General features: G+C 39.4%; 2 protein-coding genes across 4 annotated transcripts; one reads left to right on the top strand and one right to left on the bottom strand.

Moving 5' to 3' along the window:
• Nucleotides 1-67,075: 67,075 nt before the first annotated feature.
• LOC129770014 (intraflagellar transport protein 122 homolog) lies at nucleotides 67,076-84,334 on the bottom strand. The gene is made up of 7 exons (XM_055772591.1): nucleotides 84,061-84,334; nucleotides 83,761-83,991; nucleotides 76,233-76,794; nucleotides 75,288-76,177; nucleotides 67,986-69,086; nucleotides 67,533-67,932; nucleotides 67,076-67,481 (listed from the first exon to the last, which is right to left on the bottom strand). The coding sequence occupies exons 1-7, from the start codon at nucleotides 84,123-84,125 to the stop codon at nucleotides 67,230-67,232; spliced, it is 3,501 nt and encodes a 1,166-aa protein (XP_055628566.1). The 5' UTR covers nucleotides 84,126-84,334; the 3' UTR covers nucleotides 67,076-67,229.
• Nucleotides 84,335-93,636: 9,302 nt separating this feature from the next.
• LOC129768352 (uncharacterized) lies at nucleotides 93,637-114,120 on the top strand. Of its 3 annotated transcripts, none has more exons than XM_055769945.1 (4): nucleotides 93,637-94,158; nucleotides 106,413-108,491; nucleotides 111,069-112,070; nucleotides 112,971-114,120. In XM_055769945.1, the coding sequence occupies exons 1-4, from the start codon at nucleotides 94,138-94,140 to the stop codon at nucleotides 113,070-113,072; spliced, it is 3,204 nt and encodes a 1,067-aa protein (XP_055625920.1). In that variant the 5' UTR covers nucleotides 93,637-94,137; the 3' UTR covers nucleotides 113,073-114,120. The 3 variants fall into 3 exon arrangements, with proteins under 3 accessions (XP_055625920.1, XP_055625919.1, XP_055625921.1); XM_055769944.1 differs by lacking the exon at nucleotides 93,637-94,158 and adding an exon at nucleotides 100,149-100,291; XM_055769946.1 differs by lacking the exon at nucleotides 93,637-94,158 and adding an exon at nucleotides 100,150-100,291 and having other exon boundaries at nucleotides 113,170-114,120.
• The last annotated feature ends 18,299 nt before the right edge of the window (nucleotides 114,121-132,419 follow it).

The following is a 132,419-nucleotide window of genomic DNA, read 5'->3' as shown; positions in this document are numbered from 1 at the left end:
GTGTCGAGAGGGAGAATGAAAATCGCAAAGAAATGGAATATAAATGGATGATTCGTTCGCTTTTCCTTCATGTCACAATTATTCTCGACAAAATCAGATCAGAGTGAACGTGCTTTTTTAGAGGTGAATTCAACCTAAAATCTAGGATTGTCGATTGCTTAAAAGTATACTTAAATACTAAAATATACTTACAAACCATACAGTTTATACTTAAAACTAGATGTGGAGTGGAAATTAAAATATTAAAATCTATGCTAAATAGTAAGTAGACTAAAATAACTTAACCTATTGAGAACTTAACCTAGCTTTCCTTAATTCTATGTAGCGCTTCAAGTGCACAGAATCTAAAATTGAAATAGTGGGTTATTTGAAACGGTACTTTCGTATTAGCGTCACCGGAGCCGAAATACAATAGATAGCATTTTTATTGTTCGCACTGACATTCAAATGTTATTTGTATTGTTGTTGCCTTGTTGTATGCAGTGTTTTGTCATTTTTAGTGATACGAAAATGCGTAATTGGGATTTGGGGTATTTAAGTATAAACACCACCGGAGCGCAATTTTCATTATTAAATGGTTTTTCTTAATTAAATTTATTCTGAGGGCGACGTAATGGGGACGTAGTCCCCATCAATCGTGGATAAGTAACAGAGGCGGCCCTAACCCGCCGAGGTGACGCAATCCGAGTCGGCCGCCGACCCGCCGTCGGAAGCGGCGGCTTTCTGCAAACAAACCTGTGTTCCATCGATCGCTCGGTTAGTTTGAAACATAGGAGACGATCCTTTAGTTAGGTCCGACCGAGCATTAGCGAGCATCGGACGGCATACGTTTGCCCAGTTAAGTTTTGCATTGAAATATATCATTTATATTATTCTGTCCGCGTAGTACTCAACACCAAAAAATACCCCCGACTTGCATGTATTTGCAAAGCGGATTCCCCCAGGTACAATAATTTTGAAGTCCGTGTTAGAGAAACACAGCTCAGTGGGAAAACAATACCCTCGACTTGCATGTTTTGACAAAGGGGGTTCCTCCAGGCTCATTGGTTTTGAAGTCCGTGTTAGGGTAATACAGCTGGGTGGAAACGAAAATACCCCCGACTTGCGTGTATATTTGCAAAGCGGATTTCCACAAGTACATCGATTTTGAAGTCTGTGTTGGGGAAACAGTAAATCGGGCCAATCAAAACTTGACAGTTAGGGCGTTTAGATAACGCTTGACATTTTACAGTTATTCAATTGTTCATCTCATGAAAAATAACATTTCATCAATTGTGATAGACGCCTATAAATATTTCCTATCAATCGATACAAACATCTTTCCGATCTGAAATGTTTGAGTTATAAGCATTCGAAATACGAGTAGGGTTAGCACACAAATCGGCCGAACAAATGTGTGGGAAAAAAGGAAGGTCTTCCAGTTTTCATGAATTTACACCGTTTAAAGATTAGCGAATTGTAATGAATAGCATATCAAACAAAACTTAGAGGATTTCCGATTTGATTGGTATGTAAATCATGAGAATTCGTTCACTGCGAAAATAGTTTTTTTTTTTTAATCCAAAATATATATTTTTATTAAGGCTCATATGGCGTCAGCCTAACGGGGCCGGTAGTTCAATATTTTGACAATGTATGCTTACAACTATGTTAGTAATATGTAACCGATTGCTCGCGGTTGACTCGAGGTTAGTATTACAAGTGTTCTCATAATTGGTATGTCGCAGTCTTCGATGCTCTGTACGTGTGCCCGACACGGGATACTTCCTATTGGGATGCAGCTGACCATTAATCAGCAACGCCCCCCTAGTCTGTACCCCATATCTAGCGTGGTGCGTCTTCTCGACTCGAGGAATCCAGGATAGAATGGTCACTAGCCGGCGCAATCATCAGCTCGTGTAGAGTTGCTGCGAAAATAGTTATTAACGTTAACTTTATTTCATAAAAACGTGACCTGTTTTCTGATTTGGCACCCTTCCTGAAAGACGTAGTTCTACATCAAAAAAAATCTTATAAAATCTCTTTCTATTTTCTTTTCACGGGAAAAAACTATGGATTCAGACTAGCAAAATGTGTATGAACTCATAGTCTCAGAATTCATTTAGTTTTTGCAATACGAACTAAATTTCTAGATATTTTCTGTGAAAAAGTATTCTACAATGAAATGTTTTAGGAGGAATATTTTTTTCCATGCAAGAAAAAAAACGAAGAGCAATGAATACTGCGACAACGATGATGTGAGAAACGCATGTTTATGTTTGTGTATCATTTGACGTGTTTGTGATAAATATTGAACACTAGCGAAAAAAAAAAGTGAAAAGCATGTTCGTGTAGAACAAGAACATGGAATTTGAACATCGCGTACACATGATGGAAACTTGTTCACACGATCACAGCGTAAAAGCAGAATATTTGTAATTTCTATAAACCTAACTTGCTCCTTCCAGTGAGCAGTCAATATCACTACGGATGGTGTGTCGTGTTGTGAATGAAATCGTGGTGCGACTATATCCGCATCTTCAAATCCAAGATGGAACTCCATGAAATGATACAGAGCATAGTTTTTTATGTGGTCTGGTGGAGAGCGCTTATATATGTTTTGCATCACATGCACACATTGTTGTTCATTTTGTATATTGACGTGGTTACCGTTAAGCGGTTTTTATTTTATGTTTATAAAAAATGTGGAATAACGGTGGTGATAGTACAATGGAATGGAATAATTGCCTGTGGTCGGGTATATGTTAACTGTAAGATCCGCCACGATAACTGTTATAGATATTAGAAAAGAAAGGAAAAAAAGAAATTAACGCTTACGATTCATTATTCTCGTGCTCGTTGACAATTCTCGTGAGAGAGAGAATAAATCATTACTCAACCATCTTCAGCTAACTCAACAAAACCATGGCTCTCTGCACACACTATAACCTTCTTCTAAAAAGTTATCTGAAAAATTACGATGCATGCTAAAATAATATCCGAAATGATAAACAAACGTATTGAATTAAATAATTTCGTACTTCTACGTCAAAAATGAATCGTATCCTACATACAACCCCGTCTATTTTTTTCAGCAGCGTAAAAGGGTGTTTTCTTGATAAAAAAGATTCTTGAAGTAAACCAGGTCTCACAATTTTTTAAATTCAGCTGATTCCATTACAATAATCATTCAGTTGATTATTTCACCAATTTTGAGGTAATGAAAAATTACGTTATTTATATAAAAAAAATGCGCGCTTCTTGGAAATTTTTGAAAATTTCTGGTTGCTACCGTCACATGTACACCATTGTGATGCTGGTAGTATTGGCTTGTTGGTTCCTCCCATATTGCGTTAGACGCAACACCTTCTTTCTACTGCTGGTGTTGGTAGTTGAAGATTAAGAAATTTATACATTTCAAACAGTCGTTTGAAAGAAAAATCCTTTAAAAGAAATTTATACATTTTAAACAGTCGTTTATCACTTTCGCGTTCCCGTAATCGTGATCGAGTGCCGTAAGCTGTTATTAACCTTACTCGCCCTGGTGTTTTTATTATCACGCGTTTACCGTGGTCTTGTGGACATTGTGTTCAACCTCGCAATCAGCGAGTGGACAAGCCGCAACAAGGCCTGCCAAAGTGGCTGGCTTTCATTTCTCGCCAATTCATCGCCATCGCAAATTGGAGTCGGACACGGTGGTCAGTCGCACGCACACAATATCAGTGTGGAAGAACGCGCTTAGTGGTGTGATACACCATTTCATTTGTGCCGAGCGCCCAACACGCGATCAGCCGATCGCTAAGTTCAATTGTACTGGTGCATCTCGTGTGAATCGCCGTGCGTGAGAACGTGAGAACGAGCACCGGACTGAAAAGTGCACAATCGCAGCGGCGTCTGCAATCATCCGATCGAGCAGCAGCCGTTACCGCAATCATCGCACTGGTGTGCGTTAGCAAGTAGTTTTATTATTTTATTTTTTTTGTTTTTTTATTAGGTTATAGGAATCATTCAAACTATTGCAATTATCAGCCACATAAATGATGGATGAAGGTGGGGGTCTTTTAATATGGAGATCTCCTTCGATGACTCCCTTTCCGTTGCACAAAAAGGTGCCGGAAAGTCGCTTAAGCGCGTTCCGTGTGATACAGAAGAGTCGTCGATTAAAAAGCCCCCCTCTAAGAAATCCACAAACCTCGCCACTCATCCCCCGAACCCCCCCGTTTTAACTCAACCGTCGACTTCGCATTCCTCATCTGTTGCTCCCGATCCCTCTCAACCATCCACCTCATCTCCCCCCTCTACCGTCTCCGTTCCCGTCCAAACCTCGTCCTCGTTTTCTTCTTCTGTTGTGTCCTCTCCCCGTGTCAAGGTTTATCCAGAAGATTCACCTGGAACTGGTCCCTGGGTTGTTTTCTTCCGGCCCAAACCCACCGGGAAATCGCTGAACGTCATTCAGATTATGAAAGATCTGACAAAAAATTATTCCTCCGTGGTCGAAATGAGAAAGGTTAGACCGAACAAACTGCGTGTTGTCGTGGCTGATCGGAAGCAAGCTAACGAGATTGTTGTCGACAATAGATTCATCCTAGAATATCGCGCCTATGTGCCCTGCCATAACGTAGAAATTTCGGGGGTGATTACAGAAACGGGTCTGACGAGCGAATTTATAAAAAAGGGAGATGGCAGATTTAAAAAGCTTCCTCTGTCGATAGTTAAAATTTTGGACTGCCAACAGTTAGGAAAAGTGTCCCAGGAAGAGGGAAAAACAAAATTCACGCCGTCCGACTCGTTTCGAGTAACTTTTGCTGGTTCCGCTCTCCCTGACTACGTTATGGTAGACAAATTGAGGCTACCACTGCGACTCTTCGTGCCAAAGCCCATGACTTGCAACAAATGCAAGTCATGCCTAACAAGGAGCGCTGTGCCACTTGCGGAGAGCAACATGTGGGGAAATCCTGCAGTGCGACTGAGCATAAGTGTCCATATTGCGGAGGATCCCCACACGTGCTCTCAGCTTGTGAAACTTACAAGAGTCGCTGGGAGAAGCAGAAGCGCTCTTTAAAGGAACGCTCGAAACGCACTTTTGCGGAAATTTTAAAGGGCGCTTCTCCACTGGCTCAACAACAACAACCAATCTCAACACACAATACCTTTTCCGCATTGCCAGTTGATGAAATGGAAGCGGACACAGCTAGCGGGGGCACACCGTTTATTTTCAAAGGGAATCCCCGGCGCAAAAATGTGACCACTCCCAAAGTTCAAGAACAAGTCCCCACGGTTATATCCTCTGTTAGCATGCCTAAAAAATCGAGTGCAACGGACAAGCAAAATCAGGTTCCTCCTGGCTTCCGTGGGAATATTTCATCTTCGAACGACCCAGCACTCGAGGGGACATCAAAAACCCCAATTGTCCCTATTTTTCCGTCCAGTTCAACTTCCCAATCGGGATTTATAAAGTTGTCTGACCTTTTGGATCAAATCTTCAAGTGTTTTAATGTTTCCGACTCCATCAGAACCATTGTCATCTCAATGCTTCCAGTATTAAAGACAATTTTGCAACAATTGATGCAAACATGGCCCCTCCTTGCAATGATTATCTCTCTTGATGTCTAATTCAAATAGAGAGGTCGGAGATATCACTGTTTTACAGTGGAATTGTCGTAGTCTTATCCCTAAATTGGATACATTCAAATTTTTAATTCATAACTTCAATTGTGATGTTTTTGCTCTGTCCGAAACTTGGCTTTCTTCGCGAGATGATATTTCTTTCCACGATTTTAATATTATACGCTTGGACCGTGATGATAGATACGGAGGGGTGCTTTTGGGGATCAATAAGTGCCACTCATTTTTTAGAATTGACCTTCCAACTATTGGAGGGATCGAAGTTGTTGCTTGTCATGCAAACATCAGAGGCAAAGACCTCTGTATTGTCAGCTTGTATTGGCCTCCGAGAGCTGCGGTTAGCCGCAAGCAACTTGTTGACATGTGCTCACTCCTTCCTGAGCCACGATTGATCTTGGGAGACTTCAACTCTCACAGAACTGCCTGGGGGGAACAGTACGACGACAATCGTTCATTGTTGATATATGACCTTTATAACAGCTTCAATATGACCGTTTTGAACACTGGGGAAACAACACGTGTACCTAAACCTCCTGCTAACCCAAGTGCTCTTGACCTCTCGCTTTGCTCGAATTCACTATCGTTAGATTGCAAGTGGAATATAATCCAGGATCCCAACGGTAGTGATCACTTGCCAATCAAAATTTCCATCACCATTGGGTCGAATTCTTCTGAATCTATAAACATGGCATATGACCTCACAAGACACATTGACTGGAAAAAATATGCGGACGCGATTGCTCTAGCCATCAATTCCAGAGATGGTTTACCTCCATTGGAGGAGTATAACTTCCTTACTCGTTTGATATATGACAGCGCGGTTCGCGCTCAAACGAAACCCATTCCAGGTTCCACCATTCGCCGAAGGCCTCCCAATCCATGGTGGCAATGTTCCAAGCTTTATGTAGAAAAATCGAATGCATTTAAAGCTTTTCGGAAACGTGGAACTCCTGAAAATTTTCAAACGTATTTAGCCCTTGAGAATCAGTTCAAAAATTTGATCAAAGGGAAAAACGTGCTTATTGGCGAAATTTCGTGGGAGGTTTGTCACGAGAAACGTCAATGAAAAAATTATGGAAAGTGGCTCGAAACATGCGAAATCGCTCTTCAACGAATGAAAGCGAAGAATATTCACATCGATGGATTTTTAATTTTGCACGGAAGGTTTGTCCTGATTCCACTCCTGTGCAAAAAATTGTTCGCGACATACCACAAGATAGGTGCGATCTTGATTCCGAGTTTTCGATGGTAGAATTCTCTCTTGCTCTCCTTTCTTGTAACAATTCGGCTCCAGGATCGGATAGAATTAAGTTCAACTTGTTGAAAAACCTCCCTGGTGTGGCAAAACATCGCTTGTTGAATTTATTCAATCGGTTTCTGGAATATAATATTGTTCCAGATGATTGGAGACAAGTACGAGTTATAGCTATTCAAAAACCTGGAAAGCCCGCGTCCGACTTCAATTCGTACCGCCCAATAGCAATGCTGTCTTGTATACGGAAATTGTTGGAGAAAATGATCTTGTTTCGCCTTGATCGATGGGTTGAAACGAATGGCTTACTCTCAGATACACAATATGGGTTCCGCAGGGGCAAGAGGACGAATGATTGTCTTGCGTTGCTTTCTTCAGAAATTCAAATGGCTTACGCCGAAAAAAAAATGGCTTCAGTGTTCTTGGACATAAAGGGGGCGTTTGATTCAGTTTCAATAGAGGTCCTGTCAGACAAATTACACTCTCGGGGTCTGCCGCCTCTATTGAATAATATGTTATATAACTTGCTTTGTGAGAAACATTTGAATTTTTCTCATGGAGATTCGGCAGTGAGTCGGATCTCTTACATGGGCCTCCCTCAGGGCTCATGTTTAAGCCCCCTTTTGTACAACTTCTATGTAAGCGACATCGACAATTGCCTTACACAAAATTGCAGCTTAAGACAACTTGCAGATGATGGAGTGGTGTCTGTCGTAGGATCAAAAGAATCCGACCTGCAGGAACCCTTACAAGATACTTTGAACAATTTTTCAACCTGGGCCATTGGGCTAGGGATCGAATTCTCCACGGAGAAAACAGAGATGGTGGTTTTTTTCTAGGAAGCATAGACCAGGAAAACCAAAGCTTCAACTTTTGGGTAAACCGATCACTCATGCTATGTCATTCAAGTATCTCGGGGTCTGGTTCGACTCCAAATGTACTTGGGGGGCCCATATTAGGTATCTGAGTAAAAAATGTCAACAAAGAATAAACTTTCTCCGTACAATTACCGGCACCTGGTGGGGAGCCCATCCCGAAGATCTTATAATGTTGTATCGAACAACTATTCTCTCAGTGATGGAGTATGCCAGTTTCTGTTTTCAATCAGCTGCCAAAACACACCTCATTAAACTCGAGCGAATTCAGTATCTTTGTCTCCGTATTGCGTTGGGATGTATGCCCTCAACGCATACCATGAGTCTCGAGGTTTTGGCAGGCGTACTCCCACTAAAAGATCGCTTCAAATTTTTATCTCTTCGGTTCTTCATCCGGTGTAAGGTTATGAACCCATTGGTGATCGGAAATTTTGAGCAGCTGATCGGGCTAAATTTTCATTCTGGATTCATGAGTTCATATCATGAATTCACCTCTATGCAGGTTGTTCCTTCTTCGTATATTCCCAACCGTGTTTGTTTTCCTGACTACATCAATTCCTCTGTACATTTCGATCTGTTCATGAAGGAGAAAATCAATGAAATTCCAGATTATCTTCGATCGAGGATCGCTCCTACGATCTTCAATGCAAAGTATGGGCGTGTCAATTGTGATAATATGTACTATACAGATGGGTCCTCAATGAATGAGTCCACAGGATTTGGAGTGTTCAACGAAATTTTCAGCACCTCCCACAGTCTTCATAATCCTTGCTCAGTGTATATTGCTGAGTTGGCAGCAATTCACTGGGCGCTGGACAGCGTCGCCTCACGACCTGTTGAACACTATTACATTGTAACGGATAGTCTTAGCTCTGTCGAAGCTATCCGTTCAGTGAGGCCGGAAAAGCACTCGCCGTACTTCCTTGAGAGAATACGAGAAATTTTAAGTGTTTTATCCAGACGCTGTTATGTCATTACCTTTGTTTGGGTCCCTTCACATTGCTCCATTTCGGGCTGACTCATTAGCAAAGGTAGGTGCAATTGAAGGCGACATTTATCAGCGTCAAATCGCCTTCAATGAATTTTATTCTTTAGTTCGTAAAAATACCATCGCTAACTGGTAACGCAAGTGGAACGAAGATGAATTGGGCCGGTGGTTCCACTCGATTATCCCTAAGGTTAGCCTCAAACCATGGTTCAAAAGTCTGGACTTGAGTCGGGACTTTATTCGGACCTTCTCCCGACTCATGTCCAATCACTGTTCTTTAGATGCGCTGCTTTTTCGTTTCAAGCTTGCCGACAGCAATCTCTGCGTTTGTGGCCATGGTTACCACGACATCGAACACGTTGTTTGGTCGTGCGAGCTATATCTTGTCGCCAGATCGAATTTAGAAAACTCCCTTCGGGCCCGAGGAAGGCAGCCCAATGTGCCGGTGAGAGTTGTGTTGGCTCGGTTAGACCTTGATTACATGTCCCAAATATATGTTTTCCTTAGAGATATCGATCTTCGAGTGTGATTGTTCTTACATCCTTCCCCCCCCCCATTTTCCCCTCCTTTTCGTCCTTCGCGAGCTATCGGTTCCCTAACATTAGAATAAGTTAAATTGTTAATACATATTAGATGTGAGGATAGTTTAAGAATTCAGTGTGATGTGTGAGTATGAATGTGAAAGTGAGTGTGAGTGTGAGTGTGAACATGGTTACAATCTCCTTACATCCCATCCTTTTCCTAAGGAAAATGTGTCACTCTTCTAAACTCGAGTCGACCGCGAGTAATCGGTTTCCTATTTCATTAACCTTCATTAACCGTAGAATTAAGAAAACATGTTAATAGTAAAAGTATAGTTGAGAGTTTGGCTTCTTTAAACCTATGTAACTGAGCCTGTACAAATAAACGAATTATAAAAAAAAAACAGTCGTTTAAGAATAGGTTAATGTTATTGTTAGTTGTTGATGAGTGCAGAGATCTACATCAAATTTGTCACGTGTCCATAAGAAAGAGGCCCAATTTATAGACAAATGAAACACTCCATCTATTTATTAACCTAGTATAAATACATGGGAAATACAACGTTGTAAGTAACAATACAATCGAGTTTATCACACCTCCATGCTGAGACCAACCTAACCAATCACCAAGAATCAATCATATGCTCCTCTTGAACACTTCAACTGACCTACTTGTTCCAACAACATTTTGATTGACTGTGATAAATCTGCAAGTGTGAAACTGTTTGAAAGACCGGCCCTTGCTGTTCCTATCCCCGCACTGGCCATCCTCGAGAAAAAGGGCCACAATGTTGCACATCTGAATCAGAGAAAATAATTCATCAGTATTCCTTCCCAAAGATTCGTGTAGCATGGTTTGGCTAAGTTCGATATGTTTCACACCCCCCACCAAGGGAGTTTACTGTCCAAGCTGGACGGTTTAAGTCTTCCAAACGATCGTCGAGTGCGCAATGAATTATGCTTCTTTATTTTTCCATGGAGTATCAAAATTAATGGCACCACTTTATCATAATAATAAACATGAGCGAAAGGCAACCAAATAATAGATTAGACCGAGATATTTAGCGAAGCAGCCGAGCAAAGTTATGCTGTTTCGTGGAACTCTTCAAGTATTCAAGACATGCAAAGGGCTCACAAAAAATGCGTTAATTTGTATCGCGTGCAGGGCGACGATTTTGTACCTCAACCGAATTTGGGGCTTCTCTTTTTGGGGCACTCGGCGCGATTTAATCGGACAAAAGTGTCGCGATAAGACGACAGCAGGTCTTCCGTGTTCGGGGAAATTTAGATGTTGCCCAGTGGAATGGGCAACATTTTTCACGTGAATTTTCATGGGATGGGATGGAACGAAACGAAGGTGCCAATAGCAGCTACGAAAAGGGGAATCCTCCATTGATGTTTATTTCTATTTATTTCACCCCCAAGGTGAGGGGTTATTATTATATATTGTGGTTCCACAGATTCTAACCGACACTCAGATATGAATGACAAAAAGAGGGAGGCCTCTCACTCTACTCCTCAAGTTCAAAGGAACGCGATTCTCGTATTTTAATCCAATAAAATATGAATTTCAAATGACAAACGAGATTCCGTTGAAAGGATTATAATTTTCGCTGATTTCCATACGCTGGGGATTTTCGAAGTACGCGAGTTTACCAATATGAAATTGTACGTTCTCGAAAATAGGAAACGTAGCATATCCACGAACATAACGACGCGGTCTGTATTTTTGGGTGTTAGAAAACAATCTTAAATTGGGAAAATTCAGTCGTTGGTGCGTCTACCAATGCAATTTCTGAATTCAGATGTGGCTGTTAATCGAAATGCATTCTATCCTAATTTTAATTTAATCATGAATCACACTGCAAAAAAGTAAAATAAATGTTTTATTCAAAGCAAACTCATGGCTTCATTGTCTCACCCTGATATTGATTTTAACACAATAAAATTACTTTAAGATACACCATATAAGTATACTAAAAAAGATCACATGTAGTATTTTGGTTATGTTGATATTCTAGGATTGATTGCTAAAAATATTCTGGACTTTGTCTCAATCGACAAAATTTTTCATTGTATCGTATCTATTTACAGTTCGATTACCTGGAGTACAATTCGCTTGACTATTAATATAACTCAATGTTGACACAACTCCTTGCTTAAGCATTTTTTCATGTCGTCTCATCTCAATGGAGTGATACCCTAATCAATAAATAAACTGTGTTCGGTGCTTGTCTAGAAAAAAACATCCTTCAACAAATGTTAACACGGAGGGTGAAAAGCCACGCGTCAAATTGGGAACTTGCTTTTCACACAATAATAAGCCATATGTACCCTTCTACGTCGACGATGCTCAATGGTTCTCAAAACAATTGACATTGGGCGCCTCAGGCTAGTATAATTCAGTAGAACATTTCTATTCAATCCACATTATGAGCAATTTATCGTCAACCTTTGATACAGATCTTATCACTAATCTCAGTTCTCTGTTCCATAACTTCCCATGCTGACTACCCAAATATTCACACGCTTCATCAAGTGAATTGATGGATGGTGGATGGGAGGTTTTACGACGGTTTCGGTATCTGTCTAAATCTATCGTAAATTACGTTGATTTTTTTTTATTGAAATTATCACAATGGCAGACCGAACCGATCGTGTGCTGCTGGGGAACACACCCCATGCCCGAGGCTATCACATTCCGGTCCCCTTATTGACGGACGAGGAGTTCCTAATGCTCTGACATAGAAGTGTTTCCTGACAACGATCACATAAACAAATCCCCGTTTTGCTTACGGTGAGCCATAATATGTGTGTTGTATGCTGTGAACTCCACAGCTATCATCCCGCGTTAAGCGATTCTACCTGCTGTTGACAGGCTAGACTACACGACAGATTTATTTCTTTATGACGTTTCATAAGCGATATCTATAAATTCTATTAACAATCTATTAAATGCCGATGTCTCGAGTCGAAGATCTTTTTGTTTTTGCTCGATTCGATTGTATCGCGTTTATGGGGTACCAAATCAAAATGCTTGTTTTAACATATTTAAGAAACTATTTAGATAGTTCGCAACGGCGTCAACGCCACCATCGCTAGCCGCCGCCGCCGATGTCATCATCGACATCAAGACGTCGTGTGGCCATCAAAACGGAGTTTTATAGAGGTGTCAATAAAACTGATAGTTTTTTCAGAGTGTTCCTACCAGCAGGGGGCTGCTCTCGTGGAAATACGGGAGGAATCATCGCGCGAAGAATATCGATTTCAGCCTTTGCGTGCAACCGAAGCGAGTGAATGCTTGGAAATTTAATGCTTTGTTTTTGACCATTTTAACCATTCGTAACGAAGACATCTTTTGTTCCAGAACGACCCATCAAAACCGCAGGTCCCAAAGCAAATCACTGGTTCCCAAATCGAGGGGCGGACGCATATCGATCATCCGGTAATAAAAATATATCCCGACTGTAAAAGTGCTGACCATTTATCGCACTACTTTATGCCAGTCGAGAGCTGCCCCCGCTGTGGCGGGGAGATGATCGCTGCGGCGCAGAATCTGTCACCATCTAATTGGTTATGATATGGCTGGAAAGCTCACGATGTCTAGACGAATAGTTACGATACTGCCGAGAAGGTAGAGTAGTGCGAGGCAAAGGTGCGCACGGGGCAAAAGTGCGGGCAATTTTATCAGTTTTTGAGATGACGATTTACTTACCTAAAATAACTGGAAAGTTCGAAGCTACACTGTCAAGGAAACTATTTTTTTTTTTATAAACTCCTAAACTCCTAAAATATGACTTTGGCATGTGTTATTGTAATAGAGATAATAGAGAAGAAGAAAAAAACAACACGGAAACTATAGTATTTTTTTTTTATTTATTTTTTTTTTTATCTGTATTATAGTGATTTTCAACTCATTTGGCTGGTTCGTCACTTGTACTTCCATTTTTGGAAGAATGTCGGGAGTGAGAATTGAACTCGTGACCTTCAGCGTGAGAGGCATGGATGTTACCACTACGCCAGATCGCCTCCACCGTTTCTATAGTAGATGATAGTGCGTATTCATTTTTGTGAAAAAGCTCAAGAGCTTTTCTTAAAAATTCGATTAGTTCAAAAATTGCTTGTGGGGTAAAAGTGCGCAGTGGTTGTGGGGCAAAAGTTCGCACCAGTGTTTTGCTCTCAAAAAAATTATAAAATATTTCCAACCAAATTTTTACGGGACCCACAAGTGATTGGTCGTATACTTGGTGGATCCTTTGAAGTATCGATGGCACGAGTCGCTATGACGTACACTCGCATTGAGATGATCACTTTCCGTAGATAACCAATACTTTTATTCAGGGCTTTCGGATATTATAGAGTAAACGACGTTACTCTGTTCAAGAACCAACTTCGACTGTATTATCGCTTACCAATTATCTTACGAGCTAGCCCTATGCTATTAGGGGCTGTCCACATACCACGTGGACAGAAAAAGCACGATTTTGGACTCCCCCCTCCCCCTCCGTGGACAAGCGTGGACATTTTCATACCCCTCCCCCAGTTGTCCACGTGGACATTTTTCCTTTTTTATTTGAGGAAATAGCTGAATTGCGCAAAAGTTAAATTTTAAGTCCATTTGAGTTTATGTTGTTTCAAATTTCACTAGCTGTACCATGCCACACTTTGCTGTGACACATTGAGGCTTTATTGCAAAACAAAACATATGTTTCATATGGATTAATTTTGAAATACTTGTAATACTTTGTTTTTCTATTATCTACCAAGATATAAAGACTATCTGGTTTCTCAACACGGAAACGGGAGACGATCTGGCGTAGTGGTAACATCAATATCTCTCACGCAGAGATCACGAGTTCAATTCTCACTCCCGACAGTCTTCCAAAAATGGAACTAAAACCACCAGCCAAAGCCACCAATGGAACTAACCGAACCAGCCGAAATGTGTTGAATGTAAAATAATAAAATCATAACCATAATATTATACTGTTTATACTATACTTTTTATTAATTTATAGTACGGATGGTTTGTACTGTAGTTTTTTGCAAGACTCCTAAAATATGACTTTGGCATGTGTTATTGTAATAGAGATAATAGAGAAGAAGAAAAAAACAACACGGAAACGCGTAATATATAATTGAACAATCCGCATCCGAATATAAAACACATAATTCCAAAGATACATATTCAATATTAGAAAGTTAATTTACGTTCACAGCTTTATCTCAGAAGTGTGTTTCTTCTATCTGGAAATCTTAAAGCTTCCTGAGGTATTGGCAGTAGCAACAACAATCCTTGAAGTGGATTATATATTGTATATAAGCCTCATCAGTGCCGAATTTTTCGAGTTTTTGAAGCGCACCAAAACGAACAGAATATTTTATATGCATAGATTTTTTTTATCAATTAAAAAGAATTTCAGGAAAAGAAAAGATGAAGTAGGAAGCATGTACTGATATTTATAGATCTTCACTTGACAAAGGATTGAGGAGTAACGGGTCGAAACTTTAAAGCTATTTCGGAACGCTTGTAGCTTCGATATAATTGATTATATGAAAATAAAAAAATACAGCATTTTCTAGCTACAAATTTCTAGTTTAGGGATATCGTACGTATATATTTTTAGTTTGATATGTATATGCGTTGTAGACAAGACATTGCAACAAAAAAAAAAGTTTTTGGTTTGCTTTTGAAGTTTCTATTGATTTCTAAAATATATTCCCAATAACAATCTAATCAACCTGATTATTTCGCTTCCATTTGATCCATAGAAAGTTTCAGTAGGACTATTTACAACAAAGGTATTCTCTATGAAAAATTATGGTTTAATTTTGAATTAAGAATATTTCATGAAATAATGAACGCACAGCAAATCGATGGTCAAAACTGCCCACTGCAAACTTGACAATATTCTATACAAGGTCCAGTTGTTACTTTGACGAATGCATTATTTTATAACAGAGTTAAAGCGTTTCAAAAATCACTCAAAATTTTCGATGTGGCATTTTTTTGCTCCTCTTTTTTTGTTGAGTGTAGTTCTTTGCCCCCTCCGGAATACGATTGGCCACAGGAAATGTCGGTTCATTTACACACTCGATTCACTTTTAGTCGTCAACACAATACGAAACCTTCACCGCAATAGTTCGGGGAATTTTCAGAGGGCACTAATAGCGTATTAAAAATATTTTCAATTTATATTTTCTTATTTTTCATCTGCTTATTGACCATTCTTCATTAAGTGTCTAGATGGCTTCCAAAGAGCTCGTGGGGAAAACATACATAAAAAAACTCACGACTCATTGATTTTTTTACTAACCTTGCCCCAAAAGTTATTTGTATTGCTCTTTAGTTTTTCCCGTTTATGTTGTTTTGATTTTCCTCCACTTGAATCCTTATCAAAAAATCACTTATGAAATTCCAACAGTTTACTAGAGAGTAATTCGACGCCAAATAAAGCAGCCACTGCCCCTCCTCACCCATTATATTAAATTTGTTCATTTTTTTCCAAAAAAAAATATAACTCTTCCCGATTGAAATAAGTTTTTGAGAGATCAATTAACTTTCTATTAAAATTCAAAGAAATTTTCTTATACAGGTTGTTAGGTAGTCGAGCCGGAATATTTCAGGTGATAGAGGATCATGTTTGATGATAGAAATCTTCCACACTTATTGTAAGATATGTATGACCAGCAGCTTAGTAACACTGTTACCGACAAGCTACCATCCTCTAAGCAAAGAATAAAGGTGAAAAAAGGCTTTCAGCCAATAAGATCGTAACGAGGAAACATCCATGTATTACCGTTATACAATAAATGTACAATTAAACTATAATTGAGTTGCTATTGCCTTCGTTTAGTCACAACACTACACTTATGGTCAAATCTCAACTACGGAAGAATTATTGAACATTTATTTTTTTGCCTTAAACTGATTTTGATTCAAAAAGTACGCTGCTTAGCACGATTCAATTGCTTCCATTTGAGGAAATTTTGCATAAAATTCTGTTGCGAAACATTTAAATTAGGGGAAGATAACAAGAAGGAAAACAGTGTGGCATCAAGGAAGAAATTGTAGAGTGGTTGGAGAGCTTCAATTTGGTTGATAAAAACAATCCAGTTTATCATGCATTTTTGGAAAATTAATAAAAACCCATAAAAGACACTACATTTTAAAGTTCTTCTTTACTTGTTAAGGTTTCTTAAATACATTAAATTGAATGTTTTCTAAATTAGAGTTAGTTCAAGACATGAAATTAGGCTCAAGAAAAGTTCTACAACGGTGTCCTACTTGAGAATTGACCATATGCGTAGAAGAATCTTTTTCATCAAATATGATCCTCTATCACCTCCTGAAATATTCCGAATCAGCTACCCAATTCCATGTATATTCTTATCAGAATACTGGCTCAATTGTTTTAAGTTTGACGACTAGTGGTGCATGGACAATCTCACGCGAATGTAAATATTGTTTCCTAGAAATTGACGAAATTAAAACACTTTAGAAGAATGATTTTACGCGCTATTCTGTATGAAAAACTATACAGACATTAGTATCCTATGATTAACTGTTCTTGAAATATAATAAAATGTATAGGAAATTATATTAGATAAAAAAAACCATTTACGCATTTCATAAAACATCAACAATTATGAAATCGTTTATTTTTGTAGCATACTCCGTTACTATAAAAAAGTTCGATCATAGGAAATAGCTTGGTCATTCGCTGTTTACGTGAGATAAAATACATGAACTTTTGACTGGGCATCTCAATTCATTTACTGATAAATATGGCGATTTTTGAAATTCTTGAACATGTACTATTTAATTTAATTTTGAATGTATAGATGAGTGTGTTTAAACAAAATAATCTTCCTGTCCACGTGGACTCAGTGTATACCCCCTCCCCCCTCTCCGTGGACAAGCGTGGACATTTTATCACCCCCTACCCACCCTAAAGTTGTCCACGTGGTATGTGGACAGCCCCTTACAAAATTTCCTACCCGTGATATTTATTGTTTAATGTTTTTGGTATTTCTTGCGTTCTGTTCACGCCAAGCGCCGAGCGAGGTGTTTATGTTTATTGTTGTTAGTTTCTTGAAGGTCGCATAGTGGAAATGTTAGTTCGGGGATCGTCAGCAGAATTTCCATGAAGGTTATCATTACAACACAGGCGGAAGCGTTTTGATTTACCTGTGTTATGATGAAAGTTGCTTATGAAGAAAGCGGAAAGCGTCAGATACGGATGTTAGTGTGGTATGCGGAAAATGGGTATTATTATTTGTGATGTGAGTAAGAATGCGGAATCGGGTCGCTATGTTTTTAACGATGAAACGGCATTTAGGTTAGCCGGTATTTAGGTTAGCTGGTATGCTACACAAGAAGAAAACTGATTTGAAGAAATGCACTCCAGAAATGATCAAGTGGCTTCGGGAGGGAGTCTCGAAGCGTCGGATTGCGGCGGACCTCGGTATTTTTGAATCAGCTCTGAGGAAGAGGCTCATATCAGTAAGTGACTTATAATTTGAATCTTCTTTCATTGACATTTCTACTTATGCTGGGATGTGCCAGCGATCACCTAGGGCGGTTCAGACAAGTATTTACGAGTGAGCAGTCTGAGGATCTGGCGGAGCTTTCTATGGCTTTCTATGACTCTCAAAGATTTACGGCGCCTGGCGTTTGATTTTACGGAAGCCAACACCCTCCAGCACGAATCCAACCAAGTTGCAAAACTGGCAGGAAGAAATTGGGAAGAGACGAAGCGACAGACCATCGTCTGTCTCTTCGAACCCCACAACAGCGCAACGAAGCAATTAATAGCGCTCCAAGGCAAAGCGTCGGAATCCTTAGAACCGAAATCCAAGATGAGGAAGAAAAATAAACTTTTGCTTAAAAATAATTCAAAATGAATTTCAAATGAAAAATGTTTTTATTTTCACTATGCATTGAATCCAATAACGATTATGTTTCGTTTATGTTTATGTTTCCACAATGAACTTCAAATAAATATTGCTTTTTTTCAACAATGAGTTTCAAATAAATCAAGTGAAGGTAACTATGTATTTATAAACTTGATCTATGTGAATAAAAATGATTTGGTGTCCGTTCCTCACGATTTAACTTAAGAACGGATAACGGATTTAAAAAGTCAGTATCAAGATCGATGCGTCTTAGTCTGCATCAGGTTTGTATGTCAAAAAAGAAATTATATACCGCGAGTATAGATTACGTACATAAAAATAATTTCAATTTGGTAAGCAAACGGAACGATTCCCGTTCTGGTCGGGGGATTTTTCCTTAAACAAATTTCCTTCGACTTGCACTGTGGTCACGCGTATTCTAGAGCTTGCCTCTCGGAATACATTCAAGGCGTGTTATTTGGCATAACAAATCTCAACTAACCATGTGTTACGACGAGACCCCTCAACACAGCAACGCCTCACGCTACGACGTGACGTCAGCTGTCAACGAAGTGACATGGCGACCGAAAAATGCCATGTAACGCTACTGGGAACAAAAGCGATGGAACAAAAGAATTATTGAACTGATCAGAAGGCTTTGAGTGTATCGGTACAAAATTTATTATTCTAATTAGTTATATATTTTCCTAAATCTAGTTCCTAAATCTAAATCTTATTCTACCGTGCAGTTCTAAAATCTAAAATTATCTATTGTAAGTACGGATTGGATAAAATAAGAATTATGTACCTAACTTAGTTGAATTCTAGGAAGTAGCATTAAAATCAGCGTAGTTAAACGTGTAATTTACGTCACACCACTTCCAGAAGCTATATACACCAAATTTGTAAGCTCTAATGGATTGAAATAATGTTTGGTTTGCGAAATAAAATTATTATTTGCAGCTTAAAGCTCACACACCAAAAACGTGGTGCTCAACTAGAGTTGGTGACATTAACCCAACAGCATGAATAAATGACGCTACTTAATGCATACGTTGAGACGGCAAAAGTTCTACAAGAAACGCTAATGCCATTTAATAAGAAAGAAGAATTTGTCATGTAAAATTATATTTTGTCAATTTCAAGAATATTTGAATACGTTTGAGGAAAACTTATATTAAATTGAAATGCTATTTTATTGAAGTACCGCCGATGGGGGTGAGATTGGGTCAAAAACGGAGAAAGTTACTGTTAGTAATATCTTGACAAATATTGCGAATATTTTTGAAAGCTGTGAGCCGTTTAATAGGAGACATATTTTCACCACTTCCAATGCATAATACTTAACTGTAATACAAATAGTTTCATAGATAATAATTCATCAAAAAAAAAACCAGAAACACATCATTCCCAGCATTATACGGAACTACTATAATATTGAATGTTGGATAAAATGATTCTTTTAAGTCTTGCCAGATGAGTCATAAGTCATTTTGTACATCAAAAAGGGTTTTCCATTGGAATTTCTACATTTTCGAAGAATGAGAATGGGTGTGGGTGAGAATGGGTCCAGCATAAAAATTCTTCGAACGTATAAGGCGAAAAACGTTTCCATAACGAAAACTTTGCAGAAGCCACATTTTCCAGGATTAGGGGAGCCGTGGGTAAGACGGACAGTGGGGGTATAATGGACAGGTGGTTCATTTGTATAATTGCATTATGAATTTCAAATTGTTGCTATTCTATAATATTCAAACCATCCTATGACAATGAATACTGATCAAAAGTGGAATAGAGAAACAAAAACCGAAAATCGAACATGATTCCGCGTGTCGATGTAACTTTTGCGTCTTCAATATTAAGCATTTTGAGTGATTTAATAGCAAAATTGAATTCGCTGATGGTTATATTTCATCCATAATCACATCCAATGCATGATGGAAAGTGAAGGGAAGAATATTGAAGTCTTTTTTATGTTGCTTTCTCTTTTTGTTCTATTTCAGTTACTGGACGCACAAACACTGAGAGAGAGTGAAATTATTCCTCTCGCGAGCGATAAACCACTACGCTTCGTATATTATGAACACTTGATGTTTTCCTTAACATGTCCGTCTCCCCTACTGAAGCCTACTGCTAATTACTGTGAAGTCGCTATAAAAGAGCATCTCAAATGTTTCAAGTTCATTACAAAAATTTGAGGAAAAACAGTTTTGAGGAATTCCTCAATTAGAAACGAAAGATAGTTGATGAGAGCGGCACACGGAAATGACTATTTATTTATTTTAGCTTAACGTTTTTACTACATGGCCTGATTCACAATGTATTGTGTATCATTCATTGGTTGGTGATTTTGTGGTGCGGCTTGCAAGGTCTGCGACCAACCGCACTATCTCGCAGGAGGACCATCGTGATACTGCTGTTTTACGTCCCGAGTACCACCTGGACTGAACAAAAACGTTTATAGCGACGTCAATTCGCTGTTTTTGATATCAAACTTCTTTATTTACTTTCGCCTCTTTCATGAGGTTAGGTTTCCATGGCCTAGTGGTCAGCGTGGCGCTCGCCAAGATGGGACTTCGGGTTCGATTCCCATTCGGGTCAGAAATTCTACCGGCAATGGTCGTTTTTCTGGCTTGCACTGGTTCAGGTGAACATTGTCTAGGGTGTGGTGGGAAGAGCAAATGACCAATGTTAGTCTCCAAGTTTTGTAGCTTTTCTCCAAGTTTTTGTAGCGTTTCTTGGAGACTAACATTGGTCATTTGCTCTTCCCACCACACCCTAGACAGTGTTCACCTGAACCAGTGCAAGCCAGAAAAACGACCATTGCCGGTAGAATTTCTGACCCGAATGGGAATCGAACCCGAAGTCCCATCTTGGCGAGCGCCACGCTGACCACTAGGCCATGGAAACCTAACCTCATGAAAGAGGCGAAAGTAAATAAAGAAGTTTGATATCAATCAGGAACCAGCATCACGGCAGAATACATCGTCGCCGACAGATTTAGGAAAAATCTTCATATATTTCCATTTCCATTTCCATCGCACTTCTAAGTGGATTGACACTATTTTCGTAACTCAATTATTTGAGTTTCATTTTATTTCGTTTGAGATTTGTACAAAACACTTACATGTTGTCGAATTATTTTGAAATTATTGAGAAATTGATTTCTGAACACAATTCTTAACAGAAAGTAATATTCACTACTTTGACCCATTGTCACCCCTTTTAAGGGGTGAGATTGGGCCAACTTTCGTTTATTCGCAGTTCAGTGAAAAAATAACATTATTTAATAATTCCTTGAACACTCGTAAGTTCATCCTTAGAGAACATATCTATGTAATCAGAATTGCGTTTTACTCTTATTTACGATAGTGTTCAAAAAAAAGCTCGAAGCTGCTTTTTTTACCCATTCTCACAACCATCGACGGTACCTCAATAATACAACAATCACAATAATTCGAAGAGTAGATACTAGGCTCTTAACTTTTCCCGACAGATGCAAATGTTCAACTAACAGTTATATCTTCCAATAACAACGCTCAAATAATTTAAACATAAAACATTTCCTATCAATTGGTTGTCCTTTTTTTCAGAAAATAGAGCAAATTATCATAAAGTTATATAATTTCGAGTTCGATTGCATAAAACGAACAAACAAAATCGCTCCAAGGGATTTGCACTCCATTCGTTTGTTCTCTCCCTCATTTTTTCCACCCAAATATTTTAACTAAATCCTATTGTACGACATGGTGTGAATGACAAGCTTGCGTTTTGTTTCCCAAACAGGAAAAGCTTCATGCCTGGGAGGCAGGATGCCGGTCTTACGCGTGTAATCGGAAACGCCATTAGGGATGCTTCTTTATCTATTAACACTTGAAAGCGGCTACTTTCTCAGCATAATGATTTACTTTGAGGTTCGTATTTCGTATTGCGGTTTGCGAATTGGTGAGTTACAACCGTCGTTTTATATGTAGGAGTGTGTGAAGTGATAAAAGTTCCGTCCCAAAGGATCGGAGGGACTAAAAAAACCTGAACAATGGCCCATTGTAGCAATCGCTTCCAATCGAACGCTAAATCCAAAACAAAACTGAGAACTCTCTCGACGACAAACTCCCATGAAAACTCTCGAGTCCCCCTCTTACAACCCCTAACAAAACTCAACTTCCAACGTCAAGAGATGTACGGTATTAACGTCGGCACTGTTGTTCGCGGTTGAGATAAAAACCCACGATAAGTGAAACCGAGAGAAGCGCAGAAAACACAGTAACACATTTCGAGCAGCCTCACCGAACAATGGGATTATGCACTTTGCTACTCGATTCAATGCTGAAAAGACTCCCGGGAGGCTGCGATACACGTTTAATGACAGGATAATCAGATGCCGTATGCACCCCTGACCGGAAAATAACGGGCAGTGTTTCAGTGGATTCAACTAGAGTCACGTGGCTCAGCGTAAACAATGGTGACGGGGTCACGTGCGTACGAGGACTACTGTGTCACTTCAATTAAGTCATTAGACCATCAATGGAACATTGTTTCCGTTAGAGTTCTATCGCTTTTTAATGCGAGGCAAAAAGTCCGGGAGAAAGAACGCCACAACGACAGTCAACACTGAAGACATTCGATCTGCAGGGATCATGAAATTATAAACAAATCATAAATTCTATTATAGTAACAACATCCTCGCCATCATGGATGGTAAACACAATTTAAAAGCTACAATATGTTTAATCATCTGGAAAATGAGCGCAATGTACCGGACTAAATGTTTTCGGACCGATCCGTGCATTATGTTGAATTCATAACAGAATTGACTGCCGGATTGGAGCAGTTCACACATTCCCATCAACATTTGCCACCGATGGTCGACGCTACAAACAGCACGTATCGATGCGAAAGTTTGGAGATTCGATTGGGCGGAAATTGGGAAAACATAAATTTATTCAAAATACAGTTTAGCCTTCATGGGTGGCGGAATAACCGGCGCAATCGAGCATGCAATTTTCACACGTTTTACTGCTGCTCGTTGGACGGTTTCGGATGATATTTGCTGACTTTTTGAATGATAAATGTTATTTTAAAATTAAATTAAATTGGCTATAGTTATCGAAATGAAACCAATTTTTACAGTAGCTCAGTATATGTATTTATTTATTTATTTAAATTTTAGATTGCGGGCGCGCGTTTTAGCAACGCTCTGCTGGCGATCGTCCCGATTTGGGAATTTATGAAACTTGTTAGTTTTCAATCCGGATCATTTGATGGCCCTCTGAAAGAAACTTAAGTTTTTGGGCCAAGTTCTGCGTCGATATGTTCTGATGTTTTTTGCGCGTTATTCCCTGTTTTCATCCAGCTCCTCGCTTGTGGTCCACGGTCATCCATTCCAGGAACCTTTGGAGGACCCTCGACATCCAAGGTGCGATGCGACAACTGAAAATTTTGCATGTGAGTGAACATAATTCTTTCCCGAACGATTTCCGATTTTCTTCCATCTCGATCACAATCTCACTGACAACTGGAAAGCTGAGCGAATGGAAATAAACATTCTAAAGAGAAACTGGGCATAACTCGGTTAGTTCCGGTCAAGTATGAAAAAAATTACGCCAGGTGTTACAATAATTATCGACTGACACTTTACACCTTTTAAAATGTCATTTATTTTCTGTAGGTTAATCAAGTTGTTTTCAATTCGCACTACATTTTTAATGTGAAATATTTCACAATTAAAATAAAAAAGTGGAATTTTGACGTAGGACTACGCTGTCGTTCTACGCATAGTTGTCCCATGTTTCAAAATCAGGAACTGAGAAAAACATAATCAAAGTTTTCTAGCATATTTGTCTACCAGAAGCTTCAAGCATTTCAATCTAGCAATGCACCGGGTTTTTTATAAGCAGTTGACTGTTGTTTGATGAAATGGTCGGGGTTCTGCTAGAACGAACCAAGCGCCAAAAACATTATTTTGAGATATTTCAATTTGAAGTTTGGGCTCCTATTAATTGACCGTGGCTGATCAAATCTATTATTTTATCGCTCAAGTGTTATAAGCAGGATATTTTCAGAATACTGAGACTACGAATGTCTGAAAAGTAACACATAAATATTGAAAAAAAAAGACTTTTAGTCTTGGTATGCATGCACTCAGTTCACTTTGGCAGAATGAAAATAAAAAAATATAGTTTTCAGTTCAGTGTGATTGGATGTATTTTTAGTCTGAATCATTACTTAAATCGTTGAGAAAAACTTGAGATTCTTCGTCGCTGATCAGGTCGTAATCAATACCATTGTTTTGACAATTAGTAACCAGCTTAATGAAGAATTCATGGTTTACAGGAGGTATATATTTCATTAGATGTTGGATGTGGTTGTAATTCGCACGACAAATGCTTTGTCCATTTAGATGTAAAAGTTCTATTTTGGTTTAACTAAAAAAGGTGAAGGGCCCCCTAATCGGCGAACGTTCTACGTTCTACGTTATGTGTAGAAAATCGAAGTACCGTCTACGTTCTCCTGATGAAAATTCGAGATATGTTCATTTGTTTCATTTCTTCTTTGTTCTAAAATGTTATAACCGAAGATAATTTCAAAAAATGTTTAGCCAGGGATTTTTTTTCATGATTTTCTACACATTTCGGCTTGTTCGTCACTTTTACTTCCATTTTTGGAAGAATATCGGGAGTGAGAATTGAACTCGTGATCTCTGCGTGAGAGGTATGGATGTTACCACCACGCCAGATCGCCCAGAGTAACCCAGTCGAAAAATGTCACCTAGAGTATGATTGTCTCTTAAATTTCTGTTCTCCATAACCAAGTCTTTCACAATAACATCCTCACTTTCATGATGTAAGCCCACATCTTTGTTAATTTCGGATTCAGAATCTTTAATAAAGAGAAAAATTGAATTATGTAGCTGGCTGGACACGCAAAACTTCATTATCTTTACAGCCAGAGCGAACCAAGTACATGCTAACTATGAAAATAAAATTAACAAACATTACATTAGTATTTCGTAACGGCTCTTGAGTAATTTGATAAATATATATATATATATATATTGACTCACTTTTGCTGTTTATGACAAGATAATATTTTAATAAATGAAAATAAATAAAATTAAAAGTGTATTATAATTGGTTCATTATGGCTGAACGCAATTTTTAAAAAGGCAGATCAGCCCTCTTAACACGATTTTACACTTCAGGACAGTCCTCTGACTATCTTACTTACCAGATCCCGACGACAAGTGTTCCCAAGAGCTGTCCGAAACAGAAAAATCTGATAAAGATTCGGATAAATAAGAAAAACTGTTTCTTTCAAGAAACGATCACAATCATTCGATTACATGTTGTTGGTTTATGGTTCGCTCTGGTTGAATGCAATTTCGTCTTCTTCGGAGCCTGCTATACAGAATTTTCGTTTTGGAGCCTTTGTGAGCTGTCCGAATGACACGGTACCCCGATCAAATGTGACAAGCAGCGTCGTAGTGAGGGTGAACAGGTGAACAGGGTGAACAGGGTGATCATGTTCTAACCGGGAAGCAGTGTACATCAGCAACAGGAGCGGTAACAAAGCAACAACAACATAGATATCAGCATCAAAACAGTCAGTAGCAGCGAACGAATTTTTTCTGGCATCCAGAGAAGAACCGTGACCCACCGCTCTCGTTGTCATCGATCCAACACACATAGTGATGGTGGTGGTATGGCAGAATACGAATCACCTTATATTGGGTTGGGGAAAAAGAAATGTCGTATATTTTCAATATATGGCAACACTTAAACATATCTTGTGTTGTACTTATCGCATCGGGTCATACTGTACGGCTATTTAAAGACGACTATCTGTGCTACAAGTGTCGTTTTGATGTCGTTTGTTGTAATGTCCTTTTCAGTCTCAAGTTATAGCGCGTCAAAGATGGAGTCCAAGTAAGAAATTCTCCACATTTTACGTTTTTACTACCTACGAGGTAAAACTGCAACGAAGGCGGTCGAAAAAATTCGTGAAGTTCATGGACCCGATACTGTAACGATTCGCACAGCACAGCGTTGGTTTGATCGATTTCGTTCTGGTGTAGTGACTGTCGAAGAGACACCCCGTACTGGTAAGGCCAATCATCGTGGAAACCGATAAAATCGTTGAAATCATCCAAGTAGACCGGCATGTGAGCACTCGCTCGATTGGTCAGGAACTGGGTATTGACCATAAAACCGTTTGGAACCATTTTCAGAAGATTGGATTCCAAAAAAAGCTGGATGTATGAGTGCCACACGAGTTGACGCAAAAAAATCTTTTAGACCGAATCAACGCACTGCTGAAACGGAACGAACTCAACCCATTTTTGAAGAAGATGGTGACTGGTGATGAAAAGTGGATCACGTACGACAACCTAAAGTGAAAAAAGTCGTGGTCGAAGCGCGGTGAGCCGACCCAAACCATCGCAAAGCCCGGATTGACGGCCAGGAAGGTTTTGCTGTGTGTTTGGTGGGATTGGAAGGGAATCATCCACTATGAGCTGCTCAACTATGGCCAGACCCTCAACTCGGTTATCTACTGTGAGCAGCTTGACCGCTTGAAGCAGGCGATTGACCAGAAGCGGCCAGAAATGATTAATAGGAATGGTGTTGTTTTCCACCAGGACAACGCTCGGCTTCACACATCTTTGATGACCCGCCAGAAACTACGGGAGCTCGGATAGGATGTCCTATTGCACCCACCGTATAGTCTGGACCTGGCTCCAAGTGATTATCATATCTTCCGGTCCATGCAAAACGCTCTTGGTGATACTAAGTTGGCCTCAAAAGAGGCTTGCGAAAACTGGCTGTCTGAGTTTTATGCAGGAGGGGGTTTTATGAGGGGGGAAAATGAAGTTGCCTTCTAAATGGCAACAAGTTTGCCAACAAAACGGCGCATATTTGACTTAATTTGGATAATTTTAAGTATGTCAAATAAAGCGTCAAATTTCGACCAGAAATACGTCATTTCTTTTTCTCCAACCCTATATATGTACGTACTGTTTATTTTACTGCAGCGCTCCTAGTGGTCGGATATGGGATGATTTGACAGCAGTTTATTTTCAAATGTTTCCTCTTTCAATCTCTTTTTCAGTTCGTCACGATTCGTTTTGTTTCAAAGAAGTTATGATCTTGGACACCCACTTCTAAAACCATTCCATAATCTTGAAGTCATCGAAATTGGCTAAATCGACCGTGTGTGTCGAACATTTTCATGAGCAAGCATCGTAGTAGAACTATGGATCTGAAGCTCCATTTGAAGCTGTAGAGTACGATTAGGGCAAACCCAGGAGTGTCGGATTATGATATCAATAAGAAATTCAATGACAGTCGAAGTACCGTCAGGAGGATTTCGATCTTTTCGGGTCAGTAATTAACCAAACAGTGACTAAAACAGAATCTTGCGGCCAAAAGCATACTTGAAAGTTGTAAAATAAAGCTCTTACGAAGTATAAAGGAGGCATCCTAATAGGACGAAGTAACGTATGTAAAGATGGACTATGGACAGCTTCCCGAACAAAAGTTCTATGAAGCCACAGTTCAAGGTGATGGCAAGTTCAAATTCGTTTTTGCCGATAAATTCACAAGAAAGCTTATGATCTGACAAGGTAACGGCTTGCGTTCAAAACATGGACAATTTTCGGATGGCGATGAAAAAAGCTACAAAAGATAACTTAATGCGACAAATTTCCCATAAAATAAAATTTTCTTGCGCATGTCACTAAAATATTTCGGGCGGCCTTCCGGCAGTTGACCGGAACATTCGCCATTGCTGTCGAAAACATACTTGTTGGCATGTTTTTCAGTTCTTTCTTACCTATATTTATTGGTTTTCCCGGCGTTTTCGCCACGAAATTGTTGAAGTAGACCTACCACTTCATGTTTGCTCACAAATTCTCGATGAAACTCAGCTGGGATACGTTGGAAGGGGTGGAACAACATATTCTCCAGCGTCTTCTTTGCGTAATGGGCGGATGCCAGATTCGGCCAAAACACCACACATTTTTTCACGGTCTGGCCCATTGCTCCGACCTCGCGGCCCGGAACGATGCAGCCACCTTTCCCTCCGTCCTCAGTTGCAGTTTACGATCGCGTAACACCGTCAGACGACTGGAGTCGAGCTTCGTTCAATACTTCCATTCTTCTCCAGAAATGTACGAATATTATAGATATCGGAATGGGTGTATCCGGCCGGACTCAAAGTACTTGACCATGTTCACTTTTTTTTTTTTTTTTTTTCCAAAATATATATTTTTATAAAGGCTCATATGGCGTTAGCCTCACGGGGCCGGGAGTTCAATACAATTTTTCTTATTATCTATGTTAGTAATATGTAACCGATTACTCGCGGTTGGCTCGAGGTTAGTATTACAAGTGTTTTCGTAATTGGGATGTTGCTGTCTCCAATGCTCTGTACGTGTGCCCGACACGGGATACTTCCTATTGGGATGCAGCTGACCATTAATCAGCAACGCCCCCCTAGTCTGTACCTCATATCTAGCGTGGTGCGTCTTTCTCGACTCGAGGAATCCAGGATAGAATGGTCACTAGCCGGCGCAATCATCAGTTCGTGTAGAGTTGTCATGATCGGTACAACCTTTGGCTCTTGTTGAATGATCAGTGGACTGCACAACCTTTGGCCCGTGTGTCTGTAAAGAGTGTGTGTATGTATTGCCGCGACTAAGTAAAAGTTTATCGATCGGATAGGAGGGATATGAAACGGGGACACAACGAAGGAAACATCATTAAACGTTGACATCGGCGTTTCTGAGGAACAGGTATAGATGAAGCAGAAGATCAGGATCGCGGCTACCTAAGATATCCCGGACGGGGATATCCGATTGTCTGCCTTGTGCTCTTAGTGCTCTAGAGAGCTGAGAGCGAGCAGCATGGAACCGGATACACGACCAGACAACATGCTCGATGTCGTGGTAGCCATCGCCACAATCACAAAGACTGTTTGCTGCGAGCCCAATGCGATAGAGATGCGCGTTTAGGTTGTAGTGATTGGACATAAGCCGAGATATCATGCGAATGAAATCACGACCTATATTCAATCCCTTGAACCATGCCCTCGTCGAGACCTTAGGGATAATCGTGTGTAACCAACGACCGAACTCATCTCCACTCCACATGCGCTGCCAACTTACGAGCATATACTGACGAGGAATGTGGAAAAATTCATTATAAGCAATTTGCCTTTCAAAAAGAGTACCTTCTAAAGCGCCCACCTTAGCTAGCGAGTCCGCTTTCTCATTCCCCGGAATCGAGCAATGAGAGGGAACCCATGCTAAGGTAATCTTGAATAATTTTTAGACCAAAACACTCAATAGTTGTCTTATTCTTGTTAGGAAATAAGATGAGCGTTTATCAACTTTCATTGAGCGGATTGCCTCTAATGAGCTGAGACTGTCTGAAAAAATAAAATAGTGGTCGATGGGCAATGTTTCAATGATCCCCAGTGCGTAGTATATCGCACCCAGTTCAGCAACATACACGGAACAAGGATCTTTGAGTTTGAAAGAGGCACTGGAATTTTCATTGAAGATGCCAAAGCCAGTGGACCCGTTTATGAATGAACCGTCAGTAAAGAACATTTTATCAGATCTAACTATGCCCCCATATTCTGCCGAAAATATCGGCGGAATAGAATCTGAGCGTAGATGATCTGGGATTCCATGGATTTTTTGTCGCATGGACAGATCAAAAATGACAGAGGAATTGCAAAAGTATGGGAAGCAAACTTGGTTGGAGATGCCTGGTGAAGGGTGCACGTCGTGGGTAAGGTACTCATGGTATAAAGACATAAAACTTGACTGAGGAGTCAATTGGAGTAGATTTTCGAAGTTATCAATCACCAATGGATTCATGATCTTGCAACGGATGAGAAATCTGTAGGATAATTATGTGAACCGAAGAGTAAGCGGGGGTACTCCTGCCAAAACTTCGAGACTCATCGTATGTGTCGAATGCAAACACCCCATGGCTATACGCAAGCAACGATATTGTATTCTCTCCAGCTTGAGAATATGAATCCTGGCAGCTGATCGGAAGCAAAAACTGCCATATTCTAACACTGATAATATCGTTGTTTTGTACAACTGAATGAGGTCTCCTGGATGGGCACCCCACCATGTTCCGGTTATTGTTTGGAGAAAATTGATTCTTTGCTGGCATTTCTGTTTCAAATACGCAATGTGTCTCCCCCAGGTACACTTAGAATCAAAATATACACCCAGGTATTTGAAAAACATAGAGTGTTGGATCGTTTTGCCGGATAGGTGAAGCTGGAATTGGGCGGGTTCGTGCTTCCTAGAAAAAACGACCATTTCAGTTTTCTCCGTAGAGAATTCGATACCCAGCTTGAGAGCCCACGTGAACAGATTGTTCAGGGTATCTTGCAAGGATTTTTGCAGAACGGCGGGATTAGTACCCGTGATGGAAATAACTCCATCGTCTGCAAGTTGTCTCAGCGTGCAGTCTCTAGTTAGACAATCATCTATATCATTGACGTAAAAACTGTACAAGAGGGGGCTTAGGCAGGAGCCTTGTGGTAGGCCCATAAAACTGTATCGAGAAGATTTCAAGCTGCCATGATTGAAAAACATGTGCTTTTCTGACAGTAAATTGTACAGGAAATTATTCAGAATTGGTGAAAGTCCACGATTATGAAGTTTATCTGAGAGAATTTCCATGGAAACTGAATCAAATGCCCCTTTGATATCGAGAAAAACGGAAGCCATTTGTTCTTTGCGAGCAAATGCGATTTGGATTTCAGAAGATAGCAGCGCGAGACAATCATTTGTCCCTCTACCTCGGCGGAAGCCAAACTGCGTATTTGACAGCAAATTGTTCGTTTCGACCCACTTGTCCAAACGAAGTAGAATCATTTTCTCTAACAATTTACGAATACAGGATAACATTGCAATCGGCCTATACGAGTTGTGATCGCAAGCCGGCTTGTTGGGTTTCCATATGGCTATCACTCTCACTTGTCTCCAGTCATGCGGGACAATATTCAGCTCCAGAAACTTGTTGAACAAGTTCAGCAAACGCTGTTTTGCCAAGTCGGGAAGATTCTTCAACAAGTTGAATTTAATCTTGTCCGACCCCGGAGCTGAATTGTTACATGAGAGGAGGGCAATTGAGAATTCCACCATCGAAAAATTCTCATAGTCGCATTGGAGCGGAATGTCGCGTACGACGTTTTGTGCAGGAACGGAATCGGGACAAACCTTTTTTGCAAATTTGAAAATCCAACGGTCAGAGTATTCCTCACTTTCATTTGTATGGTTCCAGCCACGCATTCTCCTAGCCGTATTCCAAAGAGTGCTCATAGCGGTCTCCCTTGACAAACCATTGACGAACTTTCGCCAATATCCACGCACTTTGTTCGCAACGGTATGAAGCTCCCAGTGTGTACAAATCATGGAGCGCAGTTGCTTTACTGTTTTAGTCATAACTTCCGCAGTTTAACTGATAGCACTGTCAAATTTTGTTTGAAAAATCATTGGTTACTATGATTGAAGGTGCATAAGTGGTCTCATTACCATGTGTTAATACGAACGCATGAAAATTTGATAAAATTTGTCCATTTTTAATGCAAGGTTTTCGTGACAAGACTATGGTTCCTTGTGCTAATTCATGAGTTTTTTAGAGCTTATTCAGATACACATGGATCGTACCAACCACCTATCTCGTGATCGTTTCAATGACACCATTAATATTGCTCCACAGCTCATACTGAAAAACCTGAACATACCTCATTTTGTAGATTCGTGCGAGCAAAAGATTCATTGTTTGTTTTATTTTGACATTTATTCCTATCAAAATTATCAAAATGACGTCCAAACAAGAGGAGCAACACATACAAAATCGAAACTACTCGCACGTTGAGTTAACCAATCGTTGTGATATTTCTTACGTTTGAACAAAGCAACATTAAGGTACATGACGACATATACGCCACAGTATCGCTTGGTTCTGCTGATCTTAAAAGCATTTACAATGCAATAATTGATCAGTTTCATAAGCACGAAATTCCTTACAATTCCTTACAAGGTCTGAAAGGATTCGCGTCGGACGGTGCGACGTATATTTTGCCCCAGATCAACAGATTGAATCGTTTGTTCCAGGCTGTATTCACGATGCTACATGAAGAGCTGGAAGATTTTTATTTGATCATTCTCACTAATATCTGCGAGGAATCTTACGTTGTTTCAATGTCCAATGCTATTAAATATGAAGATCATTTGGGGGGGTCTTCGTAGCCACTTGGTTACGCGTTCGCTTACCAAGCGATCGATCGTGAGTTCAAACTCAGGGCCCTCAATTGACCATCTTTGTGTTGTTATAGAATAACTACGTCCACGCAACCATCATCAGCGATGGAAATCGATCCACGGTGGAACAAAGATCGATTCATCCATACAACTGCTCTGCTCTGCAAGAAACATCGGGCTGCTGTTCTATAAATAACCCAACAATGATCAATATCAACTGTCTCCGCTGTCCGGTCTGCTGAACAATGGAAGAACAGAAAGAATACTCTTACGCCTAAATGGCTACTACTGTTTAATTTACCATAATGTAATGGAACAGAAAACATAACGCCTAAATGGCTACTACTAACTACTGTGTAATTCACAATTTATAGAAACATAAACATATGTACATGTACACGATTAAACCCGGCTCTGTTACAGCTAAATACTAATGAGCCTAATAAATAAATGGGATAAAAAAAAAGATCATTTGATAAGCGACAAGAATTTTAGGTTGGAATAGCAGCAGAAGAAATTATCAGGACAATGGACAGCAAAAGGCAAATCATTTCAAAAGATATTTGTTGCAGTTTTTTCGTGGAACTGATCAAACAAATGAGAAAAAGATTCGATTTTGATGATTCGACGCTCAAGTCTACGGCAATGTTAAATCTCAGAAACTTTTCCAATTTGACTAGCATTAACGTTGTATTAGAAGCGTTTCCAGGATTCTACAATGGGAATGTACAAGATATGGAGAATTAATTCTGAAGCCTAAAAATAAAATTACGTCGTAAGGAAATCACAACTTCAGAAAGCGAACATGTGCAGGGTTGGAGGACAATAATTGGATGCCTAAAAAGAATTGATGGTTCACTCGCCTTTTCGGCGCTTCGATGCTTTGTAACGTTCTCACTATGCCTCACTCCTCAGCAACTGTTGGGCGATTTTTTTCTGAATATTATCAGAACAAAAATAAGCTTTGAAATCGGCTCAGCAAATGAAAAAAAAAATCTTCAACGAATATTTTCGATGGTACAGATTTTTGAAAAAAATAAAAGTACAGATGAGTAAGATTTTTGACCCCTCTGGTACAGATTCAAACACTGGCTGGGAGTATCGTTTATAGTGTGCATTTAGCAATAAACGAGCAAGGCTGTCAACTTATTAGAAGGTAGTAACTCAAAATCGTAAACATAAACAAAACAGGAAAGCCAAATAATCCCAGAAGCTGTACACGACAATGCTGACGAAGTTCGATTGCGTGTTGATGGTCGACTAAACCTACGTCCAGGCACATTTCAGATAGTATCCTGGGCAGGAATCTTATAAGGTAATTGGATGTGGTAAAATAGTATACGTCTTCAAGCATGTGAAGCTATCGAAGCTCGCTAAGAAATATCTTGTTCGGCAGACTATCTGTACCTGTGACTTGAAAATGGACAATCGGTTTAAGACCCGGCAATTCGAGATCGGCCAACCGGAAGCTTAGCTGATTTTTTTTCTGTTTTTTTACTAATTGAACTTCAAAAAGAAAAATGATTTTTTTTATAAAAAAATTATCAATTTACATGCGTTCTTGACCAAATTATGAGCATCTTGGAAATTTCTAATGTGAAGCACCTTCAAAGACGATGAAGTGACTGGACCGGAATAGTTTACGGGTGAACAGAGATGTAAGTTCTTTGCAAATCAAATTAAGTACTGTGGATATTTAATGAACCCTTTCGCTACGAGCGTGATGGGTGATACTGCACATCGTACACACCAGCGCGATATGCATACTTTTCGGCCGTTTGACACAAAATACAATAGAAGGTCGCTGGTATTCAGTACTAATAAACTACTATAAAAGGTTCTTTTAATAGCTTAGTACGGTGCTGTACCCGTTGAACAACCGTTTGAAATACTAAGAACTGTATCAAACTAGCAACTTCTATAACGAAACTAGCAACTTCTATAATAATACTACTCAAAAATTAGTGAACTTGTTTTAGTGTGCATGCAAGCAAAAGTTTGTTTACATATCAACGAAAGTTTGTGCAATCGATTCATTCCGTTTAAATTGTTCGTTTTCGCTATGACTAGAATTGATCTTGAGACAAGAAAGTAAAATTCTGCACACTTGTGTACTGAAACATTACGCTGAGCCAGTATTACTCAGACTCACTGGCTCTCAGACAATGGGCCCTATCCCAGAAAACGAAACGAGCAATTCGTCTCTCAGTCGTTTCAGTCACTGTCGAGACGAGCAAAATATCCTAGTCCAGTACACGAGTTTCATTGAAAAGTTTTATTTGGTATACTGGAAAGACTTCTGACACTTTATTCCGGTATTATCAGTGATGTCAGATGTGAGGACATATTTTTATTTTGAGAAAAACAACGAAAATTTCTAAAATTGATCTTTCAAGACTCTGCCAAAATCTTAAAATCATAATAAAGAGGGATAAGTTTTTTATATCTTTTTGTTTTATTGATATTTTTCTACTAGCACAGGGTTTCATCACTCAGACATTTCGTTTTTTGACGTAGATCTACGTCTTTCAGGAAGGGTGCCAAATCAGAAAACAGGTATGAAATAAAGTTAACGTTAATAACTATTTTCACTGTGAACGAATTCTCATGATTTGCATACCAATCGAATTCGGAATAAATTCTAAGATTTGTTTGATATGCTATACATTACAATTCGCTAATCTTCAAACGGTTTAAATTCACGAAAACTGGAAGAACTTCCTTTTTTCCCATACATTTGTTCTGCCGATTTGTGTGCTAACCCTACCCGTATTTCGAATGCTTATAACTCGAACATTTCCTAGCAGATCGGAAAGATGGTTGCATCAATTGATAGGAAATATTTTTACGCGTCTATCACAATTAATAAAATATTATTTTTCATAAGATGAACAATTGAATAACTGTAAAATGTCAAGCGTTATTCAAACGCCCTAACTGCCAAGTTTTGATTTACGGTTTCCCCAACACAAACTTCGAAATCGATGTAACTGTGGAAATCCGCTCTGCAAATCTACATACAAGTCGGGGGTATTTTTGTTCCCACCGAGCTGTGTTTCCCTAACACGGACTTCTAAATCAATGTGCCTGAGGGAATCCGCTTTGTCGAAATATATAAGTCGAGGATATTTTTCCCACTGAGCTGTGTTTCACTAACACGGACTTCAAAATTAATTTGCCCAGGGGAATTCGCTTTACAAATACATGCAAGTCGGGGGTATTTTTTGGTGTTGAGTACTTTTGTACTCGCTTGTCGTTGTGCAGACCGGAATATGTTTCCCTAAAACGTACTTTTAAACTAAGAAGCCTGGGAAAATCGTCATTTCAGATAGTAGAGGCGAATGAACTTTCGCGGTGCAATAATTTCAGAGAGAAATGTAAAATACAATGATCGTTTGACAATTCTTCCGTTCACATATTTTGGTAGTCCTAGGCATCATATCAAACGTAAAAGGACGTTCGTCAAATGTGTTTGTAACGAAGAACATAATCTATTACAAAAATGCCGATGCATTCTAAAATAATATTCAAAGTGGTAAACAAGTTTATTACATAATATACTTGCGTAGTTCTACGTCGAAAATATGCGGTCGTGTCCTAGATACAACCCCTTACAATTTTTTTGACGTGGGACTACGTCTAACCGGAAGATATGGGGGGGGGGGGGGTAAAATGAAAACCTTAACACAGAACATGCAGGAAAAAAAGAAAGATTTCAAATGCTTATAACTCAAACATTTCTTACTGGATCGGAAAGATGTTTGCATCAATTGATAGGGAATATTTCTACGCATCTATCGCAATTAACAAAATGTTATTTTTCATTGAATAAACAATTGAGTAACTGTAAAATATTAGGCGTTATCTAAACGCCCTAACTGCCTCGTTTTGATTTGCCCGATTTACGGTTTCTCTAACACAGCCTTCAAACCGAGCAGAGATGGAGAAATCGGCATTGCAAACACATGAAAGTATGGGGAGCTTTTGTTCCCACCGAAATGTGTTCCCTAACAGAGATTTCCAAACCAAGGTGCCTGGAGGAAATCGGCATTTCAAAGTCATGCATGTCGGGGGTGTTTTTGATCCGACTGAAATTTGTTTCCCCAACACAGGCTTCAAATCCCTAGAGCGTGAGCAAATCGGCATTGCGAATTAATACAAGTCGGGGGTATTTTTGTTCCTATTGAAATGTGTTTCCCTAACACAGACTTCAAATCCATGGAGCTTGGGGAAATTGGCATTGCAGATACATGTAAGTCGGGGGTATTTTTGTTCCGACTGAAATTTGTCTCCCTAACACAGGCTTCAAATCCATAGAGCGTGGGGAAATCGGCATTGCGAATTAATACAAGTCGGGGGTATTTTTGTTCCTATTGAAATGTGTTTGCCTAACACAGACTTCAAATCCATGGAGCGTGGGAAAATCGGCATTGTGAATTCATACAAGTCGGGGTATTTTTGTTCCGATTGAAATGTATTTCCCTTTCTGGGGAAATCGGCTCTGCAAATAAATGCAAAATGCGAGTACTTTTGTCCTCGCTTGCCTTTGTACAGACTGGAATATGTCTGTCCTAACACGATCTTCTAAACTTAGGAACCTGGGAAAATCGTGCAGACACTAGAAGCGAATGAACTTTTCAGTTTCAAGCAAATTCGCGGTTCGAGAAGTACGTACACTTGAGAGATGTAAACTTCAGAGGGAAATGTAAAATAAATAAATCGTTTGATAATTTTTTTGGTCTTTATTAGAAAGATATTCAGCTGGTTCATCAAACGTTTGATAATTCTTCCATACATATATTTTGTCCTAGGCATCATACCAAACGTAAAAGGTCTGTCATTGAATCTACTTGTAACGAAGAACAATCTATCACAATGCATGAATTGATTTTACATGGCATTTGTTCAATCTTTTTACTCACAAAGCAAATATATTGAATTCAATTGAATTTGGAAACTATTTCATTCAATCAAGAATTTAATGAATACAAAGGAGTAATTGCTAAGCTAAGGAAGTCCCACGTCAGCCTTGCGGTTATATCATAGATATAGCCCACCCATTTTTTTTTCAACTCATTTATTTGTAAGGCTATCGCATAAGCTTTGCGGAGCCGCTAATTCAAAATTTGTCTATACAAAATTTGAACTTAAATCTATGTTTAATAGGATTAAACCGATTACTCGCAGTTTACTCGAGGTTAGAGGAGCAACAATTTTTGTGGGACTGGTCAGTTTAGGGATATGGATATGAGGTATCGTTGTCTCAACCGAGGATTGTAGCACGCACTGCATCATTGTGCTTCGCACATTGTGTTCGACTAGCTGTCAAGAGTGGGCGACGGTGAGATGAGAGGACAAGACAAACAAACTCTGCTTTGGATTACTAAGTTTCAACCTTCCAACTACTCACACTAATTATGCTCATCATGTGCCTGCCGTTAGCATGGCTCGGACGTTGCGAGAGTGTCCGCCTTCTCATTGCCAGGAATTGAGCAATAAGGGGGAACCCATACAAAGGTTATCTCATAAGATCTTTCGATCAGTGCACTCATCTGCTGCCTCACTTTTGGGAGAAAATAAGAGGGGTGCCTACTAGTTCTCATCGACTGCAGAGCCTCAAGCGAATTGCGACTATCCGAGAAAGTGAAATAATGGTATGCAGGCTTGTTGGAGATCATCCCAATGCGAAGTCAATTGCTGCCAGCTCAGCAACATAAACGGAACAAGGTTCCTGCAGTTTACGCAAGAATTTTCATTGAAAACACCGAAACCAGTAGATCCATTGAGGTGAGTGAAGTATCAGTGAAGTATCTTTTCATACAGTTGACTTTTTGGTACTTTCGATTAAAAATTTAGAGAATGAAGATTGGTCGAAGCTGATCTGAAATCCCAAGTATTGCTTGTTTCATCGACAGATCGTATTCAATTGAGGAACTGCTGATGGTGAAGTGAGCACGGTCTAGAGTAAACGATGGTAGACAAATATCTGACGAAGTTATTGAGGCCAATGTTTATTCACCTAATCAACGATTTCCCTTAATGTATTTCCATTAACATTTTCCTTAACAGTTGCACAATGAAGTACTCAAGTTTTGTTCACATTCATTGCAACAAACTTCGAAACAATAGGTACGACGAATGAAACGCATCATTGTGAAATATAAATCAGTAAAAAAATATTGGTTTACCGAAATTATGCAAAAATTGAATTTTGAATTATTCTTTTTCGTTCAATATGATTGTGAAGACTCTTTTCTTGAAGTGAAATATATTCAAAACAGTCACCTGGCATCGCTGGAAATGAAGTTCAATGTTTGCATTTGATTGTGTTGTTTGGAAAATGCTCATTTGAAAATCTGTAAACTTTTGCAATTACTGAATTGAATTCGATTGTTGCAGTTGAAAACATACATTGCTCATGCAGTATTAGTTTAGCTGTGAAACAATTTTTGAAGGTAAAGGCGGAACAGAAGAACACCGATGCTTTCAATTAACAAGGTGGACAAACACATCAAACAAACTAGACGGCTCGACTGATCCATCGGCGAGTGCGGCCAAACGGTCGTCGAGCCAGACGAGCTACTGTGTTTAGTCGAGGTCGGCTTCTGGAATATGAAAACAAATGAGACGAGCGCTCGTCTGCTCGTCTCGTCTTCTGGAATAGGGCCCAATAATATTATACTCGTCGAGTGAAACATCAATCCACCAAATTGCCCAGAGCCTGACCAATTGAACGTTACTGGGCGATTGAGAGAAGGATATTCGAGAAGGAGGGAACAGTTTTCCAAACCATGGAGGAATTAAGAAAAAAAAATAGACAGCAGCATCCAGGGAATGCACAACAGCAAAATTTGATAAAAGGGCTTTCGTCAAAAGTGCGGTCAGGCTGGCGCGGATGCAAAATCTTGGTTTCATCTACAGCGCACAGAGGTTGCTTGCTGAGACGAACACGAATACACGTGTCACCAGTGCTTAGGAGTAAAGTTCCTAGCTTTAGGATATTGCTGTGAAGTAGAGATGGATCGTGAAATCGAAGAAATTATTATAAACTGTGCTGAATTCCAATCAGTCAGACCGAGACTATCGAAGACGTAATTTCATTGCAGGAAGATAACATTGGGCCCTTTCAAGACTTACACGCAAGAAGTGGATTACAGATTTCATACCATGAATTTTCCTAATTACTGCGTCAGAGTTCCCTCTTGAGTTGGCAATCCGATTGGGACACTGGAAGTCTTGGGCAGTGGTTATATTAAATTTTTCCAAATGTTTCTTCGAGAGCGTGGTTCAAAGGTTTGGGCGTAAGTCGTGACTTCATTCGTGTAATGAATAGACATTGTAGCGGTCAGCAGTTTAAATGTTCTAGGGCAAAACATACTCTGTATGTATTTGCCCTAAGGTAGATAATAAGTAAGTGGGTTGAGCCGATATTAAAAGCTGTGTAAAGCTTATCTGCCTCACTGTGCCAATATTCAGATCTGAGAGTACGGGAGAGATTCCCGTGAGAGCTTTCTAGTATGCTGCTTCTTGATCGCGAAAGCTGGGAAGCGGTATTTCGACACTAGAATGAGACGGCCAGCTTTAGTCTTGGATTTCTGAGTGCGGCCGATAAGTTTCGGGAAAAGGGAATTAATTAGCCTGATTTCACTTTCCCTGAGCTGAGGATTTCCGGACTCGCACATTCTGCTGCTGATTGCTTAAAACTGTGGAAGTGCGCGAATTTGTTCGTGAGCAATAAGTTGTGCTAAGTATATATATATATATATATATATATATATATATATATATATATATATATATATATATATATATATATATATATATATATATATATATATATATTTGTAAGTTAACGTTATTTCTAGATGTAAACTTTAGTTATTATAGTAGGATAATCTTGTGTGGTGTGCAAAGTAAATCGCTAAAAAGCGTGTCAGTGCTAATAGTTGAGGAAAGGTAATTTAATTATACCAATTGGTAGAATAGTCAACAAAGAGCTAATGTGCCTGTTCAAAATTGGGCTGCAATATCCTTCTCAGACATCGTCGAGTCGGGACGAAAGAATTGGTTCGCCCACCGCACCCCACAGCAGCGAGAATCGATATCGACACAGCGAGTTGGCAGAATAAAAGCTCCCTCCAAGCAACGACGTCAGCAGCAGCGATTCATCTTTCGAAGCAAGCTTGAAACGAATTTGTGAGTCCGTTCCAATCACATTCTATTGCGGAAGGTGGCGTCCGGCGAGGACGCCACGGGGATTTTTATTATATACCGTTCCAAAAGTGGAAAAGGGCACAGTGAGACAAAAGCGTGTCCAACAAAAGTCATTGTTCCGGTGACGTAATTCCCGGACAATGCAGCATACATAAAAGCATCAGCACAAAGCACAACCAATTAGACAAAAGCACAAAGCACGATGAGTCATGACTCAGACACACACACATGCGTGAATACAAGAAGTAGAGAGGAAATAGATAGGCATAAGAAATAGAAATAAATGTGAACCAAATGTTAAATGTAGTTCGTTTGTTCCTATATACAAATAAAGCTAAATAATTCAATTTGATGTTTGTAAATATTTAAAATGTTATGTGTATTTTTTTGTCGTGATCCGTCTTCCGCTTAGCGGAATTTGAATGATAGATTTTCGCAATTCCATTGGGTTACGCTCTCTGGTGGGGAATAGCGACCTGGCCTGTGATGATTCATTCAGGCACGGGTGAGATCTACCGTTTTCTTTGAGGCTTAATGAAGTTTGATGAGGCTTCAGTTGGGTTTTGATTTCTAGTTAGGGTATCGTAGCCTGGCTGGAACGATCCGTACTTCCATTACGGAAGTAGTCGTACTAGAATTCGCTCTCATAAGGGAGTCTCAACCGGGCATATCGAACTTGGCGGGCAGTCTCCTTCGGGAGTGGCGCTTAAGCTGCGCGCTTTTAAAGGATCGGCCAGCCCACGGCTACAACATATGTCCAACCACTACTCGCTAGATATGCATCTCCACAAAATAAATCTTGTTCAAAGCAATGTCTGTCGGTGTGGGAACGGTTACGATGACATCGATCACGCAGTTTGGCAATGTACGGATAACTACGCAGCCAGAGAGTATCTTTTGAATTCCCTTAGGGCCCAAGGAAGATAACCCTATGTTCCTGTTAGAGACGTGTAAGGAACTCGCGACATCTGCTATATGTAGTTGATCTAGATGTTTGTGAAACGGTCTAGTATAAGAATTTAACGCTTTTGTTTTTTTTTTCGTGAATCGTGAATTAGTGGCTCCGCAAAGCTCATGCGATTGAGTCTTACAAATAAATGAATTGGAAAAAAAATGAAGTGGATTCTCCCCGGGATTAAATAGATAATGAACAAATAGAACATTGGTTCCTACTGTATCTTTGATGGCCATCACCTCTGAACCTATTGGTGAGATAGCAATTGGTACAAGTTCGGTAGTGCCCTTACAACCTGTTACATCACCTAAGGAGACAAATCTTGGTCCTTCTACCCCATGGGCAGTCACACCTGCTACTGAATCTCTAAGGCATACAAATTGAGTGGTAAAACTTCCATAAAGACTGAATTTAGAATTTTTCTTTTTTCTTTTTTCATGTGATTAATTCTCATGATCTAGTTAAATTTAAAAATTCACTCCTCTACAAAATATAGATCAATCTTCTCTTTTAGATCTTTTTGGACATGAGCGAAAAATATGCTAGACGATTCGGAAATACTTTGCACCACTCAAACTACGTTCTGTATTTCATACTAAAATCTTATTATCGTGCACATTTTACTCTCAATATCTGTAAAAATATTATTCCATTCACCACTATCCATCGATAATCCTTAGAATGATAAAAAGTGTGTCGAATTGCTTTTGAAAAATTACTTAACCTCTATTCCGGCCACAAACATCCATGCACTGATTTCGAACAACAAGTGGCCGCCGAATAATTCCCCGCCGAAACTCCTACCGTCAGATTTATAACCCGTGAAAATCACAACCCTGACCAAAACTACACGCGCTTCAATTTCAATGAACCATAAATTGCTGATTTTCCAAGCGTCTGCTCCGGGTTGCCGTCCAGAAGCGTTCACTGCCCGAGGCTGTGTACGAGGACACTTTCGGACCCCTCCGGCAGCTACGGAAGGAGCGCGCTGAAGGACCGCTTGATACGATTTGGCATCTCGGTGACTAGAAATCTTTCAACTGCAACAGAATTGGGTGCAACCCGCCGAAGCGTATGGTTCGACCGCGGAGTCGCGAACACAGATCCGTTCTCTTCCGTAAATCAACAACTCAGTCGCTAGAATTCGCAGGAGCTGCGCAAGCGAGGAAAGAAAACCGTAAATTATGTTTATTAATAAATGACAATCATAAATTTCCCCATATTTGCATTGTGTGAACTTCAGATCTCGCGCCTCGGTTTCGTCGGGGTTTCGGCGATCTGCTAGTTGTATCTCTTATACTTTTCCATGTTCACAGGTCGCACACCCGCCGCCGACGGTTGTTTGTCAGGATGCTGGTCCATCCTAGCCACATCGTTGAGAAGAGCCCACGTCGTGGTAAAGTTTATACTTTTTTTTTTTCAGATGTGCCTTGCGGGGATTTGCTTCTGCGAGATGGAAGCTGAAGAGGCATTTTTTATGCTTTTTTGAGTTGCACTCTGCTCGCCCCGTGGCTGTGACTCAGGTCAGTTGAACGAGGGGACCCAAACAGGTTGGTTTTGATATGCTCTCGTTTATAGGAATTATTAATACTTTATATATTAGGTCCTATAATGGATTCATTTGAAGAAAATTTACGCTTTTCGTTTCACGCTACATCTAATGTAGAGTTTGACACCTCATTACATTTACGCACCCCTCGGTGGATAACAAATATCGTTGGAACTGCACCGCATATCAAATCGTACATTACGCTCACTTCAACTCGTAACCTCACCGAAGAAAAATCGATACCGCAGAATTACTTTAAGAAGCAACTTTAAATAATAATAATCGGTAAATCAACCTGTAAACATGATTTTATGTGTGTACATATGTTAACCCTTTGAGTGGCTATTCTCGCTCTGCTTATGGTGCGCACCATCAAGCTTTGGGTGTACCTTACGAGTCTTTCACCGGTGGAGAATTACATTTTCGCTACAGTGCAATTTATAAAAGAAGTATAATATATTTATTTTATTCGCAAATCCCATCTGAAAATAACAAATCGAATGTTATAGCCTTTAAGGGATATCTTATTATGCATAACCAATCAATTATTGGAATATTTCTTTGCGTGGTTTTACTTTAACATCGCCCTTAACTCCGCATCGATACGAGATGAGGTATCGGAAGCTGGATTACTTTAAGAGAAAAAACCATACGATTCAGCGTAAAACTGCAGGTAGCCACGTGATTCTAATTTAATTTCGCCTCCAGTCATGATGCATTGCCGCCATCCGTGCCCTTTTTTCCACGCATCGTCTATAGTCTATGGGAAATGAGATGCTTAACGGGAAGGATGTTCACAATCCGACGAGAGAACGATGAACCCTACCGAATTTGTATTCCTCGTACATTTTCATCGACATCGACAAAATGCATACCGACGCCATTGTCGCCTTCGGTGATGCAAATTTGCAATCAGTCTATAGTGATGCCAAATGGACATCACCTAATGGGCCTCTGTTTGCCCCGAGTGGGTGTAAATGTCACGTCGAATGCGTGCGCGTGATAGGAAGACGATATCAACTGCAGAATGATTGCTTGCTAGTTACGGAAAATTGAAAAAAAACTTTGAAGTTAAACTCCACGTTGAACACATGCAACTGTTTCCGCAATTGCTTATTCCGACCACGATACAACTGACAGTAACAAAATAACAGAATATAGCTCAAAAATCTGCCTCAGAAAAATAACTTACCAAACATTGATTTCCTCATAAATATTCATCGGATATTCCTTTTCCTTTCTTTTGCGCAAGAGGAAAACTTCTTCTAATATTGTTTCCTTCCAACTACTCCTTGGCGATGATGCAATACCCAATGAAGACTTCGTCCTGACGACGACGAAGAAAACGCCCTCGAACAGAAGATTTGTACAAATTGAATTAAATTGGACGATTGCCGTTTGTCTGCACAAAAACACAGCGAATCCTCGGCGAAGAATAGTCAGAATTTTCCCTCTGCAGGAACTCGGCCCGCTTCCTCCCGCTCGGCTCGACGGGAGCAAATTCATCCGGGTATTATTCCGATTCATCGTTGCGTGTAATCAGGGATCTTTACCTCAACCCAATGAACTGAACCGGGCTGCAAAAATCCGAGAGACCAAACCTCCGACGGAGGCAGAAGTTGAACCTAATAATTTCGCTTTCCTCCTTGCTCCCTGTTTTTGAAGTTGAGTCCTGTTGCGTCCGCTGACTTGTGAAGTTGGTATAATTCGGGAGTTCGGTCATGATAAGTAGGGGGCGTTTTCTTTGTGATCGGCGAGAATGGGGAGGAAATCCCGAGGGTAGTAATTTTTTAGCCGCACGTGAGCTTTCAACATTGTGGCGAACAAGGTGACGGTATGATGAATGGAATCGAGGGTGATTTTGTGCCGAGCAGTTGATCTACCGAATAATTGGTATATTCACGGAAAGGTTATTGAATTATGTATCGAGAAGCTATGTTTGTTATGTTAATCGTGACATAGTCGAAAATGTTGCACTAGTTATGATCTTTTTTGGTTCACAGTTACAGTTAGTCCCATGAAAAATGGGAAAAAGCCATACAAGGATTACTCGATAACATTGGAGACAGTTTTGATATTTCTGTGATGTTAACCGTAAATTGAAAAAATAAATCATTCTAGCTAACAAAAAGGGATTGAAACGTGATGATTTATCATGATTTTGTTGTGATTTTATCGACAACAGAGAATCCATCAACTTATCTCAAATGCTGGTTACGAAGCATCATTCCGATTTTTCGCTGGATCTCCGAATTTAACCGTAGTCGTTGTGAGCTCCAAAAGAATGTAGATACTGTGCATGAGCAGATATTGAAGAGTCTTCATTTGGCGAATCCTTAGAATAGCACTCCTGACCAATAAAGAGTGTTTAATCATATGTATTAATTGAAATTGTCTGGTTTTTTCGTTGAAAACACATAGTTTTCAGGAGAACCTCAAGATTTATTCGAAGCAATCCCAGTTTGATTTTACATTTTTCTCCCATCTCTCTGGCAAACTGTTGATTCCTTCCCAATAACACTGGTTTAGTGCCGACGAAAACCTTTCGCCTACCCATCTTTCGACATCTTTATATTCGATGAAGCACTGCTCTGCAAGTGCATGTTCTATTGATGCATAAAGGTGATAATTTGACGCGGCCAGGTCTGGAGAATATGATAATTTTAATTTTTAATGATACTGTTTTTGCGTCCTGTAACATCACTTTACCCTCACCTAATTTATTGTGTCCATTCCTATCTTTTTCCATCCATACAATGTTCAAATTCTTCATTTGTTGTTGGTAGTTATCTGTATTCACTCGGCCGAAACGATTTGGACGGCTTCATCACCTGAAAGCCACGATTTTTTGCGCTTAGGGTTCTCGAAATAAATCTTTTTTTCGTTGCCAGTGGCAATCGTAAACACACCTTTGGTGCCGTTAGAGAAGCATTTCACAAAAGGTTTTGCGATGCTACATTTGCCTTCCGATCAATTTTTGTGGCACCTTTTCCAGAGCTTCTGGATCTTTCCCATGGCTTCCTATCGGTGGCCAATTGTTGTTCGGGACAGATTCAAGTTTGTTATGGTCTGCGTCCTGCTATTACACGTATTCAAACCGTTTCGCTACAACAAGATGATCAGATTACCCTTTGACCCTTTACAATTTCAACCGATACATTAGGCAATCAATTTTTATTAACCTATTTTATTAAACGAAATAGGAGTGCGTTTTATCACCTGAAAATCCATTCCCACTTTCGAACAAAAATCAATTTTGCTAACAGAAACATCAAATGGACTATCAACGCTTATCACGATGTAGTTGTAGATCATATGGGAATTCAATTTACCAAATTTTCCTTCACAGTTTTCCGAAATCTGTATGTATTTTATATTTCCCAATTGTTATGTTTGATTGAAAAATATGTTTCATTTGTATGTGACCTCACCCCCTCCCTTTCCAGAGGAAGAAGGGATGTCAAACCCTCATGGAAACATTTCTTGTACTTCAAAATCCATACATTCCAATTTTGGTTCCATTTGTTCTACTAATTCTCGAGTTATGTAGAAATTTGTGTTTTGTTTGTGGGAGGTATGTCAAACCATCATGGACACATTTTTCGTACCTACATGCCAAATTTGGCTCCATTTGCTTGATTAGTTCTCGAGTTATGCAGAAATTGGTGTTTCATTTGTATGGCAGCTCGTTCTTAGAGGAACGGGATGAGTGTCGAACCACCATAGAAACATTTCTTGCCCCCTAAAACATCCACATGGCGAATCGAGTTTTCCAGTTATGCAAAAAATTGAGTTTCATTTATATGGAAGTCAATTCACTTTCTGTTGACGACGAATGCCGAAGTAGTCCCAATCGAAGCGAAGCTACAGAGAGGAGAGTCGATCTTCATTTTTCATCTTCAGATTCCGGGCCCTGCCCTAAAATCTTCCATTTTTTTTAAATATCGTCCAGTTTTATTCTGTTGTATATGTGTGCTCTAGTATTACCCATTTTATATGAATTAAATTTACAATGATAAATATTATCTCTCGCTCCACCTTCCTATTCCTTGAGCAATTTAATGTTTTGGCATTTATCGTTCCACCTTGAATCGATCCCTTTTTTCTTACACAGTCAACTCAGTGTTGCTTACACTTCCGAATTCAATAAGGTTAAGACGGACAGTGGGGTATAACGGAAAGGTGGTTGATTTGTATAGTTGCATTATGGATTTTCAAATTTCTGTTGATGGGAACCCCTTCTACATGCTACTCTAGAATATTTAAACCATCCTATGACAATGAATACTGATCAAAAGTGGAATGGGGAAACAAAAACCGAAAATCAAACATGATTCCGCGTGTGGATGTAATTTTTTCGGCTTGGATATTAAGCATTTTGAGTAGTTTAATATTAAAATTGAATTCGCTGATGGTTATATTTCGGTTTGTGAGTTGACAGAGAAGTGATATTAGGTATGTACGGAGAAGTAAATTCATTCGTAAGTGGTATATTTAAATTATTGAAATAATTGAACTGTAAGAAACTACTTTTAAGTTTTGGAAAACATGATTTTCCAAAGATACAATTGAAGTTTTCCTTAACATGTTCGTCTTTTTTTATATCCAAAATATATATTTTTATTAAGGCTCATATGGCGTCAGCCTAACGGGGCCGGGAGTTCAATATTTCGACAATGTTTGCTTACAACTATGTTAGTAATATGTAACCGATTACTCGCGGTTGACTCGAGGTTAGTATTACAAGTGTTCTCATAATTGGTATGTTGCAGTCTTCGATGCTCTGTACGTGTGCCCGACACGGGATACCTCCTATTGGGATGCAGCTGACCATTAATCAGCAACGCCCCCCTAGTCTGTACCCCATATCTAGCGTGGTGCGTCTTTCTCGACTCGAGGAATCCAGGATAGAATGGTCACTAGCCGGCGCAATCATCAGCTCGTGTAGAGTTGTCATAAGCGGTACAACCTTTGGCTCTTGTTGAATGATCAGTGGACTGCACAACCTTTGGCCCGTGTATCTGTAAAGAGTGTGTGTATGTATTGCCGCGACTAAGTAAAAGTTTATCGTTTGGATAGGTGGAATATGAAACGGGGACACAACGAAGGAAACATCATTAAACGTTGACATCGGCGTTTCTGAGGAACAGGTATAGATGAAGCAGAAGATCAGGATCCCGGCTACCTAAGATATCCCGGACAGGGATATCCGATTTTCTGCCTTGTGCTCTCAGTGCTCTAGAGAGCTGAAAGCGAGCAGCATGGAACCGGATACACGACCAGACAACATGCTCGATGTCGTGGTAGCCATCGCCACAATCACAAAGATTGTTTGCTGCGAGCCCAATGCGATAGAGATGCGCGTTTAGGTTGTAGTGATTGGACATAAGCCGAGATATCACGCGAATGAAATCACGACCTACATTCAATCCCTTGAACCATGCACTCGTCGAGACCTTAGGGATAATCGTGTGTAACCAACGAGCGAACTCATCTTCACTCCACATGCGCTGCCAACTAACGGTTGTGTCCTGACGAGGAATGTGAAAAAATTCATTATAGGCAATTTGCTTCTCAAAAAGTGTGCCTTCTGAAGCGCCCACCTTAGCTAGCGAGTCCGCTTTCTCATTCCCCGGAATCGAGCAATGAGAGGGAACCCATGCTAAGGTAATCTTGAATAATTTTTCGACCAAAACACTCAATAGTTGTCTTATTCTTGTTAGGAAATAAGATGAGCGTTTATCAACTTTCATTGAGCGGATTGCCTCTATTGAGCTGAGACTGTCTGAAAAAATGAAATAGTGGTCGATGGGCAATGTTTCAATGATCCCTAATGCGTAATATATCGCACCCAGTTCAGCGACATACACGGAACAAGGATCTTTGAGTTTGAAAGAGGCACTGGAATTTCCATTGAAGATGCCGAAGCCAGTGGACCCGTTTATGAATGAACCGTCAGTAAAGAACATTTTATCAGATCTAACTTTCCCATATTCTGCCGAAAAAATCGGCGGAATAGAATCGGAGCGTAGGTGATCTGGGATTCCATGGATTTTTGTCGCATGGACAGATAAAAAATGACAGAGGAATTGCAAAAGTATGGGAAGCAAACTTGGTTGGAGATGCCTGGTGAAGGGTGCACGTCGTGGGTAAGGTACTCATGGTATAAAGACATAAAACTTGACTGAGGAGTCAGTTGGAGTAGATTTTCGAAGTTATCAATCACCAATGGATTCATGATCTTGCAACGGATGAGAAATCTGTAGGATAATTCTGTGAACCGAAGAGTAAGCGGGGGTACTCCTGCCAAAACTTCGAGACTCATCGTATGTGTCGAATGCAAACACCCCATGGCTATACACAAGCAACGATATTGTATTATCTCCAGCTTGAGAATATGAATCCTGGCAGCTGATCGGAAGCAAAAACTGCCATATTCTAACACTGATAATATCGTTGTTTTGTATAACTGAATGAGGTCTCCTGGATGGGCACCCCACCATGTTCCGGTTATTGTTTGGAGAAAATTGATTCTTTGCTGGCATTTCTCTTTCAAATACGCAATGTGTATTCCCCAGGTACATTTAGAGTCAAAATATACTCCAAGGTATTTGAAAAACATCGAGTGCTTGATCGTTTTGCCGGATAGGTGAAGCTGGAATTGGGCGGGTTCGTGCTTCCTAGAAAAAACGACCATTTCAGTTTTCTCCGTAGAGAATTCGATACCCAGCTTGAGGGCCCACGTGAACAGATTGTTCAGGGTATCTTGCAACGACTTTTGCAGAACGACGGGATTAGTACCCGTGATGGAAATAACTCCATCGTCTGCAAGTTGTCTCAACGTGCAGTCTCTAGTTAGACAATCATCCATATCATTGACGTAAAAACTGTACAAGAGGGGGCTTAGGCAGGAGCCTTGTGGTAGGCCCATAAAACTGTAACGAGAAGATTTCGAACTGCCATGAGAGAAAATCATATGCTTTTCTGACAGTAAATTGTACAGGAAATTATTGAGAATTGGTGAAAGTCCACGATTATGAAGCTTCTCTGAGAGAATTTCTATGGAAACTGAATCAAATGCCCCTTTGATATCGAGAAAAACGAAAGCCATTTGTTCTTTGCGAGCAAATGCGATTTGGATTTCAGAAGATAGCAGCGCGAGACAATCATTTGTGGAGCCGATCTGGCGTAGTGGTAACATCCATACCTCTCACGCTGAAGATCACGAGTTCAATTCTCACTCCCAACATTCTTCCAAAATTGGAAGTAAAAAGTGACGAACCAGCCAAAAGTGTTGAAAGTCACTATAATACAGATATAAAAAAAAAAAAAAAAAAAAACAAGCATTTGTCCCTTTACCTCGGCGGAAGCCAAACTGCGTATTTGACAGCAAATTGTTCGTTTCGACCCACTTGTCCAAACGAAGTAGAATCATTTTCTCTAACAATTTACGAATACAGGATAACATTGCAATCGGCCTATACGAGTTGTGATCGCAAGCCGGCTTGTTGGGTTTCCGTATGGTTATCACTCTCACTTGTCTCCAGTCATGCGGGACAATATTCAGCTCCAGAAACTTGTTGAACAAGTTCAGCAAACGCTGTTTTGCCAAGTCGGGAAGATTCTTCAACAAGTTGAATTTAATCTTGTCCGACCCCGGAACTGAATTGTTACATGAGAGAAGGGCAATTGAGAATTCCACCATCGAAAAATTCTCATAATCGCTTTGAAGTGGAATGTCGCGTACGACGTTTTGTGCAGGAGCGGTGTCGGGGCAAACCTTCCATGCAAAGTTAAAAATCCAACGGTCAGAGTATTCCTCACTTTCGTTTGTATGGTTCCAGCCACGCATTTTCCCAGCCGTATTCCAAAGAGTGCTCATAGCGGTCTCCCTTGACAAACCATTGACGAACTTCGCCAATATCCACGCTTTTTTGCTTTAATCAAACCTTTTAGTTTGGCTTCTAGAGCTTGGTACTTTAGAAACCATTCCACTAATCCAGTTTTCCTGAATTTTTTGAAAGCGGATGATTTTTCAAGGTAGACCTTTGAACATTCCTTGTCCCACCAAAGTGATGGGGGACGACGTCGGAAAGTGGTAGCAGGTACACGTTTCTTTTGAGCTTGAAGTGCGCTTTCGTAAATCAAACTCGATATAAAGTTATACTCTTCGAGTGGAGGAAGTTCATGCATTGAAACAATTGCTTCAGATATTATTTCCGCAAATGTTCTCCAGTCAATATTCTTCGTGAGGTCATACGAAATATTGACTGACTCACGAAAGCTTGATTCATTAGCGATCGATAAAATTATTAGTAGGTGATCACTACCGTGGGGATCTTGGATTACCTTCCACATGCAATCCAGGGATAACGAAGAAGAGCATAGAGATATGTCTAGCATGCTTGCCCGTGCAGGAGGGTTGGCTATTCTGGTTGCTTCCCCAGTATTCAAAACTGTCAATTTGAAGTTGTCGCACAGATCATAAATCAAAGTGGCACGGTTGTCATCGTAGAGTGATACCCATGCTGTTCCATGGGAGTTGAAATCACCTAAGATTAACCGCGGCTCCGGCATTGCCTCGATAGTATCAAAGAACTGATGGCGGCCTACCGTAGTTCTGGGAGGGATATATATCAAAGCAATGCAGAGGTCTTTGCCATTGATTTGTGTCTGGCAAGCAACAACTTCAATGCCTGTCATCGATGGGAGAGTGACTCTATAGAAGGAGTGACATTTTTTAATCCCCAATAGTACGCCACCAAACGAGTCATTTCGATCGAGGCGAATAATGTTGAAATCGTGAAAATTCAGCTCATCGGCTGAAGAAAGCCATGTTTCACAGAGAGAAAATACATCAGAGCTGTGAACTAAAAATTTAAACTGATCTAGTTTAGGAATGATGCTTCTGCAATTCCACTGTATTACAGTGGTCAAATCCTTGACCTCTTGCTCTGAATCAGGCATCGAGGGAAATGAACGCTGCTAAAAAACCACATTTTTCTTTCAAAAATGCTCTCACAATCGGAAGCAAACATAATACTATGCTTTTAAGAGGGTCATTTATATTTAAAGCATTTAAAATGTTGTCCACCAGGTCAGAAAGCGCAAGCAAGCCAGATTGTGGCTGTTGCCTCGACCGCGAAAAAGGAGCAGACGTGTTGGGTGCTGCTCCGGAAAGTGCTGAGGACCCCTGGTGCGTAGAAGAACCGCTTAAACCAGGAGGTACTTGCTTCGGTCTATTCTCAGCACGTTCGATTCGAGTTTTCATTCCAACTTGGGAAGTTTCGGTTTTGACGTGGGACTACGTCTAACCGGAATATATGGAGGGTAAAATGAAAACCTAAACACAGAACATGCAGGAAAAAATGAAAGATTTCGAATGCTTATAGCTCGAACATTTCGTACTGGATAGGAGAGATGTTTGCATCACTTGATAGGGAATATTTCTACGCATCTATCGCAACTAACAAAATGTTGTTTTTCATTAGATAAACAATTGAATAACTGTAAAATATTAGGCGTTATCTAAACGCCCTAACTGCATCGTTTTGATTGGCCCGATTTACGGTTTCCCTAACACAGCCATCAAAACCAAGCAGCCTTGGGGAAATCGGCATTGCAAATACATGAAAGTAGGGGGACTTTTGTTCTCATCGAAAAATGTTCCCTAACACAGATTTTAAAACCAAGCAGCGAAATCGGCATTGCAAGCACACGAAAGAGCCTAGAGGCGAGTGAACTGAAAAGTTTAAACCCTCTTAAAGCCAAAAATAAGAAAAAGAACACACGAAAGTAGGGGGAGCTTTTGTTCCCACCGAAATGTGTTCCCTAATAGAGATTTCTAAACCAAGGTGCCTGGAGAAATCGGTATTTCAAATTCATGCAAGTCGGGGGTATTTTTGTTCCGACTGGAATGTGTTTCCCTAACACAGACTTCAAATCCATGAAGCGTGGGGAAATCGGCATTGCGAATTCATACAAATCGGGGGTATTTTTGTTCCGATTGAAATGTTTCCCTAACACAGACTTCAAAACCGAGGTTTCTGGGGAAATCGGCTCTGCAAATAAATGCAAACTGCGAGTACTTTTGTCCTCGCTTGCCTTTGTGCAGAGTGGAATATGTCTGTCCTAACATGATCTTCTAAACTTAGGAACCTGGGAAAATCGTGCAGCCACTAGAAGCGAATGAACTTCCCAGTTTCAAGCAAATTCGAGATTCGAGAAGTACGTACACTTTCGGGATGTAAACTTCAGAGGGAAATGTAAAATAAAATAATCGTTTGATAATTTTTTTTTGTCTTTATTGGAAAGATTTTCAGCCTTAGGCTGGTTCATCAAACGTTTGATAATTCTTCCGTACATATATTTTGTTCTAGTCATCATACCAAACGTAAAAGGTCCGTCATTAAATTTACTTGTAACGAAGAACAATCAATCACAATAAATGAATTGACTTTACACGGCATTTGTTCATTTTTTTCACTCACAGAGCAAATATATTGAACTCAATTGAATTTGGAAACTGTTTCATTCAATCAAGAATTTAATCAATACAAACGAATGATTGCTCAGCTAAGGTAGTTCCACGTGAACCTTGCGGTTATATCATAGATATAACCCACTAATTTTCTTTCTGGGGAGTGATGGAAAAGAAGTAATTTTTCTTTTCCTGATGGCACCCTGCGATGTACCGGAACTTCCTGCATTGGGAGCGTCAGCAACAGGCTCGTCGTTCTGCAGAATGGAGTAGGGATTGTCCTGAGTCGTTGGAACGGGACTATTAAGCATTTCTGCATAAGTCCGCTTGGAACGTTCTTTTAAGGAACGCTTGATTTTTTCCCCTCGTTGTATGTACACCGGGCATTGAGTAAGATCATGAGGAGTCCCGCCGCAATGAAGACACTTGCGCTCTTTCGGGCAAGGATTCTCATCATGGCTCTCTCCACAATCTGCGCAACGTTTTTTGTTGCAACAATAGGCGGCCGTGTGACCGAGTTCGTCTTACCCCTCATCTCCCCTACTGTTTTTCAGTCGTGTTTCATCCAGTGCTGAAAATATTCACGTTCACGACATTCAAATTCAGCGAATTGCTGCCTTCCTTGTATTGATAACCTACTGCTCAAGCGAGAGTCGATAAATATGAAACAACACTGTCAATGAACCCCAGTGGAATGAACATCAACATCAGTTTGCCATGAAGTTCATTTTTCATTTGCACCTTCCTTTTCGTCATGGTATTCGTAAGGTCGAAAAAGAAGATCATTGCGTGTTTGTGAAAATCAAAGCATAAAATTCAATGTCACCAATTGAGGGTAAAATCGATTAATGGTAAAGGATGGCAATCCATCACACAAAATTCTTGTTTTTGGCGAGTTCGGCAATAGAATGTATAGAATAACTCTTGCTATATGTGCAGTGACACGTTTTCAATAAAAATTCACTGCAAGCGATGCAGATCAACTTAACGTTCGTGATAATCACCTGAAATTATTGACAGTAATGGAATTGCCTGAATGTAGGCTTTTCGAAATTCGTTCATGCTGTTTTCGATCAGTATACCAGACAAAGCTCATGCGTCTCGACTCTTGTGTTATACTCATTATGACAGATATGGTGTTGAGTTTCAACAGAAGAGAATTCATCCGATACTGAGAAAAATCTAATTCCTTCATTCGTGAATAAATTTTGATAATTTGTGGCACTGGTTTCATCTACCTAATGGACATCTACGACAGGCGAGATTGAAATTTGGTTCTTACCATTATATTCAACTCAATTCAATTTCAATATGCACCGTAGTGTATATTTTGCAAGAAAGCATACAATGGATATTTTTTTTCAGAAATACTTTCTCGAGCAAGAGGAAAAATGTAAGGATACCTCATTTTGATCTTGATACTTAAATTTGGCTCGGACAAGCCCGATATAAGAAGTAAATTAACAATGAATAATCTCTACATATATTAGAAAAATCTCGTGTCACAATGTTCGTGGTCGAACTCCTCCGAAACGGCTCGACCGATTTTCATGAAATCATGCACTAAAAACTTGATAGGCATGAGAATAGGACATAAACTATATATGATACCGCTAGAGTACCGATTACCGTATGTTTAATACCGATTAGGGTGACCCTATGCAGAAAAAAAAATAATTTTATTTTGTTAAATAATTTTTATTTCTATTTTTTTCTTTAATTTGGTATAAAAGTGCATATAACCTCAAAGGTTCACCCTCATCTCCTATTTTTAATCGCGATTTTGGTACGCTTCATCGAACAGTCAGAAATACAATGAAGTACTTTAGAATCATTTACTGCTGCCTTTGTATAAAAAAAGAGATGATTGGGTAATTTGGCATCAATTCATAAAATCCGAAAGGTCATGGCATAGTTTAATAAATAGGGGCTTCAGATTCTGGCCTTGTCAACTTGTTTATCAAGTTAAAACCCTGTAGGGAACTTATGAGAAATGATTGGACGAATAGTAGATGCAGCTTACAAGCAGTATGAGTGATGTGAAGTGCTTAAACGAGCAGTATCCTCTGCGTAGAACGAGATACACACTACAACATAACCCAGCTTGACCGAAACCACCCCGAATGGGTTATTTGAACTGATTGAGAACTAAAGATTGGTTTCTATACTATATACTTCAATTCAACCGACTTCTTACATATCTCTGGAAACTCAGAAAAATGAGTGGTTTTATAGTTGTGAAACGCAGTGTATTCACCACAAATAATGTTGATGGCAGAACAACGTTTGCCGGGTCAGCTTGTACTAAAAAAAATCAACAAATCAATACCAAAATTTGCTAATTGCAATACCAAAGTAATACTTGAGCAGTGTTGTTTTAGCATTGAATGTGCTTATTTGACTATTCGTAGGTTTGCTAGATTTGAAGATCAGGTTTGATAGAAGATCATTATCAGCAATTTTACGGACATGAAGCGATAAATACGAGACTCTTCAAGTTTTGCCCAAATAAAACCGTCCCTCAAATATTGTTTCACAGTAATTACAGTTACAGTTTATGAACTATATATACACCCATTCCATGCCAAACCGATATAGTGGTTCTCAGATTTTCGTCAAAAATGGCAATTTTGTTCCTTATTGCAAAACATTGGGCCCGATTTTTCTATTTTTTTCATTAGGGTGCTCATTTCCATTTTAGGGCGGTGATTTTTCATTTTTTTCTTCTTTTTCTCAAAAATGACTTTTAAAAAAATCATAACTTTTGAACCACGATTTAGATGATCGACATATCAAATTGAAACCAAATCTCATATCTCAATAACGAAAAAAAGCCTCTCTGATATCGAGATATGTTATGTAAAAGATCCACAGCTTTCAAGATAAAATATAAAAAAATATGACACCCTCTAGTCCGGATCCTGTTTTCATGGAAAAAAAAACGACTAAAATCAAGTATTACGAATTGTTGCCCCTCTAACCTCGAGTAAACCGCGAGTAATCGGTCGAAACCAACTAAACATAGATTTAAGTTGAAATTCTGTATAAACAAATCATGAATTAGGGGCTCCGCAAAGTTCATGCGATTGAGCCTTACAAATAAATGAATTGGAAAAAAAAGTATTACGAAAATAAAATTCATTTTAAAAATGCCACTTTAATTATTAGATACTGGAAAAAACAGCCAATGAGGTTGACCAACAGCTTATGCAAAAATTGATGGCACGTCAAGCTCAGAGTTCATTTTATAGTATTAAAATTTGCAAACCCCATACATATTGTATAATATCTTTAAACTACGATAAATACAGATAATTTTTTCATTTTCTATTTTCTAATTCAGACAGGTTCTAAATCAGACAGACAGTATAAATAAGACAGATCCTATGATATGTCTCATTGAAAGCGCACCGATTCCACAATGACAGGGATTTAGTTCCCGCAAAATGCTGATTGCATCGAGAATTCCAAATAAAATCATTCACCCTGTACAAAGTGAACTATCTATTAGTACAGCTGTCTTTGGTCATTCTATTTAGTATCTTCTTGGTTGACTGGTTCATTGTAACGATTTCTTCGTTGTAGATATAAAATCCACAATCACATTGATAACGATCGGTTGAAATATTGTATACATTTTGAAAGTGTTTTAATCCTTGCAAACTAATAATTGAGAAATTCTGCATAATTTCAAATAACTCAATTGCCATGCTTGAATTGGAAGTATTATATAACATTGTTATCACGAATTCATTGAACTCTATCGTGATCTGTGTCGCAATAAATTAGAGCAATAATAAATATAAGGATTCTTTCACAGGAAAAGAAACTGAATTGCAACCCCTGCTAGCTACCATCGCTTATCGCTTCGCTTAATTATGCCATGTTTAGTCAAAGGATAAAAGCACAATTAGAGATGTTGTGACAAGTGAATAATGAAGGTAGCAATTTTTGCTCTCGCCAATTTTCGACTGTCCCGCTGTCCCGTGGCAACAATCAAATCTAATCACTAGGTTGCAAAATTAAAAGAGTTGAATATGTATGATGGTGGTGTGGGCGATTTCAAATCTCTACCCTACTGACAGAAGAAAGGCCCCGAGAGGGGTTGTGATGTTCGGCACCTGCTCATTAAAAATGTGACATAGTAATTTGGCGCAAGCGACACGAACATAGGGTAGAAAGTTGAACTGCTTGCTGCTGTTCACATTTTGCGGTTGAATGTCGAAGCTTTGTCTGGGAGATTGATTTAATTATTATCTCGCTTTTGTGTAATTTATAAATCTCTTCAAATTCTTTCCCCATGGCGCTACGCGCGATTACTGAGTTGGGTTAGGGTGGATCTGAGCTTGTTTGTGGAAGCTACAGGATGTGGGATGGAATCGCACAGACATGTGGGTGAACACAGAGTACGCTGAAAATTACATTAGCATCATACAATATCTTTTGATGGACATATTTATTGTCGGCACGCTTCTGCTGAATCAGGCAAAATTTATTGTGTATTTTCTGAACCGCTTTAAAAAAATAAAGCAAACTTCTCGAATTTACACATAACATCGTGTGAGCTACTTTCGACACTTTAGCCTTCCAATGTTTTCTAAATGAAATACTGTTTGAATTTATATAATATCTTCGAGGTTTTCATAGAACAATACCGCTAGTTCCTATGCAAAATTGGCCCATCCGAGAGTCACGCACCAGTTTCATAAGCGTTGTTATTATCATCGTTCATCATATCTCAACAGTTTTTGCTTCGATTTTACGTTGAAATTTGTTATTTTAACTAAAATATAAATACGGTCAATTTTACATTAAATCATCAACCATATTGCAAGATTATAACAATTCCTTTTAAAAATGGATAATTTTCGGTTGACGATAAACAAACTACGAAAGATAATTTAATTAGACAAATTTACCCATAAAACATAATTTTATTGACCATGTTAGAAAAATATTTCGACGCGTGTTCTCAGTTCAATATCATTTCACCACTGAAGAATAGCAGTTATCGGCTAATCAATCGTTGAAAATTGACGATTATTTTCATCTGCAAGTCCGTCAAAACCATCATACCTCAGAGGTTTTCAGTATAGTTTATATCCGAAGAACATGCCGTCCAGTTTATAACATCAATCTTTTTGGACCTAAACCACGTCACCGTTTCAGTACTGGTATGAATTCTGGTGACAGTGATCTTTTTGGATAATAAGCTTTGCTCTTTGTATTCTGTGAATTCAAGACTTCAAGAGCTTCAATATAGTCAGAACTGTTCATTTTACGCGAAACAAATTGTAGTTCTTGTTTTCCGAAGTCACAAAATGCTCCCCAAACCATGACAGATCCTCCCCCAGAATTCCTCTTAGAGAAAAATCGTAGTTCCTTGGGCAAATCTCACCAAAAGCCATTTTATCCATCCGGTCTGTCCAAGTTAATTTTTTTCTCGTCTGAGAAAATCTTCTATGAGAATTTCAGTCGAATTTATGTTAAGGAGTTTAAACGCATAGGATTTCAAAAGCAACCGAGAAGAAGCACTATGTTAAAGAACTTTTTCATACATTTTCCAATCTTGAGACATGTTCCGGTGTGCGAATTCTACAGCCAAACTAGCGTTGCTAAAAAGCATTTCATTTTCGACAGAAACCATGTTTTTTCATGTCTTGTAGCGTCAAATGAGCAAATAAAATCATCTGTCCTTCAACACTTCAAGATGTTTGGATGTATGGAAGCAGACATCTCTTTCTATTTTCTTTCTTCATCTTTTTTGGGTGCAAAAAAAAGTCCAAACGACGTCAACGGGGATCGAACCAAAGTTGGCTGGAATGCACGACTGTTTTACACGACCACGCTATCCAAGTAGCTAATGATGCTGCTGCGTAAACGTGTGATAATATTACATCTCATTACAAATTGAAGTAAGAAAGTGTTTTCTAATTTTACTCTTAGAAAACACTTTCCAGCATAAAGGAGATCTATATCCATCTCAATCTGTGCTCGGATATTTTGTGTTATTTTAAGGCTCATTTATAGTAATAAATCGGGATGACAAAACATGAGTTAAAAATCAATTTTGGATGTAGCATTGCTTTTTTGTACCGAAATAGTAAACGTGGTGCATAAATTTGTACCTACTTTATTCACCGCACGTGTCAACAGAAGTGTTCTATTTTTATCATTTTCTTTGGATTTGTATCACAATTCATCGATTGTCACCATTCGTTTAGAGTGGCTCTAATTGAAACAAATGGAAAATGAAAAAACGAGGCAGGTCGAATCATTATGAAAAGCGCTGTATCAAAACGGACGATTCATTTTTACTTCGAATGACTAAAAATAGGCTCATAAACAGTAAACATCTTTGATCGAGAATATGTTTATGATTTAGATACAAATCGACTAATGTTTCTAAGTGCTCATCTTGACTATTTTCGACGCAGAACACCGTCTAACCGGATGATATAGGGCAAAGTTTTCTCTAAAAACTAAATTTTTAGAGAAAACTTTGCCTCTGAAGACAAATGCGAGTTTCAATAAAGTAACTATTGTTATTTTTATTTCAAAACATAATAAAGTGAACTAATTGTGTAGAGTTCTAGCAAAAAATATAGTCATGAATAGAACAATAAAACCGTTTGGAACCATTTGCAGAAGATTGAATTCCAAAAAATGCTGGATGTATGGGTGCCACACGAGTTGACGCAAAAAAATCTTTTAGACCGAATCAACGCCTGCGATGCACTGCTGAATCGGAACGAACTCGACCCATTTTCGAAGAAGATGGTGACTGGTGATGAAAAGTGGATCACGTACGACAACCTAAAGCGAAAAAAGTCGTGGTCGAAGCGCGGTGAGCCGGCCTAACCCATCGCCAAGCCCGGATTGACGGCCAGGAAGGTTTTGCTGTGTGTTTGGTGGGATTGGAAGGGTATCATCCACTATGAGCTGCTCAGCTATGGTCAGACCCTCAACTCGGTTCTTTACTGTGAGCAACTTGACCGTTTGAAGCAGGCGATTGACCAGAAGCGGCCAGAAATGATCAATAAGAATGGTGTAGTTTTCCACCAGGACAACGTACGGCCTCAGACATTTTTGATGACCCGCCAGAAGCTACGGGAGCTCGGATGGGATGTCCTATTGCACCCACCGTATAGTCCGGCTCCAAGCTCCTGGCTCCAAGTGATTATCATCTCTTCCGGTCCATGCAAAACGCTCTTGGTGATACTAAGTTGGCCTCAAAAGAGGCTTACGAAAACTGGCTGTCTGAGTTTTTTTGCAAATAAGGAAGGGGGGGATAATGAAGTTGCCTTCTAAATGGCAACAAGTTTGCGAACAAAACGGCGCATATTTGACTTAAATTGGATAATTATAGTATGTTAAATAAAGGGTCAAATTTCGATCAGAAATACGACATTTCTTTTTCCCCAACCCTATATATATTAATTTATCATTGAATTTGTGTTAGTATGACCTATGTTTTTAAGGGGTAATAAAACTTTTATACTCGAGCATACGGTCCACAGATCGAGAATCAATCATTTCGTTTTGAGAGGGCTGAATTAAATGACTATTAAAACTGAATGAAGTTGAAGAAAAAATATTTTCTGTAGTTTGTTTTCTTTTAACTATATCTTTGTTTAATTTGAATGAATACCATTAACGCCAAAAATTACATAATAGTAATGTTACAGAGACGCACATCGTGAAACGAGTTGATTTTGCGCTCGAGGGTTAAAACTTTGTTTTATCGTTTAGTACTTCAGTCCACGTTGGTAGACCGCAGCCTAAAATTTGAACAATTAGTCGCCCGTAATACCCAAATAATCCCTTGATATAGGCAGTGAAATGAAAATCCTGAACAAATAAGAAAAAATGAAAGATTTCGAAGGCTTATAACTTGAGCATTTCTTAATAGATCACAAATATGATTGCATCAATTGATAGGAACGCGCTATGAGTCTCGTGTTGATTGGTCTAATTTGTGCTTCTCGAATGGTTCCGATCAGAAGAAGCAACTAGCGTAACAGCGGAATAAAATTTGAATACAAGCAAAACACTGAATCGTAAGCCACTCCCCTTGTGATTCTACCGCCAGTCGGATCAAATAAATTTGACGGTTGCTTTCTGAAAATATCCTTCATTTACTAAACGCGAAGCAGAGCTCATTTGCTAAGGCCATCGTTTTATTCTAAGATAAGATCCGACAATAAAGGGTCTTTGATCTATCGATAGCAAGTCCATCAATCCAATAAGATGTTCTTGTGTATCGGCTGTACACGAAGCATTCGGTATCACGGCCATGTATTGCGGAAGAGTAACAATTTTCAAGATGTTCCTGATTTGCAATGGAGTTGGGCGCCGTTGTTTTGCACGTATCAACGAGAGAAGACTCTCCAGGCAATTTTGGACGAGTTGTTATGGATATCATTATTATATTATAGATATGGGTATTTAAAAGACTTATTTTATCCTTTTAAAACATATTTTTGAGATTGCCCAATGGAAAATATGCAAAATAATTAAATTCGCACCAACCAAATGTTACGATTCATAAAAACAGAAATTTAAAAAATCTGAAATTTTATAAAATTTGCAACTCTGGCATCTTCATGTCATGGCTTCGTTTTTCGACGACGAAGAAGAGTAAGAAGCCAGTTTTCTGATCTTATATGAGGTTTTAGTATGTAGCGGTAGCAGCGGCAGAAGCGACAGAAGGAGGGATGCCAAGTGAGTTTTTCAAATGTCTTCACATGGTACGGAAAAATGCCTTCAAATGTCTTCACCATCTTATCGGAGGAAACTAGAATTCATAACTTACTTTTGAACTAAGTTTGATAGCTTATTCAATGTTTATTCTAATGGGTATTGTTATATAGCGTATTTAATTAAACTTACTTTGAAGCTTCGAAGTTTATTCCAATAAATGTGTACAAAGAATATATTGCGCGACTGCAAACTAAATCTTATGAGTTTAATAATTATAATTGACAACATAAACCGTTGATTGAGCGAATATAGCCCCAGTTCTTCCACAAAAACGGAACTGTAATAACTCAATTGTTTTATTTCAGCTTTGAAGTTTTGGTTGTAACTCAAACCATATTCATAAAACTAATTATTAAAACGGTATGTAACCAGAAAATCTTTGTGAAGATTTGTGAAGCGATCGTTTGAAAGATCTGAGTTAATTTATTGTATAGTATAGGCCCATGATAATAGAAATACAATGTTACAATCATTCGAATTCTCTAGGGCAAAAAAAAACTAATGTCTTCTAGAGACAGTATGTATTCAGACCGCTTGAAGTTCTCCAGAATTTGGAGTAAAAGCCGCTTTGTTATTGAATTCATTCTATATGCTTGTGGATTTTCTGCTTGAAAAAGTTAAAAGTTGAAATTTCATGAAAATAATATCTCTCAAAAACCCACATACGCTATCCTATTGAAATATCTTCAGATATTTCATAATGTCTGCAAAATGTCTTCATAAAATCAAATGTCTTCACAGTAAGTCAAATGTCTTCAAACCTGGCATCGCTGGACAGAAGTGACAGAAGCAGCACCAGCGGCAGCGGTCAACTAATTTTAATTTTGTTGCGCTCATATACTAAGAGCCTCCGCAGACTGCAGACTTTTCATCGGCCGATAATTTTGTACGGTTTGAGCTGAACTGAATAGATGCAATTTGCGCGTATGCATATCTCTCCGTACTGATCAAGAAGTACAATAGTATAATTTATACATTTTTTTTTTTTTGAAATGATGATTTTGGGAGCGTCGGAGATGTAATTTTGCTGAAAGGTACACAGTGGTGTAGAGTACGGGGAGCGAGGGGGCGGTCCGCCCCAGATGTTACCCTCAAAGGGGTGACATCCACGACCATAATATGTAAATAATATCGTTTCGTAAAAATCTTCCAAATTGCAACTTCAACTTCTCTATTTGATCCTGACATTAACCCCTTAACGTGTTATCTAAAGCGTCACACATCAAGTGATTTCACTACTCTGCTGAGCGTTCTAGCACCCTATGATATGCATGTACATTAGGGTGCCAATGAATGTATGGGAAAAAATCAACCCTAAAATTCTTAAAAGTTACCCTATACAAAATGTTTACCATCTCGAAAAACACCCTATGCCGAAATTCAGCTCAATCGGACTTATCGGATAACTGTAAATCTCGACAATTAATGCAATTTTAAGACATTTGGCATCAAACTTTTTTCTGAATACCTCGATTTTTGGTGATTTTTTTGTTTTTCAAAAAAGCTCAAATTTGAACGTTTGTGACACCAGTAAATGAAGTCCGAATGAGCTTACATTTCGTAGTAAGTTCCGAATGAAAAAACGAGATAACTATTTTTATTGGCACCCAAAACCATACCTTTCGTTTCGTACTCCGAAAAAGTCCCAAAATGCAGATTTTTGACAAAAAAGAATTTTGCGAGATGACACTAGATCTCGATGTTTCATGCAATTTTAAGACATTTAGCATCGGAATTTTTTTCTCGAAAATCCCGATGTCCTTTATTCCCCCTCGGGTGATTTTTTGATTTTCTAAAAACTCAAACTTTGACCGCTTTGCGCCACCTTTTTATGGGGTAACTTTTTGAAATTCAAGATGACCATTTTCATTGGCACCCTAATGTACATCACAAGTGAGACTCGGTGGTGTATGCGAAGGGGTTAAATGAACGAGTGGAGGTTTTGTTGAGGAGCATAGCATAGCATAAAAGCCGTATTCATAGGGTCTGTAGGCCACTCTTTTAATTAAAGAGGACAACATGCTTCTGTTGAGAATCCACAGTGTGCGTTCTTTAAAACTGTTGACTCGTTTTTTGTAGTTTCAATACATTATTACAATTCATTTACATTTTTACAATACATTTATACAGATTTTATATTTCTGTGTTATCTGTTTTTCAGGTGTGATGTACAACGTGAAGTATATCTAGCGCAGGATTATTTACGAACCAAAGGTTTATCTCTAGGTAACGTTGTGACTGGCGTTATACTGGAAATTTTTCTTGCGAAGGAGAGTTCATCATAAGATAAGCAAGCGGAAGACCTTCTGGATCCGGACTATCAATAGAGGAAAATAGAGTGGAGATGTTGAAGTGAGTTGATCCTTTCCATCGGGAATTACAAGAGCGGTCCGAATTGTCTGAAGGAGTAGTCGAAATTTCAATTCAATTCAAGTTCGGTATATGTTATCGAACGCATCTTTACTGAAAACATCAATTCCCAAACTGCAAATTTACGACGAAGTTTTGGGAAGCAAGTATTTCCTAGAGATACATAGATTCCGTGTATATTTGAAGGCCGCTGAAATTGAGTTGAATGTTTTCATTCATTAGACTGCATTGGATGTCTTAAGTTAGTCATGAAGTGAGACTTCCAAGAAATTCTTCCAAATCTTTCAAAGAGTTTGAAGCTGTTACTAACAGTTAGCATTTCTGAGGCTTATCGAAATTGAAATTAATTAAAAATTATTTGCGTTTCAAGATGGGGCACGCTTGCTTAAACAGGTTAGCTTTGTTGTTAATAGACAGTGAAGGTAATAACTCCAATGAGCTTGAAGATGTGTTCAGAAAATGCAGTTAGGTTGAGACACATGAAGTAATCTCTTGTTCGTTATTATAATAAGTTTCTTCGGTATATTTAAGTTTTCATTAGAGATCGAAAACAAAAACTTGATAACAATGTTTGATTAGAAGGGTGACACATAAGCTATAAGGGGCTGTCAACATACCATGTGGACAACTATTGGGGGAGTACAGGAAACGAGAATGTCCACACTTGTCCACGGTGAGGGGGATTAGGGTTATGAATAATGTTCATGTGGACACGCTTAATAAGAATAGTATAAATGAAGCCTGAAATTTGTTCTGTACTTTCAATATTTTTTTAAACTTTCCACCCTTAGAACTTCTTATTTTTAATAGAAGGATTGAGCTGCCTGAGAGTGCTGCCCGGTAGAACATCCATCTTTTACTCATATTGTTGAATTTCTTCACTGTGATGTATACTTTGAGAGTGACTCACATAAAAATCACCGATATCTCGAGAATCATCTTCATATCTTGTTTTTCGCTCCACCAGGGCAAACACCTTGCAAAATCACGAACTTACGAGAAAATTTATCCATGAATGTGAATTAAAATCTGTCAGGGACAACTCCTAGATAAGATTTTTTGGCCAGGAAACTGTCCGAAATCCATTTTTGAGTAAGGAAACTGCGTCACGATTGGCTCACCTTACCACGTTGAACTGAAGAGGGTAAGTTTAATTTTGTTCTCTCGTCTTCTATCTAGAATAATTTTTGACTCGCAGCACGAAAAGCAGTGAAACTTTCTCCACCAGAAGTCTACTTTATAATCAAATCGCTATCGAAAAATTCTTGTAGCGATCACTGAACGTATAGAAGCATATAATCTCACGGCAAAAAGGCAACATCTTCTGAAGGAACCCCTTTGAAAAAGAATCCTGGTTTGTTGTTGTAGGAGTTACGAAAGGTTCATTTCTTAGTATGCTGCTTTTTCTGGAATTTGACCATTTTTTATTTTGTGTTTTCCTGGGCAAAGTGCAGATCTAACGAGGTATTAAATTTTTTGTCCAATAGTTTTTTTTTCCGGAAACAACGGCCTTTCAGTGCCATCATCCATAACGACGCAACCGTAAATCATCAGAAAACTCTTGTAGAACATTCCTGGTTCCCTATCGATGGCTAGACCTTCTCTAAATTACAACAGGACTTCAAATATCGTAAAGTTTTGGGCTGTTTGAAAGTTCAGCCAACTCAGGATAGTCCGGATTTTCATTGCGTACATACAGGATAGATTCGTGTTCTTTCTTTCTTTCTTTGTTTTTAAGAGGCTTTAAACTTTGCAGTTCATTCGCCTCTAAGATTCGTGTCGCGCTTTAACGCATTAAAGGACTAAAAATGAGGTGCAAACACGAGGAGAAAGATATTTTAGCATAAAAACTATTATCAACACAGAAATTATTTAACTATCCATCTGTATAGTCATGTACACCAGTGGTCAAATAATGTGAAAGTAAACCAAAAAGAACAAAAGAGCAAAATCCTACCTCTCACTGATGAATTTCGGGAAGACCTGTACAGTTGCTATGATACTCCCTTTCGCGATAATCGAGGTTCTACTGTATATGCAAATGAACTCATCCTGATACTTAAAATAATAAATTCATATTCTCATACTGCTTTATGATTCATTCTTTTCCAGCAAACTGCTATCTTTTTTACTAGAACGGTTTTTGATTCTCCAGAAACTTTTCAACTGCGAAGTTTAAAGCCTCTTAAAGCCAAAAAGAAGAAGAACTCAAAAGACAGAAAAAACACGACTTCTAATAAAACCAGTTTGCTTTTTTCACAAAGCTGCTCGTTTTAATTGATATTACAATCAAGATAAAGCAAATTATGTGCAAATGCATTTATTACCAATCAAATGTGCAACTATATTAATAAATAGTACAATCTTACAAAACATCACATTCTAAGTATTTAAGGACGGAATTGAGATCAACCATTGGTGGTGTCGTATTTGTTGTGTATCTTCCTTGGGCAAAGACATCGTACTTTTAGGTAACAATACTATCCTCTGGTGTTCTGCAGAACGGACAGTAGCCCTTCTGCAGGAATTGCAGCTCGAAATCCTCCGAATGAAACGCATGATTGCATTCCGGACAGACAGTTATCTGCAACTCAGGGAGAAGATTTCTGTAGTATTTCGTAGGCAAAGGCTTCGGGCCTTTGATGATGATAACTTCCCGTGGATCAACCGCTCGTAGTGCATCCCGATCCATGTTGACTGGAAATGTGTCGATTATATCCTGAAACACTTTTTTTAATGACTAATCGTATTGGAATAATAAGAAGCATACCTCCGTGATAAATTGATCGGTTTGTTCATACTTATTCACTTTTGGAGGTGCCATCAATAACCTTTCGGCTTCCTGCTCAGGGACATCTGGATTAGGGGAGAACTCCGCCAGCGGCAGAATCTCAAATGACACATATGAGAATACATATTCTTGCTGACAGTTTGGACAGCGATTGCCATGTAGATGGGGACTGTAATTTGAACACCTGTAGCACATTGGAAGGTACTCCTCTGGGTCATTGAAGCCCCCAGGGCAAGCTCTGCTCGTTATATAACTTATATCAACCTGTTCTTGAATACCAGGAGGAGCCTTCAGCGATTGAAGTTTGTTGTTGATCTGGAGGTGTAATTTGTTTGCTCCTAGAACTTTAGCTTGCTTTGAGAGTGTGTAATAAATTGCGCTAGAAGAATATAACATTAGTGAATAGAATGGATTTATCACGGATATACATACAACAAACTAATTCCTTTCGGGGTCGAAGGTCCATTCAATTGATTCACGACGAAACGACTCGTATTGAACAGCGTTAATGGCGGACTACTCGTGAACGGTTCCTTCAAGTATGAATTGAGAGTACTATAGGCGTAAAAAATCGAAGCCAGCTTCAGCAGAGATTTATATTCCGCAATTTTGGGTTCCATCAACACAGTCTCGAGTTCGAGCAGCTTCAATATTTGTTTGGCTCTCAACCACGTATAATATCCAGCATCCAGGTACCGTTCTTCAGATACCGCACACTCTACAAGGTTACGCAACAATTGTGTGGCTTCGTTAGGTTTTCCTGCGAGCACATATGCCTCGTGAGCCGCAATAAACTGATCCGATTCAGCAAGCCATTGAGCATGCTGATAATGAATTTGTGGAAGTATTTTCGGCAAATGTTCGGCTAATCGAAAAGCCTCCGGCCAATCTCTCGCCTCTACATGCAGCTGCACAACTTGTTCTTCCTCTCCGAGTTTGCGATAAATTTCAGCTGCTAGTGGCAATGCTTTTAATCTTCTCAAATGACTTGCGATCAGCTCAAGAGGTTTTTTCTCGGAAGCATTTATGCGTCTGCCAATATCCAATAGAACATCCGTCCAACCTTGTTCGGCCACAATTTCAATAGCTCGTTCAGACTCACCCGCAGAGAGCAGCAGCTCAGCGGCGGCTCTTGGTTCGTGCACTGAACATGCCCACTCTGCCCTCCTCCTAATCAGCTCCTTCTTATCAGCAGCGCTTCCTTCCTTTAGGAATTCCTGCGCCAGGTCGAACATACGCAGATCGCTGTACATTGCCAGCGCTTTACTGTTATTGCCCGATTTTTGGTACAAACGAGCGGCTTCCTTGAATTTACCCATAAAAGCGTACGTATCTGCCAGAAGAACCTCTTTGGAAGTATCGCCGCGCTTTTGTCTTTCTTTGAGATCGTGGATTAGTTCAAGCCAAGGCAGGTTTCGTACTTTCACATAAGCATCCCGTGCTACCTGATAGTTCAGGTTCTCCAAAGCGGTTTGCGCTAAACCTTCCCAATCCGACAGTGGCACTCCTAAACAAGCTACTTGATAGGCGTCCCTACAAAAACAAGTGATAATTGATGAGCAATTGGCTTCAAACTGCTTCAATGTGTACTTTAGAGTGCCAATGGATGTATTGGAAAAAGTGAGCTTCGAATTTTCGAACGGGACTTCCTGCAAACTGTTGATTCCCGTAAAAAAAAAACCATTTCAAAATTTTATAAGACTTTATTTATTTTATTTTACTAGACGTCAAAATTTTAAGTTTTTTAAAACCAAAAAATCACACAAGGGGAAAAAATGTTATATTAAAAGACTAAAAATTATATGAAACATCCAGATTCACTCCATTCAGCTCGCGCAGTCCGAAGACATCGGTCGTAAATCTATTATATAGAGGAGATTATACCGTTATCAGTTCGTGGCTGGTGAAGTTATTTCGCCCTAACGGGGTTCTCTGTACTGCGCGAGTGAGCAGAGCAGCAATCACAACCAGTGTGATGAAGAAGTCCTCCGGGCGCGGTGCGTGTGCCGTATCATCGCTGTGTGTGCTTTATCATCGTCATTGACTTCATCATCGTGTTGTGGTGCGATATACACCCCGGTTTTTTTACGCGGTTTTTTTGCGCGGTTTTTTTACGAGGTTTTTTTACGCGGATTTTCAATTAACGCGGTTTTTTTTTTCACGGGGTACGTATCCCCCGCGTAAAAAAAACCTGGGTGTACCGTTGCAGCTGTACCGAGCGATTGCCACGCAGTTCGATTGGGACAGCGTTTCATTTCATTCGCATTGATGTACGCTTTAGGTATAATATATATTAGGTTTAGGAATAGAGAAAAATTGAAAATTATATTATTTTATATCTGCCATAATGGCAGAAGGAAGTCATGTTGAAATGGAGATTGAAACTACTGTTTCCTCCTCACTAGCTACAACGGGAGCGTTCTCCCCTCAGAAGATGTTTCTTTAGAGAAAGAGTTAATCAACCTTAACAAGCCCCCCGCAAGAAAATTGGCAAACTTTTCCTCTTCGCATCCTCAATCTCCCGCTCCCGCTTCCGCTCAACTCCCGAACATGCCTCCCAGCCCTACTGATCCCGCTTTCGTTCAACAATCTACCTCGTCCTCCCCCTCAGTTGTTTCCTCTCCTCGTGTCAAGGTCTATTCAGACGATACATCTGGGGCTGATCCATTGGTTGTTTTTTTCCGGCCCAAACCAAAAGGAATGGCTATCAATGTCATACAGGTTTCGAAAGATCTGGCAAAATATTATTCCTCCGTGGTCGAGATTTCTAAGGCTAGACCGAACAAACTGCGTGTTGTCGTAAGTGATCGGAAACACGCAAATGCAATTGTGATCGGCGAGAGGTTAACCCTAGAGTATCGTGTCTACGTGCCCTCCCATGACGTAGAAATCTCGAGGGTGGCAACTGAAACGGGTCAGACGTGCTAAATGATAAAAGAAGGAGTTGGTGGGCGTTAAAATTTTGGACAGCCGCCAACTAAGTAAAGTACGAAATTCACGCCGTCAGACTCGTTTCGAGTAACTTTTGCTGGTTCGGCCCTCCCTGACTACGTCATGGTGGACAAATTGAGACTGCCTGTGCGACTCTTCGTGCTAAAGCCCATGAAAGTCAGTTGGTCACACTTCCGATTATTGTGCCAACTATAGTCAGCTTGTATTGGCCTCCGAGAGCTGCGGTTAGCCGCAATCAACTTGTTGACATGTGCTCACTCCTTCCTGAGCCACGATTAATCTTGGGAGACTTCAACTCTCACGGAACTGTCTGGGGGGAACAGTACGACGACAATCGTTCATTGTTGATATAGGACCTTTGCAACAGCTTCAATATGACCGTTTTGAATACTGCGGAAACAACACGTGTACCTAAACCTCCTGCTAACCCAAGTGCTCTTGACCTCTCGCTTTGCTCGAATTCATTATCGTTAGATTGCAAGTGGAATGTAATCCAGGACCCCAACAGTGACCACTTGCCAATCAAAATTTCCATCACCGTTGGGTCGAATTCTTCTGAATCTATAAACATGGCATATGACCTCACAAGACACATTGAATGGAAAAAAATATGCGGGCGCGATTGCTTTAGCCATCAATTCCAATTCCCTTTTCGTTGAGCTATGACAGCGCGATTCGCGCTCAAACGAAACCCATCCCAGGTTCCACTATTCGCCGAAGGCCTCCCAATCCATGGTGAGATAGCCAGTGTTCCAAGCTTTATGCAGAAAAATCGAATGCATTTAAAGCTTTTCGGAAACGTGGAACCATTGAGAATTGTCAAACATATTTAGCCCTTGAAAATCAATTTAAAAACTTGATCAAAGGGAAAAAACGTGCGAAATTTCGTGGGAGGTTTGTCACGAGAAACGTCAATGAAAAAAATATGGAAAGTAGCTCGAAACATGAGAAATCGCTCTTCAACGAATGAAAGCAAGGAATATTCACATCGATGGATGTTTAATTTTGCCCGGAAGGTTTGTCCTGATTCCGCTCCTGTGCAAAAAATTGTTCGAGATGTACCACAAGATAGGTGCGATCTTGATTCCGAGTTTTCGATGGTAGAATTCTCTCTTGCTCTGCTTTCATGTAACAATTCTGCACCCCACCGTTTCTGATTGTCTAAAGCGCCCCATACACGCACAATACACGTACGAATTTATTGACGGTTGTCCACAGACGTACAATATTATGGCGTTACAGTCATATTTGTGCAATGAAATTGAATCATTCGGAGATGATATTGAAGTCGGTCCTGAATATTGCGCAAGACTTGCTACTGACGTTCAATATTTCATCGCAAGTACTTGTTGGAACCTGACACTTGATATCTCATAATGCCGGAAGTGAACGATTAGTCTCAAAAAACTCGAGAATAAAATTCCCGTCGGCGTTTTTGATGGCCATTGCGACACACGCGTCCTCGAAAAACAGTCTGTGAAATTTTTTAGGACACCCGAGACGATGTAAATGTAAACATGAGCTTTGACATTAACTGACACCATATTGCACAACGTCAAACATAGATCATGCAATATTGTAAGCGTTGCACAATAAATATCTAGATTTTTTGATATCATACAATATATTGTACAACATTTCAATATCTGAAACACACCCTCAATACTATTTCTCAACCACCTATGTTGGGCAATAATATTGTAGATGTATGACCCCGTTGTAGAAGGTGACCCCGTTGGCTTCGTACCACTCCAACACGTCCTTTGAATAGTGGCACGAAGCGAGATCCGGCCAGAAGATGGTCGGGCCCTCGTGCTGCTTCAATAGTGGTAGTAAGCGCTTCTGTAGGCACTCCTTAAGGTAAACTTGCCCGTTTACCGTGCCGGTCATCACGAAGGGGGCGCTCCGCTTTCCGCAAGAGCAGATCGCTTGCCACACCATGTACTTTTTGGCAAACTTGGATAGTTTCTGCTTGCGAATCTCCTCCGGAACGCTGAATTTGTCCTCTGCGGAGAAGAACAACAGGCCCGGCAGCTGACGAAAGTCCGCTTTGACGTAGGTTTCGTCGTCCATTACCAGGCAATGCGGCTTCGTCAGCATTTCGGTGTACAGTTTCCGGGCTCGCGTCTTCCCCACCATGTTTCTGCCTTCCGTCGCGGTTAGGAGCCTTCTGAACCTTGTATGTACGCAGGCCCTCCCGCTGCTTGGTCCGCTGGACGAATGAACTTGACAAATTCAGCTTATTGGCGACATCCCGGACTAAACTTCTCGGATCACGTCTAAACTGCTTAACTACGCGCTTGTGATCTTTTTCACTAACGGAGCATCCATTTTTGCCGTTCTTCACCTTCCGGTCGATGGTTAGGTTCTCGAAGTATCGTTTCAGTACTCTGCTGACCGTGGATTGGACGATTCCCAGCATCTTACCAATGTCCCGATGTGACAATTCCGGATTCTCGAAATGAGTGCGCAGAATTAATTCACGACGCTCTTTTTCGTTCGACGACATTTTTCCAAATTTACGAAAAATTGACAGTGAAGCATGGCCAACGTGATCTATACACTCCTATCTGATTATAAGCGAAAGCTGAAGATATAATTCCTAAAAATTAAATTTCTACAGCGTTTTTGCCGTGATGCAATTTGATGTGACACACCCTTTATTCGAGTCACAATTTTTCGCGTCGCTGTGCAGTCGCCTATTATGACTCCAGCAATGTATTCAACAACATACGTATTGAATGTATAGGCGTGTTCTCCAGTCGGTGTTTTATTAGAAATGATGACAATAACGTGATTTTCACCTTGCAAACCGAGCATGCATGATATGAAAAATTACAATAATGCATTATGTTTATTCAAAAAGTCTTCCAGCTCGCTGACAATGCGCATGGCTTTAGCAGAATTGATGTTATTGGTGCATGTGAGAATGAAAGTTCGATGAAGCGAACTTAGCGCCATCCGTCATTTAACAACGTAAATAAATTCGTTCTCTTTGAAAACCAAACTACGGGTCGATTATTTGGATATTATTTATACCAAAATGCTATAATCGCGATTAAAAATAGCAGCTGAGGTGAACCTTTGAGGTTATATGTGCTTTCATGCCAAATTTAAGAAAAAAAAATAGAAATTAGAACTGTTTAGAATATTTTTCTGCATAGGGTCACCCTAATCGGTATTAAACATATGGTAATCGGTACCGAGGCGATATCATATATAGTTTACGTCATATTTTCATACGAAAACTTGTTTTCTGATGCCCCAAAAACTCCATCAATGGACGGTTTATTGTCTACCCATCGTGAACTCAAGCCAACGAACTTAGACGTTTATCAAGTATGCTATAAAGGTCCTCGCGTTAGTATTAGTAAATAGCGAGAAAAATAGCGCACACACACTGCACGCTATTTTATACGTGTGAGTAATTTTCGTGTATGACACAAGAAAATCTAGCTCACCTGTAGCGTAATTCAAACCACGTTGAACTCAAACATTGATGCATGCATACATGATACATGGGAGAAAGGGAGAGAAACGAATTCGTTTTGGGGGAAGTCACTTCAAAATACAATGAGGACGGTTTGACTGGGAAGGATGAAATGATATAGCTTTGCAACAAAAACCGCTTGCTGATTGTTCCGTCGACGTTCTAAGGTTTCCAACCTCAGCAAATTGCAGCGATCAGAATATGGTGGGAGATTTTGCGGATCGCGCCATGGTAAATTTCGTAATGCGATTCTGATGAACTTGCGCTGAACACCTTCGATCCTCAAATTCCATGTTAGCTGATGAGGAAACCAAACCGTCGAAGCATTTTCCAGGATTGGGCGTACCAGAGAGCAATAGAGAGCTTTCAGGCAATGGGGATCAGAGAAATCTTTTGAAATTTTTGACACAAATCCAAGCTGGCGATTTGCCTTGGTGATCAGAGCAGCGCGATGGAGGTTGAATGTTAGCTTCTGGTCCATAAGAACACCTAAATCACTGAATTCATCGGTTCTATGAAGAATTTCTCCGTTTATGGTATAGTCGTAAGTGATTGGTTGTTTGACGCGATAATATGACATTACCAAGCATTTGGGAATACTGACCGTAAGCTTGTTTCGACGGCACCGGTCAGTAAATATATTCAATAACGACTGAAAACGCATACAATTCTCAACAGTCCGCACGATGAAATACAGTTTCGTTTCCGTTTCAATTCTCGTAACAGCAAGGTGCTCTAGGCAGGAGAAACAGCAGATCAATCAGATCAGATCAATACAGGAAATCAATCTTCCTGTAATCTAATGCAAGCTCAACATTTTCATTCACATTATGCGACTGTGCACAATCGTCAACCAAAGGTGGAAAGGAGATGACAAGAGGCGTATGGTGAAGGTCAGCTGGCAGAAGTGGCGAAACGGATCTCAAGATTTCGACAAGTAAATCAGAGGAACAAAAGAACAAGTCGAGAATTCGCCCTAAGTGGTTGTACTCAAGATTCCTTTGGAGCAGATTAAGGGAATCCATGCTATCAATCAATAGGAAGCTAGCCATTGATAAAGGAACATAATTCACGGGTTGGATGAGACCATCAGAACAACTCCAGGAATAGAGTCGGTCAGATAGTCAGCTGACTATCCACAGTTGACTTTGACTATGCCGAGTCCTGCTTGCGACACTAGTCCTGAAATTTTGCTGGAATTTTGCATAGGATATTTTTTCACGGGAATCAACATTTTTCAGGAGTTCGAAAATTCCGAATGACCATTTTCATTGGCACTCTACTGTACTTACTCGAATAATCCGGCCTCTACGAATTGCCACATCGTAGCTCCCAAAGCAAGTGGGACATTGCTCATCACGTTTCCGCGCAAACAAAACGCTGTTGCACCACACAGTCCCACTACTACTCCAAGCATCGATTGGGGACTCCTGGGGGGAAGAGACCCAACCCTCACGCTTAAACCTCCCGTTGTGTGAGAATAGCAAAGCATTGACTCCAGGTGAGTATTCCACGCTACCGAGTTGACATTCGAATCTTGATAAAGCATCGTATCACTCATCAGATCACGAACTACCAGCCGTCCAGCATCATCCACAACGGCAAGTTTTGTCCGGGTAGCATTCAGATCCAGACATCGAACCGATGACAGCACTGTGGTGACCAATATTGGGAGGGAATTATCCAAAAATATTCTCCAAACTTGGCCACTCTTCAACCCTAGCAGAAGACCTTCACATCCGGCAGGTCCTCCCGTTACTTTGATGTATCGAATGAAACTGTCCATAATCCATTCCCGCTGCAGAGTTCCATTAAAGTCCAGACTCTGCAATTTCTTCTCCTGGCAAAGAACCAAATGTTGGGCACAGACTACCAGCAAGCTACAATTGAACTTTTTAGCAATTTTTTCCTTGACTTTGTAATGCATCGGTTGGTTTTCGGCTGAGCTCAGCTCGTACAGAACAACCCGTTCCGGCAACTGAACCGCCAAGCGATTTCGATAGATAGCTATCTTATGCACCAGATCGCGACATTTTATACGAACTTTCTGTCCGGAAACCAAATGCTGTATGATAACGTCACACATGTTTTCCCTGAATGCGTACCGCTCACGGTACAGGGCGTGAACGGTGTTAAAAACCAAACTGTAGCATGCGAGAGACCCATCCTGACAACCGACAACCTGAAACGAGAAAACAGTTTACGTGTTTCAAACACACCGGAATGCAGCTACTTACAATCGTGTTCCCCGTTGGGTGCACAGCTGTAGCCCAAATCCAAGACTCGTGCGGTTCACCCAACATCCCGAGTCGAATTCCGTCACGGGTAAACAGCTGCAACGCCTTATTGCAACCGGAGATAATTAAAAACTCTCCATCGGGGAAAAAGCTCAAGCATAGCGGATCAAAGTTGAAAACTCGCTCCTTCCCAATGGATTGTCCCCCGAGCGAGTAGAATGACAGCGTCTGACTCCAGTCGATAACACACAGGATGTCAGCCGATCCACTGGACGGCGGATTCCAAGCCAACCCGAATATGGGACTGTTCACGCCACCCGGGCGTTCGATTTTGTTCTTCTCCTCACCCGCCTTGTTCCGGATGGAAATAGTTCCGTTGGCCATCCCCAGCGCAATGTACTGCCCATCGTTCGTCCAAGCGCAAGCGTTTATCCTTGCCACCGTTTTGTACTTCTGAACCGCTTTCTGCTCCGAGGACCAGAAGGAAAAGTCTGACACCGCGCATGATGCCAACTGGTGAGAAATAGGGTTGAAGGAAAGACATTGGACCGAATCTCCGTGACTAGAAAAGACGAAAACAAACAATAGAAACATAATCATTCACAAAATCTAAAGCCTGTTTCAGTTATAATTTGGTCACATAAATTAGAACATTTCTCAGCATTGAAATACCGTTCAAAAAGAGGAAGAATGTCATTTTGTAGATATTTTAATTATCTTTAAGGGAAAAAAACATGAAAATTATTCGTCGGTTGTCCGGATGAATTTTCGAACGTTTCCATTTTCTGCATAGAACTGCTGTTAACCGTATTTCCTATCTTGTTCCTTCATTTTTCCATTTGAGCTTATTTTTCTATGGTTCTTCGGTTCTGTTTGGTGAATTAATAGTTTTTCTGTCTGTCTGTCTGATTCTTATGGACTCGGAAACTACTGAACCGATCAACATGAAAATTGGTATGTAGGGGCTTTTGTGGCAGTGTGGCATTTGACATGTGGAGATTTTAGGGTGCAATAAATGATTCTATGGTGGTTAGACTCTCCACCTCTCTCTCTAAGGGGAGGCTGCCATACAAATGAAACACAATTTTCTGCATTACTCGAGAATTAATCAAGCAAATGAAATCAAATTTCTTTTTTTTTATCCCAACAGTTTATTTTATTAGGCTCATTTAGCAATTCAGCTGTAAACAGAGCCGAATTCATTCGTGTACATTTTTTTATCTTAAGATAACTTTTGTCGTATATTACATTGTTACCATTTTGAGGCGTAAGAGTATCGCTATCTATCGATAAACATTTGTTTTATCTAGAACACAGTAGCCGTTTAGGCACAAGAGAATTCCTATTCTATCGATGCACAACACATGTCGCCTTTTTCCAGCGTAAGAATATTGCTATTGTTAGAATGTTCACAGTAGGGCTGTTCACAGCGCGACTATTGATATGAGGCTTCCTTTGTTGCGTTATTAATAGTGCCAATTACCGATGCAGCAGACCAAAAATGTGAGCGGGAAGGAACTGGGATTACCGGAATCATGATGATTGTTGCGTGGACATAGTAGCTAGAATAACACACTAAGATGATCAGTTGAGGGGCCCTGAGTTATGAGCTCATGATCGTTCGCTTAGTAGCGGACACGCAACCAATTAGGCTACGAAGACCCCCGAAATCAAATTTGGCATGTGGGGTGGTTAGATACTCCTCCCCCCTCTCTTAGGGGGGGGGGCTGTCATACAAATGAGACAAAAATTTCTGCATTACTCGATAATTAATCAAGCAAATGAAACCAAATTACGCATATTGAGGTTTTAGGGTGCAATAAATGTTTCTATGGTAGTTATACTCTCCACCCCTCTCTCTAAGGGGAGGCTGCCATACAAATGAAACACAATTTTCTGCATTACTCGGGAATTAATCAAGCAAATGAAACCAAATTTGGCATGTGGAGGTTTTGGCGGGGCAATAAATGTTTTTACGGTGGTTAGATACTCCTCCACCCTCTCTTATGGGGGGCTGCCATACAAATGAGCCACAAATTTCTGCATTACTCGAGAATTAATCAAGCAAATGAAACCAAATTAGGCATATTGAGGTTTTAGGGTGCAATAAATGTTTCTATGATGGTTAAACTCTCCACCTCCCTCTTTAAGGGAGGTGGAGAGTCTATGATGGGGGGAGGGGGGTCTGCCATACAAATGAAACACAAATTTCTGCACTACTCGAAAATTAATCAAGCAAATGAAACCAAAATAGGCATCTGGACGTTTTAGGGTGCAATAAATGGTTATATGGTGGTTAGACTCTCCATCCCCCCTTCTAAGGTGAGGCTGCCATAAAAATGAAACACAAATTTCTGCATAAGTCGAGAATTAATCAAGCAAATGAAACCAAATTTGGGATGTGGAGGTTTCAGGGTGCAATAAATTTGAATACGGTGGTCAGGCACTCCCCCCCTCTCTAAGGGGGAGCCGCCATACAAATGAAACATACAGTTCTGCATAATTCAAGAACTAATCAAGCAAACTGAACCAAATTTTGCATGTGGAGGTTTTAGGGGGCAAGAAACATTACTAAAGTGGTTCAACAATCCTCCCACTCTGAAAGAAAAAGCAGAAATTCGGAAAATTAAATTCCCATATGTTCTACAATTACATAGTAACAAGTGCTGTTAGTCCATTTGATGTTTGCGCTAGCGAAATTGATCTTTGTTCGAAACTGGAAATGGATTTTAATGTGATGAAACGCACTACTATATCTTCTTCTATCTATACCAATAAAAAAGAATCGCCAAATGGTCTGATAAGAGCAGGAGGAAAGAATTGGAAGGATATGTTTAGCAATGTTCAAGTTTTCAATTAAAATTTTGATATGGATGCAATTTCATTCAGTCGGATTTCTGCGCGGGTTAGAAAACTTCGTTGCTTCGTGATCAGCTGTATAATTTATCCGAATTACTTTATTGAAGAACGATGTTTATTTACTGCCGAACTTTTAATATGAACGTGAACGTGAACAAAATCATTTTATTCACCACGATTTTTTGAGTTGTTTGTTCGCAATGTAGTTCACCGTGAAATGATCGTACTATTCCACCACCTGTTCAAGTTCACGTTCACGGGAACTCTAAACCAGGCTTAAGATAAGATCAGAAAACTGGCTTTATACTCTGCTTTATAAGCTGCTAGAGCTGCCAAATATTATAAAATATCGGATTTTTTAAATTTCTGTTTTTATGAATCGTAACATTTGGTTGGTGCGAATTTAATGTTTTTGCATATTTTCAATTAGGCAATCTCAAAAATATGTTTTAAAAGGATAAAATAAGTCTTTTAAATACCCATATCTATAATATAATAATAATATCCATAACAACTCGTCCAAGATTGTCTGGAGAGTCTTTCCTCGTTGATTCGTGCAAAACAACGGGACTCAACTCCATTGCAATTCAGGAACAACTTAAAAATTGTGACTTTTTCGCAATACATGGCCGTAGTACCGAATGCTTCGCATACAGCAGATACACAAGAACATCTTGTTGGATTGATGGACTTGCTATCAAAGCGGCGAGAAGAATGTTCAGCCCAGAAATTGATGGACAGTGAAGCAGCATCGACATCATATCGAATTTCAGCTTCATCTAATTTTAGTGAGAATGTGGATGACATGAATATTGAATTCGACTATGATTACACAGTCGATGTAATCATACCGAAAACTTTCCTCTGACAGAACAGAACAAAATTCGTTGTTCTATATAGCTCGTTACATCATCAAAAGAAGTCAGCGGGAAAGAACATGTCAGCAGTGTAACAAGAGATTGGTAGTCAGCAAAACACAACCAGGATTGTATCAACCATCTCTTTTTTCATATTTACGAGCTAGAACTAACAACTCTCCCATCTGCCTAGTGAAAGATGAGACTTTCCATTTCTTCTTAGCAATGGAAATTATATTCAGAAATATGAAATCGCATTAGAGACAACTCTAAACAACAGCTAAATTGACAAATGAGTGTTTTGCCGTTCACTTTATTCTATTGTGAAAAAACACATACATAAACTTGTATATAATTCCTTCACATTTCCTAAACTAAATATCGTAATATTCATTAAATTTACGATTTCTAAATTCAATACAAATCCCACGCTATTTATTTTTATTGGCAACACTGAAAAATCGACTTTGTTTACAAAATTTATCGAAATCAGCCAATGAGCGACTGACAGAAAATTGGTCCGTATCTGACAGAAATTCGGTACACAAAGGGAACCCTTTTCTGTTTCGACAAAAAAAATGAATTCACTACGACAATCCAGAACGCAAAAGATCACGTGTAAAGTCCGACCAACCAGGAATATCAACGCCGAAGTCGAATATCCACGATGCCAAAGTGATGTTCTATTTGTTGGGATCAAAATGCTGTAATCCCCAATGAGCTGTCAAAACCTGGTTAAACAATCGATGGGGATTTCTACGGGCAACAATAGATTCGTTAAAAGCAAGCTATTGCCGGAAAACGTCCAGATTGTGCAACCAGATACAAATCGATAATATTCCATCATGACAACGCTCGGTCTCATGTTGTTGTACAGGGTTTTCCATTTCGGGCTTTCGAAAGTATACAGCTCTGCGCTAACAACCGTTTGACATAGCTGTCAACCAAAGCGTCATATCGTTAGTTGAATGTCTGCCATTTTACAATATGGATCGTTTTAGCATCGCACAACGTGTTAATTTTGTTAAATTATACTATAAAAATGATGAAAAACCGGCAAATGTTTTTCGAGCATTACGGACGGATTTTCGGACGGTCGTCATGGACGGCCTACAGAGCACACAATCGCTAATGTAGTGCGTAAATTCGAACAAACTGGATCCGTAGCGGATATTGTGAAACCTGTGCATCATCGTAATGTGCGTTCGGCCGAAAATATTGCTGCTGTTGCTGCCAGTGTGGAGGATGACCCGAATGTTTCGATTCCACGGCGTGCTCAGCAATTGGGCTTGTCAAACACATCATTGTGGCAAATTTTGCATTTGGACTTGCACCTACATCCATATAAAGTCCAACTGGTACAAAAATTAGAGCGTGGTGACCATGGAATGCGTCGGGCATACGTCGATTGGGTGAACGAACAACAGCAGCAAAATGCTGAATTTTCGCATCAAATTTTCTTCAGCGATGAGGCACATTTCGAGCTCGGTGGCTATGTGAACACACTATGCCAACTCTCCGCAAACTCTTGAACATTTGAAAGACAACAAAGTTATGACCGAGATACCGCCCGATACGTGCCGAAAAGTCATCGAAAATTACCTGTTCCGGATCAATAAAAAGCCCTAGGTGGACATTTGAATGATGTTGTATTTCACACATAATGGCATAAACCAAACTTTAATTTGAAATAAAAGTTTCATCGAAATTCGAATTCTAAGTGTGTTTTATTTCAATTTACTTTCGGAATTTAAAGTTGGAAAACCCTGTACTAATACAGTTCAAAGTTATTTTGAAGGAGTTTCAAAAACTAGTACAGAATGAGACATTTTCATTTTGATTCAGATCAATTTCATGAAACTGTTACGATAGTTAAAATCTATAGCTGATGTGGAATTCTGATTCACCCGCCTTATAGCCCAGACTTTGTCCTACTACCAGAACGCTTTGAGTGGAATACGCTCTACTTCAGAACAGAGCATCAAAAATTATCTGCATTCATTCTTGGCTTTAGAAGATGAACGCTTCATTCGCGACGGAATCCGTAAATTTTCAGCATTTCATTATTCAAATAAATGTCTTTTTTATGCAAAATAATTATCGTTTTCAGGTTGTACAACCAATGTATGAATACATTTAGATTAGTTCAGATGTATTGCTCAGCTGTCAGATGTATTGAATCGAAGCGGTTCAGAGGATCATATGAATACGAGTCAACGAAATAAGTCTTATACCTTAAAATGTCGAAAATAATATTGGACCCTTGTACTTTTATATTTACAAAAGAATATTACAGATATTTCTGTTGGAGTTTGAAGCTAAAGTTTCAATGTTCGATTCAGTGGACAAGTATTTTTGTAATACATTCCTACAATCCTGGATGCGTTATATTCAAAACATATTATCGTTTTCTATTATGTTCATAGTATAATTTTCTTTACAAATACAGTATACATTCCCTAACTGAGCAAAAAGGGAAGACCAGTTATCGACATTCGCGTTTTAACCCTTTAACGGACCGTGACAACTAGCATGTAATCAACGCTAACTCCAATACAACGACATGTTTAGATACTAAAATACAGAAAATATTTTTTTTCAATGTGCAAAACAATCAAAAACATTGAAAAAATTGGTGGCAATATAGATGCCACCTACCCGGTTAGCGTAAAATGTTGGTGACAATATAATTGCCAAACTCCATTACAACGACATGTTTATATGCTCAAATACACATAACATTTTTTTTTTCAATACGCAAAACAATCAAAATATTTAAAAAATTGGTGGCAATATAGTTGCTACCTACCCGGATAGCGTAAAATGTTGGAGGTTGATGTTATTTTCAACAAAAACAACTAATAAAATCAGAGAAATCAGAGTCAACAGGTCCTAAACAGTTCATATGTATTGAAAACTTCAATACTTTACTTTTTGCTCTTGCTGCTCTAAATTGGGAGTTGTTAACACAAAAATGGCTCCAAAATGAATAGTTTTTTTATTCTTTCGCGCTCAAAAAAATTAGGCATGTCGCTAGACATCAGAACAAGTTACCACATAAGGTTAGAAGTGATAATTTATTGTTCAAGAAGAGAAAAAAATTAAATCGTTGGTGGCAAATAGATGCCGGTACCCATTAAAGGGTTAACTGGTCCAGCATGTAAAACGTCAATTAAAATCAAGGGGAACTTCAATGAATTGTTTGATTCGCGTTGATCATGAATTTGGATATACAAAAGGTTTCCAATGGATGTTTCGCATGGAGTGTGACAACAGGTATGGAATATAATTTGAGGAAATTATTTTTTTTTTGTAATTTTATCAATGTTTTCGTCATGCGAAAATAATGTCAATTTTGATAACATTTCAAATTACATTCGAATGCTCCTCACAGCAAATCTTCCATTCGGATAAGGCGTCGATTGTTTACGAAATTCTGCTTTTTCACTGGTCCAAGGACCAGTTAACGTTCGCCCAGATAAAAAGCAGACCTGTTAAACCAGGACCACTAAGCGAACGATTACTGTATCAAAATTTGCTGGTTTTAACCCGTTCCCTTATTATTTAATACATCACACATCAAGTGATTTCACTAGCCTGCTGAGCGTTCTAGCGCCCTGTCATTCAAGTACCCACGAGTGAGACACGATGTTGTACGGGAAAGGGTTAATAACGTTCTTGCTGTGATCATCGGTAAAAAGCACATTTTCAATTATTTCTAAACATCAACGATTCCAACAGGAATATTCGTGATGTCAAAGTACTATCCATCTCACCTAAATTCTGAACACATCCAAAACCAGTATACTCACGAGAATTTCAGCAATCCCTCCAATTTATTCGTCCAAATGATAACTGTTTTGTCCGCACTTCCAGAGGCAAATTTCTTCCCATCTCTTGCGTAGGCCACACAATGAACCGTATCCTTGTGGCCCTTCAAAGAACTTATTATGCTTCCATCGGCTGGATCGTACACCAGCACCTTGTCTCCTGCTCCCACCACCAGCTGTAATCCTTCCGGATGAAAACAGGTCGAATGAATGCTACAACATAAAAAACGAAAAACAACATAATTCACGTTAGATTGATTTATCGATTCGTGACTCACTCACCTGGCGATATCGTTCTTCTCGTTCGGATCATGGATTTTTTCAACCCACTTCGGTATAGCCCTCATGTTTATTAACTATGCGTTATGATTATCCATCCATTACAGACACAATTTTAAGCCATTTGAATCACCTGCTTGTTTAAACTTATGCTTGCTTAAAACTTGTTTAGAAACAAACACTCATGTTTGACATTTCTTCGCAACCACGGCTGATACAGTTATTCCTACGCGCTTCTACGCTTTTTGCCCTCTCTATGAATGAAACACGCCAAAATGCATCGCGGCTGTCCAAAACACACCTATACAGTGCAAAAGCATATCAACAGGGAGTCGTTTGTTTAATGTTGGTGAAAGCAGAGAGCAAAACAAAACAAGATGCTGCCGAGTGCGAAATGGGCGAACACGGTCGGTCGTGGCGGATGTCAATGTTTGCCGTAAGATTTTTACAAAACTATATTTCAACGATATCAACAGTGGTGCTGTGTTGAGAGGTCCCGTCGTGAGAATGAAGTACTACATGGCTAGAGACGAATGAACTGAGAAGTTTGAAGCCTCTTAAATCCAAAAAAATCTATGGGTTGTATTCGAGACACGACCGCTTAGGACGTAGGACTACGCAATCTTTTTTTAAATTTGTTGGTTTATCATCTCGGATATTATTTGCAAATACGTCGATAGTTCATAAATAACTCTTTAGTAAAAAATCACAGGAGGGTTGTGTCCGAGACACGACCGCATAGTTGACGTAGGATTCCGTTAGGCAATCTGTTGATTTTGGACATGTTTGAAGAATTACATCGTTAAACTCTTTGATAATGATTTGGTGGCCCCGAAAAGGGCCGTTTTTTGGATGTTGGGTATTGATTATTCACTCCACCAGTGTTTACCGAGTGATAATGACAGTAATAGTGACAGAAGTATGGAAAACAGTCGTTGGATGGTGCGTATCAGATAGAATATGCCGAAGTGGAATGAGATATGATGGAAACTGCCATCTGTGACCCTGGACGAGATGCCTCCTGTTTTTGTATGGATGAAACAAAGGAAAAAAAACTCATCAATGCAATATAAGATAATTACCAATACCGATTACAACTATCAATTTTTCTCATCAGTAAAAACATGTTACATTAATATAGAAAAAAAACATTTCTGAAATGGAAAAGGTAATTTTCTTTCATAATTTTTACTTTCTGTGTGTTTATTCAACCCAATGCGAATTTTAATTGGACTAATAACACCTAATACAGGGTGGGCCATTTAAAGTGGAAGCATCTGACAACCCCATAACTTTTGACAGAGATGTCAGATTAACAAATGTCATACCGCGTTGGAAGCGTCATTTCAGTACAATTTTAACCATGGAACAATACACACCTAAACAACGCGCTGAAATTGTTCAGCTGTACATTCAAAATAACTTCTCAATTGTGTTAACTAAACGTGCGTGGAAAAATAAAAATAAAGTTAAAACATCGCCTGGAGACAACACTATACGTCGATTATATGCCAAATTTATATCGTCTGGTAGTGTTGGTAATGCCAGTCATCTGTTCAGACAACGACCAAGACGTTTCGACGAGAATATTGATGCCGTTCGAGCCAGTGTTGCAGAGACTCCATCGACATCAGGTCGCCATCGTTCGCAAGAGTTAGGCATCGCTCGAACCACTCTCCGACGCATAATTCGTGTTGATTTGAAAATGTTTCCGTATAAAATTCAAATGGCTCAACAACTTAACCCATCTGACTTACCACGTCGACTTGATTTTGCGAAATGGCCAAAAATGAACGTGGCTTTTGGCAAAAAATCATAATGTCTGATGAGGCGCATTTCAACTTGAATGGAGGAGTGAATAAACAAAATTGTCGGTTTTATGCTACTGAAAACCCTCAATTCATCGAAACGCAACCTCTTTACGACCAAAAAGTTACTGTGTGGTGTGGCATTTATGCCGATAAAGTCATCGGCCCGTACTTCTTTGAAAACGAAAATGGAGCAACGGTAACCGTGAATGGGGAGCGTTATCGGACAATGATAACCGAGTTTTTAATGCCATTTGTTCGTGAAAATGAATTGGACAATTACTGGTTCCAACAGGACGGCGCTACATGCCATACAGCGGCTGCCACGACCAAATTATTGCGCGAAATGTTCCCCGGAAGATTAATATCGAAAAACGGCGATTATGACTGGCCACACCGAGATCACCTGATTTGACGCCTCCTGACTTTTTTTTATGGGGATATTTAAAATCCAAGGTATACACTGGTAAACCAAGGACCCTGGCTGCGCTGAAAGACAATATCCGACAAGAAATTGCTGCATTGGGCAAAGTGATGGAAAATGCCGAAAAAAGGGCACATTTTGCGGTCAAGGCCAGAGGCGGTCATTTACGAGATATCATAATCAAAAAGTAGTTCGAACAAATCTCCTTGGACCAAAATAAATGAATTTCAAAAAAAAAATTGTAAATTCCACTTCTTTACTTTGCTATTGCAAAAACAAATCCTTCCACTTTAAATGGCCCACCCTGTACTACATATGAGTATATAGAAAATCACCTTTTCGAATATTTATTCACTTATCCAATTTTTCACACCGTATGAAATTTGCTTGGGTGAAAATGAACACAACAAAACAGACAGCTAAAACCGAGCGACCCGTTCTCGAGCGGGAACACACCTATGTTTTCATTTATGAAAATAAAGTTATGGCTCATTCAAGAAAATTGAAATAAATCGTTTCATGTATCAAGTCATTTTTAACACAACTGCTAGCATACACAATTTTACATTTACACTTGTGCTAAAATTTTCACAATACACGATCGGTCATTAATATGAAATTTTACAAAGCAACCAACATTAAAATTGCAAATATGATTTTTATTCACTAGAATTAATCGTATCACTCACCTTATTTGCAATATAAAAATGCCCCCGACTTGCATATATTTGCAATGCCGATTTCCCCCGGGCACCATCGTTTTGATGTCTCTGTTAGAGAACACATTTCGGTGTTGGTTTAGATGTCTCTGTTAGGGAACCGCCGCATGTGTCGTCAATTTCGACCAATCAGAAGTGGGTAATTCCGTTAGTATAGGGGTTGAAATTTTTCAATTGTTCGATAGTTAGTTACATGACATATATTATTTCATTCAATATGAAAAATTGTTATGAAGTGCCAAAATCGATTGACGCAAAAATTTCATCAATCCATCATGAAATGACTGAGCAATAAACGTTTGAAATTGGACAATTTTCCCGATGTGCTCAATTTTCGATTTTCAATTTGTACCCCAATATGCTCCCGAAAGACGTAATCCAACGTCAAAAGTTCCGAGGACCCTGAAAAGGTTTAATGGCTTGCGTGGTTTTGTAGAATCATTTTGGGAAGCAACGATTCTTTCTTGCCTTTGCGAGTACAATATACTAATTGGTCAAATGTCGCAATTTGTACACAGTGCATGCATTGCACTGAGTATTTAACGAGAAAATTCTTCTGCATCGCCATCGCCAAGCATCAAATACGCACAGTTGTAGCGACAAACTTCAAAGAAAAATTCACTAGCGTTCATAGCTCGAGCGGAAACATAAAACACAAAACGAGCAGAATAAGCGACCTTTGTTGTTTCGGGCACAGAAAGATTCTGAGAATTTTCCTCATGGATATAGTATTGTTTCTATTCTTCTCTTTTATTTACGGCTGCATAAGTTGCCCGTTATTGACAGTTGTGTTCGGGAATGAACGCAAATGGACAGAACAAATGTATGGGGAAATGAGAATGCTTCCAGTTTTCATCAATTTAAACCATATACAAACTATGAGATTGTAATTTATAGCATATCAAACAAATCTTATAAAATTTCCGATTCAATTGGTATGCAAATCGTTAAAATCCGTTCGCAGCAAAAATAGTTATTAACATTAACTTTGTTTCATAAAAACGTGACCTGTTTTCTGATTTGGCACCCTTAATGTAAGACGTAGTCCTACGTCAAAAGAAGAAGGAGAAGTACTACAGGGGCTAAAAAGTCCCGGGATTTTTCAACATATGGCACCACTAAAAATGGTCAAGATTCATTTCGAGAGGTACATCTGTCACTAGCTTATGTGTGATGTTTCATTACATTTCGTTTATTTGTTCAGAAACTAGAGTTGCTTAAATGTCACTACCTGAGCATGCGTAGAGAAAAATGGAAAAAGAGGAAAATCGTATTTTGATCAAACATTGTTTTTCGATGGGTAAGACTCCTGAACAATGCAGTAGTTGACGAAATGTTATTCCACTTCTGTTCCTTCGAGAACAACAGTTTATCGGTGGTTTAGTGAATTTAAAATGGACCGTCATTATTTTCGCCTCCCAATGAAAGCATACGAAGCTTAATGTCTACGCGAATATACAGCCCAATTCTGTATTCCGACGGATTTCCATTTCGTTCGAAATCGTTGTTTCGTTCGAGCTATAATTTCGCTTCACCTATTCCGAACGTTTTGCCCCTTTAATGTTCTAAGAGAAACAGATCGAACGAAATGTAAATACAACTCGAACGAAATACAGAATGGAATTTAATCAAGTCGTTCGAAATATTTCGAATCGATCGAAATACAGAATAGGGGTGATATTCTTCAAAATCAGAATCCGATTTGGATTACGATTCCAATAATACATATTTATTTGATATTTATTTATTCATTTTCGTCAAACAAATGTAGACTACAAAAATTATATATTAATGTTACAATGTTTTCTTAAGTTAAATATTATTCCTACGGTACATGTTTCTTTTTAGCTGTTTTTTATTCATTGTTGTGTCAATTAATTCGCATTGCTGATTGTATATACGCATCATGTGATTGATAGGGGCGTTGTTTGAATAATTTGTTCTGAATATTTTGGTTAGAAACGAATTACTTGTTCTTAGTTGATACCCAGGTACATATAAAATAATTTTTTCTAGTAATTCAGAAGATTTTACTCGTTGCGTAATTAGATCATTAAGAAAAGAAACCATTGCAAATTACGTTCTTTTCTTTGGTGCTTGGATGTTCATGGAGCATGCAGCGTGTTTTATATGAAGGAAGTGGAAATGAGGTTCAGTTCAACTTACGGAGTGAAAATAAGAGAAACTGTTTCTGGACTGACTGCATGCGTTCTTCATGTACGACCATATACAGGTTCAAAACAATGGTACAGTATTCCAGAATGGGCATTACATATGTGATATACAAAAGCTTTATTGCGTATGGATCCTAGCAGTTATGTGAGTTACAGAGTTGTAGTGTTCTATGAAGTTGAGTTTACAGTCCAGGACGACGCCTAGATCTCTAACTATTTCTCATTTTTCTAAATTTTGATTACCAAGACGTATTACAATATTTGCCTCTCTAATACAGCTGGTACGGGTCAAATCGCGTGGGCGGTCTTCTATTGCGAGAAGAGCGACGGATGAGAACCGGAGCTGATGTTTCTGCTTCAACAGCGGAATGAAAGTCCGAAATGGCTGAATTCGTCGACGACAGGACTGAAGGAAATTGTAACGCAGACGAAGACGATGAAGATGATAATGACGACGTTAGTTCCGGTGGAGAAACCGAAACTGGTACGATGGTGTTCGGTGTCGATGAAGGATGAGTGCCTCCTTTCTGGTGCCTCTCCCCTCCTAAATTTTTCTGACAGACCGCTTGAACGTGTCTACAAAACGTTCTGCCTGACCGTTTGATTGGGGGTGGAATGGTGCGGTGGTCAAATGTTTGATTCCGTTTTCCGCACAATAGACCTGGAACTTGGGGGCCATTGTCGCTGACCAGTGTTCTGGGCATCACCTTACGAGCGAATACATCATTGAGAATACCAACTGTAGCTTCTGTGGTTGTAGAACGGGTCTGGATTATTTCTGGCCATTTAGAATATGAATCGACGACGACGAGGAAATAGTCCCCATCAATTGGTCCTGCGTAGTCCATGTGGACACGTTCCCAAGGCTTGCTGGATTTAGGCCACGATAGCAGTGCTAACCTAGGTGGTGTTTTCGCTGATGCAGCACAATGACGACAGGACTTGACGTAGCCTATAATGTCGTCATCCAAGGATGGGCAGTAAAAATATAAGTAAACGGTACATCGAAGGAATAACTAGGCGCTCACTGAACATGATACAATCGTCGACCGTGGTTAGGGAACCTTTCCGGTAGAAGAACCGTTTGAGTTCCGGCTCTGTTGGATTTATTGTAGGCCAGCCATCGTGGAGATAGCGATACACTTTCTTGGTGGTTGGATCGGACTGAGTAGCATTCTGAACGATCCTAAAACTCAAAGGGAAAGCGTTAATAATATCCACCGTTACTGACCTAATATCGCTTTCAAAGGCGATTGTTGCGATGACATCATCCTTCTCTGGTTTTACGTGTTGTCTAATAAAGCGGGAAAGCACGTCCGCATTTACAAACTTCTCAGTTCGGATATGTTCGATGGTGAAGTCGTACAGGAGCAGCGTTAGAGCCCATCGCTGAAGTCGATTGGATGTGTATACAGGAATGTCCTTCTTTGAGCCGAATATCCTCAAGAGTGGAGCATGATCGGTTTGCAGAAGGAACCGACGACCGAAAATCATTTTATGGAATCTGGTTACTACAAAAATGATCGCTAGCCCTTCACGGTCTGGTTGGCTGTAGTTTTTCTCTGCTGGTGTTAGAGCTCGAGACGCATGCTGAACAACCTTCAGGGCGCCTTTTGGAAATCGGTGACTGATGGTAGCACCAATACCTACTGATGATGCGTCTGCTGATACGATGATATCAAGGTTTGGGTTGAAATGAGTCAACAAGAGCTCGGATGAAAGTATTTGCTTGAATTTAATGAACGCCTTCTGACATTCTGGCGTCCAACTGAATTTTTTCTCGGCTTGGAGTAGCTCATCAAGTGGGAAGCGAAGGGATCCCATACTAGGTACAAATTTACCATAGTAATTAATTGCTCCCAGGAAGGAACGAACTCCTTTAACGTCGGTTGGCGGTGGCATGTCGGTGATGACCTGTATCTTCGACGGATCTGGGCGTAGTCCGTTTTGGTCTAGTATATAACCCAGATATTTTATTTGTCGTTGAGCGAATGTGCACTTTTCTGGACGGATGGTGGACCCGAAATCCTGAATACGCTGGAACACTGCACGGAGGTTGGCTAGATGTTCTTCCGTTGTTTTACCTCCCACGACAACGTCATCAAGGTAACCAAAAGCGCACGAAAGGCCCGCCAGCATGGTGTCGATTAGCTGCTGGAAAGCACCTGGTGCTATTTTGACTCCTGGCGGAAGGCGGTTGTAGCGATACAATCCACGGTGGGTGTTGATGGTAAGTAAGATCGCGGCTGTCCTCATCAATTTCCACCTGGAGGAAGGCGTCAGTTCAGCTGCTCCTAATTTGCGCATGAGCAGGCGAACTTTTGCCTCATAGTCGAGACGCGCAGCATCTTTCTCGAAAAAATCTTCGTATCTAGCGTACCATGCCAAAAAGGTTATGTTGCTTTCAGGCTCGTAGCGAAATTCTGGTTTCAGGATTTGGCGGTACCTGTACCTGGATTTTGGAGATAGTCTGCTAAAGAAGATGATGTTGATGCTGCATCAATATCTGTTGTTGTCTCATGAGCTGCTGTATGAGCTGGCGGTGACTTCGGTGGACGTGTGTGCTTGTTGCGATGTCTGCTATGGTGGAGGAAGGCTTGTGAAGTGCTGCGGGAGGGTATTCTGATGGATTCCAGGATGCGACGGGAGCGTTTTTCGACTGGCTCCTGCTGTGAAATGTCCCGACAGGTTATGTTTGTCCTCCATTCTTAGGGTGGGGTTAGACTAGTAATATATTCATGTGAAGAAATATGATGAGATTTATAGAAATCGCATCAACCGTTTACACTAGCGTGAACTTCTATAACGAATATATTCATATCTTCGATGAATTTATTCACCTGAAGTAGAACTGCATCTAACTTTAGTGATTTCTCACCAGTGAGAAATTCACAAGCGTTTACATATGCTGAATTTATTCAAGTTATATATACCTCGAATAGTTGTATCATATTTATTCTCACCCGTTTACACCTATTTTCACGTGAATATATCCATCTATAGCTATAGATCTCCCTAATGTAAACCCGCCATTAGACATGTGGAATGATGCTATTTTCCGATGTTTCAAGAGGTGGCTGATTCGGATAGACCGAAAGAAATACGCGATACGTACATTGAAATAACGAACTAAAAATACTTTATTGCGAGACTCTAAAACATGTGTTGTTGCAAATAATATCATACACGGACTGACTGACATACAGTCTGACGTACAACTTCCTTCCGTTATACCAGCGTCGACATGATGACAGCTGAACTGCCATCAGTGAGCCTTCTTTGGGAGCAAGGTTTTCACGTTCCCAACAAAATCGATGCATTTCACTAAGAAAATGTTGGTATCAGAGAAATTTATCGTCGGATTGGACGATCCCATCAAGTAGTGCTCAATTATTTGACGAATCCTCAAGGATACGGTGAGAAGGAGAGAGTTCCACGTAAATCGAAGCTACCGGGGTAAGCGGGAAATAGCTAGAACAGCTTCGGATACCTCAAAATCGCTTATGCAAATGAAGCAATATTTCAATTTGAATGTTACTCGGGTGACAATTTGTCAAGTTTTGGTAAAAAAATCCTCAAATGAAGAGGGGTTAAAAGGTTAAAGCCCCTCTCCTCACACCATCTCACATCGGAAGACGTCTGTGTTTTTCCAAAGCTCACATGAAACGACAGAGGGACATGGTATGTAGTGACAGAGAATGTTTCCAAAAAAAAAACATTTTGTTATATACCATTACGAAAAGTTCTTCAATGTATAGGTTATCATCACTGACGAAAAACTAACTAGCTCAGTTTTAAGAACGAATTCGCTTTTAGTGGATTGACAGAGCATTCATGCCGGTTTTCAGGTAAATAAACAAAAGCATCAGTTTTATAGGTAGATATGCATTAATTCAATTATATACGTCATAGAGACTCGAAATTTGTCACCGATACTGGAACCTAACTCGTCACCCGATTCCTCGTCGCTCTTACCAATCGCTTGAACTTACCCGGGAGATCCGATTCAGGCGTAATTTTCCATAGATGGTATAGATCGATTGTGCCACATGTAAAATAGAAATCTATCATCAGCACACGTGAGTGAGATTCTATTTTGAAATCTTCGTCACGATCGATTTCAGCCTTTAACTGGTTCGCCACCGACGGGGACTAAATATATATTTTCAAAAGCTTACATTCATTATAATTTCGATCAAATTTATGTGTTCTTGCTCTTGCTTCGTTTACTGCACGAAACTAAATGATCACAATTCACAACTCTACCCTAAAAATCTTCCCTTTCGCCATGTACGTACAAGTTACGTCACTCACCGGAAGTGCACCGCTCTCGCTCTCTTCTATTCTTTTTTCTCCTACGCGGTTCGGTTGGTAGCTCTGCCAACATGGCGCATCTGGCAGGCCTGAAGTGAGAGAGAAAGAGAAAAATTTATATGTCAGCTCGGGGCCGCCATTTGTGAAGCGAAGTCGAAATCGCAGGTCGAGCGCTGCTGATCGTCGTCGTAGTGGTAGATGAGGGAAACACTCGGCTTGTCCCCTTTCAAACACCAAGTCCGTCAGTTCAGTTCTCTCCGCGCGACACCAAAATACATCAGCATTCGAGTGTTTGTCCGTCAGTGACTGGCAGCGCGGCCATGTTTGAGTACGATTTTTGAAGTTCGGTGGCGAATTGTTCGACGTTTTTTGCCCGTAGCTTTCGCTGCATTCGCTTTGCAGTGACATTTTTTTGACATCTAAAGGTCCCAAACGTCGCGAAGTGAACACTCGAGGGGGCGAATTGTAACGGCACACTGGAGGATTGTACCATTTGCTCCCGTCTTAGCTGATCCAACCTATTTGGTGGCTATTTTTCTGCTCGGAAAGTGCCGATCAGAAGCGAACCGATAGGGTGGAGGGCCGAGAGCGGCGAAGGCGCAGCATATTAGCCAGCGCGGCCATAGCGGAGGAGGAAAAATATGAAGAAAATAGTTCGAAAGGTACATCCGACGGGAAGGACAGTGAAAATTATTGCTGTTCGACGTGAAAATCGATCTCTCTTGTTAGTGATTTTTATTTAGGCAATATTGAAGAGTTAAAATGTTGGCGGTTGGTTGTGAATGTGTGCGAACAAGAATAGCATGAAGTGATTTTTATTTTTTACTGAGGCCGACGGAGTAGGCCGAGAAGCTGCACAAGCGGACAGTGCTGCCGGGTGTTTCAAGACGTTTGTTTTGATTCTCGTCTAACATTGACAACAGAGGATATAAAACACAACTTGAAATGATTTTTTATTTGCGTATCAAAAAAGATGATCAATTTATTTCTGATCTTTTAAGCAGTTTATATCACCGGTTGGTCAGAAGTGTACAATGTAAATATTTTGATTCACTACCGATACATGAAATTATTCAATTTCACTACTTTTAGCTTGATTGCGTCTGTCCAAACATAGTTGTCAAACAACATCCATTTGTTTCATTCAAAATATAGAACAATGTTTTTTTTGGATTGCATTATTTCCATTGCGTTACTGAAAAATATCCATGATGTGAAATTACATAGATTGCCAATGTTGGCAACTTTGTTCGATCTCTTTATCCAGGTCGTATCGTTCTCTCTCTCACTCGCTTTCTACCCTTGTGTTTATTGTTTATTGTGGTGGTGTCAGGAGTGTAGTAACGATCGAGCAGGCCGATATTCTAGCTAACTAGCGGCGACGGAGAATAATTTTAATTATTTTCGCAGTGAATCTGGACGTTTTTTACTGATAATTCTGAAAACGGTCTACGTTTGAACGCTACAAGTTGCAGTGTATAGTGCATAATATAACTCGGTGAAAAAGGATACTCTGAGAGGTTGCGGCTTGATGCAGTGAATCGGACATCGAAGTGTGTTTGCGTTTTTTTTTATCAAAGTACACTTCCTTTCTACAAGTATGTATGCAGTTACAGCTCCCGCTAAAATGGCTCCCATCAAGGTTTTACTTTAAGTATTATGTTGGATAAAACGTAAGAAAGCGTTTGATTCCGATAAAGTGCAAAGTGTAAACAAAGAAACAAATCTGTTGTCAAATATTCATGGATGCCAGCATCGATGATGCGTTGGGGATAATCTAATTATCAGTGTCAGAAAGATGAGAAAGTGACGCTTCTGCTACCCATCAGGGCTCGCTAGCTAGATCCCCTCGGTTGTGTGGGTCGCTCACAGGGTCTAAATTGTTCAAGCATAAGCGACGCTGTGAAATTATCTTTCATGATCAGTGCTGCCAATGTTCTTAGTGTGTAATCAATTTTTCGTGACAGATTTAGAAACCTTTTGCCATACTTTTTTCATAACAAAGTGTTTTCTCGCAAACATCGTAAATTTCATCATTCTAAACTCCATATTTACAATGATAACCAAAAGCAGAACACGTGACACCAGCATTTCGCTTTGATAAAACTGTCTCTTCAAGCCAATACACAAATGAATTCTTACAAAGGATATTTATTCTCAGAAAAATGTGTACTAAAGCAACCAAATATTGGAAGTAGGCGTAAGACGAACGGATTAAGAAGAACTTCGATGGTATTTTCGAAAATTGTTTTACAAAACAGGAATGATTTTTTTTGCAGTACATTATAGTGTTTTTCGAATCAATCGGTCAAGTATTTCACAAAAAAATGTTTTTACTGGAATGGCAAATTCGATGGATAGTGAAATGTGTTTGTTCTGTTTATTTTATTCTCGAACAATGCATCGTGATTATAAGCGGAAATAAAATCGCCAAATGTAAAAATGAATTGACAAATTTCAGACATATGGAATAAACATGTTCAGTGGTATAAGAAAGGCTTGATACAATTTCTAGGTTGCTCACGCAAAGGTCACGTTCAATTCTCACTCCCGACATTCTTCCAGAAATGCAAGTAAAAGTGATGAACCAACCAAAAGTGTTGAATATACACCCATACCTCGCTTTACGGCCTAGATAAGTTCCACGAAACCTGACCGCAGAGCGAAAAGCCGTATAAGGAAAAAAAATATAATAAAAAATCATACAAATTCAATAAGATCGGTTCCAAATTTGTCAAATATGTAACCGTATGCAAAATTTCAGTTGAATGTTTAGTTCTGGTTTAGTTCCAAGCGTGACTAATTATCAGTCTCCGAAGTCGATAATCGTTTCGGTCTGAAAAATAATAAAATTATAAAATAAATTTATTACAAAAATACATATTAAAAATTTTAAATTTGTGAATACATACATGTGTACTTACATACCAAAAATGTCTCTAATTTTCCCAATTTTTCCAGGTAAAACACTCACAGGCAAGTCCAAACCACACGGTGAATGATGCTCGTAAGCGAAAGGAAATATAAAACAGTTTGCATGTAGATATATCGACATCGAAAAAACAATTTTTTGCCGCTATAGCGAAACATTTTAGGCCGTAAACCGAAAACGTGTCTTAATTGAAGAGAACCGTTGTAGCGAAATGCCATATAAAGAGCGGCAGTATAGCGAGGTATAGGTGTAATAGAAGAAAAAAATCTAAGTTGATGAGTTTTTCTTTTTGACTTTTAGAGGCTTCAAACTTCGCTGTTCATTCGCCTCTATTTTATTATGAGTTTAATTTTCAAACTTTAACGAACATGGATTTTTTTTTTCTGTATTATAGTGACTTTCAACTCATTTGGCTGGTTCGTCACTTTTACTTCCATTTTTGGAAGAATGTCGGGAGTGAGAATTGAACTCGTGACCTTGAGCGTGAGAGGCATGGATGTTACCACTACGCCAGATCGCCTCCACGAACATGGATTGAGTTTATTTCCTTGTTGAATGAAACTATAAAATAATATAGTAAAATTGAATTCGAGTCTGTTCGGAATGTGAGTCAAAACGGTACATCGTAATAAGCGTTGTCAGTCCATTCGATGTTTGCGCTAACGAAATTGATCTTCGTGTTAAGTTTGTGTGAAGCGTTAGTGGTGATGAATTCTGAGGATGAATATTTATTTATTTATTTTGGCCTAACGTCTATACAACATGGCCTGATTCACAATTTTTCTCCAATAAACTCGTTTCGTGGCTATCTGTCTCCAATTCCGCGGGCACGCCGTAGTCACCATGTCATGTACCACTTGATTTAACCACCTTGCTCGTTGCGCTCCTCGTCGTCTCATACCAGCCGGATTCCCGATGAACACCATCCTCCTGTACACCGCCGAATATGATTCTTAACACCTGTCGTCCAAAGACTCCGAGTGATCGTAGGTTCTCCTCGAGCATTGTCCAAGTTTCGTGCCCGTAAAGGACAACCGGTCTTATGAGCGTTTTGTACAAGGAACATTTCGCACGATTGCTAAGTCTGTTCGACCTGAACTGTTGGTGCAGACCATAGTAGGTACGACTCCTATTGATAATGCGTCTCCGGATCTCGCGACTGGTATCATTGTCAGACGTTACCATTGAGCCAAGGAAGACAAATTGGTCCACTACCTCGAACTCATCGCCGTCGATCATTACACTACTACCTAATCGGGTCCTGTTGTTAAACGCCGCTTGTCTCATAACACTCTCTAGCGCAATGTTGAAGAACTGACAAGAGAGACCCTCACCTTGTCGAAGCCCCCTGCGGGACTCGAATGAATCAGCTAATCCAGGTATTCGCACACAGCACTGTATTCTATCCATCGTAACCTTAACCAGTCTTGTCAGCTTCACGGGGAACCCGTTTTCGTCCATAATTCTCCATAGCTCTTTTCGTGTTTTTGAATCGTATGCGGCTTTAAAGTCGATGAATAGATGGTGCATAGAGATTCTATACTCACGGAATTTATGGAGGATCTGCCGCTCCGCTCCGATGCCATCTTTGCCAGTTGATTGGTTGTTCATAAACTGTTTGATAGCATTCCTAACTTCACCTATCGTTGGTACATCTTCATTATTTACTGCACCAACGTAATCGCTTCCATCGTCATCTTGGTCTTCTGTCTGTACGCTGTTCAGGATTTCTTCCACATTTGCAATATCAAAAATATGTTGCTTTACGTCATCCTCTTTTTGATCTTCGAAGTGCTGCCTTTACCTTTCGGTCACATCACTTTTTTTTATTCTTTATTTGAGAGGCTTTCAGCCTCCTGGGCTGGTTCGCCTCCGGTCACATCACTTTCTTTCGCGTCTCATAAGAACGGTGCAGCTGTTCTAGTTCTTCACACTCCTCTTCCTGGTGGCGCTTTTTTGCCGGAAGAGTTGGGTCTCCGCTTCTGTCTATATCGCTCCACGTTCTGACGGGTAGCTTGACGCAGCATTAGCTCCCGCGCAGCGTTCTTCTCGTGTAACACTTTCTGACACTCGTCATCGAACGCGTTCGACGTGTCCTAGGATGTTCTCCGCTACGCTGTTTATGGCTGTTTTAATCATGCTCCAACAGTCCTCAAAAGGAGCTTCGTTAATTTGGTCCTCTTCCGGCAGCGCAGTTTCAAGCGAATGTGCATAGTTTTCGACGATATCTGCTTGTTTCAGTCGCGTAGGATTGTACCGTCGCGAGCATCGGTACCGAATGTTGTTCACAGTGGAGAGTTTTGGACGCATCTTAACCATCACTAAGTAGTGGTCCGAATCGATGTTAGGGCCTCGATAGGTTCTGACGTTAGTTATGTCCAAGAAATGCCGACCGTCTAGCAGAACATGGTCGATCTGAGATTCTGTTTGATTTAGTGACCTCCAGGTGTATTGGTGGAGGAATTTGTGTTTAAAGAAGAAACTGCGTACGGTTATATTCTCAGAGGTGGCGAAATCGATGAGTCTTAGGCCGTTTTCCATTTTCAATTGGTTTGCGCTGTACATACCAATTACTGGTTTAAACTCCTTCTCTTTACCGATCTAGGCATTGAAATCTCCGGGAGGGTTTTAGGTGGCAGCGAGAATATGTTCCATTGGCAGTACAATCATGACCAAGTGGATTTCCGAGTTGGCATTCATTTCTATACAGATTTAATTTTCGAGCTATTGAAACAAGTTTTTGGATCAATGAGTAACAAGCATAGAACTCGTTGAAATTTTATCCTTCGAATGAAGTGAATATTAACGCTAAAGGTATTAACCTTCGAAATTTTATTACTACAATGTAACGCTGTCGATTTCGGAAGCTCCCCAGTGTAGAAATGAAATATGTAGTCCTACGTCAAAACAGAAAGAATTAAGTTGCACACCCCATAAATTACTCAAAATGCTTAAATGCGAAACCGCAAAAATAACATATGCACGCAGAACAACTTGTGATTTTCTGTTTTTGCTCACCCCATTCCACTTTCAGTAGGTCTTAATGATATTGGATGGTTCAAATATCATAAAATAATGTGTAGTAGGAATGCTTGTCAACATAAACATGAATGAATTTTAAAAATCGAAAACGCCAGCTACATCAACTTCAATGCCGAGTTTATTTGTTGAGTTCCTCAAATTCTATAAAATAAATAAAGAACAATAAAAGTTGCATTTTCTAGCACATATACACAATAACGTTCATTTGAATTATTTAAATGCAAAATTTTATATTTGATCTCCTAAATTGTAATTAATTGTAATTACTGGGATCACTGTTCTTATTTGGGTGCGTTTGATCGCACCCGGGTTGCAACGACCACAACAAAACATCTCAAACAAGGAACAGTCTGTAACGAGCCAAACACGACACACAAATAAAATATAAAAATAATATATAAAATAAGCCAAATAAAACACAAAGCTACTAGATGGGTGTATGTATGCGTGGGAACGGTTTATGTCGAAGAGAAAGAACAACGGTGGCGGCAACATAACATGGGCAGCATAAGATGCTATTGCTGCCGCTCAATGAGAAAGTATGCTTTTATTATGCAGTACATTGTCGTACAACTACAGGCGTAACATTTACATTCACTCACTCTCTACCTCGCTCTTTCTACAAACACATGACCAAGCATGGCATGCTGCTTACCATGCAGCGGTTGCTCTCTTTCGCAGATACGGAGCAGCTAGCAGTAGTGTGTAACGTTTCCGAATCGTGACTAGGAGTGCTCCTGCTCACAGTGTGAAAAAAGCGGCAATATTTTTTTTGTGGTGCTATGACTTTGGTCACTGCATTGTTTCCCACCTCCCTTCAAGTAAGAATCGCAAACGGCGCAAAACTTGTTATCACAAGCCCACGGAAAAAGAGCCTAGGCTGTGTGTGAATATTTCGAGTGTCGATGACTTCTCGCGAGCATTGTCTACTACCATTGGCAACAAATGAACCAGCTGCGACGAGTGTCAAACTACTGGGCTGGCGTTATATTCGCGACGCGTAATTTTACCTTTTACTCGCATTGAGCCCTGACGCTCGTTGTGTGAAACTTCGTATGGCATGCTATTGCGTCATGGTTAGATTTTCAGCTCATGTCAGAAGTACTGCTGTCGCTTTTGAAAATCGCCTCAGAGCTCCACTGCTAGTGAGCTGAACTAGTGGAGTGGTCAATTCTGAATGTGCATCTGATGTCCCGAACGTCTTAGCTGCTGAGGAAAAAATAAAAAAGTGGCGTTGGCCGCCGGTACCGGATGATTCATTTGTCGGTGGAAAGAGAGAGCTTGAAAGTGATAACAACTATACACATCTTGGGGTTGAGTGGACCTGATGATATGCAGTATTAGTCGCTGGATTATATCTAAAATTCATCTTTTGGAGTTTACACAGTTTATCTTTTATGGGATATTTACTGAAAACTCTACGACATTGAGCATGGATACGATAATCTAATATTAATGCTTTTTGACACTATTTTGAGGTACAGAGGTTATTAATATTAAATCCAAGCCCTGAGTGAGATTTTGTAATAGTGTATTCGAAATGTTATTTTTTTCCAAATAGTTCACTGATTTAACAAATATTTTGTGATGCGTTATATTTTCATCAGAAAACTGGATTTCGAGTCCCCTTTTTAAAAAAAACGCAAGGTTGTCGTAGGACTAACGTTGACTTAGCAATTATTTGTTTGAAACTGCATCTAAATCAATCCATAAAGAATGGATGAATTGTTATTTTAGAAGATTTCTTAAAAGTGTGCGAGTGGATGAATATAATCGATATCTAAAACAAAATTGCAATGTTTCAGAAGTTCTTGAATGAGAAATTTTATAATCCACAGTTCAACACGTCGCATTATGGCAACACTCTGTTTGTCAGGGGCATAGCTTACTGGAATCTCCTTCCTAATTCCATAAAAAACAATTATTCAATCAGTGGATTTCAGCGAGATAGCATGACTTGGCTTAATGGGGAACATCAGCAACTATTAAAAAAAATCAAATTACTAAATAGATAAATTAGAAAAATAGAAAAGTGATGTGATCAAGGATATGTACTATTAAATTCGAATTAGTAACTGTTTGCAATAAATTAAAAGGTTCCACCTTACACTGTAATGATTAATAAAATAAAATATATAATTATGGGCACTCTAGTTTAGCCGTGAAACAATTTCTGAAGATGAAGGTGAAACACGGCTATACCGATGCCTTAAATCAACAAGGTGAAAACATATCAAACCAAACCAAACAAGACGGCGACTCGACTGATTCTTCAGCGAGCGCGGCCAAATGGTCGAGTCAGACGAGCTACTCGCTTGTTTTTAATCTAGCCCGCGTTCTACAATATGAAAACAAACGAGACGAGTGCTCGTCTTCTCGTCACGTTTTTTGGGATAGGGCCCTACCATTTACAGGGAAAACTTCGTCTAGCATAAAATTGATAAAATTACTGATTCATTGTCTCAATTTCTCATTCGGAACTTGCTGCGAAATGTTGATTTGCACGATAATGTACCCTTTGAAAAATATTCGAACTTTATTTACTAGCGTCACGGACGTAAAAATTTGAGTTTTGTTTTGAAAAATGAAAGATCACCGAAAATCGGGGTTTTCAAAAAAAATTGTTGGTGACAAATGTCCTAAAATTGCATTACTCGTCGAGATTTACTGTTGTCTCGAAAATAAATTGTCAAAAAAAAATTTGTTTCTGGCACTTGGTCGGTTTTCTCTCTCTGAAACGTCGATTTTTAACAAAAAAAATTTTTTTTTGCATAACTGTAAATCTCGATGTGTCATGCAATATTAAGACATTTAGCATCAGAATTTGTTTTTGAAATCCCGATTTTCGGTGATTTTTCGGTTTTGAAAAAACTCAAATTTTAACGTCTGCTACACTAATAAATGAAGTTCGAATGAGCTAATATTTTGCATAGGGTATATTATCGTGCAAATCAACATCACAACAAGTTCCGAACATAGAATCGAGATATTTATTTTTATTGGCACTTAAAACCATACGTTTCGTCTCGTACTCAAAAAAAAGTGCCAGAAAAAAAAATTTTCGGGGTGACACTAGACCTCGACGTTTCATGCAGTTTTAAGATAATTGGCATTAAAAAAACTTTGGGTGATTTTTCGATTTTCAAAAACTCAAACTTTGACCGCTTTACGCCACTCTCCCTTGAGTCCGATTGAGCTGGTATTTGGCATAGGGTGTTTTTTCGAGGTGAACATTTTGTATATGCCCTTCCAAGGCCTCGAGCATAGCTAACGAGTCCGCTTTCTCGTTATCTGTAATGGAGCAACGGGCTGGGACCCAGGCTAATGTAATCCTATAAGATTATTCCACTAGTTTACCCAAGAGTTGTTCTATTCTCATAAGGAAATAACATGAGGCTCTTATAGGTTTTATCGAACGGATAGCTTTCATTCAGCTGAGGCAATCTGAATAGATAAAATCAAGGATAAAAGATAAAATCGATTGAAATCTACAGCGGAGTCATAGAAGTACGATAGACAGTCTTGGTTTATGATGCTTGGCGAAGGTTGCAATCCTTGTGTACGGAACTCAACATATAAGGTGGTGAACCTTGACTCTGGATTCAATTGAAGAAGTTTTTCGAAATTATTAATTACCAATGGATTCATAATCTTACAGCGAATGAGATATCTGTATGATAATTCTATAAATCGAAGAGGCAGAGGAAATACTCCAGCCAGAACCTTAAGACTCACCGTATGAGTCGATTGCATGCAACCTAAAGCAAAACGCAAGCAACGATATTGTATTCGCTGAATCTTAAGAATATGAGTCTTAGCTGCCATTCTCGAGGACCGATAATATCGTTGTTTTGTATAAACTTACGAGGTCTCCTGGATGGGCATCCCACCATGTTCCAGTTATTGTCTTGAGGAAGTTGATTCTCTGTAGATATTTCTGTTTCAGATACGCAATATATCTCCCCCAGGTACATCTAGAATCGAAATAGACACCAAGATATTTGAAATTCATAGAAGGGGGTTATTTGATTGAGTTACATACTGTGTGTTGAAGATAGGAATTGCGTTACGCAAGGGAAAGGAAGGGGGTATAAATCCGAATTTTTAGCGTTACATAATTTGTGCATCACTCCTTACAAATGAAAACATTTATCGCAATGTTTCAAAACATATTGCGAACGAATTTAAATTTTTCACCGTTAGTTTGAGTCTTTCAAGAACACACCGTAAAAAACAGACATGTTATTGTCAATTTAAAGCTTTAAAACTTTAACCCTTTCGCTACGAGTGTCGTCTATAGACGACATCCGCGCGATGAGCTGTGTGCACGAGCGTCGTCTTTAGACAACATGAAAGTGATACTGCACATCGATCACACCAGCGCGATGTGCAAACTTTTCGGAGCGGAGGCGGAGCACACTGCCGTATTGAAAGGGTTAACACAGAAACTTTTACAATGAAAATGGTTTGCTACTCCCAAGCGTCATTCAATGTGTTCTTCATGCAATTTCGATGGTTCAGATCAATCACGGAGAGCAATTACGAAGGGTATGGGAACTTATAGTAACCGTGTAAAACGCACCACCATGAAAAATCATGGAAAAACGCATAAATTGACAGGATTTTTCTGTGTTCATAACTTTCTTTTTTCATTGTAAATACCATCCAATGTATTTCAGCATCTAAAGTATCGTATAGCTCCTTAAAATAGTAATATTTAAATAAACGCATGATTGCAAAATTGGCCGCTTCTGTTATAAGACTTTTGAATCATTATGAAACTAATTGAAATTCCGCAAACTTCAACACATTCTCGAATGTTAGCAGAGCTATCGATTAAGTTTTAATAAACAAATGGTCAAAATTCATTTTTTATATTGAAATGCTATTTTCTAATACATTTCATAACGTGGCACATTGTTCCAGCATGGATATTAAAGAAGAGTTAGGCCGAGGTCATAGTAAACGCGGTGCGATGCGATGCGAAGCGATAAATTAGAGCTCATCGCGTGCTATGACATACTGATCGCTTTAGATCACACTTTTTTGATGTTTCATTCCACTCCATTCCACATGTAAGCAACCCCCAGCACAAGGATACCAAATATGATGACATGTCTTCATTTTGTAAACAATTGAAACGTGAGATATTTTTTTTTTAATTTAGTAATATACTGTGTGTATTGTATGCGATATTTTTCTCAAAAAAAGCTTCAACTGAACATCTAAATTGAAAGTACAGCAAATGAAACATTTTTTCAATGGAATTTGGTTTTTTTCTGAAGTGTCTTATATTATTTTTTTATTCACTCAATCATGCATGTATTTTCCCGAATGCTTTATGATAAGCCACGGTCAACGATATTGAAGATCGTGTTGTTCTATGGACATGGTAAATGAAAAGCTCTTAACGTAATATTGTGTTTTTTAGAACTCATTGCAATAAATATTAAAAAAAACATCGAAAGTGGTTTTCATAATATGCATTATGTAAATTACGATAAAGTTATATGATTTATCGAAAAAAAAAGAAAATAATAATTTAATAACTCAATTTTTATTTTCGATTGATGAGTTCGATTGTGAAGATATTTATGAAAATCGTCTGGCAACCATCAGTTGCGTTTACTCGCGGCGAAACACAAGCTTTCCCGCAAACGAGCCCGTGCCTAGTGATCCCCGATTTTTGAAATTATTCGTTCATAGTTTTATAGCTATTTTATACCGTTCATAGTTTTATTTTTTTTTTATTATAGTTTTCAGCAGTTTGTTATTCGATACGATTAACCGCCCCAAATCATCGATTAATCGATTAATCGCAACACTGAGAGAAATAATTAGTTAGACTAATATTTCTCATTTGCTAGAAAGCCACATGGAATCAAAATCGCTTGAAAATCTATTATTATCTTTTACGCTCCCCTAAAGTCGTAAACGAAGCTCAATTCGCGTTGACCGTATTGACCTTCGTTTACCAGTTAAGGGGAGCGTCAAAGATAATGATTGATTTTCAGGATAAAACTGCAGTACGTTTTTTTCTCTCTGCGTTTGGATCGATAAATCGATGTAAATTATTCTCGTTCGCTTCGATTATTGGTTGTGCAGTATTCGTTCGATTAATAATCGATTTCTGTAGGAAGTATTCGATTAATCGAACGATTATCGGGGATCACTATCCGTGCCCGCGCCCGTATCGCATCGCGTTCACTATACCCTCGGCCTTAGTCGGTGTCAGTGTTACCAAATCACTCAGATATTCTCCTCAATTGTTTTATTCCTAGATGGTTTCTGAAAAGCATAAAACCATTATCTCACATCTATTTTTGTAATATATAATAAAAAAACGGAAAGAAAAAAATTGTTTCAATGTATCTGACTACTAAAATCCATCCATTAATAAGAATAACACAAACATTAGAGTCAAAATAAAAACGAATAAATATAACGGCCAAAAGTTTGGCAGTTCATTTGTGATCATCGGCTCGTTTCAATACGATTTTAAACAAAAATATTGAATTTAAAATTCCTCGACGTTTTCGGTTCCACAACAAAAATGTCTCGAATATTTGAGACCATCTGACGATTCTAACCGGCAGTAACATATCGCAAGCGGGAAGAATAACTAGCGAATCAAGAATTATCCAAAATAAACAAATTAACATGGGTATTATGCCGTGTTCTCCGATACAGTCTACCCAAGCTCAAACTCAACAAAAACATGAGAAAAATCTACGTTTGGGGAAAAAATGTGTATTTAAACTTTAATTTTATTTATTAAAATTAGTTCTGAGGCGTAATGTTCAATTGAAATGTGTGAAATTGAAATGTGTGAAAAACAGTGATTTGATATCGAAAACAATAACATCTAACTTGAGAGATCAATTCTTGTTGAAATTAAAAATTTGGACGACGATTTTAATCACATTCTCTTCTTTCGAATAGGTATATGGAACAACTACATCCGTTCAGCAGCAACAACAGCAACAACAACAGCAGCAGCAACAACAACAACAACATCAAAACACAATGCAGATGAACGCAGTGCGGAAGATTAACAGCTTGCTGCAGAGTGGCGCCGTTAGCGTGACCGGAATCTCCGGTAATCAACCACGAATGGTTCAGAAGAAGCCCATTAACAGCCAGCAGACCAGCGTCTCGATCACAACCACAAACAGCTACGTCTCCAAACAGCAGAAATGCTACGTGTGCGGGGACAATGCGGGAATAAATGCCACACTGCTGACCGAAGCATCGACGGCAACGTCACAAACAGAGTTCACATCGAAAATTGCGAAAATCGTGGGCGAAGGCTATATGGTCATCATAGGCACAGACGATGTTGTGTGCAGGCGATGTATCACACTCTTCAATCAGATGGATAAGCTCGAAACAGATCTGGAACACGTTAGAAATACTTTAACGAATTATATTCACAAAAAGTACAACATATTGGACGATGATCCGGCCGCGGCTCCCCCTCCGGCGAAAATACAGAAGCTTGGAGGGACTGGCAGTACAGCATCGACTTACAGTATAAAAACACTGAATGACACAGGGCGCGAATCAGCGGATTTACAGAGGAAGATGAACACCGACGTGAACAACATGGATATAGAAAGTCAGCTGTCAAATATGTTCGACAAACCACAACAGACTGTGACACATGCGATACAACAGCCACAGCAGCAAATTCAGACAACAAATAATGGGGCAAACGTTGTCAGCAGTACGGCACAACAGATACCAACGACGACTATTCGTCGGAATCCGATAAAAATGTACAAGTGTATGTCCTGCGACTTCAAGACACAAGATCTAACGCAGTTCCAGCCTCACTACGAACAGTGTAAATCGAATGCTGCAACCCAACAGGTAACAACACCCACAACCACAGCCACCACGACCACCTCTTCGGCGTATCGTTGCAAGCTTTGTAAAAAGATATTCGCCTCTGTTGCACTCCTGAAGCAGCACAATGCACAGGAACATCAACATCCTGTTCAGCAATCAACTGAAATCAAGATTATAGATCAGCAAGGATCCGGTTCCACGATACAACAACTTTACGCCTGTAATATGTGCACTTATAAGACCCCGGACAAGCAGAACTATGATGATCATCTTCGTAAGCACATCAAACTAAAACCCTTCAAATGTCGGGTTTGTCTAATGCGCTTCGAAACACGCGAGCAGGCTTCTATCCACGCAAAGACTCACCAGCCGGATTATTTCAAGTGCGGTATCTGCAATGTAACGTTCAACAAACGGGAATTGCTGATGAAACATTTGGAAATTCACGACAATGTTAGAAGACATGCAACGGTACAGAAACAAACCACAGTTAATACGTCCCAGCAACAAAACCAGCAGACGACGCAACCGCAGGTACACATCAAGAGTGAAGTTCCCGTGGTTAACCAGGTGGCCGATTCTTCCACTCAGAAGCTACTACAGGCAACGATCGATGAGGCCCTTCGGGAGACGATTGGTGAAACAATCGACGCTAAGTCTATCCAATTCCACACGTGTAACACCTGCTCCCTGACATTCCTTAACCAGACGCTCTACAGCCAGCATATGAAGATGCACACCGGAGCAGCGGGCGGAGGGGCAGCTGTTCAGACTCCACTGACCAGCAGTCAGACGGTTGGGGGCACCACAATTACAACTAGTAAAAAGATGGTCAGTGCTAATGCGGCTACGCTGAACAACGGTGGGCAGGAACAACAACTCCACGGAAAGCTGTTAGCACCGGGTGCAACCGGGACGACACTCACCACCAGCCATAACAACACGATCTCCGATGGAGATCTCGAGAGTATATTCGAAAAAATACACTCCGACAAGAATGACATCAATGTGGGCGACAATCTGGTCATCACAAGCCAGGATAACGCCAGCGGCAACATTACGTACAGTATCACGCTTGCACAGCAGGGACAGGACGGCGTGACGCAGGGTCAAACGTTTGTGCAGCAGCAGCAGCAGCAACAGCAATTAGAAGGCGTCGATGGTAAAATGGTGAGTGTTTAATTTATTCTGAGATACTGAAACGGTCAAATAATTCTGTATTATGCATGAACCTCAGATACACTGTTGTCCTGTTTTCCTCTTCTTTCTTTTTTTTGGCTTTGAGAGGCTTTAAACTTTTTAGTTCATTCGCCTTTAAGTTTGTTACTCTGTTGGTACTCGCGTTCGAAATCGTTCCTTGCACCTGAATTTTTCGATTTGCGGTTCATTTCACTTTTCCACCTGTTAAAATTCCGGATAAATCTCACACGGTATGCCGTAATCCGCAACAGATTCCAGTAACAGGAATAGTGGTCCTGAAATAAATTAGGTTGTGTGGGGTCTATTAGCACAAAATATGTTTTCTTTAACAATTCTTCCAACGGCTTCCCGACTCTACATATGTTTTTTAATGATCTTAATGAGCCAATGGTAGCAATGGCAGCAATGGATCATCTCAACTCTAACTGCAAATTTCGGTGCCCGGTGGCACGTACCAAACTCCCTTTTGAAAGCTCCGCAGAATCGGCATACGCTGTACTACTTGGGGAGAATCTTGCGGGTAGCTATGCCGCCTTACTCCTCTTCTCCACTTCTTTAAACTACACTGAAAATGGATACTAGCTTTTGGTTATTGCGGTTGCCGGAGAATCTTTCCAGGCCTCGGTGGCTGACTTCCTGGAAATACACTTACAAACTTCGATTTTCCTTTTTCCGCATGCTTCCGCCAAACGCTCGATAAAAAACCTACCCTATTTCAGGAATCCAGCTTGATGTTCCTCGTTTACAGTATCCTTGTTACTATTCGCACGATCATTTTTTTCAAGTCCAATTTACTTCAACTTTTATACTTGGCGTGATCATTCGTTTTTATTGATTAAGTTGTAGAGTCATCACTTCCCGGTCTTCCCATTTCTTCAGCCCAATCCATCTCACAATCAGAAATTCGACAGAATAGTTCTGGAACAGTGAAGGGTGAGCTTGAGCCGCATCTTGTATGTTCATCTGCTTGTTCATTTCCCTCTATAACGCAGTACCAGACAACTTTTGCAGATTGCTGCGGGGCTTCAACTGTCGCTTGACTGTGTAAGAAGATGCAGATGTTAGTATATCTATTTTTTTTTTGGGGCAGACATTTTTAAATTTATTTTTCGTTATCACATCCACGTTTTCTTACTATGCGCACGGTCATGGGTCTAATCGCAGAACTGTTCATTGATTGATCTTCTAATCTACCCTTTAAAATTCGCTGTAGAAATTTAAATGATTCCTAGAAGCGAGTTTTTTTTAAAATAATTCACACCCAGTAACTCTATATATATATATATATATATATATATATATATATATATATATATATATATATATATATATATATATATATATATATATATATATATATATATATATATATATATATATATATATATATATATATATATATATATATATATATATATATATATTTCTCACCTGAAAATCCATTTCCACTTTCGAACAAAGATTAATTGTGCAAACATCAGATGAACTAAACGCTTGTCACGATGTAAAAACAAAATATGAGAATTCAATTTTCTGAATTTTCCCATTTTACTTCACAGTATTCCGAAAATTCACAATTGTCATGTTTCGATGGAATATAGTTGCTTGACAAATGTATAATATTTTTATGGGAACCTCTCCCCTTTCCAGAGCATGAAGGTGTGTCGAAGCATCATAGAAGTATCGTAATATCGTATAAAAATATCGTGCCCAAAAACCCTCACCTCCATCTGCCAAATTTAGTTCCATTTGCTTGATTAGTTCTCATTTATTTGACAGCCTCCCTTAGAAAAGGGGGAGGAGTATCAAACTACCATAAACACATTTCTTGCCCCTTATAACCTCCACTTGCCAAATTTGTTTCTATTTGCTTGATAAGTTCTCGAGTTATGTAGAATTTTGTGTTTTATTTGTATGGCAGCCGATTCAGGTGCCTTTCCAAAATCTTTGAACTGGTCAAACATGTCAAACTTGCAAAATCATCATCAGTTATGATGCCTTGTGAGTTGGAATTGACTATTTTTCACTCACTACAAAATAACCTCCTTCACTATATCGGTGTGAAATTCAGTTGAATTCTAGATTTAGAGCGAATTAGAGCGAATCGACTACGACATTTCGACTGTTTAGAATGCACTCATCGTGAGTAATCTTGAATATTATTAGCAGCAATAAACTTAATTTCATTCGCTGTAGAAATTTAAATGATTCCTAGAAGCGAGTTTTTTTTAAAATAATTCACACCCAGTAACTCTTCGACAGAATGTAAATTATGTTCCTAACGAAGGAGATGAACCTTTCGAAATTCTGTCAAATATGCTCGCTCTGAGATTGATGAGAAACTCATTTGTTTCACACGCTACATCGCATAATTCTCATCATCATTCTTCATCGTCTCATGCAATTGCATTCCTTAGTTTTTTAATGTTTCCCATCTAATTGACAATTTTTCCAGAATCGAGGAATTTCTGTTTTTCCTAAGTGCCCTTGAATACTATTGTAGAACCAATGCTAACATTGTTCTCTTTTCTCCTCTCCCAACTATAGGCATCGGTCGGCATTGACATGCCAACGCTGGACCATGGCGACGATCAACAGCAACATGCGGGAGGTCAGGTTCAGACGAAACAGGAGACGATGAACATGCCAGTCAGTATGCCTAGCCTGGATGACGACGGCGAACAGTCGCAGAACAGTCAGAACTCGAACGCGGAAGGTGTCCCCATTGAGCTGGAAGGTATGCAGGATGCCGACGGACAACAGATCAAATTTATTCTCAACGAAAACGGACAGCTGCTGCAACTGGACAACCATATTCTTACCACCGACGCCGATGGTAATCAGATTCTGGTTCAAGGCACTGACAGTGAGCAAATTCAGCAGCTGTTGCAGAGCGTCGGAGTTGTGATGCAAGGTGGCGAAGGTCTGGGGGAAGGCGAAACCCTGCAAATGATCGGTGGTGATGGTCAAACAGGACAGATGATATTGGTGCAAGGAGCCGACGGACAGGAACAGCTGATAGATGCGTCTCTGCTGAATGCGGATGGGAATATAGTGATTCAGCAATCTCAGGAGGGTGAACTCAACGCTGAAGGTACACATATAACCACCGAGGATGGACTGCAAATTCCTGTCTCCGTATCGTTTACTACCTCCGGTGAAGTGGATCAGGAAGGCAATCTAACGGTTGCGATGGCCGGTGGGGAAGGTGGTGAGCAGCAGATACAACTTCATCTCCAGCAGGCGGATGGCGAAGGTGACGATCAGCAACATATCGATGAGAGCGGCGGACAGCCAACGATTCTCACTGACGGTGGTCATATAATCCTTCATTCCCAAGAGCAACAGAAACAAGATGGCGACAGCAATCAGAACGCGAACGCATCGTCCGTGCAGAGTACAGTAAATGCAACCTCTGGTCCCACTGGTAATGGAGCGACGGGAGGTAGCAGTACAAATTCCGGAGCGATGACGGCTTCCGGGGCAGACGAGCAAGGATTGTTTAACTTCGATGAACTCATTCAGCCACAAGTGGTAGTGAAGCAACAGGTAAGGCGAGATTGATCCTAAGACCAAATTTTGAAACCAGCACTCAACTACATGTTCATGTTTGTTTGGTTTTATTGTATAAAGATGAGGAAAAGCTTAGACGTTTAAAACACAGAGCACCTTCAGTTTTGTTGGTCTCCCTTTTTATTCGTTCGATAACTAATTTAAATTCGTAGTAGCTATTGGCAGAGATAATTATGTTTAACTCAACATAAAATAGTGAACGCACCGTAGTAAATGAAACTCAGTTTCATGACCCATTACAGCCCTCGAGTATAGAATATCCATACACACACACACACCATTTCATTTTCATCGTGCATTGAAATGTGTTGTTTGCGCGTACGATCCAAGTACAGAGTTTAGTTTGATTAGGTATGAACAAAAAACAAAACACCGGAAGAAGATACAAAATAAATATTAATAATTATGTTAATGGTAAAAAAAAACACTTAGATATCAATTAGTTTCCTAGTAATAATAATTGGAGCAGCGATGAAACTTCAAAAGGCCGAAAACAGAAATCTATTGAATTTGGTGTAATATTTGAAATGTTTTCCCAATAAAGATTTCAAAAGCTACACCACGAGGAGTCTGTCTTTCCTATGCGTGTTCTACTCTGTTCAGTTGTTCGGTTTGTTTTTAGCTTTGCTGTGTAAACACGATGACAAAACTTCGCTTGCAACCAGCAATCATTCACTTTCAAATGTGATATAACCCCGCACCCGATTTCTTGCATGTTGTTTAACCCAATAACTCAATCTTAACATTTTATCGCTAACCATGTCAGTTTGAATCTACGTTTGCTGTATTCTTGTGGTGTGTTATTTTCTTCCCTACTTTCGTGCAATTCGCTTCCTTTCTCTCTTTTCTTTTTTCTATTGTTGTCATATTATTTAGACGGAGTTGCGTAAAGCAGAGCCTCTGGTAGCAGAAGTTGTTGCAAGCAAGAATAACGAGCAGAAGAAGAGTCAGGAGGAGAATGCTAAAGCAAACGCTTAAACTGTCAATACCACCTCCAATCCCATCACCACTCAGCATAGCTCATTAGCCATAGCGAATCCAAATCAAATGTGGTCTTGATTCCGATTTTTTACAGCCGACTAAGTAGGCGCTGGAGGGATGAATCTGTCTGTGCGCCTTTGTGCAGTCCAAAGGTAGTGTTGTCGCTGTTGCTACCTACGCTTAGCGAGCGGTCGATGGAGGAACATCCGTTTGTCGCGTGCGCGATGATCAAATGTGCTTAGATGTGGAAGCACACTCAAATAGTTTCGTAGTTTTGTAACGATTGATTCCGTTGTAAAACGTAACGACAGTTTTCTAGAGATAGGCAACTTGATTTTTGAATACGAGAAATAATATCGTTGCAAACGTATATAAGTAGAATACATAAGTGAATAATGTATATAGTATGAATTGTATGTACATGATAAGATGGAAAGAAGGTAGAACACACCGAAATAAGTTTGTAAATACGCCGTATTGACTCTAATTTTAAATAAAACTAGGGAGCAGAAGAAATGCGAGTGGTTTATCTAAGGCGTTTGGTTTTATGAATTCAAGGTTTGTATGCTTTTTGTTTGCTTTAAGTTAGTTTAGATATGCCTGAATACGCAAAAAAAACGTATAATTGGTTTCAGTAACGCGAACAATCTCTTTTGGAGATTCGATTCCTTCGTAACCCAGATAAGAAGGGAAAAGTCTCATAAAACATCAACACACATCCAAACAGAAATGGCTTCAACATAGTTTCGGTATATTTCAAACACATAGACTCGTCTCGCACATTAGTGGCCACACTTTTTGCAAAACCTAGAGAATATCCTTTGAATGAGTAAAACAAATATAATAACATTATTGATAAGTGAATAACAAATAATAAAAAAACAATCTAGTAATACTACACTGATGCTATTTTAAATATTTAATTTTAGGGGATATAGATTACTATTATTATTATTATTTCTGAATAAAACAGAAACAATGAAATTCAAATAAACGTTAAAAGTGAAGAGGTAGATTTTCAATGACTTGCGTTTGAGAGTCCTTAGATCGAAATCGATTTTTGTTTGCCATATATCACATACCTTTTCATTTGAACTTGATTGCGCTGTCATGGATTACTTTCGCTACACTGTCATGGATTCCTTGGATTATTGCAATTTTGAAGGGTTTCTTTAGCCCAGGGATACTCAAACTATTTTGGTCAAGAGACCCATTTTCCAAAATGAACTGATACCATCGACCCCCTAGAGTCAAAATTCGTTAGAAAACATATCTTTATCTTATTCATACATAATATTTACAAATTCAAAAACATTGGAGTAGGTTAAGTGAGTAAACTTGACATGTTTTTCTCATCAATAAATAGACATAAAATTCACTAACTACCAAGTGTGATCAAAAATTATGTTGAAAGTTTCAAATAAGAACTTTTGTTAATAAATAGGGGTCGATTTTTAGACCTAGTGGACCACCAAAATGAATTTTCGTTTATGAACCCTTTTCGACCTCTGGGAAACCGACGCCGACCCCAAGCGGTCGATATCGACCACTTTGAGAACCCCTGCTTTAGCCCGATGAAGAAGAATGCGAAACTTCCCCCTGAGAAGAGCAGGAAAATTCTGGATATGAGGAAAAATATTCCGAACATCAGGAAAATGATAAATAACAGGAGTTCCGTCCATTCATCGTCGACAACGCCAAGTAATCGGACGTAAGTGCTCTCTATCCCGTTACCGTAATCGAGTACCACGAATATCGAGTACCGTTAGTTTTTTTCCCCTCCCTGGGTTTTTTCGCCGCGCATCTATCTCACCGTGGATAAAGTGAATAAATATCAGTGAGAGAAGAAAAGTTAGCCTCAAAGGCAGGCAAAGTGGCTGGCTTTCGATTTTCGTCGAACCAGCGCCATTACGGGCATCCATGGTCAATCGCACACTAATTGGTATTGGTGTGACCCGCCGTTCGTTAGTGTGAAGAAGCGTTCCAGACTACTCCTTGGTGGTGTGTGATACACTATCTCGTTTGTGCCGAGCACACAGCACGCGATCGGGTGATCGCTGAGTACAGCAGCACCGGTGTGTGCAATTAGGTATTTTTAGAAATAAATATATTTTAAGATTTGATAGAAGTAAGATTTCAATAAAATATAGTAGTGGTATTTCATGTAATTGCCGACTATGGCAAATAGAGAGGGATCTCCTAGTATGGAGGTCTCTTACAATGAAAATATTGAGACTCCCTCGGTTGCCCAGAAAGGGGCCGGAAAGTCGTTAAAACGCGTAACAGAAGATGTATCTTCTGAAGAAGATTCAACCAACACTAAAAAGCCCCCCTCCAAGAAATCCGCAAATCTCTCCTCTCAATCGCTTCACCCTCCTGTTTCCACTCAACCTTCGACGTCGCATTCCTCATCTGTTGTCTCCGATCCCCCTCAACCATCCAATTCCTCTTCCCCTTCTAACGACACCGTTCCCGCGCAAACCTCGTCCTCGTCCTCCCCTTCTGTTGTGTCCTCTCCCCGGGTCAAGGTTTATCCAGAAGATGCACCTGGAACTGGTCCCTGGGTTGTTTTCTTCCGGCCCAAACCAAACGGAAAAGCGCTGAATGTTATTCAGATCACGAAAGATCTGACAAGATACTCCTCCGTGATCGAAGTTTTGAAAGTTAGACCGAACAAACTGCGTGTTATCGTGGGTGATCGGAAACATGCAAACGATATTGTGATCGACCAGAGGTTCAGCCTGGAGTATCGTGTCTACGTGCCGTCCCATGAGAAACGAGAAATTTTGAGTGCTTTATCCAGACGCTGTTATGTCATTACCTTTGTCTGGGTCCCTTCACATTGCTCAATTCCGGGTAACGAGAGGGCTGACTCATTAGCAAAGGTTGGTGCAATTGAAGGCGACATTTATCAGCGTCAAATCGCCTTCAATGAATTTTATTCTTTAGTCCGTAAAAATACCATCGCAAACTGGCAACGTAAATGGAACGAAGATGAATTGGGCCGGTGGTTTCACGCGATTATCCCTAAGGTTAGCCTCAAACCATGGTTCAAAAGTCTGGACTTGAGTCGGGACTTTATTCGCACCTTCTACCGACTCATGTCCAATCACTGTTCGTTAGACGCGTCACTCTTTCGTTTCAATCTGGCCGGTAGCAATCTCTGCATTTGTGGCCGAGGTTACCACGACATCGAACACGTTGTTTGGTCGTGTGAGGTGTATCTTGTTGCCAGATCGAATTTAGAAAACTCCCTTCGGGCTAGAGGAAGGCAGCCCAATGTGCCGGTGAGAGATGTGTTGGCTCGGTTAGACCTTGATTACATGTCCCAAATATATGTTTTCCTTAAAGCTATCGATGTTCGTGTGTGATTATCCTTATATCCTTATACCCTGCTTTTCTTCCTTTACGAGTAATTAGTCCCCTTGCTTTAATCAGGAGAACAAGTTGAAATGTAAATTCACAATAGATATACGAATTGATTTAAGAATTAAGTGTGTGTGATTATCAACATTGTAATAATTTCCTTATATCCCATCCTTTTCCTGAAAAATTATGTCACCCTTCTAAACTCGAGTCCACCGCGAGTAATCGGTTTCCCACATTACTAACCATAGATTTTAGAAAATTGTTTGTATATATATAGTTTCAAAAACATATTTAAGAATCCGGCTCCTTTAAACTTATGTAACTGAGCCTGTAAAATAAAACAAATTAAAAAAAAAGGAGTTCCGTCCAAAGGAATACCCGGAAGACTCATTCATTATGTACTTGAGACGAGAATTCGAAAAGAGTGGACAAAAATCGAGTTGTTTTCTTCAACAGAATCCAGGCAAATAAAACAACGCGATGCGACTTCTTTTTGCCGTCAAAATCCATCAAATATATACCGTGATTTTGTGTTCTTAAAGAAAATGTTCATCTAAATTTATACTCTCGCCTTCAAAATAGCTTCTTTCTAAAACACTTTTAATAGCTGTGTTTATGAATTGCCATCATTTCACGCAGCGATTTTTTTATGTCTTCAATGTAAAATCAGGCCCCGTCAATGCGAAATGTCAAAGCGAAGCGGTAACTTGGCTTCAGTCCTTTGATTGCGATGGAATTTTTAGGAAAATTGAGCTCGTTTGACACTAGTCGTGCTGTGACTTTTCTTATGCCTAAAACAAAAAAAAAAACATATTTCAGCGAGAAAATTATGTTCTATCAATACATAAATCATTAAACTATCCATCTATGAGGTTTACCACCAGATAAGAGCGCTGATCTCAACAGTGTAGAAAAGTATATTGATTCCACAGAAGCTAGAATATCTCAGATTGTAGCACAGGATGTTGCGTTTGCGTTCGGCGACTACAATCAATTTGATTTAGTGTGGAACGCTCCACCTTCCATTGACTGCTTACGATCTCGTCTTTCACTGCTTCCTCGGCCTTACACGATGTTTTTTGTTTCCATGGACTAACACAGCTCAATTCAGTGCTGAACAGGAATGGTCGCTTGATAGATCTAGTGCTCGCAAATGATGCTGTATTATCAAGGTGCTTGAAGCCACTGATCTTGTTATCCCGCTCCCTATCAATCATCCAGCATTAGAGGTAGACGTCAATCTACCGTCGCCAATCGAATTTGAAGATGTACCAGATCTGAGTTGTCTCAACTTCCAGAAAGCTGATTCCGCTGCATTGAGTAGAGCAATAGTTCAGGTTGAGTGGGAATTTCTGGAAACCATCGAGGATATGGATACTGCCGTTGCCCAGTACACCGATAGCATGTCTCGTATCATCGCTGATTGTGTACCAGCGATGCATTCAATGACCGTACGTCCTCCGAAGTGCAAGTGGCTGCTGCCATTTCGAATTACCAGACATCTTTCGAGTTACCAGAGCGGTTGAGGAGACTGCGATCAGAAAATTGAAATATTCTTTGACTTCCGGGCCGAACGGTATTCCTTCTTGTGTGCTGAAAAAATGTGCCTCAAGTTAAGCGTACCCTCTATCGGTCCTCTACGACACCTCTCTACAGCGGAGTACGGTTCCTTCGGTATGGAAACAGTCATTGTGAATGATGCTGTGTTTTCCCGTTGCAAAAACAATCTATCTTCAGATCAGCAGGAATTTTCCCAAAAAGATCAGTCGCTAACAATTTGGTCAACTTTGTTTCTTTTTATCTGCCCCGCATGGAGCAAGGCACTCAGGTGGACGCAGTGTATACAGACCTTAAGGCCGCTTTCGACCGTATCGTTCACAAAATTCTGATAGCAAGGTTGAACAAACTCGATATTTCCTCAGATTTACGATATGGTTGTATTCGTATCTAACAGATCGGTGGATGTGTGTGAAAATTGGACCTACGCAGTCTGTGACTTTCTCCAATACCTCGGGAGTGCCTCAAGGAAGCAACCGTGGCCCATTGTTATCCTCATTGTTCATCAACGAAATGTTCTTACTATTTTCACCTGGATGCAGCTTATTCTACGCGGATGACGTAAATATTTATATGGTAATCAGCAAACGCTCTTGCCCTATGCTTCAGAATATGGTCGACTGTTTTGAAGAATGGTTTTTTTTACTCTATTATAGTGACTTTCAACACTTTTGGCTGGTTCGTCATTCTTTACTACCGTTTTGGAAGAATATCGGGAGTGCGAATTAAACTCGTAATCTTTAGTGTGAGAGGTATGGATGTTACCACTACGCTAGATCGCATCCATTTGAAGAAAGATGCTCATGAAAAATAAAATGTCGATCAGCATCTCGAAATGCAGTACTATTTCGTTCCATCGGAAGCTGAGGCCAAATTGCGTTTGGCACCTCCATCTTTGGCCAAGTTCTATCGCGAGTAAACCGCATCCATGATTTTGGAGGACCCTTGATAATGCACTCAGCTTCCGACTGCATTTCAGCGAAATAATCACTAAAGCCTGAATGAGCCTACCTTTCCCTGACAAATCCCGGGTAGGCCTATAGGTTTACTAAAGAACTCGTTGTCGCGAATAATCCGCTCGCAGATCATCCGCTCTTGGATTTTTGTCGCGAATTTTATTTATTTTTTCAAACGACTTCCATTCTGTATTCCGTTCGAGTTTTTTCTGCATTTCGTTCTCTCCGAACATTAAATATGCAAAACGTTCGAAATAGGGAAAGCGAAATTATAACTCGAACGAAATAATGGTTTCGAACGGCGGAATGCAGAATCGGGGTGCATATAATTACTTATTGACTCGAAAAATTGTTTCAATAGCCTAAAAATTGCGATGTGAGATGAGGATAGTCACGCTCACACGACTATGTGTTATGCTCTTCTCTCCCAATCCCATTTCTTTTCTGCAGCCGAAATGAACGAAGCATGTACTAAAAATCAAAGTATTGATAAGACCAAGACCAAGACCAAGAGATCATTCAGAAATGAGCATGGGTTATGAAATATTCCGAAAATTAAACAGGTAACCTTAACATAAAATTTTAATGAAAATGTGAAAAGAATAGATAAGAAAAAATGGTACTTACGTATTTGCCGCCGCAGCGCAATATTAATCTTTTAATTTTTTTTTAATTATTTATTCAACAAATCAACAAATCAAGGTATACAGAACCCTAATGACGCTTACGTACTAATTATAATTAAAAACTTATTAGCTAATAGGACTGTTTGCTATTGAAGTGATGTATCGCTTCTTAAGTACTGTACGAGATACACAGAAATCAAAACAAATACTGTGCCTATTGAATATTCGACACATACTCGAGAATGGCTCATGATAACCGTAGTTCGTGCGTGACAACGGTATTTGAAGAAAGTTGTGAGACCTCAGATTTCTTTGCTGAATGTTGAAATTCACAAGCTGTAAAAGTTCTGAGCAATCAATGTGCGACAGTAACAGGTCAGAGATGAAGCAAATTTTGGCCACGTATCGACGATTAGACAAAGAATCCAGTCCGATGAGTTTGCAGCGATCTTCGTAACTGGGGAGTGTCGTATTCAGGTTTCCAATTTTCAACTACTCAATCCAACAATAATTCAGAGACTGAACTCTAATTTCAATGAGCTCATTATTAAAGGGATATTAACATCTTGCTTTTGCCAAATTGTCAGCTCTCCATATTCTGTTGTATGTTCATGAGAGAATGAGATCGGTTTTTACTTCCGATTCCCTCACTCTGCAATACTCTCATGTTAAGAAGCATTATTCATTTTCCTTTCACTCATTGCTATTCATAGAGAGTTCTATATCTCTGATTCCTTAAACTCAGATTCGTCAAGTATCGTATCAAAACTGCAGAACAGACGAATCACTAATTATTTATATTCCTAGAAACTTCTGAACCGATAAACTTAACTAGTATTTGTTATTGTTATCTCATCTCCCACAGGGAGGTTGTTGGGATCACTCCAAGGTAGATGCCGTAGAGCAAATTTGACAAATTTGCGTTGGATAGTTTCTAAACGCAGGAATCTGTTGTGGTAGTATGGTGACCAAACAATCGATGCGTATTCGAGTATCGAATGGACCAGGGAACAATATACGGCTTTTATACAGTTTATGTCCCTAAAATGTTTTGTTGTACGAAACATATCATGAGTTTACTATTTCGTGATGAAATTTGTTTTGAGATCAATGTAATGGGGGCGAAGTCCTCATTTAACCAGGATAAGGAATCGAGGCGGCACCAAGCCGCCGAGGTGACGCAATCCGAGTAGGGCGCCGACCCGCCGTCGGAAGCGGCGGCCTCTCGCAAGCAAACCTGTGTTCCACCGATTGCCCGGTTTGTTTGAAACATAGGAGACGATCCTTTAGTCAGGTCCGACCGAGCGTTAGCGAGCGTCGGACTGCATACGTTTAGAATCGTTTGCCCGGTTAATTATGCATGTCATGCACTTTGATTGCCTGGTTGCAAACGTGATGCACCAGATAAACGTATGGCGTCCGAAGCACGTAAACGGGCTGCGTCATCCATAAGAATGGATGGACTTAATAATACGTTATAAAACTGAATTCTTTCACTTTTCATTATTTTGAAAAGGATTTTATTCAATGCCAGTATTTCTCGAATTGTACTTCCCACGAAAAATACTTTTTGAATGGAAATGAAAGTATGAGACAAAAATTATCTTTATATAACACTGATCAGAATTAAATATACAAATACAAATTTAAATATAGTAAAATTTGTGTATTATTTGAATATATCCTTCTTTTGGGTAAGTGTCGCTTTCGGGTAGATGTTACATTAGGGTAACTGTCGCATTCGGTTAAATATTACATTCGGGTAAATGTTACATTCGGGTAATTGTTGCATTCGGGTAAATGTCGCTTTCGGGTAAGTGTCAATTCGGGTGAGTGGAATTCGGGTGAATGTCTTTCGGGTAACTGTCATTCGGGTGAGTGGGTTTCGGGTAAATGTGACACAATCCCATTGACTATGGGTTTGATAGTGCAGAATACGTAATATTTGATATAGTGTTGAGGATATCTCACCATATCAAAGAAATCACATTGATGAAAGCAGCAGTATAAAATCATTTGTTTACGAATACCGCAATTGATCGTCGTTTCCAATTAGTGGGATTTTATTTGTGCTGAGTAATTCCGAAGAGCAATCCATTATTTCTTTGGGTGTTGATAATTCTGCTCCGGCTCGACGAAATGATACGATAATCATTTTATTCAAAAGATATAATATTCAAGAGTTATATGCTTCAAACGAATTATTAACATTCCAGCGGTAGTCCTACGTCCACCTTGCGGTTATTTCACAGATCAGCCATTCCATGCCAAACCGATATAGTGGTTCTCAGATTTTCGTCAAAAGTGGTAATTTTGTTCTTTATCGCAAAACATTAAACCCGTATTTTTTTATTTTTTTCATTAGGGTGCCCATTTCCATTTTAGGGTGGTCCGGAAAATCATTTTTTCCACTTTTTCCCAAAAATTACTTTTTTCAAAAATTCATAACATTTGAACCACTGAACCGATTTAGATAATCGACATATCAAATCGCAGTTAATAAGTTAGCTTTTTATTAAAACATATCTGATATCGAGATTTTTTTATCCCATTTATTTATCTGGCTCATCAGCATTTTTGATGTAACAGAGCCGGGTTTTAATCGTGTACATGTACATATGTTTATGTTTCTATAAATTGTAAATTACACAGTAGTAATAGCCATTTAGGCGTTAGCTTTTCTGTTCCATTACATTATGGTAAGTTACACAGTAGTAGCCATTTAGGCGCAAGGGAATTCTTTCTGTTTCTCCATTGTTCAGCAGACCGGACAGCGGAGACAGTTGATGTTCCGGCCCGAGCCAAGGCGGAACTCAAATCAGAAAAAAACACAAGTTAATTTTTCACACTTTATTCACAACAAAATAATTACACTTGAAAACACTAAACTAAACACAAAACACAGCTCATCTGAAAAAAACAATAAGGATTAGCTATTTAAATGAATTGTTACTTACCTCAGTTTTGTCCAAGAGCTCCAAATGGTACACAATTACCTGAAAAGTAAATTGGAAATCAAAGGTATTATTTCAAACAATCAACTTACCTCAAAAGCGATGTCCAAACAATATCAATTCACCAGAGAACAAACTGACTTTTCTAGAAAGGTATCAGACAGGGATAGAAAAATTCTATTGCTATAATATAAGGTCTATTGTTTATAGCGAACATTCTAGAACAACCCGAGCAAAGATACCATCCACAATAGAATTCACTAGAGCGTGTATCATATAAATAGGGCACGTAATGTACAGAGCTTCATTCGTTAATAAACCATCGTAGAGTAAAGTCTCACTATCTTTTGCGAATTTAAATTCGGAAGAAGGAAATTATTATACGCTGTCTGGTTAACGTTTTCTCCGTCGGAAAGTGAAATTCGGCATAGCCAGAAGTACTGGCGGAAACAGTTGATATTGATCATTGTTGGGTTATAAATAGAACAGCAGCCCGATGTTTCTTGCAGAGCAGAGTAGTTGTATGGATCTTTGTCCTTTGTTCCACCGTGGAACGATCTTCATCGCTGAAGATGGTTGCGTGGATGTAATTATTCTATAACAACACACAAAGATGATCAATTGAGGGCCCTGAGTTTGAACTCACGATCGATCGCTTAGTAAGCGAACGCGTAACTCTGTTACAGCTGAATAGCTAAATGAGCCTAATGAAAATGAAAAACAGACGGGTGGGTAATGTCGGGGACATAACCGGAGTGACGTAGGACTATACAAAGGGGACAGCTTTTGTTAAATATATATTTTAAATATATTGTTTTATTTTGTTCTCCTACGTGAATACCTACCTATCTACCTGAAAAATGAATTAGTTTACTGTTTACTCTTTATGAACATGTTGGTGGTTCTGAAAAGAACCTTTGGTGTTGTGTTTTGTTTTTATGATGTGATGCGATGCGATGCTAAACGATGCCAAACAACCACACTGGTTTACGGCTTGAAAGAAAATGAGAATTTTTTTGGGGTCCGCGCGTTTTGTACTCTAGCGGTACACACTCACAGGATAGAGACAAATCGGCAGACTCAGCCAAAGGGGCGAGTCCAACGAGACGAACGAATGAGCTTTAAAAGGCAGCGATGGCAAAAAAATACACTCATTACGATTTGTTCGCTCGTTGGATTCACATGCAGGCTAAAAAGGGTCCTTTTCAGGATCACAAAATTATCTTCCATCTAAAGAGTTTATTGTTTCGTTATCACTCGATATCCCCATCTTGTTCGGCTAAACTTTCCTGTTTAGCGATTGAGTTTGCCACTCGCCACAGCTTTCACACTTGGAAAATTTCTTCCCATCCAGCTTGAGACATATTGTACAGTAAATTACATTCAATGGCACGTCGCATTACCACCACTCAGTGTCGGATTGGAGGTAATTTTAACCTGTAATTGAACATTTGCGATGACAGTGGTACAGTATCGACCTTCAATGTGGGGTCATAATTTGGACCCTGCACTATATGTTTACAAAAATGACCAACTAAATATGTCGCATTACATGTCCGTCCAATTAGCTAAATATCGAAATAAATGTAAATTACTGTACTTTCAATCTGGAAGCAATTTAAGAATTGGTGAAAATTGAATAATCGGGAAAGTCAATAAGCTCAGAACAACTGCCAAATTCACATACTCATCATATCCTGGCAAACAAATTATGAAAAAATCAATTTGTGTTTTATTATTATTTTGGATATTATTTTCGAATGCATGTTATACTACTTATACAACTTCGTAAACTCTTTTTTGAAAGGTTTAATGGCCCTGATAAGCGCCGTGTTTTATGGAATGGTTCCAATTTAGAAAACTTAGTACTTGTGGTTTTGAAAAAAAACCACTTCGAACACTCTCGATGCCGTCTTGTTCTGGATTTGCAACCAAAGCAGTTTGTATAAAAAACAAACTTTTTTCTTCTGCTACCTGCTGCCGTTTTGCGATTGCGTTTGCCACCCGCCACTCGCTGCAACTGCTTGTTGTTGTCTTGGTGTCCACGGAACCGATTGTGGTCTGTTCTGAATGCGGATTTTCTTATCGTCGCGATCCTCCTTTGCTCCTTTGCTCCTTTGCCATGTCCAGACATGGCTGCTTGTGTTGGTTTGTTGATGTGATGTGATGCGAAACGATGTGGTGTATGGTTTGGATGAGAATGATCGTTACGGAAGGAAGGAAGGAAGGTATTGTATTATAGAGACTTTAAACTTTTGCAGTTCATTCGTCTCTAGCCTTGAGAAAGCCCCTTTGAAAACTCTACTCTATTCTACTCCAGCGCTACCACCTCCGCCCTCTTGCCTTGAGAAAGGCACTCGATCCCTCGCCGTACAGCCCGTCCAGCAACGATGTTGTCCAGTCGGTGTCCACACAAAGAATGATCGTTACGGCAGCGGAGCGGAGATTTTTAAGCTGACTGGCTGACTCGAGAATTACGCATGTGTGAGACTGCGACCAATGTTTCGTTCATTTTTTTCTTTTTCCTTTCCAATCGTGCTTCATTGTATTGCGCTGCTGCTCTGGTTGCCCGTCTTGGTCGGTACGATTTGAGGAGCACAAAATGGACCAATCAAAAATGGGCACATAGTGTATTTGGACAATGCTTGATATTTCACAATTATTCAATTGTTTATCTAAAAAAAAATGAAATGTTATTCGATAGATGCGTAGATATATTTCCTATCAATTGATGCAAACACCTGTGCGATCTATTGAGAAATGCCCGAGTTATAAGCGTTCCAAATCTTGCATTTTTTCCTACTTGTTCAGTGCCTAGATTTCAATTTCACCCCCTATATCTTCCGGTTAGACGTAGTCCTACGTCAAAACTACAAATTTAGAGCAAAACTCCCGAAAAATCACTGAAAAATAGTCAATTTGTTTCCAATACATATGAACTGTTTAGGACCTGCTGGGTCTGATAATGAGTTTTATCAGTTTGTTTTTGTTGAAACTAACATCAAAAATTCAAATATAAAAAAATCATGTTTACCATCACTTGTTCCGCTAGACGGGCAGTGGCTGCTATATTGCCACCAACATTTTACGCTAGCTCGGTGCCAGAGTTTTTGGGCGCTTGTCTCTGACCAAACACGCCAGCTCGGGGCCAGTGGTACTGTTGACCGCGTTTGGCCACCTGTAACTGGATCTCCCTGCTGTTGTTCCGGTGCGGTTTGGAAATAAATTACAACAGGTTCGACCGGGTGCCGGAGGAAGCTACTCTTGTGTTTGGCGAGAATGTAGTCTTTGTATAGCTCGATTCCGGATTTGGGAACATGGTGTCGTGGTCGCATATCACCATATAATCGCTCTTCTGCGCTGAAATTTTAAATCCTTTCTCGGTTTAAATCTTTCATATTTGGAGATGAAGGAAAATCCCGCGAAATATTCCCCGAGTGTATTCGAAGTATCTGACTGCAAGTCCTCCTCTTCCCATTCAGAGCTATTACTTTGCGCCGAAGATCCGCAGAGAATTGGTTCTCGTTAATAGACTCCAGAAAATCATAGAACCATCGTTCTTAGGATGGAGACTTTGGCATCCATGATGGTTTTTTTTTGAAGTGGCGCTGGTGGTCGGTTGTCTTTAGATAGCACAGGGTGTCGACTACCTTGGAAATCCTTGAAAATCAGGGAATCTCAGGGAATTCAAACAATGTCAGGGAAAGTCAGGAAAGTTCGTCATTAATATGGGAAAAATGAAATGCCGTCAATTAGAATTCTGATTATTGCAGTAATGAGAAAGTTAATGATACCAAAAAAGGTGTATTTAGGTGTATACAAGTTTGACTCTCTGTAGGTTTTTCAGTTTGCTTTTGCCTGTAGGTGAACTTAGTCCTTCCGAAGGGTAACAGCGCAAAAGTAGACGGCTTTTACATTCGCGATGTTTTTCTGGTATTTTTGGCATCAGTATCTGCCGCTCAGCTTCAACCAATTCGTTCCCTTTTCTTCTTCGAAAACTATCGATAAATTAATGCTTGACAATCATACAATTATTGACGAAATGAATAAAAAAAAAGCTCTTGAATTCGGGTAGCTTCGGATTGCATATTTTATACGGTTCATCAAAGGATTAAAAAAAAACGCCAAAATGTTACGACTGACAAATCTTGAAATTTCGGCTGAGATGCGAAGCACTGCGTTAATGTATCATTGATTTCGATAGATAATGCAGGGAAAACGATTCGAAAAGCTTTTGACTATTGCCTTTTATGATATTTGACGGATTTTGGTCGTTGGTTACGGATGTTTTTACCCAAAATGGTCTTCTGTCTCTCGTTAGAAACCTCAACGTTGAGAGTGCTTTTCCATTAGCGAATGTTTTTATGAAAATATGTAGGAGGAAACGGTTGTGCTACGCGACAAGTTTATGATGCTATACTTCATTTCGGAAAGATGTTGAGCTCTTTTTATCGTCATATGAATCAAAGTTAATAAAACGGCTACGGGAAACAGAAGTGGAATCTCTGGAGGTAAAACGGGGAAAATTTTGCAAAACGTACAGAAGGGGACCGAAAGATTGCAGATTGAAATTGATCTGAATCAAAATGAAAATGTCTCATTCTGTACTAGTATTTGAGACTCTTTCAAAATAACTTTGAACTGTATTAGTATATTCATTTAAAAAAAAAAATTACGACATTTATCAGTCGTCGTTAAACTCAATTAAAATTTACAAACAATTCGTTTATTGGAAAATATCGACAGACGTTCTTAAATGTCATTGTTTAAGCTAACTAAATGTTTTAGGAGTTACAGCTAAAATACATTTCGAGAATTTAATTACTACACCTGGAATTTTTCTGAAAAATTACTGGAAAATAAGAGAATATCAGGTATTTTATTTTCGGATTTTGAGTCGAACCTGTAGCAATAATTTTGTTTGAAAGACTGCCTAGTCAGCTTTTTTGTGGATCCATCTAGATCTGTGAGTGGTTTGCGACGTGGGGCATTGAGTGGCCACCAGTGTACACGACTTACACACGAATAGTTTAATGATTGCTGTTTTATAAAACATAGTTTTCATTCTAAAATATCTTTTTTCTTGTTTGCGATCCATTTTGAGCCCTCTACTGCATTATCCGTGGTGACTTTGTCATTCAATTCCGCGCATAATCGGGGTTCTATTGCATACAGTCGATCGCAAAATTGAGTGTACACCTCTTGTTGGTTTGTTATTTTTGAGTTTTTCGGGGTTAAAAAGTAAATAATTAAAAGCGACTTATATGCATTGTAACGTCGATCTTTTTTACTCTCATAAAGTGATAAAAAAATGGTCACATTTCTACTTCATGTTTAAAAAAAACAAAAAAACCTGCAATTCAGACGTGGTAGAATTGAGTGTTCAAGTTTTTCTTTAAAAGAAAAAATCAGTTCACAAATATTAACAGATAACAAAAATCAATTCCCTATCATTTGGTATGGCCCCCATTTGGCGTTCAGCACTGCTTGCAAAAGTCGAGGTGAGATTTCTGGTCACTGTAGACGGAATGCTCTCCCAGATCTCCTTAATCGTCGTTTTGAGTTCCACTTCGTTTCCTGGATTTTTATTCTCCAGACGGTTCTTGATTTCCCACCATAGACGTTCAATATTGTTCAAATTCGGTGATTGCGGAGGTGTTTTGAGTTGATTGGGACATTATAGAGCAGACTTCCCCGCACGATGAGATCAGTTTGCCATTATCCTTTTGAAAGTAGTGATCACGAGGGAGACCCAACTTCTGCACGGGAGACTACACGTTATGTTTCAGGATGTTCAATTAAGCCATCTTGTTCATCGTCGAGTCGATAAATTATATAGTTCCAGTTCCAGAAGCCGCCATTGTACTATACATCAGCTGACTGCCGCCGCTGGGTTTTACTGTGGGGACCAAATGCTGAATCTAGAGTATCGATCCTGGTTTCCTTCACACAATCTGTTTTCATCCGATTCAAAGAGATTGGTTTTCGACTCATCCGTATAAAGATTTGCACTGATAGGTCTTCCAATGGTGCCGCCTACTTCGGTAGTCAATTAGGAACGTTCGTTTGAGGTTTCTTTCGCAATGTTCGCACAATTACCCGTCCATCATCACAAGACACGATTCGTTTGTGTCTTCTATCCGGAAGATTCTTCATGGTTCCTTCGTATTTCCACTTGTTTATGAATTTCTTCACTGTAGAGTGGGTTCTTCCAACAGCGCAGAATTAAATTTCTTCCAAAGTCATCGCAATAAAATATTTTTTTATGATTATAATATTCACCCCTTTTCTGTATTTCGATCGATCCGAAATATTTCGAACTACTAGATAAAATATCATTCTCTATTCCGTTTGAGTTGTTTTTGCATTTCGTTCGATCTGTTTCTTTTCGAACCATATATGGGCAAAACGTTCGAAATAGGGAATACGAAATAATAATTCGAACGAAATAACGCCTTCGAACGAAATGGAAATCCGTCGGTATACAGAATAGGACTGATTGTAATTTATGGAGAGAACTACAAACTCTCTTTAAACTCACACTACCAAAATTAAAAAACAATCATCACTTTAACTGCAGCGCCGCCTAGGAGTAGATATGTACGTTAGATCGCCAATTGACGAATTTACGCAAAGCTGAATCAGCTCATGCGACATCTACATTAGAGCTCAGAACCACAAAAGTGAGGGTGTTTGCACAGCAGTGGAACTCCATACAATTCACTGACTAAAAAGTGTCCACATTTTCATCGCTTGTTTACGTGAAGAATATAATTTCTTCAGGCACACTTGATTTGAGAGTGTATGGATTTCTAGCTGTCTTGACGCAAGGTCTTTAATGAAAAATGAGAAGATGGGAAGGTTTTTATAAACATGTTTATAATTACATAAGTTTATTCAAATATTAATATTGCCCTTATTTAACTATTCAGTGCAATTTTATCAAAATTTGAAAGAGAAATTAAAAAAGGAATGTTTTTTTCAATATTTTTATGAGATTAATCTATTAAAAATCCATGATTACCTTTGCTTTATTATTTACCCCCCATTATTTGTTAATTTTTCCTGCTTTTCCTTCTTTGACCTATCATTTTGAGAGGTTTGAAATTGCGACAAGATAGAAATTTGGTGTGAAAGAGCGAATTGTAGAAAACTAAGTCGCAAATTCTCTAAACTTTATAATTAAAGTTTTTATGTAGTATTTAATTTTTGAGTTTGTTTGAATGACAGATTGAAGTTGATTCATAGAAGAATAAGATTTCATTTGATATTACGATTTTTGAAATCGACTCAATGGTTGTAAAATTATGACGTTTTGGAAGAAATCTTACTTATTTAATCAGCAAAAGGCCCACGTGGCATGTGCTGTACACAAAAATCGTCTCCATTCACATGATTTTTTTTTTCCAATTGTTAACTTTCATTCTCATATCAAGGATCAACATATCATATCTTTCCATTAATCCGCAAACATGCCTAGTAGCAACTTAAAAAAACAAACTTATAAACGACAAAAAGAGTCTTCGTATATTTTTTATATATTTTTCACAGTTTTATAGTAGTTTTATAACGCTTTTTTAATTGGAGTGCCTTTTAATTGGCAGTTCGCCAGTTGGAGCACGCGTCAATCAAGAAGCAATCATCCGTCATAATTGTATGTCAGTTTTACTCAGTTTTTCAATGCCATTTTTATTGAAGAGTCTTTGAACGTTAAAATAAAAAAATTAAGGCACAGTATAAAAGTATTTAGTTTTGCAGTTTGTTTGACAAATGTATTCTTTGAAAATATTTATTAATATATATACATATATAAAGTGGATTATATCACATCCACTATTCAAGGAAGTTAATGATATTTTCTACCATCAATCCAAATGCAGTAATCTTAATTATTATTATGGCCGCATTAAAAGACATGAAAAACAACAAGAAAAACGCGAACTTGTGAATTTGTGAACTATTGCAGTATTACTGCAGTATTATTGCAGCCATTCCATGCCAAACTGATATAGTGGTTTTCAGATATTCGTGAAAATTGGTAGCTTGTTTTCGTTATGGTAAAATATTGGACCTGTATCATTTTTTTGTTGGGTCCCAGCAAACATTAAGTCGTATGAATAGCTATAATTGGAGGCGATATACATACAACCAAGACACATTTGTATGATATATGATGCATCTTCTTCTTCTTCTTCAATGGCACTAACGTTCCTGGAGGAACTTCGCCGTCTCAACGTAGTATTACTTGCGTCATTTTTATTAGTACTTAGTTGAGATTTCTATGCCAAATAACACGCCTTGAATGCATTCTGAGTGGCAAGCTCTAGAATACGCGTGATCACAGTGCAAGTCGGAGGAAATTTCTTTGACGAAAAATTCCCTCGACCAGAACGGGAATCGAACCCGAACACCCGGTATGTTAGTTATGACGCTAACCACTCGGCCACGGGAGCACATGATGCATATAACTAGCATATACACGCAAAAGTGGAGGCTATATACGTATATGCCATATTGTGCACGCATATAAAGCCGTATATAACGATATGCGATGCTTTTTGGACTGATATGCGATTTGATCCGACAATGTTACCACTCAATCCATCGATGACATGGAAAATCGTGTTTTTGCATTTTATGCGAGTTTAGATATACATGATCGATATTTTGATTGATATTTTATGCGATTGTGATTTGATACGAATTTATATGTAACTTATCATATGCAAAGTTATACGATTTAATGTTTGCTGGAGTGATTCGATTTTTTTCACTTTTTCCCAAAAATGACTTTTATCAAAAACTCATAACTTTTGAACAACTAAGCCGATTCAGATTATCGATACATCAAATTGAAGTTAATGAGCTAGTCTTTTTTGGAAAAAACAGAAAGTGGGTTATATCGATGGTATAACCGCAATGGTGACGTAGGACTATCGTTGATTTAGTGATCATTTGTTTGAAGTTGAATCTAAATCCATTCTGAATGAATGAATAAATGAATATTTGGGGGACTTCGAAAATGAGAGCGTTACGTTGGAGGTACAAGGCTTTATGCATCCAATATTGGATACGAAAATATCCTACCGTCCGTGATTGAATAGAAAGAAGGTGTGGTATGCCAATTTGGAAGGCAAACTAGAGGCGAATGAACTCTCTGAGTTTGAAACTTTCAGCGACTGAGCAATAATCGATTGAGAATTATGTTTTTCGCGATGCGAAACATTTTCCGTTGCGCGCGCATCCAATATTGGAAACGAACATATCCTACTGATGGGGAAGAATACTCTTCAGATGCTTTCCTGCTAATTGCACTTGATTGAAAAATCACAAAACCAAATGTATTTGGTTGCAGTGTTATGTGGATAGAAAACATTAGAATAAACTCTTTCGCATCAATGTATTTTTCAATTCCCAGGGGAACTGGCAGAGTATTTTTCAGCAACGATTAATTCTTTCCAGAATTTCCTCGATACTCGAAGCCCACCAGTGGTTAATGCTAATTCAATAAGTACCTGTTAATTGCACTTGATTGAAAATTCACAGAACCAAATGTATTTGGTCGCAGCGTTATATGTTAGAAAACATTAAAAACAAACTGTTTCGCATGAATGTATTTTTCAATTCCCAGGGGAACTGGCAGATTATTTTCCAGCAACGATATCTTTCTGGAATTTTCTCGATGCTGGATGGCATTTAAACGAAAGAAGTTCCGCTCGTATATGTGTGGCGGTTGCTTCGATGTCTCAAACGGAACTGTTTTTCGGTGCTGATACTCTCTTGGTTACCTTCTCCTCTCCTTTTGATGGCTCGGCTTTTCTGCCCTCCCTCACAGTTCCAAACAAACTGCATGTCTTTCAGGTCAGGTCAGGCCAGGTAATG

This window comes from Toxorhynchites rutilus, chromosome 2 (assembly GCF_029784135.1).
Source record: "Toxorhynchites rutilus septentrionalis strain SRP chromosome 2, ASM2978413v1, whole genome shotgun sequence".
In the NCBI taxonomy this organism is placed as follows: Eukaryota; Metazoa; Arthropoda; class Insecta; order Diptera; family Culicidae; genus Toxorhynchites; species Toxorhynchites rutilus.
Note: the sequence above shows the minus strand (reverse complement) of the source record. Positions and strands in the feature narration are given on the sequence as shown.

Excerpts from the sequence above, each read along its gene's own strand:
- LOC129770014 (XM_055772591.1), bottom strand. The coding sequence starts at position 84,125 with ATGAGGGCTATACCGAAGTGGGTTGAAAAAATCCATGATCCGAACGAG. Across the intron at positions 76,795-83,760 it reads GAGGGATTGCTGAAATTCTC|TCACGGAGATTCGGTCCAAT; the intron begins GTGAGTATACTG and ends CGTCTTTTCTAG. Across the intron at positions 69,087-75,287 it reads GTAGAGGCCGGATTATTCGA|GGACGCCTATCAAGTAGCTT; the intron begins GTAAGTACAGTA and ends TTGTTTTTGTAG.
- LOC129768352 (XM_055769944.1), top strand. The coding sequence starts at position 100,253 with ATGACTTTGGTCACTGCATTGTTTCCCACCTCCCTTCAA. Across the intron at positions 108,492-111,068 it reads AAGGCGTCGATGGTAAAATG|GCATCGGTCGGCATTGACAT; the intron begins GTGAGTGTTTAA and ends TCCCAACTATAG. Across the intron at positions 112,071-112,970 it reads AAGTGGTAGTGAAGCAACAG|ACGGAGTTGCGTAAAGCAGA; the intron begins GTAAGGCGAGAT and ends CATATTATTTAG.